This window comes from Lepidochelys olivacea, assembly GCF_965140295.1.
Source record: "Lepidochelys olivacea isolate rLepOli2 genome assembly, chromosome: 27".
In the NCBI taxonomy this organism is placed as follows: domain Eukaryota; kingdom Metazoa; phylum Chordata; order Testudines; family Cheloniidae; genus Lepidochelys; species Lepidochelys olivacea.
This window is the reverse complement of record NC_140437.1, coordinates 9,033,739-9,171,041: the sequence shown is the minus strand read 5'-3', so window position 1 is coordinate 9,171,041 and position 137,303 is coordinate 9,033,739. Positions and strand designations below refer to the sequence as shown.

Sequence of the window (137,303 nt, the reverse complement as noted above, 5' to 3'; positions counted from 1 at the left end):
TCGATGTGCTCGGGAATTTACTCGCTGAAGAATGAGTTAAAAAGGTCCCATGAAGCCCCTCTACCAGACACATGCCAGGGATTGTGCTGCTGCTTACACATGTACTTTCGGGGTGGAACACCACCGATTCTGATGGGAGTCACTCCTGATTTACACCACCCTCAGGAAGACCAGGATCAGGCCCTGTGTTTGCATCCCGTGGAGGGAAAAATCGACCTAGAAATGGGCCACAGAATCTTTGTCTCTTATGGAAAATAATCTTCACAAGATGTGAGAGGAGAAACGGCCCCTGCAAAGGATTTGCCTGTGGGCTGGCAAGGACTGTCAGCACCACAAGCAGTTTACACGGAGGGTCAAATTTCCAAGTGCTCAGTGGCCTCAGTTGGGACCAGCTGTTCCAAAGGGCTCAGCAACCAACGTGCACCCGAGGGGCCGAGCTCATCTGAAAATCTTTCCTGTCATGGGGCAAGTTCTGCTCTCAGTGACACTGGGGTATGATGGGGTGGGGAACGTTCCACGTAGGCCAATGGAATGAGCAAATTTGCCCTTTGCTGCCTCTCGCAAATACAACATAGAGCTGTGCTAATGGAGAGGTGTTAAAACTTCCGCCCTAGAGCTTGGCTTCCCTTCCAGTTTGCCAGCACCTCCTTCTTCGTTCCGGCTTTTCCCTGCAGGAGGACTGCATGTTAAGAGGGATGCTCAGGGCCTTGCTTGGGCAACGCAGGAGATTGCTTTGTGCGGGTGCTCTGTGGTGAGCTCAGATCCGGGGACAGTCCAAGGCTGGCGAGTGCGATCAGGATTTTCTAAGGGGCCCTCGCTCCTGTAACTGTGATTTGCTCACCCGCGGAGTCCAAGAAGTGCGGGATGCTGGTGAGAGCCGTCAGGAACTCCTTCAGGTTCACTGTCCCGCACTCTGCAAGGGACAGAACAGCTGAGATGGGCGGAGAGGGATGAGGGGACATGATAAGGGGGCGGGGGGGGGTTAGATAAAGGGAAGGGGGTCCCAGGGGCCAGTCATGGGACAGGGAGCAGGGGGTAGTTGGATGGGGTGGAGTCAGTCAGGGGACAGGCAATGTGGGGGTTGGATAGGCATGGGAGTCCCAGGGAGCCTGTCAGGGGGCGAGGGGGTGGATAGGGGTTGGGGCAGTCAGGGGACAGGGAGTGTGGGGGGGTTCCCGGGAGGGGGCAGTCATGGGACAAGGAGCAGGGCAGGTTGGATGGGTCGGGGGTTCTGAGGGGGGCAGAAAGTGGGAGGGGGCGGATAGGGGGTGGAGGCCAGGCTGTTTGGGGAGGCACAGCCTTCCCTACCTGGCCCTCCATACAGTTTCGCAAGCCCAGTGTGGCCCTCGGGCCAAAAAGTTTGCCCACCCGTGGTCTAGTGCCTAGGACTTGGGGCTTGTCTACACGGCGCAGTCCAGGCTGCGGGGGTGTGGAATGTGTTGCTCTCCAACAGGACTACATCAACGTGAACTAGGTACCTTTCAGTTCGTGCCAGTGGGGTTTTTATGGGGCAGGGACAGCGCAACAAGTTAGAGTGCTCTACAGTTCACACTCCCCCCCCCCCCCCCCCGTAAACTGGACTGCAGCGCCATGTAGACAAGCCCCAGGACTGAAGAGAACTGGAGTTAACTTCCAGCTCAGCCACAGATTCCTGGTGTCTCCTTGGGCATGTCGCTTAGTCTACCCTGGGCTATAGGGAAAAAAAAGTGGGTGCTTAGCAGCCACCAACCGCAGCTGTTTGGCGGCACCCCCAATCAGTTGATTGGCCACTGTGGGAGGGGCTTGGGGGCGGGAAGAGGTGGCGTGAGGGCAGGGTCTCGGGGCAGAGTGGGGCTGGAGCACCTCTGGGGAAAAGAAAAAAACTCAGAGCCTATGCCCTGGGTCTCATTTCCCCTTCAGTAAAAGGGGAATGGTCCCTGCCTTGTTCACAGGGGTGCCGTGAGGACAAAAGGCCATGGCTGATTGTGAGGCACTCAGATACTACAGTGCCGAGGGCTGTGGAGTTGCTGAGACAGGTATTTATTTGTGCTGATGAAGGACCTCCCCACAGATGGTCTCAAAAGCCCTTTAGAAACATTAATTGAGGATGTTCCAGGACTCCACGGGGTGGCAAGTAAATATTCTCCCAGTTTTACAGAGAGACAGAGGCAAAGTGATAAGCCCCAGCTCATCAAGGGAGCTAGTGTCCGAGGCAGCAACAGAACCCAGGAGTCCTGATTCACACAGAAGTGCTCCATCCTTTAGCCCACGCGCCCTCCTTGTTGTATAATGAGTACCGAGCACCACATCTGCAGCAATGCATGTGAACACCAACACCGGCTGCACCTGGTGTCTGCAGAGTGAGGATTACAATGCTCACCATCAACAGCAACGGCCTTCAGTGTCTCCTGGAGCTCCTCCTCCTTTAGCGAGATGTCCAGATTTTCCAGGGTGGATTTCAGGTCATCCACGTGAATCTTACCTCCTTGCATCCCACTGACAACTTTGGTGGCATTCTGCAATGCTGAAAACACACAGGGAAGGGGCAGGGTGTTAGACGAGCCACGAGTCACCAGTTAAATAGCACTAAAGACAGGCTGACCAGATTACTGACCTCTAAGAAGACAAATTTACAAATCTTTTTCTCTAGAGATCTCTTAAATCTGCCTGGATTCTTAGGCAAAAATTGCCAAAGGCAATCCAGTGTTACCCACAAATTATTCACGTGCTCCCATGGGACATGCAAACTTGGCTTTTTGCAGACACAAAGGTATGCTCATGCATTAGCACACACAGATAAAGCACGTGCTGGTGATTCATTTTCCATAGCAATAAAGAGCAGACTCTGGGAGCCACAGCATTGGGAGTGACAGATCTGAAGGACTTGTAAAAGCTGGGTGAGAATTTCAATGCTACTGACATTAGAGACCTTGTGCTATTTGCTGAGTGATTCATTGTAGGTGAAATTCATCCCCATATATGGGATCCATGCACCACTTAAGTGCCATTTCAAGAACTTAAGTGGGATTTTAGTGGAGCGCTGGCCTTGGCTCAGGGTGAATTTCACCAAACGGGCCTGATTTTTAAGAACAGGCTCCCATTTTGCTCCTGCAGCTGACCGTGGAGACAGTTTTGCCGGTGTACACTGCTGGTAGCAGATGGGTGATTGTGGAAGTTGTTCTTGGACAGAGCTAATGGACTGGATCATTTTCTATTTATACAATTTGCCTCTTTTATTTCCTTTCTTCTAAACCCCGCACTTACCTTCCAGCTCAGAGAAGTTCTGGGTATCACCCAAGGAGGTGAGAAAGTCTTTGAAATTCACCTTTTCATCCCCTGTAAAATACAAATTAAACATCAATGGATGGATATTATTGTTGTTGTTAGAATACCTAGCTCTTATATAGTGCATCTCATAGAGACTTACAGAAACACAGCATTTGTGGAAATTGGCATATGAGAGAGACAGTTTAATAATAGCTCCTTAGATAGTACTTTTCATGAGGAGATCTCCAAGAACTTTACAAAGGAGGTACATACAATTACCTCCAATTTACAGATGGGAAACTGAGGCATATAGCTGATACGGGTCTGGACTTGCCCTTGGTCACCCAGCAGGCCAATCGCTCAAATAGGTTCAATCCCACCTCTCCTGACTCCAAGTCTAGTGTGCTGCCCATTGGACCGTATTGCCTCTTTTCCCCACACATTAATTATAGAATTCCCCCCATGCTTTCCTCCTCATTTATTTATTTACAATTTTTGTCTGGGAGATGCATAGGAAGCATTTGAGAAAGCCCCAGGCAGACACTACTCCCTACTATTGCTGGGCAAATAAGTCATAGATTATTTGCTGATTATTTTCTACAAGCAATTCTTGATCTTTGTAAGTTAGTTGGGAATATCTGGCATCTGACTGTCACGCAGGCGTGACTGGATCCCTAGGTCACGTGGTATATTTCTGTTTCCTGACTGGATGATATTGGTGGGACTCATGCTCATGTGCTGAACATCAAGCACGTGCATAAGTGCTTTGCTGGATCAGGGCCAGCGTGCTCGGCTTCTGGTAGGATCTAATGCACAGCAGAGAACACGGGCGCTGAGCAGCATACGAACGTGGAACCTCCAAGCCCACGTTTCCCTCCAGCAGAAGGGCCGATATGGGAGATGCTCACCATCAACAGTAGCGGTCTTTAGCCCTTCCTGAAGTGACTCTTTGGTCAGATGAATGCCCATGCTGTTCAGGGTTTGCTCCAGCTGAGAAACAGGGACCTTATCCTCTTTGATCTTGCTGATGGTCTCCAAGGCATCCTGCAGTGCTGAAGACACACAGCCATGGTAAAAAGCAAGTTACAGAGAGGGGGTGGCTGATTAAAGCAATGGCTGCAGCCTCAGCAGTGCTGTCAAAAGGGGTCTGTTAATAGTGGAGGAAACAACAACAGACTTATAGGGCCATATGTATAAAACAGAGCCTTCAATCTTGACTAGATGAGCTACAGCTCCATAGAAATTCATATTTCGGTTTTGGCCTAGAGATTCAGAGCCTCACGGCCCTGAGTAGTAAGCGAGTCCCTCCCCTGAGCAGCTTACACTCTAAAAGACAGGACAAAGGGGAAACTGAGGCACAGAGCAGGGCAGTGACTTGACTAAGGTCCCCCAGCAGGCCAGTGGCAGAGCTGGGAATAGAACCCCAGTCTCCGGAGTCCCACTCCAGTGCCCTATCCCCCGAATAACATATGCTGGCTAGCACATAAATATATCTCATATTAATAATATGTATTATCTGCACCATATATAAATATGAATCAAGCACCAATAACCTTAAGCACAAATATTGCATTAATGATAAAGCCTAAATTGGCCTATACCATAATCCTGTTCACTTATGCTAACTATCCCATAACTCCTTGCATTTGCATAAGGCATTAGGCATAATAAGCATATAGGAAACATGTCAAAATACAGATATATTCATTCTACGTCTTAGTCCAAGCTAGGGAAGGATTTTCAGGGAGCAGTACCTGGAATGCCGGTATTCAGAACAAAGAGAAGGCAGGAACAAAATGTTAGGATATAGATATTCAGGCCTGTCTGCAAAGGCCTGTACTTTAAGAATTTAGGTGTATTCTTATCACTTGGCTAGTTCCAGAGGTATAAAAGAAAGAATCAAAACCACTGTCTGCCAGTGTAAGGGCCTTCTCTTACTGTGACAGTTTGTGGCCCTGTGCTTAGGCTAAGGCCTTTGGCTAAGCAGCAGAGGCAGCCATAAGCTGGGAAGCGAACGGTCACATCCTCACATTCCAAACTAGTCACATTGAAATAAGGTGCTATTGGGCTGTTAGGCACTATCAGGACAGGATTGTATTCCTATCACCTCCAGAGAAAGGGAAGTGCCTAGAAAATGTAAAAGAAAACTTAGTTTGATAGCATCCTGTCTGGCAAGAACTCACTTAACAATAGCTGGGATGTGAAATCCTCACTTCTGTGTTGTCTTGTCATTGTAGTTCCCACTTTGCTATTGTTTGTCTGTATAATCTCTGTCTGGTTCTGTGATTGTTCCTGTCTGCTGTATAATTAATTTTGCTGGGTGTAAACTAATTAAGGTGGTGGGATATAATTGGTTACATAATCATGTTACAATATGTTAGGATTGGTTAGTTAAATTTCAGGAAAATGATTGGTTAAGGTATAGCAAAGCAGAACTCAAGTTTTACTATATAATCTGTAGTCAATGAGGAAGTGACTGGGTGTGGGTGGGGGTGGGGTGGGCATGTGGGTGTGTGAGATGGGAACAGGGAATGGGGGTAAGAAAATTGGAATCATGTTTTGCTAAAGGGGGAGATGGGAACAGGGAATGGGGGTAAGAAAATTGGAATCATGTTTTGCTAAAGGGGGAAATGGAAATGGGAGTAAGGAAGTTGGAATCATGTTTGGCTAAGGGTAGGAATGGGAACAGGGACACAGGTGTAAGGCTCTGTGGTGTCAGAGCTGGGAAGGAGGACACTAAGGAAGGAAACTGGAATCATGCTTGCTGGAAGTTCACCCCAATAAACATTGAATTGTTTGCACCTTTGGACTTTGGGTATTGTTGCTCTCTGTTCATGTGAGAAGGAGCAGGGAAGTAAGTGGGTGAAGGAATAAGCTCTCTAACACAAAACAACAAATCAGGGAACTGGGACAAACTGGTGGGTTGGATTTTAGTGATGTGTAAGGAGATGTGTAACTTGTAAAATCATCAGATAACTAATACCAGCTGAAATGAGTCAGCTGGGGACACAGCTTCTGTGTAAGGTGAATGTAACATCGCTGCATGGGATGGCTCCTCAGAGACTAGTATTCCACAGAACCTTTTTCCTGTACACCATTAATAAACCTGACTGACACTTGTTATTAATTTGGTCTCTCGAATATGTTCCATCATAACAAACCAAAGTGGGGTCAAGCAACTGACTATACAATCTATCAACACCCCAGACCAAGCTGTTTCTCCGATTTCTCTGCTACTCACCTACATATTCAGAGAAGCATGGGATGTTGGTCAAAACCTTCATGAATTCCTTCACATTCACCCTCCCCGATTCTGCAAGGCAGAGAATGGCTCAGAAAGGAAAGGCACGGCAAACAGACAACACCGGGCAAAGAGACTGCCAGGCGGAAGGGCAAGTTTGGAGATGAGTTACGCCAGTGGAAACGTGGAGTAACTGCAGTGACTTCGGGGGAGTTACTGCAGAAATGGCCTGGTGTTACAGGGGCGGGAATTGGGCCCAGAGCGTCTCAACTGCAAATTTTCCCATGACCCCTTCCTCCAAGCATGGTCCTAACTCCCTTCCCCAAGCCTCCCACAGTCCTGCATTGATACCAGCCTGTCTCCAGCAAACCAGAGATGATGCACCACCCAGCTGCCTAACCCTCCCACTGGTTTTCCTTCTCCTCAGACGGTCCCAGGAACCCTAGCCCTCCCCCTGGCAATTCCAGAAGAAGAGAGGATCCCACATCTTTCACCTCAGACTCTCACACAGCCAGTAACCACATACACCCAGGCTGGGCAGAACAAGAATACTTGCCCTGCCAAACCCCAAGAGACGAACCCTTCAGACACTCACCGTCAGCAGGGCAGGACGTTAGAGCTTCTTGCAACTCCTTGGGGGTTAAATGGATCCCCATGGCCTTCAGAGCCGACGGCAAGTTGCTCACCTCGATCTTGTCTCCGCTGATTTTGCTGAGCGCGTTGAAAGCATCCTGCAAAGCTGCAGGGACAGGGAGAGCAGAGAGGCATCTCTGAGCCTGGCTCTCTGTTAAAGTAGCCAGGTGCAGTCGCTGGGGTACAGCAGGTGTGGAACGTCACTTGATCCGAAGGGCAGCTTGGCACAAGGTGCAAACGACTCCATAAAGTACAGGGCAATGGAGAATTGAGCCCCTTCAGTCTGGAAGTCTCCTATCCACGCTCCCATCACCAAATTAGAGGGGTATCACTTTAAGGGGAGCCCCAGAATCAAATAATGGACTGTTAACTGTGGATCTAAGGTTGCTGTAGAAACGAAGTAATCAATTATGGAAGGGGAGCCCTGGTTTCTAAATGCAGAGGCAACGGTAAGGGTGTGTCTACATCTGAAACTTAATCTGGAATAAAATAGGGTGTGATTTTAAAGCGGATTAACTATTCCTGATTAACTCCATGTGTGGACGCTCTTATTCCAGAATATGGACTTAATCCAGAATAGATATTCAGGAATCAGTCCCTGCACAGACGAGCATTTGAGAAAACTAACGAGCCACATGAGAACCTTCCTTGATGAGAGGTGTATGGATGAGAACATCGATTCCTCCATTAAACTGGATAACAGATTCTCAGCACTAAATCCCCTCCTGCTGCAGGGCAGAAGGCAGCCACTGGGTGAGTGGGCTAGGAAGGAACTTCCTGGATTATTTTCAAAAAGAAAAGGAGTGCTTGTGGCACCTTAGAGACTAACCAATTTATTTGAGCATAAACTTTTGTGAGCTACAGTTCACTTCATCGGATGCATACTGTGGAAAATACAGAAGATGTTTGTTTTTATACACACAAATCATGAAAAAATGGGTGTTTATCACTACAAAAAGTTTTCTCTCCCCCCACCCCACTCTCCTGCTGGTAATAGCTTATGTAAACTCATGATGGGTTGTTCCCCCCGTCCCAATCTTTCCCTGAAGCATCAGATACTAGTTCCTGAAAGAGACAGGATACTGGGTTAGACGGACCCTTGGTCGAATCCAGTCCAGCAATTCCTCTGCTGTTACATCAACAGAGAGTGATTTGGGCCAGGCAACAGAACCACTACGATTCCAAATACCTCCTTAAAGATGACTTCCCAGAGCTGTGGGCTGGGCTATAGCCCATCCTCCTGGGAACTCCCCAGCACACAGAGAGCTTGGTTCTCTATACCTGTGCTTGCAGCCAAAGGGCTCAGATAGCTTAGCTGGAAGAGCAGACTGCCTCCAGGGACAGCGGCTTGGCACAGCTGCCAGGCAGCTAAAGAGCGAATATTGTGTCAGAGAAGAGGCACCTCAGACTCACAGGAAGAGATGAATTCCTAGCAGCTGGAAATGGAGACGTTGCTCTCCTTTTGCCTCTTCTCCCCCTCCCTTCTCATTTCTTTACTTTTGTCTTTTTTTTTTTCTGTTCTTCCCTTATTTTTTTTTTTTTAAAACGAGGCTCCACAGCCAGCCACAGAGTCATCGAACCCTGTCTTGTCACTGAGGGCCCTGATGGCTGCAAACCATGCCCGGTGCGTCTCTGCCACCGAGCTGAGTACATGCGGGAGCCGCCTCACGCCAGGGCCACTGTGTCCGTTGCAGCCTCACCTAGGGGCTTTGTAGCAGCACATGGTTTTTCTGGCGCCCCCGGGCTGTCGTGGTATTCTCGCATGCACCCCACCATCCTGACGGCGGAGGAGTTGGAGTGGGATTTGGACTCCCCATTTCTATGGGTTTCTAATGGGAATTGGGCACCAAAGTCCTCTAAGCGGCTTTGGAAATCCCAGCCTGGACTGAGGCCAGCACATGGCCGACAACCGGCCCACAAGGAAGAAATCTAATCTTGCTCGGACTAGTGGAGTGTGTGAAAAACACCAGTGCTCTCCCCAAGCTGGAGTTTTCCGGTGCTTCTCCAGGGAGCGTTCACAGCTCAGTGTTGACCTTCCATCCATTTTCAGCTACTGTAAAGCTCCCGCTCACCTTCAAACTCAGTGAACCGCCTGGTCCCGGTCATGCACATCATGACATCTTTAAAGTTCACCGTCCTGTCTTCTGCAAGGCACAGAGTAGTGGAGACATTATGGGGGGGGATGCAGAGACGTGTGGGTCGCACAGCGCTATCATCATCACAACTAGTTTCAGGGGGAGGGGCCCTGCAAAAGGTCCAGATTCAGTGGGACACTTCTCTCTTAGAGCTCACTTCTCAGCGACATGAAGGTCCCTTTACCCCACTCTGGCAGCGCAAAGGGAGCTGAAAGTGCCAGTAAAATACCCGGTTTCAGAGTAACAGCCGTGTTAGTCTGTATTCGCAAAAAGAAAAGGAGTACGTGTGGCACCTTAGAGACTAACCAATTTATTTGAGCATAAGCTTTCGTGAGCTACAGCTCACTTCATCGTATGCAACGATGTAGCTCACGAAAGCTTATGCTCAGATAAATTGGTTAGTCTCTAAGGTGCCACACGTACTCCTTTTCTTTTTAGTAAAATACCCTTCACTCCTGCCAGGGAGATCTAAAGGGACCTTCGTATCAATGAGACTCCGGCGCGATGAGTCAGTCCACTGAAGCTCACTCTGGGCCCAATACTCCATCGCCCAGCACCTTGCGTGGTCACCTGCTTTGCTGAACACAGTGAGCACAGGGGGTGAATGAGGTGACGCAGACAGCCAGCGCTGGGGGTGTATAATGTTATCAGATCGGAACGGCCGCCTTTCGTACCGGTATAAATGTTGGCACAAGGCGAGAGGGAATCAGGCCCAGAATTCTGGCTGGTTTTATCTGTATGAATTTACAGTCACAGCTATGGTGAAGACCTCCGTAAGCAGGAGATGTATATTGCCCGACCTTCAGAGAGAAGAGACAAAGCACAAGCTTGGGCCTCAGGAGAGCTGAGTGCTAGTCCCACCTCTGCTACTGACCTTAGGTAAGTCACTTTATCACTTTGTGCCACAGTTTCCCCATCTGTAACATGGGGATAATGCTACTGACTTCCCTTGTAAAGCACTCTAAAATCTATGGAGGAAAAGAGCTATAGAAGAGCTGGGTATTATTATTACAATCTCATATACTAGCGAATCAGGAATTCTAACTGCACAACAGAAGGCTTATGACAGATCAGGTTTCTCTTTTACAGGCTGGCACGTGCTCTCGTACACACAGACATCTGGAAAGGCCCTACGTGCTCACTTCTGGCCTGCCTAAGCACACAGTTCACCAGTGGAAAGCAAGCTGGCATGCTCACCAGCAATCGTAACCAACGCCAGTAATTCACGTAGTTCCTCCTCTGTTAAAATGATTCCCATGCTCGCCAGGGTGGAGTCCAGCACGTCCACACAGATGTTATTGTCCTTGATGTTGCTCATTGCATCGAAGGTGTCCTTCAGTACTGCAACATGCATGGGGAACACAAAGAGTTCTGTCCACACAAGAGCTTCAGTGCAAAATTTGTCTTGCTTAACTCTTGAGAGGATTGGGGAAGACAGGAGCCAAACAATCCCGCCCCTCCCCATTCCCCCACATGCACAGGTGCCCTCCCCCAGAATTACAGCCCATATACTGCACTGAATCCGAACTCACCTCCCCGTCCTGAGGTCTGGTTTTCGGGTGAGGTTTTCAAAAGAAACCAGTGATTTTTGGGGCTCCCATTTTGAGACACCCACAGAAGGGGAGTGATTTTCAGAGGGTGGGTGCGGGGCACTTTCTGAACATCAGGAACCTTTATGGTGTCTCCTGCTGGGCACTGGCCCCTTTTGAGAACCTCACCCAAAGAAACCAACCATAAAACAACAAAGGGCCTGATGTGAAGCCCATTGAAGCCAAGGGAAGGACTTCATGGCTTTGGGTCAGACCCATAAAGTTCTGCTCAAGCCTTCTCATCATGTTTGGATGCTTCTAGGGTTCCTCCCAGAGGACTGCTCAGCCCATACCCTTGATCCTTTCCTTCCGCAGAGAGCCACTCCCACCTCCCTTATATCCGGGCGCTACCTGCCTCAGAGTAAGTTCTGCTTAACCCTTTCCCAGCAGGATCAACACCTGCTGACAGGGTAGATGGGATAGTTCTGGGCAATCAACTGTTGCACTGTATAACCGCACTGCTGTTGGTGGAATAACTCCAGATCTAGACTGGTGTCACAGGGCAGAATTTGGCCCCAAATGATTGAAATGAAATTCCACATCTGATCCCCCCGCTTCTTATTTCCTTGCAAGCTGCACTCACCAGTAGCTTCAGGAAAATGAGGTAGCTGGGTTAAAACTGTTATGAATTCTCTGAAATCCACCTTCCCGTTGTCTGCAAGGTAAAGCAAAGTTCAGATGCGGAAAGAATGATGGACAGAAACTAGCAGACAGAAAGACAGACAAAACCTTTGTGCAGTATCTTGGGGTTCTCAGCCTGGACCCCCCGGTGATAGAGAGGAGTCAAGGGTTTGCAGTCACCCAGCTCTGCTCAGATTGGAAAATCACAGCTGCGTGAGAGGGGTGTTGTGATGGAAAAGGCTGAGAACCACAGCACCATGGTATCAATATTACAGCATGTGAACTGCTATTACAAATGCTGTTTTAGAATTTCCCTGCCCTTCCAAGGGACGCTCTGAATGAAAGAAGAATGTATCTGTGTCAAGGTTCCTTCCCCATTGTGAACGCTAGGGTACAGATATGGGAACCTGCATGAAAACCTCCTAAGCTTACTTTTACCAGCTTAGGTTAAAACTTCCCCAAGGTACAAACTATTTTACCTTTTGCCCTTGGACTTTCGCTGCCACCACCAAACGTCTAACCGGGTTTATTATTGGGAAAGAGTCATTTGGAAACATCTTTCCCCCCAAAATCCTCACCAAAACCTTGCACCCCCCTTCCTGGGGAAGGTTTGATAAAAATCCTCACCAATTTGCATAGGTGACCACAGACCCAAACCCTTGGATCTTCAGAACAATGAAAAAAAGCATTCAGTTTCTTACAAGAAGAATTTTAATAGAAGAAAAAGTAAAAAGAATCACCTCTGTAAAATCAGGATGGTAAATACCTTACAGGGTAATTAGATTCAAAACATAGAGAATCCCTCTAGGCAAAACCTTAAGCTACCAAAAGACACAAAAACAGGAATATCCATTCCGTTCAGCACAGCTTATTTTCTCAGCCATTTAAAGAAATCAGAATCTAACACATATCGAGCTAGATTACTTACTAAGTTCTAAGACTCCATTCCTGTTCTGTCCCCGCCAAAAGCATGACCCAGACAGACCCAGACCCTTTGTTTCTCCCCCACTCCAGCTTTGAAAGTATCTTGTCTCCTCATTGGTCATTTTGGTCAGGTGCCAGCGAGGTTATCCTAGCTTCTTAACCCTTTACAGGTGAAAGGGCTTTTCCTCTGGCCAGGAGGGATTTTAAAGGTGTTTACCCTTCCCTTTATATTTATGACAATCTGTATCAAGGTAAGGCAATCAAAGGCTGCCATCGGGAATGCGTGTCCCAGGCACATAGAGCACTATTATTAATTGTGCATCCCTATTTACACAGCAGTAGCAGTCACGCTAGCTGCCCTACAGATGGGTAGGAAGGCAAGGTCCCTGTCCCAAAGAACTGCCCACAGAAACTGGAGCAATGGAGAGAGGGGAAAAGGGAGAACAAGGAGGGACGTTAAAGAGCGTGGGGGAGATTCTCCAACGTACAAACGGGAGTTAGGTGTCTGGCTCCCATTCTCTTTCCAATAGAAATTGCACCCCTCACTGCTCCAGATCCCTTTGAAAATATTCCCCTAAACTACACAGTCCTCTAGCCTTAAGTTCAAGCTGGCTTGCAGGGTGGCTCCCACTGATTAACACTGAGTTCCTGAGATCAAAGACACTCTTCTTTCTGGAAGGATAAGGGCTCATTCAAGAAGCAGTGGGTGAAATTCTTCTCCAGCCTGCGTAACGCAGAAGGTCAGACCAGGTGATCAAGGCAGTCCCTTCTGGCCTTAGCATCTATGAACGTTTGAGGAACACAGCTAGACCATCACAAACCAATGGGTTCAAATGGGCAGACCTCACAAGAGGCCTTCTCCTGCTAGACGGGACCAAACATGTACAGGGACATAGGTATAGCTGAAATTCACCCTGGTACCATACATCCATTGCAGAGGTATGCCCCGCCTGAGCCTGTTCATGTGCACACCAGCCCTAGGGGATAGGACATAAGTCCACATACCTTTAAGCAAGACATGCCCCACTGAAGCCCACGCGGAGGGTTGAAATGCTCACCGTCAGCACTGGCTGTCTTCATCACCTCCTTCAGTGTCTCCTTTGCTAGATGGAGCCCCATGCTGCTCAGGGTGGACTCAAGGTCGTGGAGGTCAATCTGGTCATCCTTGAGCTTGCTGATGGCCAGGCAGGTGAGCTGCAGCCCTGCGGGGACACAGCCAACGCATGGCGGGGCACCCATGAAACATAACTGCTACGGCATCAGGGACAGCAAAGAGAAGTGGGTGGCCAGACAGTCTTGGAGGCTGGTACGGCCAAAGCAATGGCAGAGGAAGCTTCCTATACACTGTCCTGAGAAAGTCTCTGCGCCCACACTGGGAGGACTATTTCGGGGTGGGGCGGTGGCGGGGATACGACTCAGACTCCATGATCGAACCAGTCCTTGACGTCATCAACCCGGGGACACTGTGGCAGTGCTCAAGCAAAGTGCTTAAGCATGCACTCGAGTCCCATGCTGAAAGCCAAACACATGCCCAAGTGTGCTGCTAAATGGGGGCCAAGAGGGGATCTTGCTATTACAGGGTGAAATTCACCCTATGCACAGGCCTCTGCACCATTGCCATTCCCTTTGGAGGACTTCAGTGGGACTTAAGTGATGCACGGACCTCATGTTGGGCCCTCTGCACAGGACAGAATTTCCCCCATAGCCTCTGCCTCCCTGAAGTTGCTGGGAGTTTTGTAATTGGCTGGTTCATGACGCCTCTTCTTGATACTTCAACAGCACGTAACAGAGTACGTTTGCTCCGAAGGCTTAAAAATCTTCCAGAAACCTGTAGTTCAAACGTTATCACCCCACGGAAATCAATGCCAGCCCCAGGCCTCCCAGGGCTGCTGTGGGCCCAGCTAGAGCGCATGACCCCCGTGCGCTTTCCCCTCACCACAGCTTGAGCCAGCTGCATTAAAAAGTCAATGGAAAGATTCCCACTGACTTCAATGAGTGCTGGATCAGGGCCTTAGATCAATGGCTGCTCAACAGTCAAAGGGTAAGAGAGGGTGGGATTGGGGCTGGCTCCATCTTTGCAGTGTTGCACCTGGAAAATGCTTTGCGCAGTAGAGAGATTTAGGAGCCTCAAAGGGAAAGATGCAGATTCAGGCCTCCAGGGGAGCAAAGGCTTTGCCACAGGATCAGAAGGCAGCTGTTCAGTCTGGTTCTGGAAACCCTGCCAAGCTCAGCCCGAATTACAAACATTCCTGAAGACCGCAGCAGGACCTGCCTGCATGAACTCACCAGAAAGAGTGACAATTAGACGACACGTCAGCTGCAGTCTAGGGGCTAAATTCCCCAGTGTGCTCCAGCTGTTCTGGGTGACTGCTCCCATGCAAAGCAGCCGGGACCTTGGCTGGAGCAACTGCATGGCTGCTTTGCATTGCCAGAGCGCATCAGCAAACCTGTCCTCCTACCAAAGCTCCTTTCTCTGCCCAGCACAGCGCTCACTCACCCACAGATTCTGCAAAGCGCCTGGTGTAGGTCACTCCCCTGATGAAATCTTTCAGATCCACCTTCCCGCTGTCTGTGGGATAAAGAACACGCATGGAGACTGTGATTAGTGACGAGCTAACGCTCTAACGTTACCATCTCTGCCTGCTGCAACACGCCTGCAGCCACAGCAGCTTGGAACGTCATAGCAACGACCGAAATCAGATGCTCCCTGTTGCCATAAGCCCAAAGCCTAGCCACTGGAACTACGGGAGAGTCTCCTTAGCAGTACAGAGTCTATGAAGCATTACAGAGCAGCGCTGCTCCTCCCCGGAAGAAGGTGACCGTGACCCCTACCCGCCAGCCAGGACATAACACTGGGGAAAGAGGAATGATAACATCAGGAAGCACACGGCATGGTGGGAGGTGATTGGCCACAGCGGCGGGATTATAGACTGTCAAGGATCTTCCGTTACACAGACCATGGATGCACGTCAGTGAGTAGAAACGGCGTCCCCCTGAGGTAAATGCTCACCATCAACAGGACATAACTGGAGTGCATCGGAGAGCTCTTTGCTGGACAAACTGATGTCCAAGTTGCTCAGCACGGACTTCAGGTCCTGAATGCCAATCTTCTCGTCCTCCAGCTTGCTGATGATGCTAAAGGCCTCCTGCAGGGCTGTGGGCGCACAGACAACAGGCCGGATGCAGTCAGCAAGCGGCCAGGACTTACCTCTTGCAAACAAGGGCTACTGGGTTAGCTACAGGGAGAGGAGGAGGATGGGCCACAGGTGCCATCCTGAAATTCTATGGTCAGCATTGGGCAGGAGGTCCGATTAGCTGATCCCTTCTGGCCTGTCTCTGAATGCCAATGCACAGCAACGTAACTACAGAGAAAAGGCTCTGGATACGTTCGTTACCAGCACTGAAGACGAAAAGCAGGCGGGACAGCTGAGATAGCAGGATTGCTGAGCCCAAATAACCTAGTTGACGTAAGCAACGCAAGACTCACCCCAGACAGGACCCAAAGCTGCAGGGCATTGTGGGATGAGCTTCAGGCTCCTGTCTTTCTCTGCCTGGCATGCTGGATGTCTTGGGAGTCCTCACACTCATGGGGCAGCAAAGTGAAGAATTGTGGGGTATATTTGCACACGGAAAGAACGGGGCTGTTCCAAGGACACCCATGGCCCGTTTAGCCTCCCTGCCCATCGTCCATCCTTCATTAGGAGACTGGCTCTTACCTGGTGATGTGATGAAATGCTGACTCCTGGACAGAGCTCTCATAAAATCGGTGAATTTGACCCTCCCGGCCTCTGCAAGGAGAAAGGCAGGACAGCTGGGAAGGGAACAGGCTCTCAACAAACATCAGATGCGACCCAGGAATGCCCAGAATGCTGGCACACGTCTTCTCATCCCGCCTGGCAAGAGGAACTAGGGACCATTCGGAATTATGGTATCTCAAGAGTGCACAGCACGGGGAAGCTGGAATCACCTCTGCTTTGAACTCACATCATTCTGAGTCTTATCGTGCCTCCCTCGGAACTTAATTTAGAACCTCACAGAAGTGGCTGCCAGCTGAAGAACCTTGGCTGAACCCTGGCAGCGCAGCAAACTAGCACTTAAGGTGGGTGTCTGGGGAGAAGGCATTGTCCTGCCTGGCCTTGCACAGAGCACCATGGCCCCTGATCTCAACACCGCTGGAATCTGGGAAAGTTCGAATGCAGATCTGGATATAAAGCTGGGAGATTGGGCCCAGGAGATCAGCCAGAGAACAAGCCTGGGTGGTCTCTTACAATGTCCTGCCATTCAAGTTATCCCATGAAGTCAAAGCCTTCCCCCAGGCACCCCGTTTTATCTGCTTCATGCTGCTCTTCAGCAGGCAAACCCCATTTTTGTCTCTTGTGCTCTCTCATCTGGTAACACTTTCCGCTCCAACTCACACCACCAGAGGAAGTAACAAAATCCTAACCCATCTGACGCTCCCCCCACACATTCTAGGGGAACCCGTAACAGTAACACACAGCTCTTCGGACACTTGGCGTGTAACACTTTATATACTGACTCTCTGTGGGGTCAGCCAATGTCATCACATCCATTTTAAGGATAGAGAAGATGAGGCATAGAGAGATAAAGGCCTAGATTCTAAGGTATTTAGGTGCTTAATTCCCATTAATTTCAACTGGGAGCTAGGTGCCTAAATACCTTTGAGGATCTGGGGCTAAGTGCGTAGCCTGGGATCACACAAGAAGTCAGTGGGAAACTAGAAACAGAACCCAGGAGTCCTAATCTGCAGTTCTGTCCTCAGAACATTCCCAATAACTGTGTCACAAGTAGCCAGGAAACATCCGGACATGTACAGTGCTCTTAATCGGATTCCTTTCCTGGTTTATATCCAAAAACTGGAACAATCCCCCCTTCCCCAAATTCATTCCCCCATTACTCCTCACATTTTGAAATCACAAAAAGCTGTCACTGAGAAGTGAAATCTGGTGTGAAGACGTCAGATATTCCTGATTCTGTTTACCCGATATCAGTCTATGACTCTACCAAACTGGCTGGCTGCCTTCATGCAGCAGCGGATTTGTCCTGGAAGGTGAGTTGGCAAATTTAGCAAAAGGAACATTCCATTTGGACTGCAAACAGCAAGGATTCAGAGAGGTTTTATTGGTGTGTCTTCAACTGAACTCCTGGAAGCATTGTGCAGCGGGAGGGTTGTTCAGTGCGAAAGAACAGGACTGGGAGTCAGGACTCCTGGGTTCCAGGCCGAACTCTGCCACTGTCCCCTTGGCAACCCCCTCAGCTGTAATGCTGGGATGGTAACACTTGAGATTTGCATCTCAGAGGGTTGCAAACCTCGAGAGGTGGTCTGTGCACACTGGCAAAGCATTAGTAAAGCGCATGCCGCACCCCGCTCTGCTTACCGTTCACGTGAGCCGACTTCAGCACTTGCCCGATCACTTCATTGGCTAGGCGCAATCCGAAGGTGCTCAGGCTGGTTGCCAGGTGGCTCACCTCAACCTCGTCCTCTTTGACATGCTTGACGGCCCTGATGGCCTCCTGCACCGCTGCAGAGGGTCACAGAACGGGAGGCACGTGAGTGCTCATGTTCCAAAACCAGGGACTTCAGATCTAGGCCCCCTAGCTGGTGCCAGTCACACCTCCCAGGCTGCACTCCTATGTCCCGGAGCGAGATCTGCCCGGAGGCTGGTACTGGCCACTTGTCCCCACCTTGCTGCTTTCGCCCCGGAAGGGCAGCCAGCAGCTGGGGATGGGGCTCTGAAGAAGCCTTCCTGGAGAATGCTGAATCAGCACATTCTCACAGCCATTCTGAGACTGCAGCCACTTTCCACCCCCCAGAGGGTCCCAGCGGATCACTGGGAACAGAGGTGGATTAGGGGGTTGTGGAGCCCTGGGCCAGAGCAAGTGGGGACCCCTCCCTACCTTTTCCGCCTGCAGTCCCCTCCCCCTGGCGTGCCTGCTGAGCAGCGGGGTTGAAGCACAGGGGGCTTCCCCTGCCTGTCTGGTGCTCCTGCCATGGAGCGGGGCTGGGGCATGGAGGGCTTACCATGCTCCCTGGCCGTCCCTTGGCCCAGTAAGTAATCCGCCACTGACCGGGAAGCACTCCCTGCCCCTGCAGGAGCAGACCTGTCCCCAGAAGTCAGAGGTGGGAGGGTAACACTTCAGGGGCCTTGGCCCAGCATGGCACCCTGCAGAGGGCAGGTCGCGGTGGGAGGAGATGCCCCGTGGACATGGATATGGTCATGCACTCTGCCCGAGATGGAGTCAGTCTCTAGCGCCCTGCACACCTGCTCCAGAGCTCACACATGAGCGTGGGGAAGGGGTGGAGGACGGGCATGTCACAGGACGTGAGGCCGGATTCTACCTCCAGACACACTGGGATAGAGGAGATCGGACTCAGGCCAAGTGTGAGCCTCATCATGCCCCTGGGGGATGCCCCTCATTGGACTAGGTTCCCAAGGGCTCAGAACCCATAAGCTGGGGAGATTTTCACAGGAGCTCAGTCCACAACATGCCCTGGATGTGCTGAGCTCCACTGAAGATCTGCCTTTGGCTGTGGGTGCTGAGCATGTGCAAAATTCCTCAGCCCTTACTGGCCAGTGCTTTCGGGGCTGCAGGACAGGAGTCCCCTGCATGCCCCGTCCTGCTCAATGGAGCTCAGCTGGTGCATAGACCCGAGCCAGATCCCAGCTGGTGAAAACCCCCAGAGGGCCATGGAAGTCAGCGTAGCTATGCTGATTTCCAGCTGTAGTGGCTGTGTGTGACACTCCGCACCCGTATGCCCCATATGCCCAAAGCTCTGTGGGCGTAAGTCCCTGCCCCACATGCACAAAGCTCTGTTTGATCCAAGGCAGCTCAGCTGTGACAGCTGGAGACGCCTTCCTGGCTGTGACTCGGCACTCAGAGATGTCACCAGTCACGAGGTGCCCGCCTTGGCTTGTTGGGCTCCAGCACCAAAGATGCCGACTTGCCTAGGGACGTGCCAGTGGGATAGCACACTCAGCGAGTGCCTTTCTGACGCAAGGCACTGCACGGAGACATGGACGGCGGGGGCTGGGGAGAAGAGAAGAGCCCCTGCCTCCAAATCAGCACAGATCCAACAGGCCCCGCACTTCCTCGCACGCCTCATTCCCGTTAACACTCAGGCCGCTTGGCACCTAGCTGGCAGTGCAAGAGGCCTTGGAGTGGGGGGTCAGATACCCTCACTTTAAGGTCCCATTGCTAACTTGCCAGAGGGGTGCAAAGGGCCTTAGTCTGTGCCGCAGTCCTGGGACCCACTCGGGCCTGCTCCTTCCTTGTCCCGTCATGTACACTAGTGCAAAGCGAGTGTGGCCTTTGACCCCTCCATTTTGCACTGGCGTCAGTGGCCACCCAAGGGGCTGGCTAGTGGAGAATCAGGCCCTACGTGTTCAATGCTTCTAATAACACAGAGATTAAACTGCACGCTAGGCTGCAGCTGGCATACAAAGACGACAAACGGGGCCAGATTCTGATCTCCCACCAGGTTTGCTTTGGCTTCAATGCAGCTATTCCTAACTTACACTGATGTAAGGGTCAGACAGGGTGAGGCCCGGGATACCACAACATCCCATAGCAACAGGTGAACTGCAGCATATAAACCCATATGAAAACAGAGAACCCAATCCCCTGGATGGCCTTCCACACACCACTCTGCACTGGGAAGTTCTTACCTACGAAGTTGGAGAACCGCCTAGTACCCGTCAAGGCTGACATCAGTTCTTTAATATCCACGGTCCCATCTTCTGCAGGGGAAAACACAGTTCAGATGTTCAGAGAGAGGAGTGGCAACAGAGGGAAGACAAAGGGCCTGATTCTGACCTCTGACAGGAGTCAAGCCAGAGTAAATCTGCTGAAGCCAATGGGGTTAATCTAGGGTTTACACCAGTGTTGGACCAGAATCAGGCCCAGAGTGATGAGTGACATCATCCAATCTGGTGTATGAATATGGGTTTGATCTTAGCAGGCTGCATCTCATGTCATGTAAAGTGGGGTAGCTTGCTCCCAAAACCAAGCAGGCCTGGGTTACCCAAGGGGGTGGGGCACAAGCCAGGTTGATTTAAGCCTCAGAATTTTCTTCTGTGGCCTCCTCTGTTCTTCACATCAATTTCCATTCGTCTGGAGGAGAAGGAATCCCACAAGCAGCAGAGGTAGGCTTCAAGAACTCAGACCATTTCCTACTCCAGCCGGCAAGGAAATTTAACCGGGGAAACACAAGGTCATAGCTAAAGGCACAGCAAGAGTTAAATGCTGCCTGTTCAGACATCTGTCTTTAAGGAGTCAGTTTGTCCTTTCCAACACATAGGACGCCCCGCAAAGAGAAAGCCCCCGTGTGTTCAGACAGCCAAATGCAGGGAAACCGAAGCACATGCTGGGACTCACGGAACCCTCTGATTGAGGTCATTGAAATACTCACTGGAAACAGAAAGGGACTTGGCCACTTCCTCTATCTCCTCTTTGGTTAGGTGGACCCCCATGTGGCTCAGAAATGACTCCAGCTCCGAGATCTTCACCTGGTCCCCCTCGATCTGACCGAAGGCTTTGATGGCGTTGTTCAGGGCTGCGGACAGAGAGAGGTGGCGTTGGGATTGGGGCCTAGCGCCGGGGGTGCTTCTCCATTGCCTGATGCTGCACGCAGCCAATTACCCCCGTGCCAAGGAAGCTCTGCACTGGTGTAAGGAGGCCAGTGACTCCAGCCCAGAGCGCTCACTTAGGAAGCCCTGCCTGCAGCCCTGATGCCAGATGAGAAGAGAGGGCTCCCTTCTTTCCTCAGATTAGAACAGGATGGCTACAGCGGTACCCAGGGGAAGCAGAACAGGCTCATCCCTCTATAGAAAATAAAGGTAAGGTCCGGCCAGCAGGGGCGGGTAGAGCCGTGTTATATAGCCTGGAGCCATGTGTGTTGGCAAAATGGATTAGTCCATCAACCTAGTGCCTGATCACCTGGCAATCTTTAATGTATTTACCCTTCCAGCTCCCCTATGGCACAGAGAGGTGAAGTGACATGACCATGGGCACACAGGAAGTTTGGGGCAGAGGAGGGAAGAGCCAGGTTCAATTCCAAGTCACAGTCTACGACCTTAACCACTGACCCACTGTCCGTCTGAGGCCAGCAGCTCTGTTACCTGAAAGTGAAGAAATGGAGCAGGCGAAGCTAGCCACAGAAGGCAGTCCCCACAGGGTGAACATGCTGGCTGCTCCAGCTGGTAGGAACCCAGCTTCGCTCCCCAAGAACAGGGCTCCTGGGGCAGATAGAGACCAGGCCTGCAGAACTCATGTGCTGCCAGCCCCAGAAAGCCGTGAGAAGAAGTAGGTTCCAGCTACAAAACTCTGCCAGCATTTCAGCTGTGCAGGCATGGGCGGAGCCAGGGAAGGACCTTTCTGTGAAGCACAGGCTCAGTTATTGGCATTTCAGTGGCCTAGAGGCCCCACCTGAGATTGGGACCCCATCACGCTGGGCATTGAACAGACACTCTTTGCCCTGAAGACCTGACAAGACAGACAGAGGGGAAACCGAGGCACACAGCAGGTCAGTGGCAGAGTTGGGACTAGAACCCAGATGTCCTGGCTGTCAGCCCATGCACACCCTATTGCCAGGCACTGTGGGACCCCCTATTCCCCAGCTCGATGTTCTCTCCCATCCAGGCCCTCACTCACCTTCTAGGTCAGAGAAGCGCCGCATCTTGGACATCAATGCCATGAACTGTTCCAACTTCACTCTCCCATCTTCTGCAAGGCAAAGGAGGTTCAGCCGTGGGGCAGATGGGCCCTGGACACACGGGGACTGACTTCCAAAAACGGCCATACGTAGGGCACATTGGAGCTTCTGATTGGTGCTTACGAGGTCCCAGATGGGTAATTAGTCCCTTAAACTGATAAACACCCAGGGCTGTGACTTCGGGACCCCTCTGCCTCCAGAGTGCTGGTGGCGAGTGTGTCAGCACGTGCAGCGGGGGGGTCAAGATGCTCCATGGCTCCGTGCTGCCTGGGGACGCGAGGCCGAGGAGCAGGAGCGCCTGGTTTCCCCAGGCAAAGAGGGCAGCCCCAGCAATGCTCACTGTCAACAGTCACAGACTCCAGCATCTCCCGGAACTCTGTCTTGCTTAAATGGATGCCCATGTTGGCCAGGGTTCTCTCCAGGTCCTGCACATCAATCAGATCCCCCCGAATCCGGCTCATGGCTTTAATGGTGTCCCGCATCACTGCAGACATGGAGAGAGCACACAGCAGCCGGGCCGCTTGTAGGAAACCAGCGCCCGTAGGAATGGGAGCTAGAACATGGCAGCCAATCCAGGGTCAATACCCTAGTGGAACACCCAGTGTCGGGTCCAGACCAGGGAACTCTGCACACTGAGCTGACTAGCTTATGGGAAATTGACCAGTTTGTTCTCTGCTCTTATCTGACCCCTCGATACAGGCTTTACTGTCATCAGCTGCATTGCACTGGCCTTGTCTTGAATGAGGGAAAGAAGTTGTGGTTGGCATCATGTAAGCGACTGTGATTTTGCCTCTAGGGTAGACAGAGGTTAACACTTTTGAACACGTTTGCTAGGGGAAATGAGGTTGAAGTCAAGGTAGATAATATAGAATCATAGAAGATTAGGGTTGGAAGGGACCTCAGGAGGTTGTCTAGTCCAACCCCCTACTCAAAGCAGGACCAACACCCACTAAATCAGCCCAGCCAGGGCTTTGTCAAGCCAGGCCTTAAAAACCTCTAAGGAAGGAGATTCCACCACCTCCCTAGGTAACCCATTCCAGTGCTTCACCACCCTCCTAGTGAAATAGTTTTTCCTAATGTCCAACCTAGACCTCCCCCACTGCAACTTGAGACCATTACTCCTTGTTCTGTCATCTGCCACCACTGAGAACAGCCGTGCTCCATCCTCTTTGGAACCCCCTTCAGGTAGTTGAAGGCTGCTATCAAATCCCCCCTCACTCTTCTCTTCTGCAGACTAAATAAGCCCAGTTCCCTCAGCCTCTCCTCGTAAGTCATGTGCCCCAGCCCCCTGATAATTTTCGTTGCCCTCTGCTGGACTCTCTCCAATTTGACAGGTTTCAGAGTAACAGCCGTGTTAGTCTGTATTCGCAAAAAGAAAAGGAGTACTTGTGGCACCTTAGAGACTAACCAATTTATTAGAGCATAAGCTTTCGTGAGCTACAGCTCACTTCATCAGATGCATATCGTGGAAACTGCAGCAGACTTTATATATACAGAGAGAATATGAACCAATACCTCCTCCCACCCCACTGTCCTGCTGGTAATAGCTTATCTAAAGTGATCATCAGGTGGGTCATTTCCAGCACAAATCCAGGTTTTCTCACCCTCCACCCCCCCACACAAATTCACTCTCCTGCTGGTGATAGCCCATCCAAAGTGACAACTCTTTACACAATGTGCATGACAATCAAGTTGGGCTATTTCCTGCACTTTGGATGGGCTATCACCAGCAGGAGAGTGAATTTGTGTGGGGGGGTGGAGGGTGAGAAAACCTGGATTTGTGCAGGAAATAGCCCAACTTGATTGTCATGCACATTGTGTAAAGAGTTGTCACTTTGGATGGGCTATCACCAGCAGGAGAGTGAATTTGTGTGGGGGGGTGGAGGGTGAGAAAACCTGGATTTGTGCTGGAAATGGCCCACCTGATGATCACTTTAGATAAGCTATTACCAGCAGGACAGTGGGATGGGAGGAGGTATTGGTTCATATTCTCTCTGTATATATAAAGTCTGCTGCAGTTTCCACGATATGCATCTGATGAAGTGAGCTGTAGCTCACGAAAGCTTATGCTCTAATAAATTGGTTAGTCTCTAAGGTGCCACAAGTACTCCTTTTCTTTCTCCAATTTGAGTTAGCCAACGTGACCGCCTTTGCTAGTCAAGAAAAGGACATCGAATTCCTGAGTGGGACTGGACGGAGAACTGAGAGCCGCCTGCTCCAACAGCACAAGCCTCGAACACTCCAGCGAAGAAGAATCTCTCGTGCTGCAACTGATATTAGACCCAGCCGCCTCTGTAGGCTGCAGCCGCTAGAGGGTGACATAATCAAACTCACACACACACACACACACACACACACACACTTGAGCAGCTCCGACATCCCATTTGGCAGAAGGCGAGTGATGACGTGTACACGACACATGCACACTGCAGTACCTCCCTCACCCTGGGAGCAGGTAGCTAGGAATGTTCAGAGACTGTTTTTATATTCGGATCAAAGCTCTCGGCTCGTCTTCGGTGACAAGTAAACGCATAACAGGTTCCTCTGACAAGCAAATCCACCTTTTTACCTTCCCTGCTTGGATTTTTAATTGAAGAGCAATAAAAGTTTCCACCACATCATGCTCTTCGAAATCAAGGGCCTGATTGGGATTTCACACTGGCGTAAATCAGGGATAATTCTGTGAATGTCAGGCCTGGTTTGCAGCAGTGTGACTGAGAGCACAGTCTGGTCAATTATGTGCCTCTGCTTGCCCAATTCCCATTTCTTGTGCAGTCCCAGAGCCTTAAAATCCCTCTTGTCCTGCTGGGGGATTGCTGATCCGCAGGAAGAGTTTTGCTGGCTAACACTGAGTTTTTGCTAACCCCTTAACCTGCAAGAAAGGAGTCATTTTAAGACCCCAGGGGTCAGATGTCAATCATGCATAAATCGGTGTAGCTCTATTGACCTGACTGGAGCGACATCAATTTCCACCAGCTGGGAATCTGGCCCACTGACCTCAGTGGAGCTATGGCTGATTTACCCCAGCTGAGGATCTGGAATCAGGACTGTACATCCAGATTGCATGCAACAGCTTGAAAATCTACCTGGTTTTTACGGCCAAATTCAGCCCTGTTTCCCACCTCACTGCCTGGAGCGTACAGCAGGGGAAATTCAGGCCCCTTGTATTAAAAGCACCTAATGGAGCTGGTTTCAAATGTCACCAAATGCTGGAAATAGATTTGCTGAATCAAACGAGCATCCGAGCCCACTCAGAAAGAGCCCACGCCCATGTCATGCGTTCCTTCCCATCCGCCCGAGCTCCCACTCACCTAACAGCTCGGAGAACCGCGGGCTTTTGGTCAGGACTTCAATAAAATCTTTAATATACACCTTCCCGTTAGCTGCAGTAGAGAGAAGAGCTCAGATTACAAATCAACAGCGCCTCCAAGGCGTTGGACCGACACAGGAGTAGCGGAAGCGCTCTAAAAGTGGGGGGCCCACAGGTGCCCGAAACATGGCCCCGCCTGCCCCATCCCTGAACCCCCACACTGCCCATTCCCACCGAGGCCCTGCTCTCACACTGCCTTTCTCCACAAGACCCTGCCCCCTGCTTTCTCCTCTTCCCCCCATCGCTTGTCCTTACAGTCAGTAAAAAGCAAGGGGGGGGGCCTGACCCCCCCGTTCTGGCACCCCTGGACCAACACACAGTGAGAGAGAGAGAGTCCCCTACAGTCTAGCGAAGGGTGGGAGGAGAAACAGAGGCAAAGGAGTGTCTCATGGAAGGCCACGTCGCAGGAGAGTGGCAGAGCTGGGAACAGAACCAGCCTGTACCACATCCTAGCCTAGTGCCGTCTCCTGGGCCAGGATGCCTCACTCAGGAGCCAGCAGGCAGAGCATCCCAGAAGTGGTCTGAAGAGCGGCATGAGGAGTTTCAGTGCTTAGTACACTCCCGCCAGTACAGAACACTGAAGCATGTCTCCGCGGCAACATAGGCTACCACCGACCAACACATCACTCCTGTCCTCGGCTTCCTACGCTGGCTTTCCACAGAACAGCCGGTGAAACGGTAGGTGGTTTTAATTTCCTTTCTGGGTTCTAAGCCTCTAGGTTGCACTCAGGCCACATTTTCAAGCTTTTCCCTGCAACTGCGAGGGCTAGCAACTTACTTTTTTAAAGAACCAAAGCCAGGCTTCTCACATAATCACATGACTCAAGGAGCTGGGGCTTTAAGAAAGCCACTGAATATTGCTAGAGTTGCCAACACTGACTTGGGACTGTGGTCCTAAGTCAATTTCTTGTCTGACCCCAAGCACTCACCATCCACAGAAACCAGCTTCAACGCTTGCTGGAATTCTCTGTCGGATAAATGGATCCCCATGTTCTTCACATAGGACAGTACCTCACTCACAGCCACCTTGTCACCTTCAATCTTGCTGAGGGCGGCAATGGCGTCTTTCAGCACTGCGGACATGCAGAGGGAACAAGCGGCCCAGATGTTCAGGAGGGGCCTGGTTTTCCAGAGGTCTCAGCTCCCATTTAAGCATTTAAATGAGGCCCAGTTTTCTAGGGTACCTGATGTACTGAACTCTGCAAAATCTGGCCACTTGTTTGGGTGCCTAAATTGGGACTACGTCCTTCTGGGTGTGCAATGCAAGGGAAGCACTAGGGTAGTGTATACATTCTAACTGCAGGCGTATCTACGCTTAAAACGCTACAGTGACGCGGCTGCAGCGCTTCAGTGTAGACACCTCCCCGGGAGGCAGTAGCTAGCTCGAGGGCAGAATCTGACCTAACGCTGTCTACACTGGGACTTAGGGTAGGGACTGTTTCTTTGTTCCGTGTCTGTACGGCACCTGGCGCGATGGGGTCCCGGTCCATGACTACAAGGCGGATAATAAATAATACTCCAGCATCTGCACCCCTCACCTGAATTCAAGCACCCCAGTGGTGCGGTTTATGCACCGACAGGAGTGATTGCAAAATGCCCCGTTTCTTAGGGCCCATTGACAGGAGAAGCAAAGAGAGAACAGTCGTTTGCTGGAGCTATCCCTAAGCAGCTCCTCTTCCTCTGGGTTCCCGCCATCTCCTCCCTGCTCCAGCTTGTGCACCCTGCCGTCAGGCAATCAGCCGCCTGCTGCCAGTGAATCATTCCCCCCCCGCCCCCCCCTGTTAGCAGAGTCCCTTCGCTATCCAGGCAGGGGGACTTAACCCATTCCCTGCCAGCACTTGTGTGTGGGGACCCTCCACTCTATACGGAGAGAATGAAAATCACATGGAACCAGATTCTCCATTACCCTGCATGGTGTCAAGGGCTGTGCCATTAAGGGCTGAGCTTCCCAGCCAGAGTCTGGGCAGGGCCCTGTGAAGATCTTGTTATGCACAGCCGATTGGAACCAGACTCCGAATAAGGCAGAGCTCTTGTAAGCACTTTAAGTATTGAGTGATCGCCGACCCCCTGCACAGTGTGTCGTCATTTACACCAGTGCAAAGTGAATGTGAAACACACCCATTCTGAGCTGATGGACCCACTTTGCACCAGTACGAGTGAGTGTACAAGGGGCAGGGCAGGGCAGGGCTATGGAGCACAGCACAGTTTGACTCTCCATCATCCCGCCCTATCAGGTCCCCACTCACCTGAAAATTCAGAGAAGCGCCGGGTGTTGGCCAAAGCCATCATAAAGCGATTGAAGTTCACCATCCCATCTTCTGCCGTGTACAGAACGGTTCAAAATGCAAGGTGATGGGGAAGACACAGAGACAGGAGGAGAGAGACAAACAGAGGAGTTGATTGTGGAACACACTGGAATCAGGCTAGCATCTAAAATAGACATTTTGGGCCAGATTCTCAGAAGCTGTAAATCAGTGTCACTGCATAGATTTCAGTGGAGCTATACTGATTTATGCCAGCAGAGGATCTGGCCTTTTATTGATTGTCTGACCATTTTCTCCAGCAGTCTTATTGTATGATCAACAGCAGGCACGTGCTCTAACCATGGACAGGATATACCTGTTTGGATCACCATACTGAATGGTGACCCAGCTCTATAAACTGGGTTGTTTGTTGTGAGTCAGCAGTGTGCCCTTGTTGCCAAGAAGGCCAATGGCATTTTGGGATGTATAAGTAGGGGCATAGCGAGCAGATCGAGGGACGTGATCGTTCCCCTCTATTCGACATTGGTGAGGCCTCATCTGGAGTACTGTGTCCAGTTTTGGGCCCCACACTACAAGAAGGATGTGGATAAATTGGAGAGAGTCCAGCGAAGGGCAACAAAAATTATTAGGGGTCTAGAACACATGACTTATGAGGAGAGGCTGAGGGAGCTGGGATTGTTTAGCCTGCAGAAGAGAAGAATGAGGGGGGATTTGATAGCTGCTTTCAACTACCTGAAAGGGGGTTCCAAAGAGGATGGCTCTAGACTGTTCTCAATGGTAGCAGATGACAGAACGAGGAGTAATGGTCTCAAGTTGCAGTGGGGGAGGTTTAGATTGGATATTAGGAAAAACTTTTTCACTAAGAGGGTGGTGAAACACTGGAATGCGTTACCTAGGGAGGTGGTAGAATCTCCTTCCTTAGAGGTTTTTAAGGTCAGGCTTGATAAAGCCCTGGCTGGGATGATTTAACTGGGAATTGGTCCTGCTTCGAGCAGGGGGTTGGACTAGATGACCTTCAGGGGTCCCTTCCAACCCTGATATTCTATGATTCTATGATTCAGCTCAGCCATGTGCCTAGAAGCCAGATCTCTGGACCTGGATGTGTTCGCAAATTGGCGTGAATCCGGAGTCACTCCACTGAAGTCGACAGAGTTACACTGGGATCAAAGTGCTGTGAGAGGAGAATTTAGGGCTGGTCTATCTCAGAAAACCTGCAGTGGGCTAGCTGCATTGATTTTAAAAACACATCTTGAATGCACTTAACCCAGTTTAAACCTATCTTGCATCAGTAAATTACTGAATTAAGCTGAACCAATTTAAACAAGCGTTAAACTGGATTAAGTGAGTCAACATTATAGGTTTGCAAGGTTTTACTAGACTGATTTAAAACCAATTTTGATAATAAAGTGCAACTTTTCACACGTGGACAAGGCCTCACCGTAACATACGGCAGCTCCTGATCAACACAAGCAAAGGGCAAACCCAGCAACGGGCCAGATGCTGAGCTGGTGTAAAGAGGTGTCACTGCATTGACTTCAGTGGAGCTATTCCAATTTACACCAGCGGAGTCAACCCAGGTCACGATTGCCAGAGCTTAATTCCACTACATAGGACTTTTGCATTTCTGTCTGCTAAGGCATTCTGTCCACATGTGAAACATGTGTTACATAGAGACAATGTGTTAGTCTGGTCAAAGAGAGCAATGACAGCTTGCAGTGAATGGGCACTCTGGATCCTCTGCTTTGCAGTCCAGGGGGCCAGTCCTGCTCTCAGCAACCCTGGTGCAGATTTGGAGTAACTCAAGCTCCAGAACCAAAGGCTTTTCTTGTGGTAACAGCCTCCTTAGCTGTTATGGGGAGGGGTGGTGGTGGAGGGGGAGTGGCAAGTGGCCCCTCTCCCTCCCTGTTGCTCCTGGATGCTCTGTCTTGGTGTTGATTGCTGGGGCACCAGCAGGGGTTGGGCCCTGCTCCCTCGCCTTTGGAGAAACCTGGGGCACAATGCTGGAGAACCAGACTGCTGGTGAGTTCCCCACCTTCCCAGGAGCGGTTGGGCTCAGGCTTCCGACTTCAGCCTTGGAGTGGTGAGGCAGCAGGCTCTGGCCACAGGGCTTCGGGCTCCAGTCCCCCCCTACCCCCCATTGCTCCTGGCCCCTGCTGCTTCCCCCGACCCCTTCCCCCCCAAAATCCAGGGCTTAATTTGTCCCGAGGCTTGACAGGGCTGAGTAAGTCTGCTGTGAAAAGCAATACTTGTGTGTTTGTTAATATCACTTTTCACAACAGACTTACTAGCTAGTGATAAAAAAATTACAATGATTTGGACATGTATATGTGAATATTGATTTGTTTTTCCTAAAGCTAATTAAGTATTTTAGGAAAAAGCATGAGAGCGGCCACCAACCCTCTGAAGCCACCAAAATATTTGTCCTGAAAACCCCTGCGGCTAGCCTGCACCCTGGTGTAACTGAGATTAGAATCCAGCCCTGGCACTTTATGTCAAAGGGGTCTCATGGTGGTTGGAACGGTTGCACGCACCAGCTGGCTGTATTCTGACCTGTGTGCACGCCTCCCCTCGCACATGCTCTACTAAAACAGAAAGACAGACGGACAGCTCACTTTCCAGTTCCACTTTCTGCAGAGCTTCCTGGAACTCTTCGTCACTGAAAGGGATGCCCATGGTTTGCAGCGTACAGCGCAGTTCACCAACCTCAATGTTATCCGCTTTGATCTTGCTGACGATCTCAAAGGCGTCCTGTAAGGCTGCAAGGCAGAGAACACACAGCAGGTTATTCAATCGCTGTTGTTATTTATTTATGTCTGTGCCCATGATACTAGCTGCTTCCTTGGCGGCTCAAAATTTTTCCATCTGTAAGCAGTGTCAGGATGAGCTCCACCCCGACATCTGGTGGTGAGGTGTGGCAAGTTGTGGAAAAGAACTTCAGGGGCCGATCTCATTTGCATAGGCACACCCACCCCGCCTAGAATGAGGGCATAGCTGCCCAAATGGTCACTTTGGCTGCTGTGGGATCCCCAGTGTCTCTGTTATTGGGGCAGGAAGAATAAATTGTTATGTAACCCTTCTGCCCGTCAGAGTTGGCAGCAACAAGGGCCAGGTTCAATATCTAGGGGATCCATTCCAGTAACACAATGCAAACCGGCTTGAGCCCCCACCCAGTGACCTGGGACAATATATACCACCCCCGCTGGGCGTCTCCAAGAGGCAATACTTCCCCTCTCGCAAGCACAGAGTCTGAGTGTAGCAAAAGCCTTTTAATAACAGAGAGAAACAATGTGCCATTATGTTGGGGAAACACCACTAACAGGATTTGTAACACAACCCATGAGCAAAAACCCACCCCAAGCAAATTGGGGCATGCCCTTTCCCTTTGGTTCTTGAGTCCAGAAACCCCAAATCACCCAAAGTCCCAAAAGTCCAATGACCCAAAAGTCTCTTTCCCTGGTCAGGGGAGCCCCAGAGTTCAAAAGTTTATCTGCAGAGCTTTACCTCCCAACCTGGGTGGAGATGGGGGTGGGGAAGAGAGGTAAGGGACACCTTACGTGATCTGAAGCTGACCACCCCACAGCTCCATAGGCCTTCGCTCCACTCCACCAGCTGCCCCACGAACTGCTTCGCTCGGCTCGGCTCTGCTGCTCACAAGCAGCTCCCGCCGTCCCACAAACTGCTCCACCAGCCTGTCCACAAGGCACTCCAGCCATCTGGCAAACTGCTCCACAATAGATCTTCAGGCTCCCCCGCTACTTAACACAACACTCAGTGATTTCAGCTCTTCGCCAGTTCAGCTCTTTGGTGAATTCAGCTTATAGTAGGGGAGCCCCAGCGCTGGTGCACCATTAGCCCAAAGGGAGCTCAGCAGCCTGTAACTAGACTCCTAATGGAATCAACATTAGCTCTGATATTCCACAGTGGAGAGAGGAGGAAGTGCAATTAGCATGTAAGGCCCTCACCAAGGGGCCCATACCACCGAGTATTAATACTTGTCCCCAGCCTCTCTCAATTCACAGAGTTTTGGAACCCATGTCCCTTGCCTAGCGAGTGCTACTTAGTTGCTGGTGAATCCCTCCATCATAACAAAAGGCCAAGTACTGTTCCAAGCACAGTTCCCATAATCAGGGTAATAACAATTTATTCTTCCTGCCCTAATAACAGAGACACTGGGGATCCCACAGCAGCCAAAGTGATCATTTGGGCAGCTATGGCCTCATTCTAGGTGGGGTGGGTGTGCCTATGCAAATGAGATCGGCCCCTGAAGTTCTTTTCCACAACTTGCCACACCTCACCACCAGATGTCAGGGTGGAGCTCATCCTGACACTGCTTACAGTTATTACCCTGATTATGGGAACTGTGCTTGGCCTTTTGTTATGATGGAGGGACTCACCATCAACTAAGTAGCACTCGCTAGGCAAGGGTCATGGGTTCCAAAACTCTGTGAATTGAGAGAGGTTGGGGACAAGTATTAATACTTGGTGGCATGGGCCCCTTGGTGAGGGCCTTACATGCTAATTGCACTTCCTCCTCTCTCCACTGTGGACTATCAGAGCTAATTTTGATTCCGTTAGGAGTCTAGTTACAGGCTGCTGAGCTCCCTTTGGGCTAAGGGTGCACCAGCACTGAGGCTCCCCTACTACAAACTGAAATCACCAAAGAGCTGAACTGACTAAGAGCTGAAATCAGAGTGTTGTGTTAAGTAGTGGGGGAGCCTGACGATATATTGTGGAGCAGTTTGCGGGACGGCTGGAGCGCCTTGTGGACAGGCTGGTGGAGCAGTTTGTGGGACGGCGGGAGCTGCTTGTGGGCCGCGGAGCGGAGCTGAGCGAAGCAGTTCGTGGGGCGGCTGGTGGAGCGGAGCGAAGGCCTAGGGAGCTGTGGGGCAGTCAGCTTCAGACCATGTCAGGTGCCTTTTACCCCCGCCCCCATCTCCACCCAGGTTGGGAGGTAAAGCTCTGCAGATAAACTTTTGAACTCTGGGGCTGCCCTGACCAGGAACAGAGACTTTTGGGTCATCGGACTTTTGGGACTTTGGGTGATTTGGGGTTGCTGGACTCAAGAACCAAAGGGAAAGGACATGCCCCAATTTGCTTGGGGTGGGTTTTTGCTCATGGGTTGTGTTATGAACCCTGTTGGTGGTGTTTCCCCAACATAATGGCACATTGTTTCTCTCTGTTATTAAAAGGCTTTTTGCTACACTCAGACTCTGTGCTTGCGAGAGGGGAAGTATTGCCTCTTGGAGGTGCCCAGCGGGGGTGGTATATATTTGTCCCAGGTCACTGGGTGGGGGCTCGAGCCGGTTTGCATTGTGTTTTTGGAATGGATCCCCTAGATATTGAACCTGGCCCTTGTTGCTGCCAACTCTGACGGGCAGAAGGGTTACATATCTAAACTGTTTTGTGACAGAAAAATCGGATTGTTGATTACATTGAATTTTTTCTGAAAAATGACTGTTTTCATCAAAAAGCCGAATATCCCCAAACCAAGTAATGTCTACTCAGGTTTCAGAGTAGCAGCCGTGTTAGTCTGTATTCACAAAAGAAAAGGTGCCCCAAGTACTCCTTTTCTTTTGCGAACGTCTACTCAGCTAGCCCACCTCAGTGCCTCTTGGGAGTTGTAGTTCAGTTGTCTGATGCCCATATTCTTGTCTATGGGCTAGACTACATCTCCCATGATACACCAAAGCCAGGGGCTCCCATGATGCACCGCCTCCCCTCAGCATGAGGGGAGACTATGGTGCAACACAGGAGAGGTAGTCTGATCAAGGAGCCTGGACTATAAGAGGAGAATGAAGCTCCGGAACTACAGCTCCCATGAGGCATCATGGCTGGGTTTTAGAGTCAAAACGTTTGGGGTGAAATAGTTCAGCATTTTACTTTTTGCTGGGCAGCTGAAATTTTCCATGAGAACAAAACCCAGACATTTCCCAGTCGGCATTAGTTGGGTCCAGTGAAGTTACCAATTTCATTATTGAGTAATAATAAACTTATATTTATAGAGTCTTTTATCTTAGAGGATTTGTGTGTGTGTGTGTGAGAATAAATAAAACACATCATCCACCACTGAAATGGAGCATCTCTGGAGTGGACTGCAACAGCTGCATGACAGTGTACAGATACACTATGCAATGGTTCTGGACAGGAAGTGAAAAGCAATGCTGTATTTAACTGAAACAGCAGGACGACTTTCAGGAGGCACCATACCGCTATGCCAGGGCACCAGGGTTCACTATGTGTCCTTTCAAATGCAGCAAAGGCAAAAGGTGTCTATCAAAATGCTCGTGCCCAATTCATCTCAGACTAAGTGTGTCTGATTCCTTGCATCTTGGGATGCCATTCACACCGATTTAGAATGAGCATGAAACACAACTGTTTTGCACTGGTATCATGTGGCACCCCCTGTGCAGAGAAGTGAGCTATGACACCAGGTGCAGGGCAGGGGTAGGGGAATCAGGCTCAGCATTGGGGAAGCATGAAAAGCAATTAACAGGAGGGCATAAGCTAGTGCAGCCCCACACTGCATTTTCCCCACGTTTATCCCAGCACCAACCCCAGCACTCCTGGGGCCAAATCCTGCCATCATTTACTGCAGTGAATGGAGTTACCCTAGATTTACACCACTGTAAATGAGAGCAGACTTTGGTCCTTTGTCTATGGCATTTGCATCTGCTAACGCTTTGGCCCCAAGAGTCTCACTCGCTTTGTACACTCAGCGGAACTCAGGTTCAAGTCCTGGCACAAGAAGTGAGTGAGGAAGGATGACCCGTGGCTAGGCAGCTTGCCTGGAACTTAGCAGACCCCAGTACAATTGCTGGCTCTGTCACAGGCTTGCTGAGTGACCTCGGACACGTCCCCTAGTCTCTGTGTGCCCCAGCTCCAATGGGGCTAATCACACAGGGTGGCAGTGAGGAGAAATCTGTTAAAAGAGCAGCAGATACTATGGTAAGAGAGCCAGAATCGTACCCAAGAGACACCTTTGACTCTCCTCCCCTGGGTTCCCTCACAAGCTTTTAAACCAAGAGTCCCATGTGAGCCAGGCTGGGCAGGTCCTGCTCACCCTGAAGTTTAGGAGTCCTGCCAGTCGGGCTCGCTATCACACTCATGACCATTTCCTCTTTGAGGCTGCCATGCTGAGCTGCTTTCGTGCCCTGCCACGCTTCTCCTGCGCCTTTTCCATCCTGAGCTGCTGGCCGGCTCGCTGCCATCAGAGGGGAGCACCCGGGGCCCTGAGACTGCTGCTGATGCCGGCCGCGGGGGAGCCGCATTCCATGTGACAGCCCAGCATTCTGTTCTCACCATAGCGACCACTCTCCCTTGGAACACTCTGTGTGCGCTCACCATTGCCCCGACGGGGCGCGAGCCCCCTACTCATGGCAGAGACATGGCTGTGGATTTTCTGGCCTGTGTTTTGCAGGGGGCCAGGCTAGCGGATCAGCATGGTTCCTCCCGGCCTTTAAATCTGTGGGTTTTGCTACACTGCAGTGGAAGCCCAGAATCAGTACAACTTGAGTGAGCAGGCCCTCGGTTTGTTGCCCCAGGGTTTGAGGGTCTACACTGGTTTGTAAACCCAGGTTAGGAATTACTGAACCCTGGGTCCAACTGGTGCTCCAATGACCACACTGCATTATGCGAACCCAAGTCCACCCATATCCCAGACTTTCTAGCGCCCTCCCAAAACGCTATAGCCCTTTGTTCATGGTGCAATGTAGGAAAACTTGACTGTCCACCAAACTTGACTGTTCAGATGGTTCTTTGGCTCCTGGGATTGCAGGATACTTTTTGGTGGCCTCCCAGAGCACGAGTTCAGTGAGGCTTTTTAAGGTCAGGCTTGACAAAGCCATGGCTGGGATGATTTAGTTGGGGATTGGTCCTGCTTTGAGCAGGGGGTTGGACTAGATGACCTCCTGAGGCATAGGTGCCAACTCCATGGGGTGCTGGAGCACCCACAGGGAAAAATTAATTAGTGAGTGCTCTGCATCCACTGGCAGCCAAGCTCCCCGCCCCACCACCTCACCTCACCTCTGCCTCCTCCCCGGAGCACGCCACGTCCCTGCTCCTCTGCCTACCTCCCAGCGCTTGCCGCTGCAAAACAGCTGTTTCGCGGCGTAACAAGCTCCGGGAGGGAAGGCGGAGGAGTGGGAATGTGACATGCTCATGGGAAGAGGCAGGGCCAGGGCGGGAATTTGGGGAAAGAGTTGAACAGGGGCAGGGAGGGAGTGGAGTTGGGGGGGGACTTTGGGGAAGGGGTTGGAATGGGGGCAGGACAGGGGTGGAAGAGGGCGGGACGGCATCGGGGACAAAGGGGGGTCGAGCACCCACCGGCGCCAGCAGAAGTCGGCGCCTATGTCCTGAGGTCCCTTCCAACCCTGATATTCTATGATTCTAGGAGGCTGCATCTACATTGCAAAGCAAGAGGGCTTGACTCAGGCTTGGAGGCTCCACTCCCGATCCTTCGGTTAATGCAATTTGCGTGTAGATGGAAGGGAGTCAGGCTTGAGCCTGTGTTCAAACCTTGGGCTTGCATTGCAGTGTAGCTAGGATTGTGAGGCCATCTTGGATTTGTCAAACCTCTAGCAAAAAAAAAATCACAAAGCCGATGCCCACTGAGATGAGAGGTGGGATGGTGCAATGTGACACTGCCTGGGAGTCAGGAGACCTCAGCTCAGTCAGTTCCATGCTCTGCCTCAGACTCCCGCATGACCGCGGACTAGTCCCCGAGCTTCTCTTCGCCTGAGACCCCTTGAGATCTGTACAATGGGGTAATGGGCCTGCCCCAGAGGTGAAAGTGAGCCGGTACACCCCAGTACAGCGTACCGGTAAGAGCCGGTGCGCCATACTGGGACTGGCTTTCCCAGATGGCAATTTAAAGCCCTGGGGTAGCGGAGGCGGGGCTGCGGCAGGGATTTAAAGGGCCCCGGAGCTCCAGCCGCTGCTACCGCCCTGGCCCTTTAAATCTCCACCTGAGCCCTGCTGCGAAGCCCTGGGGTAGCGGCGGCGGGGCTCTGGCGGGGATTTAAAGGGCCCCGGAACTCCAGCCGCCGCTACTGCCCCGGGACTTTAAATCCCCACCGGAGCCCTGCTGCTGAAGCCCTGGGGTAGCGGCGGCTGGGCTCCAGAGGGGATTTAAAGGGTCGGGGCGGTAGCGGTGGCTGGAGCCCCAGGGCCCTTTAAATCCCCGACGGAGCCCGGCCGCCGCTACCCCAGGGCTCGGGCAGCAGGGCTCAGCCAGGGATTTAAAGGGCTCGGGGCTCCGGCAGCCACTACCACAGCGGAGCCCCAGGCCCTTTAAAGCTCTGTCAGAGCCCAAAGCCCCGGGGTAGCAATGGCAGCCGGGAGCCCCCAGGGCTCCTCAGTGATTTAAAGGGCCCAGGCTGTGCTGCGGTAGCAGCAGCTGGAGTCCTGGGCCCTTTAAATCGCCCCCGAACCGCGGGGTTCCCAGCCGCCTCTGCAGCTGGTAGCTCAGGGGTGATTTAAAGGGCCCCGGGCTCCCAGCCGCCACTACCGCAGCTGGAGCCCTGGCCCTTTAAATCTTGATTTAAAGGGCCCGGGGATTTAAGGCCCTGCCTCTTCCAGTTGAGGCCACGCCTCTTCCAGTTGAGGCCACGCCCCCTGCTCAGGACTCCGGCGGACCGGTAAGTCCTCTTACTTTCACCCCTGGCCTGCCCTCCATCACAGACGTATTGCACGTAAATTAAAGATGGGATGTGCTCAGGTACTCCAGTCACCTAAATACTGAAGATAGCTAGATGGGTGTATGGAGGTATGCATAGAGAGATTAGGCCAGATCCTCTGTCATGTCACAGGTGCTCAGGTTTGGATCTCCTACCTCCATCTAGGCCGGTGGCAGATTGGAACCATCTAGCTGCTTTACTGGGTCTGCACATTGGGTCATAACGACACCCACGTATGGAGCTCAGCAGTAGATCCCAATGCACTTGACAAAGGAGGTCACGATCATGATCCTCGTTGTACAGATGGGAAAACAGAGGCACGGAGCGGGGAAGTGACTTGCCCCAGGTCACCCAGCAGGCCAGTGGCAGAACTGGGAACAGAAACCAGGTCACCCACGGCCCAGTCCAGCGCTCTATCTCAGGCAACACGGCCATCTAGCTGTTAGACATTGCCATCAACTAGACAGTGTGTTTGAAATTAACTTCCTGGTGGGTATAAAACTGCTCACATAAATTGGAGGCTGAGTTGAGGCCCCTTTAAAGAAATGCTCCCCCCCCCACCTGTAGATTTAAATCAGATCCATGTGAATTCTCTCAGCCTTTGCTCCTTCAGTTACCTTCATAATCGCTGACACACTCGCCACCAGCAGAAGCCATCCCTGGCTCTTCCATCCCCGCTGGCCCTGCAGAGTAAAGAACAGGTCAGTTCTGGGGAGACCTGCGACAGCTCCCTCCCAGCCGAAATGCGGATGAAGTGACTGTGTGTACAACTAGGAGTAACAAAGGCATGCTGAGCAGAATGCATTCTGTGCCCTGTCCCAAAAGCCCATCCCGCTGGCAAAAAGCCAGGAGAAGGCGTCTGTTCCAGACGCACGGTCACGTACCAGCGCAGGGGATTGGAGTGAGAGGCAAATGGACTCGAAGGTGGAGTTGGATTGGAAGCTCTGTGGGGCAGGGGCCATCTCTTTGGGCTATGTTTGTACAGCCCCTAGCACAACGGGGTCCCTATCCAAGATGGGGGCTGGATGCAGTCCCTAGGACACGTATTGCAGGGAACTGTTGGGTCCTGGCAGGGAGACGGACGAGCCAATCCAGCAGGCGTTTCCAGCACTAATGCCAGAGGTGAACTGAATGGGATGCTCTGTTCCAAGCACGGGCCACAGGGAACATCCTTACGGGCCTCTTCCCTGTCTGCCTATAATTTTTGCCCAGCTGGGTACTATTTGTAAATAAACATTGTGCCTAGCCAAGCAAAAAGTGCACGACCTTTTCCAGGGCAGTTGGGATGGTTCCTGGCTCACAAGCGCCCTGGGCCACGTCTAGGATTCTGTGCTGCCCCCCCCCCCCCCCCCGCCAAACATGAATAGACCCCCTGACTTCACCGGCACAGCTCGCATGCTTAAAGTTATGCACATGCTTAAGCATTCAGCCGGATTGGGGCCAGAGGGGTTTGAGATCCTGGGAGGTGGCTCACCCAAGTTCATGAAACAAGGCAGTAGCAGCGCTGGGAATGGTTCTCAGAAGCCCTGACTCCCGCTCTATGCCCTAACCACTAGGCAATTCTCCTTCCAAGCCAACCAGCTGGCTACTTTAGGGCTCACACACAATATTTTGTTTCCGAATGAGCCGACTTCGTTTTGCACTCGGACGCACAAGCGGACGCCAGCCATGCACGTGGACACGCTTGTGCATGCCGGACTGCCCACCTGTGCTCTACCAGGGCACACTTGCTGAAAGGCTCACCCCTGGCTCCAGTGAATCGCAGTGACTTCTGGATCCGCTCCTGGCAGAAAGGGCTCTCCGCTTCTTCCAGAGATTCCTCTAGGTCTTCATCAATACTAGTGCTCCAAGCAGGCTTCTCTTGGGTCAAACGCCTCTTGGTGGTTTTAGGCGATTCCTCCAGCCTGTCTTCCACATCAAATCTAGTTGGGAGCTTTTCTTGGAAGGAAAGGAACCTTGGTCGCGGGGATGAAGGCTGCTTACCAGCCCTGGGTGGTTTCTGCTGACGAGCTAAGGAGGAATCCGGCTGAGACACATCACCTTTCTGCAGGTACTTGACGTCAAAGGACAACCGCGTCCGCCTCCTAACCCTGGGCTTTGCATCAAAGTCAGATTCACGCCAAGACTTCCTGGGCTTCAAAGTGTCATAAAGGCCCGGGGATTCTGTGGAGATACAGGGCAGGGGCACTCACCTGAGTCCATCTGCATCACTGGCAAAGGGAGGACATTGCTTAAGGCCTAGCTATTTCAAGGGACCCCATGACAACAGGCGGGCCTCACCCACAGCACAGACACAGCTCCAGGAGGCTGGGGGACGGGAGTCTAAACACCGGAGAACACTCTGGACAGCTTGCTGATTGGCAGATGGTGTTCTCCCATTGGGTCTTTGTGCGGGAGGGGAGGCCTTGGTTGGGGACTGGCAGGGAGGGAGTTTGAGACCTGAGCCAGGGTATGGAGTAGGACTGGTGAGGAAACTAAATCAACAGGCTGGTGTGAAATCCAGGCAGCATGAGCTTTGAAAGGGGGTCACGGTCACTCTACAGGGGCACAGGCAGGCAACTGCTTTGAGCCTGAGCTGCTGAGGGTCACGCCTGCCCTGGTTTGCTCTGAGTTTGATGCCTAAGTGCCACCGTGAAGCTGAGTGACAGCCAATGAGCCTCACTTGGGTCTGCACTGAAACCTCGTGGAAAGGTGCATCGAGCCCGGTGCTGTGGCATAAAATTGGTGCCTGGATTGGGTGAATCTGGACCTAGGTTTGACACCCGCAGCCAGGACCAGTTGGCCTCGCAGGGACTTCAGCGCCGTGCGACGCCCCAGTCCCTCTCTGCGCCAGATCCACGGATGCCGAGAGTCGACGACAGTTCTGAGCTTGACAGCTCAGCTTGTAGCAGCTCAGGAGGTCCCAGGTTCAAGCCTCCAGATGGCAGCCACACTATGCAGCGCTCCAGGGTTGGGCCAGCCTTGGCCTCTCACTCACCCACATCCTCGTAGTGATGCTCAAGGTCGCTCATGGCCATGAGGAAATCCAAGATGTTCAGCTGCCTGTCCTCTGCAAGGAAAAGAGCCAGTCAGGTTTGGAGTCGGGATCTCTGCATGAGGGCCCCATCCACCTCCCTCCTGGGAGGTGACACTACACGGCAGAGGGGTAGCTAGCTCCGAAAGTATGGGCTGGGTGGTATACGGGGGCACAAGCAACAGAGTATTTCAGCCAGAGAAACCTAGGGCAGGAGTGTAAGGCAAATGGCTAGACCGGACGTAGGGTGACCAGACAGCAAGTGTGAAAAATCAGGACAGGGGTGGGGGGTAATAGGCACCTGTATAAGACAAAGCCCCAAATATCGGGGCTGTCCCTATAAAATCAGGACATCTGGTCACCCTAACCGGGCATGGCATGTTTACCAGATGCCTACCGGCCAGCGGCTCCTAAAAAAGATTGCAGATGAGGTCCAGGAGCCATACCTGGGTGGGGAGCTTTGCCCGTGCTCCAAGTGGTGTGTGGAGAAGGCGCAAGGGGTCACAGACCCTGCCAAAAATATATACTCACAAAAATGAAAACCCGAGCTGGGTGGCTGAGGGATGCCCGTCAGGCACTGTTTTACCACACCTGCTGCTCCCGGATTACAACAGGTCCCCACTCCCCCCACGCTCAATTTTATCAGATCATTTAAGCACTGGACTCTGGCTCCTCCCCAGCCACATCTGCTGGGAGCAGGGAGGGCCAAGATTCTGTCCTTTGGAGGTTACTTCCAGTCCCATCAGACGCTGGGAAGGGGAAGGGGCATCTCCCTCCCATCCCAGAGCCTCCTACACACAGAGGACTTTACGTATCTGCTTCTTTTCTCGCTTACGCTGGTTTCAGACCAGGGCAGCGCCATGTTTTTCAGTGGAGTCATTCCCAATTTGCACTGGTGTAAACCAGGTCAGGATTTAGCCCTGTAATGCTGTCTCCTTCCAGCAGCCTCCTAGCAACTCCATGTGCTTTGGGATTCTCTACCTCTGCAATGGGGCTATGAAAGCCACCCTGCCCACGCAGTGCGTGACTGCTCCCTGGAACAGGAACAATGCATGATTCCAGCTGCAGTGTGCATGTCTCACTCACCCCTCCAGAAGGTAGCACCAGGGATCATGACAGCAGGACCTGTTGAGAGCACTAAGGGAAGATCTTGCTTTGCTACCTGCATGGGGTCAGGAGGCAAAAGGCTCTTCCAGCCCAAGGCAGGATTTGGCCTTAGGCGCTGGCATTTTACTTTGAAGGGATCACACGTTCTTCCACACAGGGACCGTGTCCACGCACCAGCAGGTGAGAGACTCACTGTTCACGTAAACGTGTTTCACTGCCTCCTGCAGCGTCTCAAAGCTTAACCCAATGCCCATGCTGCTCAGAGCAGGCTGCAGGTCGTCGATGGCGATCAGGCCCTTCCTCATCTTCCTGAAGGCTTGGTAGGTGTTCTGGAAGGCTGCAGGCAATGCAGGGAACAACAGCAGCTTACTGAGCCCCAGACAGGTCCAGGAAGATGGTGCAGCAGCAGGACACAACCGCCAGCTGCTCCTCTTCCCGAGGAGCTTGCTGAGCTGCGTCTAGTTTAGAGCGGGTCAGAAATTCTCTGAAGGAAAATGCCGAGCCGTCGAAAGCCAAATGGTTTGGGGATGTGTGTCAATTTTGACATGATTTGATTTAGAAAGAAAATCTGAACACTCTGCTTCCTTCAGGGATGAAGCGGTTTGATTTCCTGCTCCGAAAAGACTTTTTGTTTCCCTTTTTAAATGATATGTAATATGTCCAATTAAATCAAAATCAGAATCAGTACAAAACATTTCTATTTTAGCAAAACAAAACTTTTCGATTGGCCTGAAATGGATTTTTCTTTTCCAGAATTTCATTGCACAGGAAATGTTGAGAATGTTTGTTCTTGTTAAGAACATAAGAATGGCCCTACTGGGTCAGACCAAAGGTCCATCTACCCCAGTCTCCTGTCTTCCAATAGTGGCCAGTGCCAGGTGCCCCAGAGGGAATGCACAGACCAGGAAATCATCAAGTGATCCATCCCCTGTCGCTCATTCCCAGCTTCTGGCAAACAGAGGCTAGGGACACCATTCCTGCCCATCCTGGCTAATAGCCATTGATGGACCTATCCTCCATGAATTTATCTCATTCTTTTTTGAACCCTGTTATAGTCTTGGCCTTCACAACATCCTCTGGCTAGGAGTTCCACAGGTTGACTGTGCGTTCTGTGAAAAAATACTTCCTTTTATTTGTTTTCAGCCTGCTGCCTATTAATTTCATGTGGTGACCCCTAGTTCTTGTGTTATGAGGAGTAAACAACACTTCCTTATCTACTTTCTCTACACAAGTCATGATTTTATAGACCTCAAGCATATCTCCCCTTAGCCGTCTCTTTTCCAAGCTGAAAAGTCCCAGTCTTTTTAATCTCTCCTCATACGGAAGCCGTTCCATACCCCTCATCATTTTGTTGCCCTTTTCTGATCCTTTTCCAATTCCAATATATCTTTTTTGAGATGGGGCAACCACATCGGCACACAATATTCAAGATGTGGGTGTACCATGGATGTGTATAGAGGCAACATGATATTTTCTATCCTATTATCTATCCCTTTCTTAATGATTCCCAGCATTCTGTTCGCTTTTTTGACTGCTGCTGCTCATAGATTCATAGATATTAAGGTCAGAAGAGACCATTATGATTATCTAGTCTGACTTCCTGCACAATGCAGGCCACAGAATCTCACCCACCCATTCCTGCGATAAACCTCTCACCTATGTCTGAGCTATTAAAGTCCTCAAATCAGGGTTTAAAGACTTCAAGGAGCGGAGAATCCTTCAGCAAGTGACCCATGCCCCATGCTACAGAGGAAGGCAAAAAACTTCCAGGGCCTCTTCCAATCTGCCCTGGAGGAAAATTCCTTCCTGACCCCAAATATAGCGATCAGCTGAACCCAGAGCATATGGGCAAGATTCACCAGCCAGATACCCAGGAAAGAATTCTCTGTAGTAACTCAGATCCCACCCCATCCAACATCCCATCACAGGCCATTGGGCCTATTTACCATGAATATTTAAAGATCAATTAATTGCCAAAATCATGTTATCCCATCATACCATCTCCTCCATAAACTTATCGAATTTAATCTTAAAGCCAGATAGGTCTTTTGCCCCCACTGCTTCCCTTGGAAGGCTATTCCAAAACTTCACTCCTCTGATGGTTAGAAACCTTCGTCTAATTTCAAGTCTAAACTTCCCAATGGCCAGTTTATATCCATTTGTTCTTGTGTCCACATTGGTACTGAGTTTAAATAATTCCTCTGCCTCTCCGGTATTTATCCCTTTGATATATTTATAGAGAGCAATCATATCTCCCCTCAACCTTCTTTTGGTTAGGCTAAACAAGCCAAGCTCCTTGAATCTCCTTTCATAAAACAGATTTTCCATTCCTCGGATCATCCTAGTAGCCCTTTTCTGTACCTGTTCCAGTTTGAATTCATCCTTCTTAAACATGGGAGACCAGAACTGCACACAGTATTCCAGGTGAGGTCTCACCAGTGCCTTGTAAAACAGTACTAAAACCTCCTTATCTCTACTGGAAATACCTCGCCTGATGCACCCCAAGACTGCATTAACTTTTTTCACAGCCATATCACATTGGCGGCTCATAGTCATCCTGTGATCAACCAATACTCCAAGGTCCTTCTTCTCCTCCGTTACTTCTAATTGATGCGTCCCCAGCTTATAACTAAAATTCTTGTTATTAATCCATAAATGCATGACCTTACACTTCTCACTGTTAAATTTCATCTTATTACTATTACTCCAGTTTACAAGGTCATCCAGATCTTCCTGTATGATTTCCCGGTCTCTCTCTAAATTGGCAATACCTCCCAGCTTTGTATCATCCGTAGACTTTATTAGCACACTCCCACTTTTTGTGCCGAGGTCAGTAATAAAAAGATTAAATAAGATTGGTCCCAAAAACGATCCCTGAGGAACTCCACTGGTAACCTCCCTCCAGCCTGACAGTTCACCTTTCAGTAGGACCCATTGTAGTCTGCCCTTTAACCAATTCCTTATCCACCTTTCAATTTTCATATTGATCCCCATCTTTTCCAATTTAACTAATAATTCCCCATGTGGCACGGTATCAAACGCCTTACTGAAATCTAGGTAAATTAGATCCACTGCGTTTCCTTTGTCTAAAAAATCTGTTACTTTCTCAAAGAAGGAGATCAGGTTGGTTTGGCACGATCTACCTTTTGTAAAACCACGTTGCATTTTGTCCCATTTACCACTGACCTCAATGTCCTTAACTACTTTCTCCTTCAAAATTTTTTCCATCCATTGAGTGGATGTTTTCAGAGAAAACATGTTTTCAGAGAACTGTCCAAGATGACTCCAAGATCTCTTTCTTGAGTGGTAACAGCTAATTTAGACCCCATCATTTTATATGTTTGTTCTGTTTCAGAATGGAAACAACATTTCAAAACTGTGCATTTTCCTGCAAAATAAAAAATCCGGTATCTGCCCAGCTCTGGTCGAGTTACGTACCAGAGTAGTTTATTTTCACATACTGTGCATTTAAATTTCAGTGCAGACTGTTGGAAGGGCCATGTACACACTCATGCGTGCATGAGCACACACATATAATCACAGTGTGTTCTTTCATGGGACCTTCAAGGTGAACTCGAGTTCTTCCTCATTTGGTTCTGTTGGTTTGCAAGTCTCTTTGCTCTTTGTATCTGGAGAAACATCACCCAGGACACTGGCACAGAGACCAGGGTAGAATCCAGCTGGTATCAACTGTATTTTCACCCTAATGAGGTCCGGGCCTTGTGTGGTGTTCAGATTACCCTAGGAAATATAACTAGGTATATTGGGGAAAAAAATCAATGACATTCAGCTAGGTTATTGTGGTGGATGGATGGATGGATGGATGGATGGATAATTACAGAGAAGCAATGCAATGCTCTGTCCCACTGCTTTCTCTCTATCTCTGGCCTCACTGTCTCCTCCTTCTTTCCCCTCACTCACCCTCAGTCTGGGCAAAGGGCGAGGTCTCATCCAAAGCTTCCAGGAAATCGGTGAAGCTTAGGTTCCCATTTGCTGCAACAGAGAAGAGCGGGTCAGAGGGGGAGGGGCTGGGAAAAGCCAGCAAGACACCAAGCGGGACCACTCACCGTCGATGTCAATGGTCTTCAGCACATTCCGCATCTCAGTGCTGGTCACGAGGATCCCCAGCATGTGAAGGGTCAGGAGCAGGTCGTTGACGTGAATTCTCCCGTTTCGGATGGTGTTGAAGACAAAGCGGGCCTTCGGCAATCCTAGAGCAGGCAAGCCGGGGGATAGCGTGTCAGGGCATGCGCCCAAGGCTGGGGGCACACGCCCAAGGCAGAGGGCATCTTCCTGCTCTTGGCCAGAATGCAGGCTCTGGAGCTAGCCACAGGGACTCAGAGTCTGCTCCCAGGAGCCTGGCAATGAGAAGGGCAGGCCATGGATCTGCACAAGGCTCGCTCTAGGAACCGATGTGCCTTACCAAGGAGGCTACAACCCAGGCTATCAGCAGAGATCATTAACACCACACTTCGAAATTCCAGACCAGATTCTGGGAACTGATTCCCTCTGGCCTCCCGTTTACGCCCAGCAGGTGCACGAGGCCACCAGATCTGACTGGTCACATTTCTCACACGCTATGTACAGGGTGTGAATGATGGCACGAAGCACGATCCTTCAGGGAGCTGCCTGGGCCCTTGGATACAAAAGTCGGAGCCTCTACTGACTCACTGAGCTAACTCACTGACTATCGTTAGCCACTGAAAGTAGCAGCCTCATAAGCCTCTAGCCACTAGATGGGGACAAAGAGCACACGGTGTTAGCACGGGTCCCACCAGATGCAATGCAGAATCAACTCCTGATCTCATCAGCCAGGGTAAACACAGACTCATGTTACTGATTTCTGTGGACTCAGACCCGAGATTCAAACCAGCCTGCAATGCCAAAAGATTCCCCAGCAGCATGCGAATAGGCTGTTCATACCAGAACCAAGGGGCTGCTTGGAAAAGCCAATGGGGAGGAGCGAGAGGGAAATCTTTACTTCTGAGCGATGATTCAGACTGCTGCAGAGACAAGCAAATACCCTGGGGCCCCATCCTGATGCAGAGTTCACTGCAGAGTCACCGTGAGTTCCCTCCACTCGAGTTCACTCCTCTGGCTTGAGTGACAGTGGCCACACTGACAAATAACATTCATGCTGCACAGAGCGGTTATGGTAGCTGCTGACAAGTTGTGCTAAATCCAGCTGTAGCCTGTCCCCACGATGGGCCAGCCCCAGCAGTCCGCACTCCAGCTAAGGGTCTGTATGTGTGGACCCAAACTAATTCTCAGTGAAGACAAGCCTGCGGCCCTGTGAACAGCCTGAACGAACCCAAGAAAACAGAGGGAACAGGAAAATGCCATCTCTTTGTTGTCCATAATTTACTTCAATTCAGCCCTTTTAGGAACACAGGAATGGCCAGATTGGGTCAGACCCAAGGCCCAGCTAACCCCGAATCCTGCCCCCCACAATGGCTAGTGCCAGCTACTTCTGAGGAAGGTATAAGACCCCCTGCAACAGGAAGCTGTGGATACCTGTCCCCAGGTAAAGTCTCCTCCCGACCCCCCAACAGTTAATACCTGCCGCTTGCCTAGGGCCTGCTGGCTTTTCCTCTGACCAGCTCCAGAGCTTTACAAAGCCTTACATTTGATAGATGGGAAAACTGAGGCATCGAGCAGGGAAGTGACTTGCTCAAGTCACCCAGCAGACCAGGGAATGGAACCCAGGTCTCCATCTCCTAGGCCACCCGGCCTCCGGAGCTAGAGTGAACCATCCCTTCCAAAAATCGTGGATTTTTCTTAAAGCATTTACTGTTCCCAATTACCCCGCCCCTCAGAAACTCGGACATGATTCAGATCATCTTCCTGAGCACGTCTGAGTGCACGGACAGCCTGTGAACAGGGGACACAGATCTGTTACGATTTAAAATGGTGAACCCCCCCCACCCTCCTGCCCTCTCCACCCCCCACAAAAATTTAGTTTTTCAACAAAAACCTGAAAAATTTCACCGCACATGAAAAACCCTGTTCATTTCTGTCGAGCATTTTTTTTGGTGGAAGGGACCAAAGAAATCATTTCCCAGCCAGCTGCAATCGGCCTCTCTGAACTGATTCAATTTCTGGGGTATGAGGGAGTACACGTGTGACCCACAAGTCTGGGTTACCTTCAACTCTCTGCACTGCCCAGGGCTCGTCTTCCCCCACCTCCTCATACAGATTCATGTAGAGGTTATTTAAGACTTTACTCCTCCTGTCAAAGAAGCAGACGCACACGGAGTCTCGGTGTTGGCCAGGTCACTGACCGCAAATGGTTCCGGGGATGCAGATCTCAGACCCCCTTGTCACTGTGAAAGGCTCACAGCCTGGTGGGGACAAGCCCAGCATGGGCAGCAGCATCACGCTGAGCCGCCCTGCTCCGTGCTCTGCCGGTGGCGACCGCTGCCAAAGGGGTCTGGCGGGAAGGAGACCGCCAGGAATTCCCGCTCCATGGCGCCCCCCAGACGGCCCCGAACAGGGCCAGGAGCAGGGAGATATGTGGATATCTGTCTGGATGGAGACTCACCAGCTGCGCAGAGAGGCCAGCAAACGGCCGTGGGGTCTCCCTGTCTCTGTCCCCCAGTACCACGGCAGCTGAGCTGGCTGGTTGCTAGACTGCCTTTGAACCACTGGCCCTGGGCAAAAAGCCGCCTCTCATTTCCCCGAGCCACCCCCCTGATCTCGCATGGGATGCTCCGGCTCAGCCCACCCAGCCATTGAACGCTGAGGAACAGGCTGCGGGCCGGCCAGAGACGCTTCGTGCCAGGCACAGAGGGGGAGGGAGTGTCTCCTGCTCCCGGAGGGACGCCGGACGCCTGCCGTTCGGTACCTGGATGCCTGGGAGAAGTGCTGCTTGGGATAGCTGGGCGAGGGGCCCGTGCTCCTCTGTGGCCTAGTCTGGCCGTACCCCTTGTCCGCACTTTTCTTCTTCCTCCTGCTCGCTGCTCTCTGCTTCAGCATCGCCTCAAAGGAGGGGGTGATCTAGGGCCAACAACAGAGGTTCTGCACCAGTCAGCGGCTCATGCAGAGGCCCCTGGTGTGGAGCAGCTTCCCTGGGGAGTGGCTGGACCTATGACGCCAGCATACAGGGGAAAAGTGCCCTAGACCAGCATAGCTAATGGGGGAATAAGCTAGACCAGCATGGCCCTTTAAGGGGAGTCAAGTCCAGCCTTGCGTTTGGTGGACCAGCTACCCTCCCAGCTGACCCCATCGGCTGGGGGGTTGGCTGGCCCGGTTCCATGATTAGGCCCAGCTGGGAAAGGGTCCTGGACTGCCCTCCCAAATGTGAGAGCGCTCCGTTAGCAGGAGCAGCTGCAGAGAGACGGCTGGCTCCTCTGGCAGGCCCCGGAGAAGGGTAACGTCCAGGCCAATGGCCTGGAGGAGGTTCAGGAGGAGGGTAGAATGAACTGAGAGGGGCAAAGGGGAAAAGCCCCTGAGAACCAAGCGTTAGGAGAATAAAACTGGAAATAGACTCTGGGTGTGGCAGGGAGCCCATCATGGGCCATAGGGACCGGCCAGCAGCTTGCACAGTACAACATTCACCAGTATAACTGCATCCACACGAGGGCTTGTGCTGGTATAAGGATATCAGTAAAAAAACCAAAACAACAACCCCACCCGACCTGCCATAGCGATCCCAGTACAAAACCAGCATGTAGCCTAGGACTGTGGTGACAGGGGAGGTGGGGAGAGTCTAGCAGGGAAGGGAATACAAAGGGGGGAGCAACATGAGCAGGGTGGGACCCCTGAGCACCGTGAGGGAAAATCATTTCTAGCCTTTTGGGGGCCACGTTCACCGTGTAAGCACGCCTGGGAGCACGAATGCCTATCTGTCTGTGCATGGGGCCACATGGGAGCAGAGGTGTCAAATGTGCTCACGGCAGTTTGTGCGTGCACGCCGATGTGAGCTGGGGGGCGTGTCTGTGTGAGCATGCGTGCATCACTGCGTGAACGCGCGTGTGCCCCTGCGTCTCCATCTGTGTACATGCAGGTGTGTGTTTTTGTGCGTGTGTGCACACGGACCAGCCGTGCTGGTTCTCACCTCAGTTGCTTTTTCTGCCTTTGGTACACACTCCCTGCGTCTCACGTGCCTCGTCAGCGTCGCTGGTACAGAATCTCGCCTGAATTACCGAGAAACCCCAGGGATTAGGGCCAGGGCATTATTTTCTGCCTCTTTGTGTCTCCTTGTCTTTCAGGCCAGCTGCGTTTTACCCAAGAGGAGCCCATGCAGGGACGCTGGATCTGGCCTTGTCAAATCTTGGGCAAGTTTGGGTCCCAGCCAAGCTACCAGATCCTGGCTTGAGACTGTCTGTACCATGGGCCGAACCACAACCCAACTCCAAAGAGCCTGAGCTGTGGGGAAACTTCATGAGGGATCCCGCTCTGGACCTGAACATTGCGGCCTGGGCTCAGCGAGCCATTCCCTGACCAGGCCAGGAGAACGCGCGTTCCTCCAGCTGCATCTTCACAGGGGAAGCTGTGGACTATCATGCAGGCAGAAACCCAAGCCCTCTAACTCACACTGGGGAAAAGCCAACAGGATCACCCTGAGCTAAGTGATGGCCGACTCGGGAGGCCAGACTGATTGAGAGTTGCAGCCGGACAATGTGGGACTCCGGCTTGCTGTGTATGCTCCACGGCGTCGGGCCTGTGGCTGCAGCAGGAGGGACCCATGCATTCGGCTTCGGGGTGCCCTGGTTCCCTCCACGGGTGGCTGGGATAGCTGTGCGGACGCAGTCCCGGCTCGCTGCACATCTCCAGAGAGAACGGAGAATTGGAGGATTGGGCCAAAAGAAATCTGATGAGGTTCAATAAGGATAAGTGCAGGGTCCTGCACTTAGGATGGAAGAATCCAATGCACCGCTACAGACTAGGGACCGAATGGCTAGGCAGCAGTTCTGCGGAAAAGGACCTAGGGGTGACAGTGGACGAGAAGCTGGGTATGAGTCAGCAGTGTGCCCTTGTTGCCAAGAAGGCCAATGGCATTTTGGGATGTATAAGTAGGGGCATAGCGAGCAGATCGAGGGACGTGATCGTTCCCCTCTATTCGACATTGGTGAGGCCTCATCTGGAGTACTGTGTCCAGTTTTGGGCCCCACACTACAAGAAGGATGTGGATAAATTGGAGAGAGTCCAGTGAAGGGCAACAAAAATGATTAGGGGTCTAGAACACATGACTTATGAGGAGAGGCTGAGGGAGCTGGGATTGTTTAGCCTGCAGAAGAGAAGAATGAGGGGAGATTTGATAGCTGCTTTCAACTACCTGAAAGGGGGTTCCAAAGAGGATGGCTCTAGACTGTTCTCAATGGTAGCAGATGACAGAACGAGGAGTAATGGTCTCAAGTTGCAGCGGGGGAGGTTTAGATTGGATATTAGGAAAAACTTTTTCACTAAGAGGGTGGTGAAACACTGGAATGCGTTACCTAGGGAGGTGGTAGAATCTCCTTCCTTAGAGGTTTTTAAGGTCAGGCTTGACAAAGCCCTGGCTGGGATGATTTAACTGGGAATTGGTCCTGCTTCGAGCAGGGGGTTGGACTAGATGACCTTCTGGGGTCCCTTCCAACCCTGATATTCTATGATTCTATGAATGGCCATCACAGCCCCACAGAACCAGTGTCAGCCTGCTCGCACACGGGAGACCCGAAGGTGGGTGGGAAGCCCAGTTACCTCTGCTTGGGGCCTCCAGGCCTCAAGGACGGGAAAGCCCCCCTGGCTTCAATGGAAGGAGGGGTCTGGCCATTCCCCTCCCAGGCCTGGAGTTTAACATTAAGGTCCCCGTGCTGGGGGCTCGGCTGCTGATAGCCACACATCACTGAGGCTGGGTGCAAGAGAAAGGACCCAGCGCCAGGCACGACTCCAGGCCCTGGAAGGGATGGACTGAGGCCACAAGGCGCACCGCGCTGCTCCCGCTTACTTTGCTTTCGGGCGAGAGCCTCTGGGCTGCTGCCATGCCTTGGCAGCTGGGGAGAACGGCGGCTCGGCCTTCCCCTTGGCTGCTCCATGGCCGGAGTTCTGCTGCCAAGCCTGCACGACGGAGGAGCGGGGTGGCTGCGGCAGGGTCTGCTGGTCTGGCGGCTCCCAGAGCTCCATCTCCTCCTCGGCCCCTTTAAATCTGAGCAAAGGGGCAAGAACCAAACATCCCCTAACCATGGCCAGCCGCACTCCCACGGCAGCCCGACACACGGCAGCCTCAGTGAGGCCCAGGGCGAAGTGCCTCGATGGGGGATTCCCCAGGCAGCCTCCTCACCCACACACCCAGGGGAGGTCAGCCTGCCCCGGAGCTGATTAGGAGCCACCCGAGGGAGACAGGCTGATACAGGAGCCTCTGTATTCATGGACGGACACCTACAAATCTCCATGAGCTGACGGCAGGGTGCGGTCCATTGCTCACAGCTGAGCTGTTCCGACTCCATCCTGTAGGGGCCAGTGGTGGCTTGTGCACACACGTACATGCGTGTGCCCATCCTGCGCACGCACACACGCACACGCACACCCCAGTGCATGGGGGGGACCGGATTTCCCGTCCCGTCTGTATTTGCGAGAGTGGGACACACTTTTCCCCCCCCCATCTCAAATCAGGACAAAATGTCCAAGTCTGATTGCGAAGCAGAAAACCAAGTTGTTGTTTTGTGGTGGGCCGATCAAAGCATTTGGTTTCGATACGTTTGAAATGTTTTGTTCCAATTTTGACCTTTTCTTTTGTTAAAACCCTTCTCTCAGTCTAATCGGCTTCGGTTTCTAAAGAAAAAGGGATTGGGAGCCCATTCGCCTCTGGGTTGCAATGTCTCGGGGGCTCTTTGTTCTGCGAGTCAGGCTAACGGGTGCTTGGAGCTTCGGTGCGGTCCTGGCGCAGGGAGGAGGCTGTTCCTCCACCACCTAGTGCGACAAAGCAGAAGTCAGGCCACTGACAGCCAACCTCTTTGTGAAACGCCATCCCTCAACAATGTTGCAAAGGCCGCCATCCACCTGCCAGAATTCGGTCCCTGAACTGCTGCTAAGTAAAGGCTCCTGCTGGCTGGGTGCTTGAGGTGTAATGGCTCCATCTAGTGGCCAGCTGGAAAAGTCACAGCTCGTACCATAATGCTCTGCACGGGTGGACCCTTAAATCAGCAAGGTGCCGCCTGCATAGATTATGTGGCCTAGGGGATAAAGCTCTGGACTGGCACTCAGGAGACCTGGTTTCCATGCCCAGCTTTGCCAATAGCTTCTGGGTGATGTTGGGCAATTCACATCCCCACTTTGTGCCTCAGTTTCCCCATCTGTAAAATGGGGACAATGATACTGCCCCCGTCCTGTGTAAAGCACGTTGAGATTGGCAAATGAAAGGTGCTAGATCGGAGCTAGGGGTTACTGCAATTAGTTTGCATTGTGGTAGCTTCTTGGGGCTTCAACCAAGCCTATAAAGCGATCTTTAAAGTTGAGGAAACTTTTGTTTGGTTTAATTCCTGTGTGGCTTTAGGAGGGGCGTTCTGAAAAGGGTCCTGCAGCTTCAGGAATGACTGTGTGTGGTAATAAACACCCCCGGGGGTGTGACAAGCTGTCCTGACCCAGCTGTTAGTTCGCTGTAAGTCTATGTTCCGTAGCACTTACCCCGGCATGTACAGAGCTGGGACAGGGGTAAGCACACAGCGGTCAGAGTTCTTCATAATGAGCCTGAACCAATTGTAAGGATAACGGGCAACGTTTTCCAAAGAACCCCCCAGCGCCCAGAAGTTCAGCCCCACAGTCTCCCCACTGCATCCCCTGGGGCTCTTCACACCCCTCTCCCAGCTCCAGGGGGCTGTACCGGGATGTCCCTTCTGGGCTGGGGGAGGCAACTCCAGGGGCTCTTACCCCCAGTTCCCAGGCTGGGTGTTGCAGGGAGGGCAAGGAGCAGAGCTACCGTCCTGACCCCATTGCTCACAGGAGGGAGGGGGCCAGGATGCCCTGAGCTGCTGGGCTCCTTAGCTCCTCCCTTCTGCTCCTGTGAAAGCGGCTTCCGGCTGCTGAGGGGAGGGAGATGGGGTGAGAGCTTTGCTGGCAGCAGGCTGTTCAACCCAAGGAAGCAGGCAGGTGGGGCAGGTGGCCAATCAGGGGGCTCATATGTGCTAGAGGGATGGAGCCCCCTGCTATCCCAGCCCTGGGCTCCCCACACCCAGCTCTGCCGGTGCCCCTCAATCTCGACCCGCAGCCCCGTGCTATTCCAGCCCTGGGCTCCCCACACCCAGCTCTGCCGGTGCCCCTCAATCCCGACCCGCAGCCCCCTGCTATTCCAGTCCTGGGCTCCTCACACGCAACTCTGCCGGTGCCCCTCAATCCTGACCCACAGCTCCCCATTACCCCAGCCCTGGGCTCCCCCCACCCAGCTCTGCCGGTGCCCCTCACTCCTGACCCGCTGCTCCCAAACTGTTCCAATGCGGAGTCATCACGCACAGCACACCAGGTCCCTCATTCCTGATTGAACTGAGATCCTCAGCTCTCCGTGGGAGAATGGACAAGGCCCTGCTACCCAAATCCACAGGTCCACGTTAAACCTTTAGCGCTAAACTCACCCTGGGTTTACGAGCGAGAACCCAACTTACCTTCCAGGAGCTTCTTTGCCTGGCACTCACACTCCTGAGCAACAGCCTGCCTTAGGCTGGGTGGCTGAAAGCAGAATATTGGAGGGTGGCACTGGCCAGGCGGGGTGAGGGGGCACGGCTGGCACCATGCGCCAGGGCTGGGCGAATGCCCCAAGGCCTACTCACCTGCCACAAGATCATGAAAAGGACATCAGCTTTCGCTCCGTGCAGGGACCCTGGGGGCTCTGGACCAGGGCAGGGTACAGAGGAGCCTTGTAACATTCCCAGTCCATGCCCCTCGTGAGTGTGAAGGAGATGAACGTGCAGCCCCGAGCTCGCTCCTGGCTCCCTGATGTCACTGTTCCGGCCTGATGTCACAGTGTGCCAGGTGACAGAGAGAAGCTGGAGGGGCCAGGGCCAGGTTGTATCCAGCAGGGCTCTAGGGCTCTGCCTTCTTCTCGCTGGCCGGAGCCTGGGAGCAATGGAGTGCAGCTTCAGGGCTGTCCTAGCTACACCATGGCCCCCAGGGGCCTTTCCAACAGACAAGATCTGTTGGAAGTTGTGGCCACTCCCCCTCGTCCCCATGCTCACCCCAAAACACCCCATACGCCAAGGGCCGGGCTGGGTGCTAGAGCAGAGCCTTGTGTGTCATTCCTGTTGAGACGTCTGGAAGCTGGCCAGCTTTGCATGGCCAGGGTGCCCCAAAGCAGCCGGAGTGGGGCTCGGATCCGGCCTGGAGCTGCCAGGGCGATCATGGCGAATGCTTCCTGGCTCAGCAGCTCCCCACTCAGTCTCCTCCAGCAGGCAATGAGGTATGTGGCAGATCCATCCCCGCACGAGGAGCGAGGCGGGAGGCCCCCGGTAACACGCCAACAAAAGGACCTGGGTGGTGCCCAGAAAGCGTTGAAAGGGACAGCTCTCCTTTGTGGGACAAGGACAAGGGCTCATCATCTGTGGATGGGTGGGTGTCCCTGTCCCACTCTGGCCTCCTGGCTATTCCCTCGGCCCCCTTCTGTGAACACACAGGACTCCCAGCTGGCCCAGAATCCTGATTACCCGTCCCCCGCCAGTCAAAACAACAGCTGTGACGCCAGCAAGCCACATGCCCACTGATCACAGCGGCTGAAGGCTCTGTAGCTACTTCTATGGGCACTGGCAGATTATTGAACTCTGCTGGTGGCATTTCACAAGGTCCCACTCTCTTCCCCTGCAGACGGTATGCAGGGCCGCCCCCGCGCCAGCCAAAATGCTCTCTGCTTTCTTCCCTGGCCTCTGCTCCTTTGGGCTCTCCCCTCCTGGCCGTGAGATGCTGTTTCATAGTCACTGCTGCCTTTTCTGGCTAAGTCTTGGGGGCGTTTATGACACTGGGCCACTGGGAACGTACAAACGGCTGCAGAAGAAAGTCCTCCACAGCGGAAACACCCCTGGGGAGCACCACCAGTCCCCTGCAGCTGGTTGCTCAAGTCAGTGTTATTATCCCTGCAAATTGTGGCAGGGTCTCACTGCTGCTTCCATGTTGCTAATTCTACATTGCCTGGAGCTGGGTTCAATTTCCTTTCGCCAACACTGGGGCCTGACTTCTCTCATTGTGCAGAGCCCCAGCTAATCTCCCTGGCAGCACACCCTGGAGGGCATTTCACAGCTCCACCCTGATCTGAGACAGGCCACACACAAGGAATGCTTGGCTGTGGCATGCAAGACGCTTTGCACCACTTCTAACCTGTTATCTTCTGGTTTGTGAGGGGGTGACACATGCCTCAGGTTTTACTGCCATGGCCCCTAAGGACAATCAGAGCACAATTTTCCTTATCTAAAGTCTCATTTGCAAAACAATAGCGGCCCAATCTCTAGCTAGATTGCTGCCGCTCCTCATTCTCTGCGTGAACCGCCTCCAGCTGTTGCAATTCTCAGGTTTTTCCTTAGTGCCAGTTTTGTAAAGGGACCAGGCAGCTCACCAAAGAGAAATCCACTCACAGGACTGCAGGCTGGGCACTGGCTGCTTTCTTTAACCGCAGCCCAACCGAGTGTGTATGTCTGAATGGGAAACTCCCACTGAGCAAACAGGAGCTAAGGGGAAAGGGGAGGGTAACCCTATCATGACCATTCTGCTACATGGACTATGTTTCCGAAGCTGTGCAGTGTTCATTGAGGGTAAGCAGTCTTGCATGTTCCACACATTTGCTATCAGGGAGTGGCCCAGCAGATCCTTGGGTGGAGAAGTTATAACTGTAACTGTTAAAGAGAGCACCTGTGGACCCAATGGCTGATTGACATACTGCATAGTGTGAGTCCTAGTCCCTGTACTGCTTTGACACAGACTACAGGTTTGTTTCACCAGCAACTGAGGAGACCAGTAAGCTGTTAATCCCCTGGCTGGGATGCTGCTCACTTTGGGGGTCCCCTGGCTGGCTGATTTACTGACAAGCCTCTGCAGTGTTTGGAAAAACCAGAGAGAGGCTGCCCCTCTTCCCGGCTCTGAAAGGTCCCAGTGACACCCGCCTCCTGGCATGGCCCCACATGGAGACTGGGAACTCACCTCCAACAGAAGAGCCCAGGGGAATTGGTTTGCTAAAGCAGAGCTGGGGAAATGTTATGCTGAAACTTTGCACAGAGATTGGTCAGAGTAACACAGCGAGGCAGGCTGTGTAAAGACCAGTAGATTCCCTGCCCGGTAGCTGTTGTTTAACAGGGCTCTGGAAGGATTCCAAATGCGATTCACGACATACTCTGTGTATATTGTGTGTTTGTGTCCTAAGTCCCTGTGCAGGACTCTTTCTGAAGCCGACTGGGGACTGTTAAGGCCTACGCTCGGGGTGTTCAGACAATTGCCCTGCGGTTTAACTCTGTGGTTTTCTGCCCAGGCCTGAGAAGGCAGAATCCTGGGATAGTGCAAGAAGGGAAACTCAATACATAACGTTGTCTCAACATCTACCCCTGTTTCACTCTTCTCTGCGCTCCACATCCTCTCCATCACAGGCTGCTTGTTGCAGAGAAACCCAGGGTCAATTTGGGTTCAGCCAGACCCTCATTGCCAGAGCTTGGCTTGGTCTGGCACCCGGCGGTGCAGCCTGGGGGCCCCTCTCGGCAGCTGCTGCTGTTTATCCTCCAGAATCTTAGCTTTTAAACGTCAACATTGTTAACGCCGGCATTACTCGTGCAGGAAAGGAGAGGGAGGGTTGCAGATCTCCCCAATCGAGCAGCAGGCTTTCCAAACTGCAGTCTTAAAACCTGCCCAGCATGGCCCTAAGTGGCCACTAGATGTCCCCATAGTTCTGGCCTATAACGTTCAGTCGAGATACCAGTTCCTGAAGGCCAGAGCAGGGGCTGACCATCGCGGTGTGGATCTGCCCCAAAGTTTAGAGCATTTGAACCTGGAGTCGCACTTGTTAGAGGGGCCAGAAGCCAGCTGCAGCCTGGCATGGAAGGAGCAGGTGAATCCCCTCCCACCTTGTGCTTCCCTTCTCTTTGCACCCTGGGGCTTTTCGTTCATCCGGCCTGGGTTCAGACAGAGCCTGATCTCTGACTGGGGCTTCCCCAGCCACTAATAAAGAGGCAAGCGGCTGCAGGAAGCAGAGTGCATCAGGGCTCTGACAAAAACAAACAAACCAAACCCCAATTTTTCAGTTCCAAATTTCCTTTAAATTAATTTAAAAAAAAATAATTAAAAATGGCCCCAGTTGTTTTGATTTGGTCGAAACAAAATCATCTTGTGCATCAGTCAGCCTCACCTCAGTCCCTGGAAAAATCATGGAGCAGGTCCTCAAGGAATCAATTCTGAAGCACTTAGGGGAGAGGAAAGTGATCAGGAACAGTCAGCATGGATTCACCAAGGGCAAGTCATGCCTGACTAATCTAATTGCCTTCTATGACGAGATAACTGGCTCTGTGGATGAGGGGAAAGCAGTGGACATGTTGTTCCTTGACTTTAGCAAAGCTTTTGACACAGTCTCCCACAGTATTCTTGCCAACAAGTTGAAGAAGTATGGGCTGGATGAATGGACTATAAGGTGGATAGAAAACTGGCTAGATTGTCGGGCTCAACGGGTAGTGATCAATGGCTCCATGTCTAGTTGGCAGCCGCTATCAAGTGGAGTGCCCCAAGGGTCGGTCCTGGGGCCGGTTTTGTTCAATATCTTCATAAATGATCTGGAGGATGGTGTGGATTGCACCCTCAGCAAGTTTGCAGATGACACTAAACTGGGAGGAGAGGTAGATATGCTGGAGGGTAGGGATAGGATACAGAGGGACCTAGACAAATTAGAGGATTGGGCCAAAAGAAATCTGATGAGGTTCAACAAGGATAAGTGCAGAGTCCTGCACTTAGGACGGAAGAATCCAATGTACCGCTACAGACTAGGGACTGAATGGCTCAGCAGCAGTTCTGCAGAAAAGGACCTAGGGGTGACAGTGGACAAGAAGCTGGATATGAGTCAGCAGTGTGCCCTTGTTGCCAAGAAGGCCAATAGCATTTTGGGATGTATAAGTAGGGGCATTGCCAGCAGATTGAGGGATGTGATCGTTCCCCTCTATTCAACATTAATGAGGCCTCATCTGGAGTACTGTGTCCAGTTTTGGGCCCCACACTACAAGAAGGATGTGGAAAAATTGGAAAGAGTCCAGTGGAGGGCAACAAAAATGATTAGGGGACTGGAACACATGAGTTATGAGGAGAGGCTGAGGGAACTGGGGATGTTTAGTCTGCGGAAGAGAAGAATGAGGGGGGATTTGATAGCTGCTTTCAACTACCTGAAAGGGGGTTCCAAAGAGGATGGCTCTAGACTGTTCTCAGTGGTAGCAGATGACAGAACAAGGAGTAATGGTCTCAAGTTGCAGTGGGGGAGATTTACGTTGGATATTAGGAAAAACTTTTTCACTAGGAGGGTGGTGAAACACTGGAATGTGTTACCTAGGGAGGTGGTGAAATCTCCTTCCTTAGAAGTTTTTAAGGTCAGGCTTGACAAAGCCCTGGCTGGGATGATTTAATTGGGGATCGGTCCTGCTCTGAGCAGGGGGTTGAACTAGATGACCTCCTGAGGTCCCTTCCAACCCTGATATTCTATGATTCTATGATTCTAATGCAAACCCATTCCCCTCCCACTTTCCAATTTGCTGAAACTGTCAGCAGCCACCCGCAGGAGATACCAGCCATTACCGCTGTCGCCGGGCACTGCCCCCACAGCCTGCAGCCAAAGACCAGACACGCTTGGAAGCCCTTGATAGTGCAAAACTTTTTTATTCGGTGCTGTATGTAAAGTCTGAGGTTGGGCTGATCTCAGTTGCGCCCTGGGCTCGTTTGTGATCAGTTCTGGAGTTCGCGCCATGTAGGAGACAGACCCAAACTCCCCTCCTCTCCCCAGCCCTTGGGATCTTACCCTTGTTCTCAAAGGGGCAGCCAGCTGGCATCAGAGCTCCACCCCCATGCCCCTGCAGGTGCGTCTGGGAGGTCAGGGGGCACCTCGCGACTATCCTGGGTTGACGTAGTCTAGATGCCAAAGGGAGCAGACAGTAGCTAAAGTGGAGCTGGGCATGGGTGCCAGCCATCCCTGCCCTGTGCTGCAGGCTCTGGGCACCTGGGTTGCAGCCGCTCAGGAGGGAAGAGCTGTGGGGTAGCTCCTTGCCCTGGCAGGAGGGGGCAGTGCTGGTGCCCATCCAGGGCAGGGGGCAGCGTGTCTGACTCTGCTGCTGCTTGATCTGCAGAGTAGCCACCAAGAACTCGTGGGCAGCGCGGGTTCCAGGCACGACCCAAAAACAGGCCTTGGCCGCTGTCCTGCAAGGAGGGGAATTTGCTCCCTAGCTCGGGCTTGGAAAGCTGACGACGTTCCCCCTTCCCTTGCCCCACAAAACCACTGGTGGGAGTGACAATCTCACGTATCCTGGCTGGAACATTGCTCAGCTGAGGATCTCAAAGCACTTTAACATTCACTCACAAAGCCTCGCAAGCCACCAGGGAGGTAGGTACGGGCCAGGAGACCCATTTTTGGCAGATGGGGAAACTGAGGCCTGGCATGGCACAGCCAAAGTCATGCAGGGAGCTAGTGGCTGAAGCAGGAGGAGAACCTGGGAGCCCTGAGCCCGCGTCTCTTACGCTAGCCCCTCAGCAGGAAGGTCCCCCCAATCTTTGGCTGCTGTTCCAGAGAGAGAGATAAGAGGTTGTGTCCCAGAGGCCAATTCCCCAGTGTCCCACTTCCTTGCAGTGACACCTGGGGGGAATTTGGCCCCACGCTAGTGGCTGGAGTGCCCCTTATTCGTTTCTTTGCATTACCACTATCTAGCACTTCCCAGCGCTTGATTGCAAAGGAGCATCAGCATCATGGTACAGAGGGGGAAACCGAGGCACGGGGTGGTGGGGACCTGAGTGGCCCTGTGTGACACACCAGATCTGTTGGCTGCTTGCTGTGGGTTGGAAACCCTGGTGGATCTAGGCTGGGGTGGGGCAGGTCCGGGGAGAGCTGGTGTCACACCCCGTTGTGTTCCCCTGTGTCACGGGTGAGAACTGACACAGGGGCCTCGGCCCAGCACGCAGCCAACCTGCCCCCGGGGTCAGGGAGCCGCTGGGGCACTGGCAGAGTGGATGCTACAATCATCTGCTTTGTGTACAAACGTGAGGCGGTGCGGGGCGAGGAAGCAGCGCACGGCCTGGCCAGGGCCTTCGTGGGGGTTGCATGGTTTCTACCTTCCTAGGAAGCAGCCAGACCAGAGTCAAGAGCCTGTGACTGCAAAGAGCACTGGGCCAGTGGCCCACTGTGGGAGCAGGTCCGGCGTCCCTCCAGGGCAGCGCTTTCTGCTAGTGGGCCAGGAGGGGAGCAGCACTGCCCAGTCGGGGAGGCGGGTCCTGCACCCAGGCTGGGCTAGTCGTGTGCAGGACGTGCCCCGCATGGGGAAGAAGGCCATTCAGAGCTTTTCCTTCCGGGCTGGAGAAAGGCAGGGAGATGGGCTGAGGCCGCGCTGTTCTCGTCCATCCTCCATCAGACTCAGCCACGAACACTCCCATCTCGAACGGAGCTCCCAGTCCCTGCGGGTCGGCCCGCACGCACGCCGTGGCGAGGCCGACTTCTCCTTGTTCCATGTGCAGAAGGGCAGGCCTCCCCTGGGCACGCCGAGGTAACGATGGGACAGTGGCGTGGCTGGAGAGGCCCAGCCCTGTGATACAGTGAAGTGACACAGACGCCAAGTCCTTGGCCCCAGCCTGAGGGATCATCATTAAATTATACAGACACACCCACACCGGCTCTTCTGTAAACATGAAATGCTCCAGCACTGGAGCGGATCCCAGGGCCGGCGCTGGGGAAGGCGGGCCTCCTTACGAATTCCCGCGGTATGTGATGTTAGTGAAGGTGGAGGTGGCGCCTTTGTATAAGGGGTTGTTGGCCTGTAACAGAAACACAACGGACGTCACGCCACACAGCCCTGCTCACCAGCAGGCCGCAAAGCACCAAGGGAAGGTAAATAGCATCATCTCTCCTTTATAAATGGGGAAACTGAGGCACAGAGCCATTTGCCCCAGGACACAGAGCGGGTCAGTAGCAGAGCTGGGACTAGAACCCTGGTCTCCAGGGTCCCACTCCAGTGCCCTCACTGCTAGAGCATGCTGGGTAATTGAAGAATTTCGGGGAGCAGAGTTAGGGTCCGTTCTGAGCGTGCCCGGCTGGGGCCTGATTTCCAGATGGGCTCAGCACCATCTGCTCCCATCCTGACACAGCCAGATTTGTGTGCAGAACCCTGGGCAATATCTCTGCCTACCCGGGCGCTGCGCTCGGTTGGAAATCTGACCCATAACCTCAGCCCCCTGGTCCCAAGCACTGGTAAGAAAGGGGCTGGGTAATTTCAAATGGAGAGGAGGACACAGGTTCCCTCTCACTCTCTGATGTCTCATTCTAGTGCCTGTGTGCCAACAGACAGGGGCCCAGACTGCAGCAGCCTCTCTCCACCAGTTCAAATCCTCCCTAGGGGTCAGCCAAAGAGAATGCCGAAGCCTCGCCCTCAGGGACATTTCTCCACTTCGCCACCCTGTTCAAACAGGGCTGTGTCGGCCTGGAAGGGATCAAGGGCTGCACGCCAGGACTGAGGGGCACTGGCACTGCAGGCTGGCAGAGCTGGGTGTGGGGAGCCCGGGGCTGGGGTAGCAGGGGGCTGTGGGTCGGGAGTGAGGGGCACCGGTAGAGCTGGGTGTGGGGAGCCCGGGGCTGGGCTAGCAGGTCAGCGCTGTGTGCAGTGAGTTTTGCCCAGTGTCTGGCTCTAGCCAAGGAGGACAGTGTCATTGTTATCAGCACCGCTGCATTTCAAAGAACGGGGCCTAAGAATGTCATCAGACGCTCATGCCCTGCCGGGGGCCCCTGGAAAGGTGCAGTGCTGCCTCGAACCATGCAGTGGGGGGACAAGGGGGGTGGGGAAACCTTCCACAGACCCAGCCGCCCCCCCTCCCCCTTTGGTGCTGAATTCCCCGCACTCCATGTGTCTCAGCCTTTCCAGCCGTGGTGGGCCGCTCGCAGGGATGGAAAAGCAGGAGGAGAGTGAGTCAAAAGGACGTGCTGGGGACGAGTGCTCAGGGGACGGGGGAGGCCACTGGGACATTCTCTCCTGCACACGTGCAGCCCTGCTGACTGGCATGTGTCCGGAGGGCAGTGCCCTGTAGCCAGACTTGGGCTCTCCCTCCCCAAGGCTCTTGATCTTCCCCTCCCAGCACCCTTCCTGCAGAGCATCTCCTGGCTTCTCAGGACCTACCCCGGTCCCCTCTGACCCGCCAGGCCCAGACACCCAGGGCATCTGACAGAGGGGGGCAGGGCACAGCAGCCGAGCACAGTCACCCCAACACACCGTGACGGAGGGAGAGGAGCAGGCTGCCCACCCGACTCTTACCGTGTCCCATTTCGCCCGTGCCCTCTCTTCCTCGAACCTGGCGAACTCCCGCCGGTCGTGGACGGTGATCAGGAGCTTCCAGATGAACAGGGCGGCCAGGCCGATGAGCAGGATGGCTCCTGCCACCACGAGCAGAACCATCAGGACGTCTGGCCCCTTGGGACAGTCTGGCAAGGGAAGGAGGGAATTAGTGCTCGGCCATTGCCTGCTTAACCCAGTGCATATCCTGCAGCTCCTCCACGCAGCTAAGCAACAGAAGAACGCCTTCGGCCAGCAGCAGTAGCAGGTCTCTTATCCTGTGCTACTAGAGGGCCGCATCGCTCGCCCACGCACAGGGCCAGAGCCTCCTGCACTGAAGCACATGAGCATCCCCACTGCGTTATTCTTGGGCCGACAGGTGAGGTTTTCAAAGGGGCCTGAGCACCCAAATCCTCCTGCAATGCACCCTCGCTCCCTTTGGCTCCTTTGAACGCCCCAGCCAACGTGTCGGCAGGGCCAGGGGCAGGGCTCTCTATGCTAGGGTCTACCAGGGCGGAGGGGGGAGAGGAGGACACCGCCTTCAAAGGGCAGATATTCCCAGTCAAGTGTCGTATGCTGGCTTCACATCACGCAGCTAGAAATGCAAGGAACGCGGCATGTGGCAGCGGGGACAGACCTGCAGGTCCCTGAGCCTCCCTGCCCCGACTGTAACGGGGATCCGTGCCCTGGCTCCCGGGGTGCTGGGAGGGCGACCGTGATACAGACTGGGAGGTGCCCTGATGCTCTCAGAACAGGGGCCAGGTCGTACATCGGGCTGGGACCTCCCCTGTCCTCAAGCCAGCTGGTCCCCTCTCGTTAACCTGCTTTCCTCCACACATCTGATGGGCAAATCCAGGGCTCCGGGGCTGGGAGCAGAGTAGCTGGCCTCTAGCACCCACTGACGGGCCGCAGTTCTTGCGGCTTTGCTCGTGCTTCGATCTGTCTGAAGCTCCCTCCTCCGCACCCCTCCCCTGCGCTGAGCTGGCTGGCTATGTGCCCTGTGGCATCTGCTAACACCTCTGGGCGTGTCCGTGTCTGACGGAGGAGGGGACACACCCGCTCCCCAGGCTCTGACACAACACGCAACCCAAACAAACCTGAGCCACCCTTGCCCTCCTGTCTGCCGGGCCCAGCCCAGCCCTCGGCAGCCTGACTGTAATTACAGCTGGCGGCTGCTTTTCAAAGCCTTCGGGGAAAAGCTTGCGGTTGCTGGTGGCCCCCTACAATGGGATGCGCCAGGGCAGTGGCTGCCTCCTGCTTGCGGATCTGCGTGGGACCTGGTGTTATACCCCTTCTGTACAGGGGACATGCCTCTGTCCATGCCCAGGCTGGGGCCGAAAGAGCCCTGAGGCTCCCCCAGATTACGCTGCAGTGCAGAGGGGTCACTGCAAAGCTAGGGAGCCCCAGGCGTTCTCTGGACAGGGCGAGGTCTCTCCCGAGCTCGGCTCCCCGACGTGCGCCCATAGTACTGAGCTGTGGAGACCAGGCAGGGCCGTGCAGAGGGGACGTCTGGTCTCTGCAGCCCACGCTGGCTGCAGGGACGTGCTGAGCAAAGCACAGGGAGATGGAGACAGGAAGTCTCTGTGCTGAATGGCGTGAAACAATAAGGAACAATCTAGTCAGGTTCTCACTCAGACCTCTCAGATGGCCAGGCCCCGCGTCCGAGCCGCACCAGCCAGGACAGGCAAACGGCGGCTTTAAATCCTGCTCCCTGGTGTACATTCGGGCAGCCCCCGCGGCTAGTCTAACATGCAGAGGCTCAGCCTGTCTGCTCCCCCAGTGCAGGGTGCTCCGGCCTGCTCCTACCATGCCATTCTCTTGGCCTAAGGCCGGTCAGCCAGGTATCCCCCAGGGGCTGGTCGCACTGGCAGAGAGAGGCCGCAGCAGACCCCAAGGGGGACCAAAGCCTGAGAGGTGCCGAGGCTTTCCACCCGCCCCGGACATCTGGGGAAGCTGCCGGACCTGGGGCCAGTCTGTATGAATAGGGCCTGGAGGAGGAAATGGATCGTGTCCACAGAGGTTCTTTGTTCTGTTCCTCATGTTTCGGTTGCATTTTCTGAACGCAAGGGGATGGGTCTCGCTCTCCCGGCAGCGTGAAGCGTGGAAGCTCACAACTGTGTGACGGAGACCAGAGTCCACCTGGGCTCCAGCTACTTTGGCCCAAAGCCGCTCCTGAGCCGGGGCTGCCAAACACGAGGCAGAATCGTTTCAGTTCATCATATTCAGCCTCAGAAAACAGCCAGGGAAGCATCCGAGAACAGAAGGGCCTGTAGCCCCAGGGCAAGGAAAGGCTATTTGCCACCCACGGGGCAGATGCTGGCATGCAATGTGGGCTAATTGGTTGGTGCTAGTCCCTGAGATTTCCCAACAACGCCCAGCAGCATTAGGACTCTGAGTACGCTCATAGTTAGCATTGGGAAACAACATGTTCTGGCACTTCCCTCGGAGGGGTATAAACACAGACACACACCCCCTCTGTTAGGCACTACTGTCATATAAATAAGACTAGAACCGAGCTGTCCTGACCCCCTGGCTCTTGCTTTATTCATTAGAATGCCTGTTGCCTTTAGAAATTAAATCCACATCACCCAGCCATGGGGTGACTTCCTGTGCAGCCCCCATGTGTGCTGGACCCCACCTCCCTGGAGAACCCATTGGGGCCGATCGCCAGTTTGTTGGTGGCATCCTGAATTCAGATCTTGGCCAGTGGGCTGGATCTGGGCCTGTCTCCAATTCTGTCATGAGCCAGGGACCTGTGTCTCCTGGCCAAGGGTGAAGGGGGGGTGTCTCAGAAGTGGATTAGGATAAAAGGCAGATGCAGGACAGAGAATTAACCAAAAGGGGGAGAGGGCAGCAGGCGGGGAGAGGAGCCCCCAGAAGAGCTGGACAACCAACGGAGCAGCCACCGGGGCACCGGATGCCAACTCCTCCCCAATTCCTGGGTGAATTCCCACTGGCTGCACTGGGTGCTTCTCTAGAGACAGTGAATGGCAGGGGGATGGGTTCAAGGAAGAAAGGGGAGCATGAAACCTACACCCCAGCAGCTCAGGTCCTGTCCCTGCAGTGTGCCATAAACCTCCCACCACCGTATGGAATAGGCCTGGGCTGAAATTCACACCCTGCCTATTATCCTTGGCCAAGCTGCTGTCTACTCCTAGGGCATGTCCAGCCTGTGATCACAGGGCATGAAAGCAGCTTGGGTCCGGAGCTGTACAAACCCGCCCAGCACCCAGGGCTCTGCAGCTGGCGCAGCTTCACTGCTAGCGGGATTCAAACTCGGTCAGCTCAGGCTGCAGTCCCGCCCTGTGATCACAGGCTAGACACCCCCCACGGAGAGGAAGCAGCTGTCCAGGCTGGACAGAGCCAAGGGCAGCTGACCTGCCCTGCAGAGATCCCATCCAGAAGCTGGGCTCCTCAGGGACGCCTGGCTGCGTATCTCCGCTCCCAGTGGCAGGGCCAGCCCGGGGGCTAACCCTCCTGGGCTATCGCTCGCTCCCTGTCTCACCTGGCTCCTCGACATAAAGGATGGATTTCCCGCTGGAGTCCTCATAATACTGGAACCGCACCACACAGTCGTTCTCATCCTTGTAGGTGCAGTTCACCGCGTCTTTACCAGTGTCACCTGCGGGGGGCGAAGGAGAGGCCGTCAGCCCAAACCGTGCGCCCCGGGTGGGGTTAACAGATGCTGCCTAGCTGGACAGACAGTGAAGCTGAGGCCAGGCCTGTGAGTTCCCCCGGAGGCTTTGTCTAAACGAGGAAGAAAGTCAAGCCTATGTTGGGCCAGGGCCCAGGCTAAAACAGGAGCTGAACCCTGCCTTGAGATCCCCAAGCCGCACCTCAGCACTGGGGTTATTACCGAGAGCCCCGGACCCGCTGCTCAGAGCGACCGCTGCTGCATGGGCACCAGGATCCCGGCGCTGGCTGGGTGTGTCCAAGCAAGGTGTGAAATCCCAAGGGGCACCCACCATGTCCTGATGCTGCTCTTACGGATGGCAGGGCCCACCTCCCACAGAGCTCAAAGGGAGTGGGATGGGGCCCCAGCTCTGTATTCGCTTTCCTGGCCAGCGCCCAGGGAAAGGAGGCTGGGGCTGGGCACGCTGGGAGGGGAGGGGGCGGGGATGATGCTCAGCAGGCAGGATGCTGAGCTCCGGCTGCATTAGGCAGGTGGCCGAGTGGAGGTCAGGTGCGTCGAACGTTCGCTAGCGTGCCCAGTTCAGCTCGCCTGCCTGCAGGCTTACCAACCAGCTGGCATGCATTTGTACCTCACTGTGCGGGGCATCTTTATACAGCCCCAGTGAGTCCCCCCAGGAACAAGCAGCCTTTAGCGTCTCGTCTTGCAGGCCCTGCAGCGGGTGGCCTCTGCCTGGAGCATCGGTTTGGATTCTGGCTCCGGTTTCCTGGCTCTGACTCAAAGGGAAAGCTCTGGCTCCCAGAGATCTTGTTGCCAGCCTCCAGCAGTTTACATCTGCTGTATGTTGCCTCCCTCCCCAGCACTTGCGGTGACAAACGCTGATGATCCACTGCCCTGCCAGGCGTCCAAGACTCCGGCTGACAGCCCAGCTCCTCCCTTGCTCACCGAGTTCCTGCACTTCCTGGATCTCATCCCGGCAGGTGCGGCTGCAGGTTTGCTGCTCTGTCAGGGTCCCCCTCTCAAACTTCTTACACTCCACGCACTCCCTGAGGAGGAGGAGAAAAGTGACAAAGGACAGGAACATCAGTGGATGCTACAGTCAGCTCCAGGGCTCCCTGGGAAGCCTTTGGGTTTGGGGCTCAAAAATCAGACTCACAGCTGGGGGCTCCCGCAGGATCCCTGAAGCAGCTCTGCCAAATGGAGAAGGGGAGGGGAGAAGGGTCCCCCCCATCTGCTTCACATTGTTCCCCTATCCTATGTCCCTGCTTCCCAGCACCTCCATTCCCAGTGGGGATCCCCTGTGCTCCCTGATGGGGCCTGGCCCCTGACACGGCCACTGGTCTTGACCCTGCCTCCTGCCAAGCCCCTGAGTGCATGGAGGCTTCCCGCAGGGATCCCAGGGAGGGGGACCCTGATTCTGACTCTCCCACAGAGGAGCGACCCTTTGCCCTGCATCCACCCTGATTTCACGCTGGAAGATTAGCTGCCTTTTGGCATCAGGGTCTCACAAACCTGCCTCCTCCCCGCCCCAGACTGCAGCCACAGCATCCCACAAAGTCTAGAGCTCAGCCTTCTTCTGGGGCAGACGCTTCCCATTGCGGTGCCACCGGGACCCATGCCCTGAGCCCACGCCAGGTCCACCTGCTGAGATGCCTGCAGCCCAGAACCCCAGCGAGCACCGCCAGGCGTGGGTGTGATGAGCTTGTCTGAGTTGGGTGCCGCCTCGGGCCCTGCCCTGCCTGTCAGCAGCAGTGTTCCCCAGGCCAGGAATTACACACTCTGCCCCCAGCCCCACTCACTTCTTGATGGTGCAAGCATCAGGGCAGGTAGGGCACTTCTCGCAGGTGTCCCCGTAGGAGCCGGCCTGGGTGCACTCGCATTTCCCGCACTGGCAGAGGCCGTGCCCGCTGCACACCAGACCGTTGCCGGACATGCAGGTGTCGGTGCGGGTGGTGCAGTTGCAGTAGTCCCCCATCCAGTCCGAGTCGCACAGGCAGTCCCCACAGCTGCACTGCCCGTGGCCTGCGGGCCAACGCAAGGGCGTCAGGAGTGACTGCAGGCCCCCACCTAGGTTTCCCCCCCAGCAGCTTTGCCACCTTACCCTGGCCTGCAGCACCCCATGCTAGTCCTGACTTGGGCAGCCACACCTGTTGACGCCCCCTAACGTTGCGATGCATCTGTTAGCCTGGCCCTTTGTAAAACAAACCACCCCACTGGGATCTGAACTCTGCAGCTCATTGCAAAGCTGCTTGGGACTCTGCCCCAGTCTGGTCCCCCTGGGATGGTGAGAGGCAGCGGTCAGGGAGCACTGAGTTTGGGCCACGGGGGTTTTCTCTGTCAGTTTGGAATGAGCCTCGAAAGCGAAAGAGACACTTGGTTGGAAATCTTGACTCTTGCTCATTTCCTCCCCTGACCCCTAAGTCCTAGGGCCTCTCCTTGGGTAGGGCTGCTCCGGAAACAGACCCAGGTTCTCTGAACTGGGACTCGTGCTGCAAAACGGAGACCCAGGTTCAAATCCTCTCCAAGCCTGGGGCTGTGTGGCTCATGGGGTTGGGTTCTGGCCCCAAAGATCCCAGCAAACCTAGCTGGAGTGCTGGATCCACAGCAAAGCCAGCACAAGCCCCCCCGGCCCCGGCCCTCATTGGAACCCTGGGAAATTCTGCTGGTTGCTGCGGTTGGGAGCAGGACCGCAGCCCCTCAGTTAGGCTTTCCTTGGGAAAACTGTCCAGGGCTGCAGTTTCTGCTCAGCCCCGGGTGCAGCGTCGCTGCTGGACAGACTGAATGTGTCACTTTTTAGATAATGGGAAACTAGGGATGAGTCAGGAAAACTGGCCAGAAAGGTGTCAGGAGAGCTATATGCAGGGAGCCCCAGGCTGGAAGAGCAGTGGGTCCTGTGGGTCAGGAAGGAGGGAGGACGGTTAAGCTGCGGGGGTGCAGACGTAGCCCGACAGGTGCCTGGGAGCTGGCACAAGGCATCCGAGAGAGGGACGTCGGTATAAACTTTCCTCTCGCCCCCATTTTAATTTCACAACAAGCACCAAGAGAGTGGGGAAGGTGGAGCAGTGTGAGATACAGACCAGCCCCACCCATGAGCCTTTCAGCTGATCTCATTAACTTCTCGGCCCCTACTAGAGTGACTCCGGATTGACTCCAGATTCACAGCAGTGTGACTAAGAGCAGGCCCTCCATAGGCTGCCCCCCCGCCCACTATGGGGCTTTTACACTGCTACCCTCTCCCCCGGAATGACAGACCCCTGTCTGGGTGATAAACCGCCCACTCACCTCCTTCCTCCCCATGGCTTGTTTGTTTGTTGGGTGTCATCAATTTGTCATCGTCCTGATAACCAGCTTGGCCCCCTGTCTCTGATAACCAGCTTGGCCCCCTGTCTCAGGCCAAACATCCGGAGCCATTGCATTGCACAACAAGCAGGGAAGAGTGTGACGAACTGGCCCAGAGTGAATACAGTGGGCGGGGCGGGGAGCCAGTCCTTCCAGCTGAGCACACTTATTGCTGTGAGTCACCGGGACACTCTCCCATTGCCCTGGAAGATCTGGAGGGCTCACTAGGGAAAAACAGGCCTGCTCCTCCCACCTGCACTGCAATAACTGCGGATAAGGAGGCCCGGAAGGGAGGGGGGGGTTAGGCAATGCTGTGGTCAGAGCAGAAAGCAACAGAGGTGCTGGGTGTGCTAGGGACAGGAGCCCAGTGGGGAATCCACCTCGGGGGGGGCTCAGTTCAGCAAGGGGGGTGGGCAAACACTGGGCTGGGAAGGGGCAGAGCCAGCTCTCCTGAGGCACTGTCTCCCCCACGCAAGGTGGTTCAGACACAGACCAGTCCCCAGGGACCTTATGGGAACCCCCAAGGTCTGCGCCCTAGGGCCCGGTGCCTGGGAAGGGGTAAAGCCTCTTGGGGGATCTGGGGATTTCCCTGAGTGCTGCTGGGTCAAGTGGCTGCCCCCTCTCCTGCCACCTGGGCCCCCTGGGGATGTCATGGGTTTGAACCTGCTGATGGAATGGGCCAAGGCTCCTCTCGCTGGGCGGGGGCTCTTTCTGGAGTAAGCTGTGTGTGCATCTCCCAGCGTTTAGGGAGCCTGCGCAGAGGGGAGCTGGGCAGGGGCTCGCTGGCCCCCTTTCGGGACATGCTGTTCTGAGTCAGGCTGTCTGCCTACTCCCTCTGTGAACTCTGCTCAGCTTTGCTTGGCTGCTTCCGTGAGAAGCTCCAAGGGAAATAAACAGATGTGGTGTTAACCCAGCTGGCTCAAGAAGGGGGAGCAAGGCGACTGGGGCCAGCCTGCCCTGCTGCAAGGGGTCTCCTCAGGCCTGCCATCCTCCTGCCATCTGCTCAGGTTAAGCCACTGAAATGCAGCCACCTCTGGGGTGGGACCTGGCAGCTGCTACACAGCTCTGTACAACAATAGACACCCTGCATCCAACTGCACCTGGAATTTTAGGCAGTCCGTGTGGAATGACACAAGCTGGAGTCCAATCAGAGTGAGCCCCCCTTTTCCTTAGGGGAGCTGCCGTCGGATCTTGGATGACTCCCGGCATCTTAGGCCCAGCACCGGCTCGGTGCTAATACGGACGGGGAGAGCACAGCCGAGGGAACTCCCCACCCCTCCGAGCTCCCCTCAGCAGGCCAGGGCCAGGGGGCTGGTGCTGGGATGGCGCCACTCACCCGAGCACATCTCGCCCTTGAAGCGGACGCAGGAGAAGTCGTCGCACTCGCAGTACTTGCCGGTCACCTTGCCGAAGTCGCTGGTGTGGCAGACGCACTGGCCGCAGAGGCACTCGCCCCGCTGGCTGCACAGGGGCTGCCCCGCACCGGGGCTGCAGTTGTCCTGCTGCGCGGGGCTGTACTCCTCCTCGGAGCACTCGCAGCGGGAGCCCAGCCGGCCCTGGTAGCAGCGGCAGACGCCGCACTCGAAGGTGCCGTTGCCCTGGTTGCAGGCGGGGCTGTCGGGCTCGGCGTGCTGCTGGCAGGCACAGTCGCAGTCGAAGTTCACCACCACCGTCAGGCTGTCCTTGAAGCCCACGGGCTTGATAGTGAAGGATTTCTGCCGCTGCTGGGGGCAGCCCCGCACCTTGGCCTCGATGCTGAAGCTCACCTGGGGAGGGAAGCGCCGGGGTTCGATTGAGGCAGGGCTGCTCCCAGCACAGCAGGGGCCACCTGGCTGCAAGGCCTGAGACCCAGAGCCGCCAGTCCCTTCCAGGCATGTTTGACCCGACGCTGCCTGGTGACATGGGGCAGCACAGGCTGGCAGCGAGCCATTCGGAGAGAACCACAGGCTCAGTGTAGCATCCCCTTTTGTATTCGTCCCAGCAGAGCCCTGCCATGGAAGACATTACAAGCCTGTGACCTTCTTCCGCAGGGGCAGAGGCTGGGGAACGCGTCCAGGGCTGGGGCGTGGGATGATCCCAGAGTGCTGGGCCGGCTCCTGACAAAGCCCTGACTTGGATGATTTAGTTGGGGATTGGTCCTGCTTTGAGCAGGGGGTTGGACTAGATACCTCCTGAGGTCCCTTCCAACCCTGATCTTCTATGACTCTATGATCTCCCTCCCAGCAGGCTGCCAGCTGGCAAGACTCACCGTGTCTCCTATCTTGAGTCCCACGCAGGACTTGAGTCCCTGAATGACCTCGTCGTTGAGGCAGGTGGCGTTGAAGGAGAGGGACAGCTCCTCAGGCAGGTCTCGCACCTCCAGCTCTACCTTGGAGCGGATTTTCTGGAGGGAGGGAGGAACAGCGCACGCCCCGGATTTAGGAAAGGGCATCGAGAGGAGGCAGCCGAGCCCAGGGAGTGGGGAGCTCTCCCCAGTGCCCAGCGCAGTTAGATGCAGGCCTGTGGAGACGCAGAGAGGGCCAGCCAGCTCCATCTCTCAGGAGTCACCAAGAAGCTGTCACATGGTGACAACTTTTCTCAGCTACCGTCCTGGGCTGGATCGGAACCGGTGACCTGCTAGGGAGAGAGGGAGGCTCTCCTAGAGCAGCGAGCTCAGCGCATGTCCCCGGGGTGCACTTGGGGAAAGGCTTGCTAGCCAAAGGTCCTTGCTCTGCTGCCGAGACATCAACCAGAGGGCCGGCCTGTCTGCCAGGAGGAGGGGGAGAGACAGCTGCCAAGGGGAAGGGGACAAGGTGGGAAATGGAATGACCTCACTTCCTCTTTGCATCACTAAGGCAGATGTTCACAGCTGGATCCGGGGAGCTCGGGGGGTGAGACGGGGTTGCCAAAGTGCAGGTGCCTCTTTAAGGGCTGAGTTCCTGTGGAAGCACCCCCCATTTTGCTCTGCTTCTGACACGGGGCTCCTCCCAAGTGAGGAGACCCCAGTAGGAACCCCCCAAAACTGCTGCAGGCAGCGGCCCTGGGAGATGCCCTAGGCTGCCGTGGGTTTGCCAAGGCGCCGTGGGCCATGGAGTCCCCGGTGCTCACACTCACCCCATAGGACTCCAGAATGAGCTGCAGGACGTTGCTGGAGTCTCTGGACAGGGTCCCCACAGTGGTGCCGGGAATCAGCTCGCTGTAGTTCTGGCAAGAAAACACACAGCATCCCAGATGCGCTAGGGAAGGGCAAGAGGGCGATGCCCAGGGCGACCGTGGCATGCCAGGGCTTCAGTACCAAGGCCTGGCACAAAGCTCAGATCACTAGTTTTATAGAGCATCGCTGCTCTCCTGGGGCATCAAGACGGCAATTGCCATGTGGCTCAAAGCTGTGCACCGGGGCAGGGGTGGGTCAAACCTCGTGTTTGCAAACACAGGCCGTGTGAGGCCATGGCCAGAGCTCTGGCCTGGGAGCCAGGAAAGCCGGGCTCTGTTCCCGGCTCAGCTGCTGCCTTGCTGGGTGACTGGCCAGGCCATAAAACCTGAGACCGGAGAGCTGAGGGTCACTAAAGGCCCGGGAAGGGTTGCGAAAGGGTTTCTAGCCACTTGGGAGCAGATTGTGGGCAGACGCAGTGTCTGCTTTCATCAGCCATGGGTGGCTCTAGGCAGCCTGGCCCTGGGGGCTGCCTGCAAATGTCCTAGAGGGTCGGCTTACAGCTCCAGCTGTCCTGTGGGGTGGCCCTGGGTGTGCTGAGCTCTTCAGGTGCTGGGGAGGGGAGGGAGCTGCCATTGGGGGCGGAGCTTCCTAGGCTGTGGGCGGGGCATCCAGGACGCCAGCACGGAGCAGTCACCTTGTAGAGGCCAACCACGGTCTCCGTCACGGCAAAGATCAAGTTGATGTTTTTCTGGGAGAGTTTCTCAGTCATCAGGCCCAGCGAGGGATAGTCCTGGAGGGAGAAACGAGTTGTCAGGCCTTGGGGGCTGGTCCTTCCACAGGCGCATCAGCTGCTGAGACATCTAATCCCCCCCAGCCCCACCGCACAACACGTCTCACCAGGCCCTGCCGGCCCGGCTTGTACTTCCCTCCCTGCCCCGGAGGCCTGTGTGGAGGTGGGAGCTCTGTCTGCCCTCAGCAGCCTGCACCTCCTCTTTCTGCCGTCCCATGCGGGTAGGGATTTCCCAATCCCACAGGCTGTTCCCCCGGGACATGGCTGGGGGAGCCCTGCAATCAGCACACATCCTCCCTTTACTGTCTTACAGAGGTGCACACACATGGACCATGAACATCCACATGTGTACACACAACTACACACACACACTCCTGCATTTACACATAGCTATCCGCGTGCTCTCGTGCGCAAGCCCCCCCCCATCTTATTATTTTGTTTACCTGCCTGCCGAATTCCCCAGGAACTCCCGTCCCATACCCGTGTCCAGGTTTGCACGGAGGACCCAGGAAGGTTTCCCATATTCCATAGGGACCCACTTCCCTCCCCGCCACCCGCAGGCAGGGCCCTGCGTTTACCAGTGTAGTCGAGGCCGAGTAGAGATTATCCTTGCCAATGTGGCACTGCCCGTCATTGGGCTGGACGATCCCCGCCAGCCTCCCATCCAGAGCGATGTGGGTCTTGGCGTCTGTCGTGAAGACCAGCAGGTGACTAGCATCATTCCTCCAGCCGATCTTCTCCTGCAGCAAAACACAGGAGCGGGTTCCCAGTCTTTTCTATACCTTAGCACAGCTGGACAACCACGGAGGCCATCGTTACTGTTCCTGCCTGAGCTCTGGTAGCTGGAGCTCCCAGGGGTGACCAACCCCATGGGCAAGCCAGCAAGGAAGTATGGGCTACTCCTAAATGTGGGATATGATTAGGAAGGATGCAAATTAATAAGGGGGACACCCTGATGCTTCAGGGCATGAGCAGCACTGACTGCCTTGGGGTCAGGAAGAATTTCCCCTGATGGGCAGGTTATTCCATGGTCCAAGCTGGGATTCCATGCCCCTTCCTCTGAAGCATCTGGCACCGGTCCCAGAGACTGTTCTGTTCTGAGCCAGCCTGCCAATTCCTACGTTCAGCGTTCAACCCCCTGCACCTCACACCTGCTCTTGATGCATATCCCACTGGCCTCACCGCACTGCGAGATGCCCAACCTACAGCATCCCACCTAGTGACCCTTCTCTGCCCCGGGCCAGAGTGCTTACGTCACAGACGGTCGCTTGGATGATGGCATCGAACCCCCCTTCGGGTGCGTCGCGGTTCCGTGAGACACTCTGCTTGCGCACCTCCTCGTTGAAGCGGGTCACCTCGTCCGTGAGCGTCAGGACGTGTTTGTAGCCGAACATGGGCAGGCAAGTTTGGTGGATCCTGCGGGGAAGCAACCATGGAGAGGAGTACTGTAGCTCCCCAACACAGGGGAAGGTCAAGAGTGTGGACAGCGCAGCGCCCTTGCTGCCTAGCACGCACAGCGTCTTGCAGTGTCCTTACTGGTACGGTGATTTTCAACCAATTCTGTATTCCCCCCTCCATTCCATACTGGGACGCTTCTCCCAGCTAGCTGGGACTGCTCCCCTTTAGCAATAGGGGAACAGCAGGGTGTTAGAGACCCCCCCTGGGGACACAGAGCAATCGAGCAGGGCAGCTGGCACAAGGCTGTGGAGGAAACTCCTGCAGGATCTTGGGACCAAACCTAATTGCGCTGCGCTCTGAGTGGAAGGCACACTCTGCCTTTGTGAATATAAACACAGCACTTGTGATGTATTTAATTTACACAGAAAAATCCCCCTTGGTAGAGGAAAGGAGAAAGATCCAGTGACTGACAGATGCCAGTCACATAGCTTAATAACCTCTGGAAGATGCTCAGATACCACGGCGATGGACACGGATATAAGAACCTGAAGAGAAAAACAACAGCTGAGCTCGTCTGAGAATCAGGCCTCCTTTGTGGGTGGAGAGTGCTTGAAAAGCTGGGCCTGAAAATTTTGGAAAATCTGGCACACACCATCTGCACGTTCGGCATCAACTCCCCATTGAGTGCATGCAGCTCCCTTCGGGGGATCTAAAACACCAGGATCGCCATGGTGTAACACAACGCCAGAGACATGGGCCCATCCCTGTAGGTTTTTAAACACCCATTGGCCGTAACATTTAAAAAATAAATAAATCACTGCAGGCTTCGTGACACTAAACCTTCATCTTCTTTTTAAATCTTCTGTCATTTAAAAAAGAAAATCAGACAAACCTCCCCGTCCCCCCTGCCATATATTTTTCCAGTAGGAAATTGGAGAAACAGTGAATTTCTTATACCTAAGTTACATAACTCTAATAAATAGTAATGACACTTTACTCTTTTTTAGCCAGGCTGGATCAGATCCAAAGTCTATCTAGCCCAGGATCCTTCCACAGTGGCCAGAGCCAAATGCTTCAGAGGAAGTGGTAAGAACTGTAAAGTAGCAGATGCGGGATAATCTCTTCCCTACATTAGGTGTCATCTTGGGCCGCAATATAGATTTGCTTCAGCCTTGAATCACGAGATCTAATATCCCTTCCAAAATGTTGGTGGTTGTTAATTACAACAACTCTGGATCTTCTTGTTATCCATATGAATATCCAGTCCCTTGTTCAGTCTTGTTAGGTTCTTGGCCTCCACAACTTCCTGTGGCAGAGAGTTCCACAGTCTATTAACACATAAGGTGAAAACGTCCTTTTTCCTGTCTTAAATTTCTCCTCTTCTCATTTCGCTAACTGTCCCCTTGTTCTTGTGTTAATTATCTTGCGGTCTCTCTTACTTAGCGCCTCAGCTGCTGTCACTTCTTGAGTCAGCTCCTGTATGCTACTTAAGACGAAGCCAAGACCAGCATCTCCTCTTGTGGGCTGTAGAGCTAGCTTTTCCAAGAAGACATCATTGAAAAGTGTCCAAAAACTGCTATTTCAAACTTTATCCTGTTGTGCTGCTTGACCAGTAATAATAATAATTGACTCTTATCTAGTACTTTTCATCAGTAGAGCTCCAAGTATTTTACAAAGGAGTTCAGTATTATTACCACCTTTTTAGAGATGGGAAACTGAGGCACAGGGAGGGGAAGGCAGGGCCCAAAATAGAGTCCCGGTTTTCGGAGTGTCAGTGCAGTACTCCATCCACTAGGCCACACATCAACACTTCAATAACCCTCTGAGGTTGGCAATTTGGAAGAGTGGATAGAGCACTGGCTCGGGAGTCAGGACTCCTGGATTCTGTTCCTACAGCTGTTAGTGACTCACTGTGTGGGTTTGCATAGTGCCAGGCACAAGAGAGCCGCATCTTGGCTGTGATCACTAGACGTTTCTAGACGAAAACAATACGTCACAACAAATACTGTTCTATAAAACGGCAGCTTACTCCTGTAAGGGTGCTTGACAATCTATAGGTGAAAAATGACATTGAAGTGTTTTATCCTCCTCCTTTTGCAGACGGGGACATGAGGGCCAGAAAGATGTAACCTTTTGCCCATGGTCCCACAGCAAGGGAGCAGCAGAACCCAGGAGCTGAACTGTGTGTATGGCTGACTTTTCGGTTCAGTGGCAGAACCAAATAAAAAGAAAAAAGGGTTTCGGTGAACCAAAAATGCTGACAAAATTTCAGTTCAGCTTGAACGAAAAGTTTTGTTTGGTTTGTGTGTGTTTCTTTTTTAAAATAAAATTGAAATAAAATTCGAAACAAAAACCTTTAGATTTTTTCAGAATTCACCCCCCCGACTGAAATAACTTGCCGAATTTGCCACAAAGTCTTGAAGTATTTCAGTCAACCCCAATCTGCGTTTTCTGTTGATAAAATTTTTGCTCAAAAAGCTTCTCCCAGCACTTCCCAGGAGCCCTAGTTCCCTCTCTGCAACTATTAGACACAATGGGCCAGATCCTCTGCAGGCATGAATCAGCGAAGCTCCCTTGATTCACACCAGCTGAGGCTCTGCTGGAATGTCTCCCACTGACATTCTTGTGCCATAAAGCCAATTGGCTTTGTGCACCTATGACCTCAGTGCCCATTTGAAGTCAATGCAAAGACTCCCATTGACTCCAGTGGGGGTTGGCTCAGGCCACCATGGCTGCTGCTTCCTCTGGGCTGTGACTTACTCGTAGCACGGGTTGTCGATGGCTTCTTGCGGGGAGATGTACATGTACGGCGAGATGGGCTTGTCCACAAAGGCCCCGAAGCCGATCCGCAGGTTGCTGGTCAGCTTGCGCATCTCAGTGGCTAGCTTGGTGCCCAGGCTCTGGATGTTGTGGAGATCGTCCTTCATGGAATTGGACAGGTCCATCAGGTAGTAGATGTCTACTGGGTAGTCCTCCACCTGGCGCACTTGGACGGAGAAGTTCCTGGAGTCATCTGAAAGGGAACACGGCAGCGGGGTTAGGAGCAGGTGTAGGAGATCTCCCATGGATCCCAGTGGGATGGAAGGAGGTTTAACTGTCCAGGGTGTCGCAGCTCACAGACCCAGATGGAAGCTATGTGTTTGTCTCATTGGACAGGAGTCTTCTGCCCCATGGAGGGTCTCAGCCTGCTCTGGTGAGACAGACAAGGGTAAACACAAATGGGGGTAATACTGCAAAGGGCACAGTGCTTGGGATCAAACAGGAATGAATTCTGGGAAGTCCCATGGCCTGTGTTGTACAGGAAGCCAGACTAGATTATCGTAATCCCATCTCATAATCTAAAATATATGCTGGTTTTATCCCATATGGGCAAAAGTGCAAGGAGCTTGCATGCATGGTCTAAGGCTCCCACATGGATATTGCAAGAGGGTCCTTAGCTAGGCATGATCCTTGCAATCGACCTCAAATAATTTGATCCTTGGGTGATAACATCTATTATGGGCATGAGCAGGGATTGAACTGGGGACGAAAAGCATGTGCCTCTCACTGCGGTGACAGTGACAGTTTCCGTCAGGCATGTGATTCTGAATCTGGATGCAAAATGCGTATCCGCCATGCGGCGTGACTGGCGCACATGGTGTGTGCAAAGTCATGCTGTTTGGAGGATGGCATTTGGTTCGGGGGCAGACAGAACCATCCCCTGGGCACAAATGGTTGTGGGGCACGCACTGCACGTGCAGATAGCATGCCGCTCGCTTCTCTCAGGACAGAGCCTCTAGGTCTGAGCTGTGACTCACTCAGATCCTCACTGCTCCAGATAAAGAGCATTAGCCGCTGAGTTATCCCAGGGGTACAGGCAGAATGCAGACGCAGCCTCTCTGACTCTGATGGAAATTTTGATGGGGAACTTTCCTCCCAGGAGGCATTCAGAAACCCCCAAGGTGAGAGAAAGAACAAACCACACACGACAGATGTTAGTCATGTCACTTAGCCCATGACTGCGAAGCGCTCAGGTGACTATGGCGAGATACAAACCTGCATAGAATAGACGCAGCCTTTCTCCTTCCCGAGACCTAAACAGACCCTGACTGGACCCCTGCCAGCACTCAGTTCTTGATGGGCTCCTCCCAGCCATTCAGAACCAGACTTCTGGGCGGTAAGTGAGCAGACGGGTTCATCTTTCCCCGCAAAAGGAGAGGAGACACCGTGTGATGTGCTGATGATTTTCAGGCTGGCAGGGGCGGGTCCCACAGCTCTGTGCCAGGTTTCGGCGCGAACTGCTTACCTACAGCAACGGCTCCTCAGCTCCGAACTCCTTCCCTATGGCGGCTAGCACTTGAGTTGAACCTTTTACCCTCAGCTCAGTGCCCCAGGCTGTAGGGAGCCCTCAGACTCTCCTCTTGCCAAAGAAATATTCCTTCTCTCCCACCCTCGTGCACTTCCTGGCTTGGTAAAAGACACCCAGAATGCATCACTTAGCGGCCCCATGGATGGGCTACCAAAGGACCATAAGGAGTTTCCCAAGCATCTTCTCCCTGAAGTGGTGGAATGGGAGGGGTGCCAGGACTTTAGGAAGTTGGGGGTTAATTATAACATGGATAAGAGTATTCACGTTCGGGGACTCAACTCTTTTCCAGATACTTGGCCCAAGTCACCTATGGCCTGTTCACCTGTCTCCTCCCTGCTGGGGTTGCCAATTTTGGTTGGATGTATTCCGGGAGGTTTCATCAAATGACATAATCATTAATTAAAGATTCATCTTTAATTCCTGGAGACTCCTGGACAATCCTGGAAGGTTGGCTACCATACTCCCTGCAGATTTTGGTGGAACAGGCGTTGCTTGCCAGCCCCCAAAGAAATAGGATAGGAGACTACTTGGCTGCCCAAAGAGGACTAGAAAAAGGAAGAGGGCGGCTAGGTTCACCTGATGGGAATGGGGATAAAAGGTGGCTGCCCCCCGTACTGGGAAGGTGGCTCGAGGGAGTCCCAGGGGCTGTTGCAGGGAGTAGATCCAATACGGAGTCGCACGGTGAGAACGGAGGTTTCAAAATGCCCATGTGGATAAGATTCTTAGTCATGGCTCAGAATAGTTCCCAGGTACTCAGAACCCCAGGCCCCACAATAAGCAACATGCAGGACCTCACGGGCTTGGCTGCAGTCCAGGGTAAGCAAACCCAGGCCTCCAGAATAGCTTCTCATTAATAAGGGAGGGACCACAGGTACACAGGACATGGCCTGATGAGTCAGGAAACCTGGGCTGTCGTTCCAGACCCTGTCGTGTGACCTTGGGCAAGCCCCTTCATGCCTGTTTCCTGGGCTGTCTCTGACGCTGCGTATTACGCGGTCTAGCATAAGGGGGCCCTGAGCTCAGCTGAGGTCTGCGTGGCATGCGAGTTGGTTTCGAAGGCATTTCACCAGGGCTGCAATTAGCATGCTGTATGTATGTTAGATACAGACCCCGTGCGTATGAAACACAAAACACAGCCCTACATTAGGCTGCTCTCCACCACATCAGGTGAGGGGTAACATCTTCTAAAGCACCCCGTTGAATTAGGAGCCTACCAACTTTCAGTTCAATTGACCTGGGCAAGTCACGTCCCTGTTTTATACCTCAGTTTCCCCTTCTGTTAAATGGGGATAATGATACTGACATCCTTTGTCAAGCGCTTTGAGATGAAAAGTGCCATGCAGGTGCTAGGCTTTATTATGATGATGTCAGTTAGACTTAAGCCCCCAAGCACATAAGTGGCTTTTGAAATTGGGACTTCGGCACCTAGGTCACTGAAGTGCTTTTGAAAATTGTATCCTGTAACTAGTCTGGCATCGAGTCACAGGTCCAGTCTCAAGGCCTTAACAGCTCACCTGGCCTACAGCATATCACCTGGCCTGCAGGGTTAATCCACTGATTAACATTGGGTTCCTGTAACAAAGACACCACCTTCCTGATTGTAAAGCTACAGGATTGGATGTTGCTCTATGTATGTAACCTACACTCACTCGTGTGCTACTCTGTCCCTCTCTCGTGGTGGCTGGGCCATGTACAGAGGCTGATGAAGCTACTACCAGCCAAGAGACCTACTTCTGTTAGCCCAGACAGTAGAGGCTCATGGTTTGAAAGCCAGAGGTTTCAGGTTCAACCCCAACAGGGGTTTTTTTGGCTCCTACCTGGCCGCAGGTGCAGTTCAATTTTCTGAGGGCTCATTTGGGTGGTGACGGTCTGTCCAGAGCCGGTGTTACTGAGTGGCTTGTCCTCTAGGATTTCCATGCTGCTGACCGGGTACTCGATGAAATCCTGCGTGCAGCCATTTTGGAGGAGGTTCTTTTTCAGGTCGCAGCGAGGGGTTCCCTGCCCCAAGCCCTGTGGGCAAGAAGGCGGAGATAGAAGCAAAGTCCCAATGCGGCTGACTGCCAGGGATTGGGACTGGGATGCGGCTGACTGGGATTAGGCCAGAAATAGGGGCAGTGGATCAGGCGTTGTTGGGAGTGGGGCTGTGGCTCTGAAACTCCTTAGCACAGAGCCTGGGACGAACCCGGGATGGATGGCCAGCAGGATGCAATATAGGGGCCTCTCCTCACTGAGGACAGCAGGAGAAGAGGTGGGGAGCCAGTGACAGGATGGGAGCCGTAGCAATACATAGACCCAGAGGTAACCAATCCCCCACTCCAGCTCAGCACCCGTTCAGGAACGCATTGAAGTGGCTCGAGTTTCAGAGGTGCTCAGCCTGGGGCAGGGCCCTTAGTAAGTGTAACTATTGCCCTGGCCTCTGGCTGGCCCCACAGCCAACAACAGCGTGCTCCTTGTGGGGTGCAAAGGGAGCAGCTCCTTTAGCTCGGGTGGTAAAGGCCAGTGCTTTTGATGCAGAAGATTCCCAGGTTCAAGCCCTACAGGTGCCCATGGGGTATGCAGGTGTGGAAACCTCCGGCTCCCGTGGGCTTGGGACAATAGCCTTTAGCTGCTGGCAAAGGTTTCCTGAGTGAATTTGACTCTGCTTTGCCCCAGAGCAGACCCAATGTCCATCGAGCCCAGATCCTGTCTCTCTCAGTGGCCAACAACACCAGTTGCTTCTGAGGAAGAAACTCTGTGGGAGGCAGTTACGGGCGAACACACCCCTAGGGAAATTTGTTCCTGAACCCCAGTAATTAGAAGGCCTGGAGCAGGATGGTTTAAAACCCTTGTCACACCAGGGCTAAGATGGAAGGACCCAGGAGGGCTGCTGGCTCAGACCTTTCTCTGCAGACACTTTGCAAACAGCGGCTATGTTTGCTGGGAGAGGGTGAGATGCAGCCCAGGCACTGACAGAAGGCGGGGACTGCGCAGCCAAATGGGATTCTGACCTTTCCATGCCCTGACTTCCCCGAGTCATGGGGGCAGCAGAGTGCCAAAGCCTGGAGCTCTGCCTACGGGAGGCAGGGAAGTTGCAGGGAAGTAACAGCCCCACTGCTAGAAATTCATCCCGAATAAGAAGCCAGCTGGTTGTGGGACAGCCTGTCACATTGAGGAGGTTAATTCCTGGACGAGGAAACCACAGACGTATCTACTCACTCCAGCCTCCTGCAGGCTGCAGTGCTGTGGAGGAACAGAGCACCAAAAAAGGAGTAAAAGAACCGAAAGAGCAAGAGCTGAAACAGCGAGAGCTGGAGGAGATGCTGTCGACCACCCCGCAGGGACCAGAAACTTAAATGGCAAAGTCACTGTGTATATCTCCAGGTCCCGTGGGCATTTCTGAGAAACCTGCCTGGCCCTTTCCCCCGGGGCCAGTTTCTAATCTGCCTAGGGCTGGTGCTGCCAGCTTCCCCGATACGCTGTCTCTGGGGGGAGGTGGTTTCTCAGGTAGGCAAATATGTAATAATTGAACTCCTGCCCTCTGCTGTCCATGAACTGGCTAGAGACAAAGGCCAAGATTTTCAAATTCCACTGGCACCTCAACACCATCAGGGCTCTGTTGTGTTAGGGGTGGTACAACTCTAGAGCATGGGCTTGTCTACACATGGAAGTTAATTCCGAATAAGGTGTGTGGGGGGGTGTGACTTTAAAGCAGATTAACTATCCCTGATTAACGCCAGGTATGGACGCTTTTATTCCAAATTCGCTTAGTCTGCTTCCTGGAGTTAATCCAGAGTAGCTATTCTGGAATAACTCCGCATTGAATAAAGCCTAAGAGCCAATCCTGGCCACAAAGAATTTATGGTCTAAACAGGCAAAGGCTGGGAGAGAGAGGAAGAGGCAAAGTGACTGGCACAAAGTAACACAGCAGGTCTGTGGAGAGCCAGGAATAAAACCCCGGTCTCCCAGGTCCCAGTGCAGCACCTCTACCCACTGGGCAGCGCTGCCCCTCTTTCACCCTCCCTTCTGAAAATCAGAGCCTCTTTGATCACCGTGATGCTTGCAGGCATCCCATTATTCCCTCGGCTTGTATATTACATAGAATCATAGACTATCAGGGTTGGAAGGGACCTCAGGAGGTCATCTAGTCCAACCACCTGCTCAAAGCAGGACCGATCCCCAACTAAATCATCCCAGCCAGGGCTTTGTCAAGCCTGACCTTAAAAGCTTCTAAGGAAGGAGATTCCACCACCCCTCCCTACCTTCCCCCAGCCCTTTGCTTTGTCTAGTTGGACTGTTGGCTCTCTGGCTATATCAGACCAGGGCCCTTGCCTCAGCTGGGCCCTGGGGTGGTACCGTAATCCAAACCACAACATATGCAAACACAATGTCTGTTCCTGTATCCTGCCCTCCTACCTCCCTGTGGGTTTATTCCCCTGCTGTGCATTGTCTAAGCCCCAGATGGAGAACTCTCTGGGGCAGCCGCTTTTGTGTTATTTGTCTGGACTGTGCCTAGTCTTACTGAGACAGAGGTCAGTAACAGTCCTCACAGCATTATCCTAAAGCTACTGTGTGTGTCTCTCTCTGCTTCACAGTCATGCTTCTGCTAAGAATCTCCCCCAGCGTCCCTCTACCTGGCTTCCTGTTACACATTTAAAGGCATACGATATGGATCCCCCTAAATCCAAAGTCTCTAGTCCATCTGCATCTCCTGATTCCTCCTTCGCGCCAGTGTGTGGCTCCGCTGACGGCTGGGGCGTGATGCTTGGTTTAAACTGGTGTCACAGAGATCGGAATCTGGCCCTGTGTTTCTAGAACAGGCAGAACCAAAACCGGAGCTCTGGGACACCTCAGCACTGGAGGGTTTCGAATGCCGAATCCAAACCTTCCCGGAGCTGGAGGTGGTTAGAGTCAGCTCGTTACAAAGACAGATTCCAGCTGCGAAGTGGGATCTGAAAGGGCCCAGGAGAAGGGACTATCTTTTGTTTGGATCAAATGAGTGGAAGGATACAAATGGCGTTGTGAGGCAGGCCTCGCTGGCAGTGACTGCACTATTGGCCTCGCTTCCCCCCCAGCAGGGCCGATAGCCACGAAAGGCAGGAGCAGCGAGCTCCCTCCTTTGAGGGCTTCCATTTCTCAGCTCTCCGCTTAGGCTTCCTGCTGTCAGTCACTGGCCAGATGGCATCCGACTCTGCTCCATATTAGCGACTACATGGCCAGCCACGCCAGATGACCGGGGCTGCTGGGCGTTGATAACTTGTTGCCTGGCAGTGGGCTAGGAGTCCTGGGTTCTATTCCTGGCTTTGCCACCGACTTGCTGCGTAACCACAGGCAAGTCACCCGGCCCCTCCCTCTGCCTCCGTTTCCTCATCTGCAAAACAGGGATAGTATTTACCTCCTTCACTGGGTGGCTGAGAGGCCTAGTCACTAACTTTGTACAGTGCTTTTGGGGTGGCTGCCATCTTGGCTGATGGACCGCGGTCCCCAAGAGCTCAACACTGGAGCTCCTACCTCTTGAACCAAAGGTTGCCTGACTGGGGCTGTCCCAGCCTCAGCTCCTCTGCAGATCAGGGATGGAGGGGGAGAGGTAACACTCACTCCCTGGGATGGATCCTTGCTACAGGTGTCTGGGTCCCATGCTGTGTTCCCCATCCTAGCCCGTCAAAACCAGAGCAAGCCACGGGCTAGGGATATTCTGCAGTGACAGTAATGCCAGACTTAATAACATTGCTGGCCAGACAACACGCGCTGGGCCCCCACAATTCCTATGGAGTTCACAGGGAATCGTTCAGCACCTGTCAGGATCAGAAGTTTTAGACACACTGCTCGAGAGGGGGTGCTCTTCCCCTGAGACTGCAAGTTAATGCCAAGAAGCCCTCCAACACCCCCTCCGCAGGGCTCAGAAGAACCATCAGCTGGTAATTAGCTTTGGCTGCTAACGACCAGGGTTCGTTTTAGACTCATAGACTTTAAGGCCAGAAGGGACCCTCATGATCATCTAGTCTGACCTCATACACGTTACAGGCCACAGAACCTCACCCACCCATCCCTGTAAGAGACCCCTAACCTCCGGCAGTTACTGAAGCCCTCACATCATGATTTAAAGACTTCGAGTTACAGAGAATCCACTGTTTACCCTAGTTTAAACCTGCCAGTGACCTGTGTCCAAGAAGAAGATGAACCCCCCACCAGGATCTCTGCCCATCAGACCTGGGGGGAAATTCCTTCCCAATCCCAAATATGGTGATCAACTGGACTCTGAGCACATGGGCAAGATCCCCCAGCCAGACACCCGGGAAAGAATCTCTATGGTAACTTGGAGCCCCCGTCCAGTGTCCTATCACCCGGCCATTGGACATATTTGTTGCTAGCAGTCCCAGTTTTGAACTGGCAAGCTAGCAAGGGAGAAAACAACATGCCACTGACGGTCCCCTGGGCTACCAAGCCCTCCCATCCCTGAGTCCTAATAACAAGCAGGGCTGCGTAGAGCCTTCCTTAGGTCTCTGCAGCCTCTGTAGGTTCTGCTGCCAGCCCACAGCTCGGGCACTTTGCTAATGCTTGTGACTAGGTTAGGGACACGGTGCCAGGGGAAAGCAGCTGAATCCAGGCAAGCTGGGCTGCACAGGTCACGCTGTTCTGTAGCTGCATAGCCATGGTGACTGGCTGGGACATCACAGCCTTCTGTAGTGCTCTGTGCTAATTGAAAACCACATGTTCTTATGGGCAGGGCCCCAATTTGGGAGCCAGGAGGCTGAAGTGCAAATCCCAACTCAGCTACTGGGTGCACATGGGCATATTACTTCTCCTCTCTCTGCTTCAGTTTCCCCAATGAAGATAATGATTCAGACCCACCTTCAGGGATGTCTAGGGTGAAGGTACTAAGGACAACAATTTATTATTCATGCACTCATGGATGATGTTCAGACCCCCATGAAAAAAGCATCCACTGCTGAGATCTCCGGGATAACACCGATGGATCATTTCCTCAGCCGTACCAAATACTTAATGCCTCAGAGGCACCCTCCTTCCCTTATAATGCTCCTAGCCAGCTGTGGAATGGTGTGTGGGGAGGGAGGTTTCCTCCTGACTCCTACCAGAGACTATGCCCTGAAGCCTGAGGGTCCCCTGGATCGCCACATGCAAAAGTTATGAATGGCCATCAAAATCATCCAGCCCCAGTCTGCAACTCCCCGACCTGCAGCAGCAGATGCCACAGGCTGGATGGGATGCAATGGAAAGCAGCGTTTCCCTCGATTGTTTCCTCATGTATGTCCCTGCCCTGTCATTGCAGTACCCACTCCCTGGTTTTCAGCTGGGTCCCATGCAGGGCCAAGACTGCCTGGATGGAGGGAGGGAGGGTTAGAAGAAACTGCAACATGGGAAATTCTAAATTTCTGCAACTCAAATTCTGCAACAACCAGATGCTTCCTCTGCCCTTAAGGAGACAGTAGCAGGGCTTGGCCCTGCAAACGTTGCTCACGCAGAGGTCTGAACGCAATGGGACTACGCACTATACTCTGTACTACTCAGTGTGAATAATAGAGGCAGAACTGGCCTGGTTCACAGCCAGGCCTGAGTAAGTGTGACTGGGGTCCCCTGTTTAGAATGGAAGCGGCTGGAATGCAAAGAATTCCTGCAGGAAGGAACCAAACAAATAAAGGTGCTGTCCCTTTAAATAAAGTGCGATGAAGTGGGGGGAGGGGGATCTGATTTGCTAAATTAAGAAAATGTGGCCAGATGTGGGCAGCCACACAGTGGAGCGGCTTTGCGCAGCCCAGCACTCTGGGGGCCGGCTGCTGACAGTCAGACGTCTCTTTCCCAAATTGTCACGTCTCTGTAAGTACGGCCCCCCCCAGCAAGTGCGGGGAATATTTCCTTGTTTGGAAATTCTGGCTGGATCCGGGGAAAGAACTCACAGCACGTCAAGCCGCCCCCGCGGCCTGAGAACAAGGGCGGGGAGGGGAAGGCTTGTGCTGGAGCCAGTTAGAAAAGCCCCATTTCCCCAGGCTGCCCCAGAGACAATTAGTGCAGTCCTGCCTGGAGGTTTGACTGTCACACGCCAGAGAAACTCGGGGTAATCACAGCAAGCCTCTCCCTGAGTTGAGAACAGATCGGCCTTAGTTATCAGATGGGCAAACTAACAATGGCTCCCTTTCCTAGACAGACAGACAGACACACCCACCCCTCAGTGTCTCCCCCTCTCCCAAATTCACACACAGTCAGACACTCAAGCACACACAGGCGTGGGTACAAATCCTGTCACATGCACATGCATTTCAACACACACACACTAACCCCGAGGACTTGGTCTATGCATAAAATTAGCCTGACCAAGTGGCAGATGCTCAGGGCTGTGAAAAATTTCCCCTGTGGAGATGTGGCTAGATCAACCACCTAATGACCACGCCTGGATTAACCACATGGATGGAAAAACCCCTTCGAGAAACCCCAACCCCCGAGACACCCCCTCACCCCATGTTTCAGAGCCTGGGCTCCAACCCAAACTGGAACGTCTACACTGCTATTTTTAGCCCAGCGGCCTGAGCCCCGCAAGCCTGAGTCAATTGACCGGGGCTCTGAGACTTGGCACCCTAACCGTCAGAGATTGGCTTAAACGCCGAAGCACAAGATTTAATATCCCCGCCAATGTTTTTATCCTCACTCATTGCTCCTTGCCGGATAACATCGTCACGTCAGCCGCCAGCAGCTCCCATTGTGACACTCCTGGGTACAAGTTTAAAAGCATCCAGCACTCAAGGGGCCACGATCTTGTTACAAATGATGGTTGAGCTTACAGAGTAGATAGGGCCAGAAGCACCCTGGACCCAGATGCAACTAACATGCAGCTAAAGGGCTGAATTCATTCATCATTAAGAACAGGGCTAAAGGCAGCAGCAGATAAGCAACGAAAGGCCGGGCAAAGGTATGAACCACACAGGCTGGCTGCATGTTGTCCCCTTACCTCCTGGAAGCACCATGCACACAGCGGGCTCACGGCCAGACACTGCTTGCAGGAATTCACCCCGCGAGTGGTACAGATGTTACCTGAAAGAGAGAGACAGAGACCGATTAACACCTGTGCCGGCCTGGCCTGAAGCAAAGAGGCTCCTTCCAGATGCAAAGCAGGGTCACATTGTTCTTTGCTGATCAGGAAGGCTGGCTGGCGCCCAGCTCTCCTCGCACAAGGAAATGGCAAGTCTCTGAAATTCATTGTTATTGTTGGTATGTCCGAGAGGTCGCAGCCAAGATCAGGGCCCCATTGTGCTAGGGGCTGTACGGACAGTCCCTGCCCCAGAGAGCTTCCAGTCTACATAGACAAAGGGAAGGAGGGGAAGCAGAACCACAGAGAGCGGAAGCAACTTGCCCAGAGTCCGGTAGCAGGACCAGAAGCCACGTCGCCTGCATGCTAGTCTAGTACCATCTCCCCTTGGCCATACTGCCTCTGTCTTCTGTGCCACCCTGCCATGCTCTGATTACAGAGGAGGCCATTTGCCTCTGTGGATGCCCGCAATCCGCGACTATCACACTGACTCTCCGATCGCCATGCCATGGGCCCCCAGTGAAGACAGTGAAGAATGAGAAGCCGCCAAGGAGTCTTGGGCCTGATTTTCAGAAGGGAGTACCTGCAATTCCCAGTGGCTTCAGTTCAGTGATGCTCACCCAGGCCGCCCATCACACACAGACCCAAGAGGGGCACTGGCTGGTGGGAGCCCTTGGGTTTGGAGGAACAGCCCAGCAAATGCAGAAAAAGGTCCCACTCCTCTGTACTTGGGAAGGTTTGTGCCACCTCTGGTCCTGCCTTCCATGGTGCACGGGTCAATCATAGAATCATAGAATCTCAGGGTTGGAAGGGACCTCAGGAGGTCATCTAGTCCCACCCCCTGCTCAAAGCAGGACCAATCCCCAATTAAATCATCCCAGCCAGGGCTTTGTCAAACCTGACCTTAAAAACTTCTAAGGAAGGAGATTCTACAACCTCCCTAGGTAACGCATTCCAGTGTTTCACCACCCTCCTAGTGAAAAAGTTTTTCCTAATATCCAACCTAAACCTCCCCCATTGCAACTTGAGACCATTACTCCTTGTCCTGTCCTCTTCTACCACTGAGAATAGTCTAGAACTATCCTCTTTGGAACCACCTCTCAGGTAGTTGAAAGCAGCTATCAAATCCCCCCTCACTCTTCTCTTCTGCAGACTAAACAATCCCAGTTCCCTCAGCCTCTCCTCATAAGTCATGTGTTCCAGACCCCTAATCATTTTTGTTGCCCTTCGCTGGACTCTCTCCAATTTATCCACATCCTTCTTGTAGTGTGGGGCCCAAAACTGGACACAGTACTCCAGATGAGGCCTCACTAATGTCGAATAGAGGGGAACGATCACGTCCCTCGATCTGCTGGCTATGCCCCTACTTATACATCCCAAAATGCCATTGGCCTTCTTGGCAACAAGGGCACACTGTTGACTCATATCCAACTTCTCATCCACTGTCACCCCTAGGTCCTTTTCCGCAGAACTGCTGCCGAGCCATTCGGTCCCTAGTCTGTAGCGGTGCATTGGGTTCTTCCATCCTAAGTGCAAGACCCTGCACTTATCCTTGTTGAACCTCATCAGATTTCTTTTGGCCCAATAATCCAATTTGTCTAGGTCCCTCTGTATCCTATCCCTACCTGCCACTGTATCTACCACTCCTCCCAGTTTAGTATCATCCGCAAATTTGCTGAGAGTGCAATCCACACCATCCTCCAGATCATTTATGAAGATATTGAACAAAACCGGCCCCAGGACCAACACTTGGGGCACTCCGCTTGATACCTACCGGCTGCCAACTAGACATGGAGCCATTGATCACTACCCGTTGAGCCCAACAATCTAGCCAACTTTCTACCCACCTTATAGTGCATTCATCCAGCCCATACTTCTTTAACTTGCTGACAAGAATACTGTGGGAGACCGTGTCAAAAGCTTTGCTAAAGTCAAGAAACAATACATCCACTGCTTTCCCTTCATCCACAGAACCAGTAATCTCATCATAGAAAGCGATTAGATTAGTCAGGCATGACCTTCCCTTGGTGAATCCATGCCGACTGTTCCTGATCACTTTCCTCTCGTGTAAGTGCTTCAGGATTGATTCCTTGAGGACCTGCTTCATGATTTTTCCGGGGACTGAGGTGAGGCTTACTGGCCTGTAGTTCCCAGGATCCTCCTTCTTCCCTTTTTTAAAGATTGGCACTACATTAGCCTTTTTCCAGTCATCTGGGACTTCCCCCGTTCGCCATGAGTTTTCAAAGATAATGGCCAATGGCTCTGCAATCACAGCCGCCAGTTCCTTTAGCACTCTCGGATGCAACGCGTCCGGCCCCATGGACTTGTGCACATCCAGCTTTTCTAAATAGTCCCTAACCACCTCTTTCTCCACAGCGGGCTGGCCACCTACTCCCCATGCTGTGATGCCCAGCCCAGCAGTCTGGGAGCTGACCTTGTTCGTGAAGATAGAGGCAAAAAAAGCATTGAGTACATTAGCTTTTTCCACATCCTCTGTCACTAGGTTGCCTCCCTCATTCAGTAAGGGGACCACACTTTCCTTGGCTTTCTTCTTGTTGCCAACATACCTGAAGAAACCCTTCTTGTTACTCTTAACATCTCTTGCTAGCTGCAGCTCCAGGTGTGATTTGGCCCTCCTGATTTCATTCCTACATGCCCGAGCAATATTTTTATACTCTTCCCTGGCCATTTGTCCAATCTTCCACTTCTTGTAAGCTTCTTTTTTATGTTTAAGATCAGCAAGGATTTCACCGTTAAGCCAAGCTGGTCGCCTGCCATATTTACTATTCTTTCGACACATTGGGATGGTTTGTCCCCGTAACCTCAACAGGGATTCCTTGAAATACAGCCAGCTCTCCTGGACTCCTTTCCCCTTCATGTTATTCCCCCAGGGGATCCTACCCATCAGTTCCCTGAGGGAGTCGAAGTCTGCTTTTCTGAAGTCCAGGGTCCGTATTCTGCTGCTTACCTTTGTTCCCTGTGTCAGGATCCTGAACTCAACCAACTCATGATCACTGCCTCCCAGATTCCCATCCACTTTTGCTTCCCCCACTAATTCTTCCCGGTTTGTGAGCAGCAGGTCAAGAAAAGCTCCCCCCCAGTTGGCTCCTCTAGCACTTGCACCAGGAAATTGTCCCCTACGCTTTCCAAAAACTTCCTGGATTGTCTATGCACTGCTGTATTGCTCTCCCAGCAGATATCAGGAAGATTAAAGTCGCCCATGAGAACCAGGGCGTGCGATCTAGTAGCTTCTGCGAGTTGCTGGAAGAAAGCCTCATCCACCTCATCCCCCTGGTCCCGTGGTCTATAGCAGACTCCCACCACTACATCACCCTTGTTGCTCACACTTCTAAACTTAATCCAGAGACGCTCAGGGTTTTCTGCAGTTTCATACTGGAGCTCTGAGCAGTCATACAGCTCCCTTACATACAGTGCTACTCCCCCACCTTTTCTGCCCTGCCTGTCCTTCCTGAACAGGTCCCCTCCGAGAAGGCTGCGGAAAGCAGGCCGTGGCAGTGCACAAAGAAGTCATGGTGGAATGGAGCAGGGAGACGGGAGAAGAGGCGAGTGAACCGAGCTGGGCTGGCTCTGCAGAGAACTGGAAGGGATGGAGGCAAAGCAAGTGCACCAAGGTTGTGAGTTGAGGGGAAAACTCCTACCAGCTGAAGGATCTCTGGGGTTCAGTGTAAGCCTGGACCAAGGGGTTTGGTGACAGCAAAGGAGTTGGGGGGCTTTGTCCTGCAGCGGGCAGGAGGAGGTTTTGGAGAGAGCAGTGAGCTGTGAGAGCAGTGAGAGCAGTGAGCTGATGTGGGTGGCTGCCCAAGGAGCAGGTGGGGGAGGATTAGGTTCTGTATCTGCACGCTAACGGGTGTAAAGTGGCCTCGCTACGGTGAAGTCAACGGAGTGGTGCTGACAGAACCCAGCTGGGAATCTGGGCTGATATTTGCACACACATGTGATGCAAGAGGAAGAGAAACAGAAAGATGATGACGACAGGTCTCACTAACTTGAGATAGGGATAGAAACCAGTGAACATGAGAAGTCAGGCTTCCTTGCCCTCCTCCCTCCCCCAATCCCTGCCCCCAAAACGAGTGCCTGTTCCGGGTGCAAGCAGAACTGGCTCCTTTCCAGCTGAGCAGAGGGCCTGGCTACGTTCCAAGGAGTTTAATCCTAAAGTGAACACACTTGCACATAGATTCAGGAATTCCTTCCCCGCTCTCAGCAGCTTTCCATGCAGCTGGGGGCAGGAATTCCTGAGCATATGCAATATAAAGAACAATGCACAAAGCCTTCTCCGAGGCCAATCCTGGGAACCTAAGAACTGCCACAGCAGCTTCAAATGCTGGCACATCTAGACCAGGATCCTGCCTCCGGCAGGGTACATCTACACTGCAGAAATAGGTGTGTCCTTCACTCGGCTTCAATTAGCAGTGTGGACACAGCAACCCGGGCTAGCAGAGCAAGTTACAACTGATAGGAGAGCCTGGGGTTGAAGTCGCGCTGCTAACCCAAGTTAGAAGCCATGCCTTCGCTGCTGTTTGAACCCTAGTTAGCGAATCTGGCTTGCAAACACTCCTTTTTTGCAGTGTAGACGCACCTTCCATGACAAGAAGAGAAGGAAGACAAATCCTCCTGGGGCTCCGCCGTGTTGTCTGTCTAGTGGGGACATCAAAGTTTCGAGAGAGCTTTTCTCCTCTGCTCAGCCACAGACTTGGCCTGCTCTGGTGTAGCTGAATCCTTGACAAGCGCTAGCATAGACAGACCAAACTGCCACCAGCTGCCAGTTGAATGGGCCCATCCCAGCCCACTTTCAAGCCTTCTGAGGGGGATTCGGCTCCACGGGCAATAGCCAGCTGGGAGTTCCTGCAGGGACCGGCTGTCACCAGCTGTCAGGGCACTGCGCCAATCAGACCTTATCTCATCAGGGATAGAGGACATGGGGCAGAAAATGCTGGCCACAGCCTATCTATGCTAGGGCTCCCAGCAGTGGAGCCAGATACATGTCAGCAGTGGTCGGAAACTTTCACAAAATTCCCCTGGTGTCGGCAGGACCCTGTGGTTGGGGCCTGTTGGTGTCAGCCTGGCTGCAATGTGGCCAACAACGGTTGTTACCAGCGGGAACGGGTGCTAGGGCAGACAGAGCCAGTGCGTGTAATAAAACTCACTGCTCCAGGGCACCCCCTTGCAACGTCAGGGGGAATCGCAGCAGCTTTGCCTCAGTTTCCCCTGGGTCTTCCAAAACTCCATCCAACCTCCAATGCCTTCCAAGCTGCTCTGATGACTTAGCCCTCCAACTAAGCCACATTTAGCCCCACCCCTTCCAGTGTACCAGTGTCTCCAGGCCTTAGGTCAGTGGGAGGGACACTTCTATAGTTAGGTCGGTGTAAACTGCCTTGCATCGCCCTAACTCTGTAGCATGTACCTGACCACAGATCTGCCATTTTTCTTCCTCCCCTGTATCAGGGCTCCCACATTCCTTCTTCCCCCTGACTGCAAGGGTACCCTCCAGCCCTCTCATGAGGATCTGTAAAGAGTCCTCTTAGCTTAGCTTCAGGGTCCTCAGGCTCATGAGGACTCCGTCCCCAGACCCTGGCCATCAGAGATCTAACAACTGCCCCTCTCTCCCCTTAGCTCCATCTAGTAGACTCCTCATACAGTCACACCACTACTACGCTCCCTTACCCTGCTCCAGAGGCTTTAAAAATCCCAGGAAAGTGCTTTCCCAATACTCTGAGTATCTTCTGTCACCTTCAAGTATCTAAATTCTCCCCATAGACCCTGCCTTTCCTGGGAACACGCCCTGCATTCGCATATCAGCTGATCAGCTGTTTCTTTAACCTGACCTGCCTTTCCCAACCCATTGTTGTCTGGACTCAATAAAGATCAATGATTATTCAACCCACAGGGACTAGTCAACACTGCAAATGTGAGAACGTCACTGAGCCATGCAGAACTTTGCTGCGAGTAGTGCATTTGCCTCTATTCTGGGGCTTTTTTTATAGCCTCTTCTTCCTCTCATCGGCCAGTAATTCTTGTCATTCCTTTTTAAACTAACCTTGAAATCCCTGATTACTCAGTGGAATCTTTAGAGCAATTTCTCCATATATATATATATATATGCTTTTTCTCCACTCACTTATTTACTCCCCCTCCCAGCTCAGCTTTTTTCCTTTTAAGGCCCCACTCTGTGGAGGTATGGTGGGGCATGACTAATTGAACAGGGCTTTCAGCTGGCCCCAGGCCTAAAAGGGGCAGGCTGCCAGTCACAGGGTGCTGGGTGATGTTGCTGGCCTGCGATATGCAGGAGGTCAGACTAATCTAGTGGTCCCTTCTGGCCTTAAACTCTATGGTTCTCCAGTGTCACTGCCTTTTCCTGCACCTCAGTTTCCCCATGAAAACATAGAGCTGCACCGTCTTCACTAGGATGCTGAGCATTTGTGTAACTAGTGTCTGTAAAGTGCGTGGAGATCCTTCGTGCAATCGACGGATCGCTGTGGTTACCGCAGCGCATCTGGCTGGCGGCGGGTGTAACGCTGTGACTCTTTGGAAATCCTTTGCTGAAGGGCAGTTGTTGGTTCTGAAGCCTCTCCCTCCTGCATGGCCTGGCATCACCGCCTGGGACTAACAGAATCATAGAATCATAGAATATCAGGGTTGGAAGGGACCTCAGGAGGTCATCTAGTCCAACCCCCTGCTCAAAGTAGGACCAATCCCCAACTAAATCATCCCAGCCAGGGCTTTGTTAAGCCTGACCTTAAAAACTTCTAAGGAAGGAGATTCCACCACCTCCCTAGGTAACGCAAATCATTGCCTCGCAAAGAATCATTGGGTCGCACGGCCACTTGTGCACATGTGCCGAGGCAGCAAAGCACGGGTGATAGCTGTCTCGCTGGGGACTGTGCCGGCAACCTCCAGCGCAAAACACCTGAGCTACTATGGCGTGAGCCAGACCTCCCCAGCAAGGTCTGTAACAGCCTCAGGCCCTCTGTGGATCAGCACAGATGGGGACACACAGCACACACTGCGCAGTGGGTTCCACATGTGTGTTTTCCTGGAAAAGAGGCTTCCATTACCAGAGCCCCTGCGGACTGACTGGTCCCTCTGATTTCAATCCATCCAGGGCTTCTTGGCATCCTGCCTCCACCTGAAGCACCCTTCAGGGCCCCATGGATTTTATCAGTGCAGTGCCCACACCAGCCAGAGAGGGCGCTCTTTAGGTACATGGTAACCCACCTCTGCATGGTTTGTGAGTTCTCTCCCGGCGCCATGGATGAGGGCCCCATGGATTTTATCAGTGCAGTGCCCACACCAGCCAGAGAGGGCGCTCTTTAGGTACATGGTAACCCACCTCTGCATGGTTTGTGAGTTCTCTCCCGGCGCCATGGATGAGGGCCCCATGGATTTTATCAGTGCAGTGCCCACACCAGCCAGAGAGGGCGCTCTTTAGGTACATGGTAACCCACCTCTGCATGGTTTGTGAGTTCTCTCCCGGCGCCATGGATGAGGGCCCCATGGATTTTATCAGTGCAGTGCCCACACCAGCCAGAGAGGGCACTCTTTAGGTACATGGTAACCCACCTCTGCATGGTTTGTGAGTTCTCTCCCGGCGCCATGGATGAGGGCCCCATGGATTTTATCAGTGCAGTGCCCACACCAGCCAGAGAGGGCGCTCTTTAGGTACATGGTAACCCACCTCTGCATGGTTTGTGAGTTCTCTCCCGGCGCCTAGCACAACCAGGCCTAGGGGGCTGACAAAGGCGCTAATACAACACCAACAATACTAACTGGTCGGACTGGCCGCAGGAGCTGATGCTTCCTGTAAATGGGTCCTGTTGTGGGGAAGAAGGGAGCCAGAGGAGGCAGCTGGCTCGGGGGCTGAGGGAGACCCGCTGACTGATGACCTCTCTCCTGTTACTGAGGCCCCGTGATGAGTCAGCTGGGTTTAAAGCACCAGGCCTCCTGCTCCAGCCCCATCGCTTGCCCCACTGCAGTGTATGTTGACAGGACAGAGGCTGGACTGAGAGGCGCCTGTCGCAAAACAAGGCGGCCTGACTCCCTGCTCCGGGATGGCCTGGCTCTGTGCACTGCAGCTGCAGACGCGGGGGTGGAAGTACCAGCTTTTGAGTGCTGTAGCTAAGGGGATGGGAGGAGGGGAAGGCAGGAAAATGAAAGCAGAACAGGAAGAGGAACCAGTGAAGCAACAGCGGCTGGTAGGAAATTGCTTAAAATAGCTGGGTGCCCAGACTGATTCTTTGCCCTTGCCTCAGAGCAATCGGAGCAGGAAGGGACACCCTCCCTGGGCTCGCTTGTATGCACGGCTTTTGGCCCTCACTGGGGCAGGACATAATGGGCCTGCCCTTAGCCAGCGCGGGGCACATGGCCAGGCTTCCTGCTCCATCCTAAGCAGCAGCTCACATCAGTCATTTGCACAGGGCAGGGGTGCTGTAGGCAGGCTAATGCCCACTGTAAAACTCAGCCCCCACACTCTTTAGGGACCCATTTTTCCAAAGAGTGATGGGTGCTGGGGGCAGTTTAATGGAAAGGGGTCTGATTCCTCTCCCCGCCCCGAGCCTTGTATCTCCTACCAGGAGAGCCACATCACCCATGTACAGTGAGCGTCTGATTCTGCAGCACTGGGCATTCACTCTGCACTGGTGTCAGTGCCCAGCCCCAAGGGTGAGGAAAAGGGCCATCAACACTGAGCTTTGCCCACATAATCCCTAGCTTTCATACAGCACGTTTCGCCCATAGATCTCAAAGTGCTTTACAACCATTACCCCTATTATACAGAGGGGGAAATCAAGGCACAGGAAGCAGAAGTAATTTGCCTAACATCACCAGGACTAGAACCTGGCTCTTTTGAGTCCCAGAGCAACACTCCTTCCATAAAACCACCAAAGACCCTTATTAAAGAAGATAATCTCTATTGACCACCCAAATTACACGTCTCTAAGTGCCCGTCTACATTGAGGGCATTCATACCAGCGTAGCTACAATGATGTTACAGTCAGCGCCCTGCTGTGTAGATACACAGGTATGGATGGTTATCACCTCTTCTTTCCATTCTCCTGCCCCCTTCAGTGTCAACTCTCCCCAGCCCTGCCAAGACCCTGCCAAGCTGCAGTCCGGGCACTATGAGCACGGGCACTGGATTTCTTTTGCTCATCAAAGCTGGCAGACAGCCACAAAGGGGCTCAGAGAGCGGCTTAGTGCTAGGGAAATTTCAGGAGAAGCATTAGCTTGGCAGCCCGCAGGAGAAGCACAAAGGGACCCTCAGTTGGCCATTGCGGGCATTCAGGATTCTGCACTGGGTCCTGCAAACCACTGGAGCTCCTGATAGATACATAAGACACAGAGGGTACCTTTGAAAGCTAAGGGGGCTCAGGCCACAGGGGTGGGCAGTGTCTAGCCCCGCTCAGAACAAAACCTGTGAGGCAGCCCTCACATGGCGTCCCGCAGGTTTGAACCAGTGCCACCACAGTCTCGCGGAGGGAGGGGAAGGTGTTCAGGTAGGCTCCCTGACCCCTCTGCAGCCCGAGAATTTCCTCCATTCCTCACTTCTGTCTTCCTAAGAACCACATTCACCTGCTGAGTCATGGGTTGCGGTCACCAGAGCGCAGTACTGAGCCCATGGTGCTTAGTTCTCCTTCAGCAGCCAACCGGCAGAGCGTGCTTCCTATCAGATGGGTTTTCTCCCCTCCGTGTTCGGGGCCTGTTGACAGGTGTGGTCATTAGTCTCACCCTGGGCTAGCTGGGGCTCCTCCCTTGCCCCACACAGCTGTGTTAGGGATAGAGCCCGCCTAGGAATGAGCCAATGTGGGGTCTAAAGCTGGCGCTGCATGACCTTGGGCAAGTCACTTAGGCCGAGTGTGGCAGCACCTGTCATGGATGTGGACCTGAGCTAGAGGCCATCTGTTGGACACAAAGCACTAAATATCCTGGGCTAAAGAACACGGGGACAAATGGCTCCCCATCTGCGTGTTGCAGCCACACTGTGCAGCCGGGACCTGGTGTGGTAAGGTCTCCTCTGGAGGGTCCTGAGCTAGGAACCCCATGGAGCACGTCCAACAGAGGCTGAGCCGGTCGTGCCAGCACTTGGAGCAGAGAGCTCAGCTGCAGCTAAACTCTGAGGCCTCCTGAAATCCGCTCCCCCCCCCCCTCGGGAAAGTCAAGCACCAGCGATGATGAATCCCAGCTCAGCTGCTTTCCAACCAGCGCCACCACTTAGCCCCCCTCTGCTGCGTTACCGTCCTGGCCACTTCCTTTTGATTCACTGCAGTAGCGAGAAGGGCCGGGGGTTTTCAGGGCTGGCTACAGGCAGGTGGTGAGGGAGAAGCAGACTCAGCAATGCTGGTCCCAGAGGAATTGTGTTTCTGTATACGGAGTGCCAAGTTTTCTTCCTTGGTGCTGGTGTAACTGGCAGACAGTGGGGTGAAACTGGCACCAGTGAGATCTGAATCAGGGCCCTGGTGCTGTCTCCTTTTGGGCGGGGCTGGTCAAAGAAGCCAGAGGGGGATAGGTTCACAAATCCCATTGACATACAATGAAAGTCAGGTATCTAACTCCTTTAGGCTCCTGTGACCATCCTGGATTCCACACAATTCCAAGCTCCTCTCTGAGGCCTCGATCCATGTCCCCTGTCCTGGGCAGACCCCTGCAGGGCATTGGCACTGCAGAGCCACCTATCTGCCTTCTCCCTGACTGGATGGGGGGCTCTGCTTGTTCATTGGTTCATGGTGCAGTCAGCGCTCTGGCTGCCCGCTGACAAACACAGCGGGCTGAGTCTCCAATGTCTGACCCCTTGTGTCCTCATTTACACCTGGGCAAAGAGGGCGTAAAACTCTCCCCATGCAGGGAGCAGAGAATTCAGATCTGGCAGCGTTTTATCCCCGGGCAGACTGGCTAGCCACTGTCCCGGGCACGGGAGTCAGCATTGTATGCCAGTGTCTGTTACCTGCCCAAGAACATTAGTTGGAGCGGGGGCAGGGGTAAATTAGGTGGGATGCCAGCAGGAGAAAAGGAGTCATATCCCCAGGCGGCCGCCTGGTTTTGCTGGGTACTATAGGGGTCATGATGAGCTGGGAGATTGTACCCTGGAGGTTCTGATGAACCATGGTAAGGGTGGAGCAAAGTCTGAGTGGTTTGAGATGTTAACAGACCCCCAGAGATGAGATTGAACACACGCGTTCCCCGACTGCATTACTAGCATAGTGCCCCAGCGCTGAGACAAGACTGCTGCACGGAATACAAAGGGGGGTTCTTTATAGCCTCTGCTGGACACAGACAGCCCCGGTCCTTTCTGGGCCTCTAGCTCCCAGCCTGTGCCGCCCCAGTTTCCGCACACGTGGTCTCCCCGAAGTCCTGGCCCGGCCCAATCCGCACAGAAGAGACTGCTAACTCTGCAACAGGCTATCCGCAAAGGGTAACCCTCCCCCCAGACCCTAACCATTCTCTGTGGCCATGCACCTCGTGTCGCCATCTACCCCAGTGCCAAGCAGGTGGCAAACGCTGCCACTCGGCTCTCTGGGGGCAGGGACTGGCTTCCTGTGCTGTTTGTACAACACCTACCACAACACATGGAGTAAATAATACGGATGATTCTGGTTCACCCAGTCAGCTCGCTGTGGCCACACTCGACCCAAAGCCTCGTTGAAAAACCTGGCCAGCCAGCACATCGGAAAGCACAACCTGTGTGCCCCATCTAGACTTACCCCTAGGCTCCAGCTGTGGCATAACTGACACCAAGGGGGTTTTATTGCTGCCAAATAATTAATGTGCAAGAGTTTTCTCACTGTAAAATCCTCAGTAGAGACATGGCCTGGATAGTTTTATTGCCTGGTAGCCAGGCAAGGCCAGCTGTAAACCCTCAGGGAAAACCAAAGTGCATCCAGCGGCCAGTGCCTGGGCGGTTGTTATCCCATGGTAAAAACACACCTATTTTGTCAGGCGGCGTGGGCAGAAGTCAGAGGTGATGTGTCAGGTGCAGGTCTCATGGACTCACACCCATTCACCATCGTGTAACTAAGTCTCAGCTGGTGTGCGATACACACCCAGAGGGCTGGAAGGGGGCAGGCTGCATCACCATAGCCCTGCTCTCTGTGTCTGGCCCTGTGTAGCCCGCATGCACTCAGTCTTCCCCTGGCCCAGGAGTGCTTGACAGGACCTCGCAGTGGGTGGGTCAGGAGCAAGAAACTCAGCACCAGCCCTCTCAGCGCTGTCAGGCCTGGTCAGGATGGGGGGTAGCCTCAGGGGAACAGCAGGAAGGGCTGAGATGGGGCGTGGGAATGGCCGAGGAGAGACCCAGCCGAGTCCTCCGCACACGGCTTTGCAGCGCAGGGATTTGGGACCCAGCTCTCGTGTGATGCTGGCTTGTTTCACCAGGAAAAACCCAAACATGGCAAGGCTCTCTGCCACCTCTGCAGGAGCTGCCCTGTGCATGTCCCAGTATGCTTCTTTCCTGCACAGAGGCTGGGAATATTCCTGCTAGACAGAGACACAGCCAGACATGTAAACCCACGCCCAGACACCAAACCAATCACAAGGGAAGTGCCGATCCACACTCATGCCGATGGTGCCGCGCCATTGCGCAGCACCACACACCAAACACACCCACACAACACGGTGCAACCACACGTCACTAACCACACACTTCCACACGCACGCCAAGGGTGCAGTCACACGCCAACCCACAGCAACACAAATGGTGCAATCACACATCACAAAACACTTCCACACACACGCACCAACACCAACGGTACAACCACACATCACCAAACACACACTTCCACATGCACACTGAGGGTGCAGTCACACACCAAACACACACACACACTGGGACTCACAGATCCTAGAGTTCGGAGATAGAAAGGACTTATGGGGTCCCCAGTCCATTTCAGGGGCCAGGGCAGGTTAGTCCCTGCACACACCTCAGCTAGTTTTAAAAAGCCCAAACAAAGGGGCTCTGGTACCTCTGGCTCTTGCCAAAGCCAAGCCTTCAAAACTCAAACGATTGGCTTTAAAAACACGAGATTTTAAAAACACTCAATTCTGGGGTTCTTCTTATTTCTCTTCCGGGCGTGGGGGGCGGGGGGCGTCTTTGGGGTCACCTTTCCCAGCTCTCCCCTGCCGCTGTGAGGCTTTTAAAAAGTGAGTCTCATGCAACCCCTTGAGTGCAGGGGCTTGAAGAAAAGCACCGGCTAAAGTCACGAGCCGTTGCAACACCTCGCTGCCTGGGGAGGACACCTCAACCTCCTGTAGCCCAGGGGCTATGCAGACTCCTGGGGCTTTCACCCAAGCAATGGCCCGCTCGGATCTGGAGACCTACCCAACTCCTAGCGCCTCAGTGTGCGGAGCATCGAAACGCACACACCCAATAGGAGCTGAATACGCAGAAACACAGAGTCAGGTACCTACCCCCCCCCAACGCACACCCATCCCCTCCGGCACAATCTATGCATCGCTGGGAGCGGAGCAAACAGAGTTTGCAACCTTCCCCCCCGGGGCAATGCCGGGCACCGGCCACCCTCGTGCCCGAGGGTAACCCAGCGCGACCCCCGGAGCCCGGGGAACCTACCCTGGAGTCCCGCAGCGCACAGCGCCAGCACCAGGGTCCGGAGCGCCGGGCGAAGTCCCCGCATCTTCTCCGAGTCCGGACTTCAGCGCTGGGAAGGCGGCGAGGGCTGGAGCCCGGGGCTGGGACGGCCGGAGCTTTTGAGCCACCCGGGGGGATGAATCATGAGGCTGAGGGCCTGAGCCGCACGGACGTGCTGATCCAGAGCCCGGGCTGCCTGGAGGAAACTCCGCCGTCAGCTTTGAGTCAGCGACTGCCCCCGCCTGTCTGCCTGCAGCGCGGCGCTCCTGTCTCTGCGTCCGTCTCCTCCCAGGGCCTTATAAACCCAGCCTGGCTCCGTGACCGCCGGCCTAGCCCCCGGGCTGCAGCCACTCTGGGGCCAGAGCCTGCTTTTACACCCTGCACCCGCCCCAGGAGCGTCTCCCTGGGTTTCTTTTCTGCCTCTGCTCTAGCTAGAGATAGGGCCTGGATCCAAACCCTTGGAGTCCAAATTCCGGGGGAGGTCAGATCCAGATGCAAAACACCCAACTCTCTTCTGGCTGACACTGGTGTAAATCAGGAGTAACTCCACTGAAGTTAACGGAGTGATGCTGCTGTCAAGCTGGTGTAAGCGCAGGGGGGTCCGACTCAGGGTCTGAACAGACAGGGGCTTTGAGTTTGGATGCAGCCGTCCCAAAGGTGGAGGAAGTTTAAGATCTGGTTCCGAACTTTGGGCCTGCTTCGCCTCCTATCTGCACCGGTTTTACCTCGTTGACAAAAGTGGAGTCGCTCCAGATTTACACTGATGGGAGATTTCAGAGTAACAGCCGTGTTAGTCTGTATTCGCAAAAAGAAAAGGAGTACTTGTGGCACCTTAGAGACTAACCAATTTATTTGAGCATGAGCTTTCGTGAGCTACAGCTCACTTCATCGGATGCATGCCGTGGAAACTGCCTCAGACCCAGCTCTACTGTGGGGAAGTAGCCAAACTTTGGGGGGGGCTTGTCTGATCTGGGGAAATCTCTGACCTTTTGGATCTGCCCAGAGTCCTACCTGTCCTCGGCGCATGGCTGGAAGGGGCCAGTGCCACAAGGAAATGAACCTCTAGTACTACACCCCTGCACAGTCCCAGGGTGCCCTGCCACTCCCCCAGCAGCTCCCTGGCACTGGCAGGTTCAGCCTTCCCTTGGAAGGATGCAGTCTGGGGCCAGTAGGGGCAGGGACAGGGAGCAGCCCCTGTGCACAGCCCCGGGATGTGCTCCATCACTCACGGTCTGTGACTCAAAGCCGGGTATCTTTCCAGAAGTTACCGTCCTGCTCAGTCAGCGCTGCTGGGCCGGGTGCAGGAGTTACTGGGCGAGATGCTCCGGGCCTGTGCTATGCAGTGGGTGAGACTGGGTGATGCAAGCGATGAATCTGTATAGGACTGCTTGCCCACCCCACCTCTGCCCTGTGGTGTCCTTCCCTGGGGCACCGTTTACCTCTGTCTGTCTGTACCGCACCTAGCACAGGTAGCTAGATGCTACCCTAACAATAACAGGAGGCAGGGTGAAAGAGAAGGACACATCTGTTTTCCTCTTTCTCCAGCCCTTCCCCTTTCCAAGCTGCTGGAGCACTTGAGTGAGGATGAGTTGTCAGGCAGATATGCCTCATGCCAACTCAGCACACGCGTGGCCGGAAAATCAGAGATCTTAGTCCTGCAACCACCTGCTTGCCACAGCCTCCGGAGTGATTTAACATCCGCTCTTTCGAAAAGGAGCCCAAATCGCCACCACAGCTGGGCAAATGGATGGTCTGTGTCTTTATCAGCGTTTTTTATATTTCAGGAGCAGCTACCGACCAATCAGGATCAGGGCCCTGTTGTGCTGGGTGACTGACACACACACTGACACCCCCCCACACCCGCCCCCCCCCAGCATGGGACACTGAAACTGAACTCAGCCCTGGGTCCAAGTGGCTGGGAGTGGGTACTGGAGAAAGAGTCAGAGAACATTTGTAGGTGCAAGGACAGAATAGCTGGTGCACCAGATTAGGGGGGCGGGAACCCCTGATTCTATTCCAGGCTTTGCCACTGCCTGTTATGAGATGTTGGGTAAGTAACTTCACTTTCATCTACCTCTATTTTCGCTCTTCTCCTTTGTCTAGTTGGACAGTAACTTCTTCAGGACAGAGACCGTCTCTCACTGTGTGTCCGTCCAGAACCCAGTATGCTCCAGGCCTGATCGCGACCTTTGGATTCTACTGTAATAAAAACACTTCCATACAAACGTGTGATCAAAAAGTTCAGGTTGCAAAGTCCAGCACTTGGCAGTTAGGAAATGCCAGAACGAAGGTTGGACTTTCACTGGCCCCCTTTGTGCGTATGGATGCCAACGATGCAATCTTTAATGACCTGATCACATACTATTTTGTTTGCCATTGGACCCTCCCTCACTGGCTCAGTGCACAGAATGGACAGCGCTCACAGAAGAGGCAGGTATTTGACATTTCTTTGTATCCTGCTCATTCAAAGGGCAGCCCAGGTCTTATTTAACGCACCCCCTCCAAAACCGGCACTCAATCCAGAATGATTAATTTCCCCCTGGATGCTTCTGTTGGGCGTTCACCAGAGTACCCAAGTGCTTCACAGACATTCATGAATTTATCTTCACAACCTCTTCACATGAGGGGCTGCCGTTAGCCTCGTTTTTCTGATGGAGAACCTAAGCCCAGCGAGATTAAGGCCCACAGTGTCCACTAATTTAGAGCGCCCAACTCAAGAGAACTAGGGCCTGGCAATCTTCACAGGATTTAGCATTTTTACCGTGATATGGTCAGGGCACAGCTCCTTGTGTCTTCTGCTGCAACTGTGAGCATCCAGCACTTCTGCACCTCAGACACCCCACCTGTCTCAAACTGGGCACCTAGACACCAAGGAATACACCATTAGTGACCACTGGTGAAACGTTTGATTTAAGTGACTCGCCTGGTATCATCCAGGAATGCAGACAGGGATAGAATCCAGTTCTCCAGAGCAGCAGTCAGCTGCCTTAACATGAGACCATCCCTTCCCTTCCTGCAACCCCCTGCCTCCTTCACTACACACTTTCCAGCTTTTGCAACAAGCGAGGCAGGAGTCTTACCGACAACAGTCTCCCTCCCTGCACCGCACTGATTTGTCTCCAGGGCAGCTCCCATCTGTGCACTGAATGAGGCAGGGGTCTGGTGGAGAAATGAGCATGCAGTCATGTAATTAAAGATGGTGTCCTAATGCCTATGCACAAGGGAGCTGAATTAACCTTGCACATTGTTTTGTGTGTGTAATTTCTTATTTTAAAAAAGCAGAATGCAATCCCCAACAATTCCGTCGCGTGGACCCAGATTGGCACCCACATAGGTCAGGTCATCAGCATGGCCACTTGGGCTAACAGAGTAAGCGGTAGCAGTTGTAGGTTGTTCTCCTCTATGAATCATAGAATCATAGAATGTCAGGGTTGGAAGGGACCTCAGGAGGTCATCTAGTCCAACCCCCTACTCAAAGCAGGACCAATCCCCAATTAAATCATCCCAGCCAGGGTTTTGTCAAGCCTGACCTTAAAAACTTCTAAGGAAGGAGATTCTACCACCTCCCTAGGTAACGCATTCCAGTGTTTCACCACCCTCCTAGTGAAAAAGTTTTTCCTAATATCCAACCTAAATCTCCCCCACTGCAACTTGAGACCATTACTCCTTGTCCTGTCATCTTCTACCACTGAGAATAATCTAGAACCATCCTCTTTGGAACCACCTCTCAGGTAGTTGAAAGCAGCTATCAAATCCCCCCTCACTCTTCTCTTCTGCAGACTAAACAATCCCAGTTCCCTCAGCCTCTCCTCATAAGTCATGTGTTCTAGACCCCTAATCATTTTTGTTGCCCTTCGCTGGACTCTCCAAATTTTCCACATCCTTCTTGTAGTGTGGGGCCCAAAACTGGACACAGTACTCCAGATGAGGCCTCACTAATGTCGAATAGAGGGGAACGATCACGTCCCTCGATCTGCTGGCTATGCCCCTACTTATACATCCCAAAATGCCATTGGCCTTCTTGGCAACAAGGGCACACTGTTGACTCATATCCAACTTCTCATCCACTGTCACCCCTAGGTCCTTTTCCGCAGGACTGCTGCCGAGCCATTCGGTCCCTAGTCTGTAGCGGTGCATTGGGTTCTTCCATCCTAAGTGCAGGACCCTGCACTTATCCTTGTTGAACCTCATCAGATTTCTTTTGGCCCAATCCTCCAATTTGTCTAGGTCCCTCTGTATCCTATCCCTACCTGCCACTGTATCTGCCACTCCTCCTAGTTTAGTATCATCCGCAAATTTGCTGAGAGTGCAATCCACACCATCCTCCAGATCATTTATGAAGATATTGAACAAAACCGGCCCCAGGACCGACCCCTGGGGCACTCCACTTGATACTGGCTGCCAACTAGACATGGAGCCATTGATCACTACCCGTTGAGCCCGACAATCTAGCCAACTTTCTACCCACCTTATAGTGCATTCATCCAGCCCATACTTCTTTAACTTGCTGACAAGAATACTGTGGGAGACTGTGTCAAAAGCTTTGCTAATGTCAAGAAACAATACATCCACTGCTTTCCCTTCACCCACAGAACCAGTAATCTCATCATAGAAGGCGATTAGATTAGTCAGGCATGACCTTCCCTTGGTGAATCCATGCTGACTGTTCCTGATCACTTTCCTCTCATGTAAGTGCTTCAGGATTGATTCCTTGAGGACCTGCTCCTTGGTGGAGGATGAGACACATGCTTTGACAGTGGGTTTCACAGCTAGTTGCTGACAGCAGATGAACAAAGAGAGCCAGGAGGCCTGAGTTCAAGTGCAGGGTCTGGAAGGGAGTGTGGACTAGTGGCTATAGAAACCTTTCTGCCCTGTTCCCCCATGTGATTCCTGCTCCTATCCACCCCCACGTTCTAGCATGCACAGAACTCTGCAACAACTTGGGAGGATGCAAGCTAAGTGCATGGGCAGAGCTACCAAGGGGCCTGGGCCAGCAGGGAAGGGCGGCAGGCCACTAGTGTGAGCAGCCTGTGAGCGACTGACTCTGCCTGGTCTCCTCTCCAGGGCACCGCTTTTCAAAACACGCACCCTGAACCCTCATTGGTTCCCTCGGCTGCCCCGTGTCCTTTCCATGGTGTTCTGGTGCTGCCCCCTAGTGTCCTCATGTGCATACTGCTGCTGAGCAGATGCAGAAAAAAGTCACTGGGCAAAGTGTCTGGCCTCACACCGACTTTTTGTCCTGTTGATTATAACCCCTTAGTGCTGGTCTTACACGGCATTTCCAGTTAATTCCCTCACTTTAAGCACTAAAAGAAAAGTAGCAGGAATCCTGCAAGTGTCACGGTAACATTTATTACCCGCAATAGTAACACTGTAAAGACTTTAATAGTGTCAGCTGGCTGGTGTTTATGGAGATCGTCTTTAGGCAGAGACACCCCACTGAGGCCTTAAAGACCCCAACTCCCTCTGTTTGAAGAACTGCGGGGTGTCCTGAAAAGGGGAGTTTGGTGGCCTGGCCAATCTTTATTCAGCTTCCCAGTCCCCTCTGAGGTCATAGAATCATAGAAATGTGGGGCTGGAAGGGATCTCGAGAAGTCATCAAGTCCAGCCCCCTGTGCTGAGGCAGGACCAAAAAACCTAGCCCATCCCTGACAGGGATTTGTCCAGCCTGTTCTTTAAAACCTCCAATGACGGGATTACGCAACCTGCCTTGGCGGCCTGTTCCAGAGCTCAACTATCCTGAGAGTTGGAAAGTTTTTCCTAATATCTCACCTAAATCTCCCAGGCTGCAGATTAAACCCATTACTTCTTGCCCTACCTTCAGTGGACATGGAGAACAATGGATCACCGTCCTCTTTGTAACAGTCCTTAACATATTCAAAGACTGTTATCAGGTTCCCCTTCGCTGTCTTCTTTACTCAAGACTCATGCCCAGTTTTTTTAACCTTTCCTTGGAGGTCAGATTTTCTAACCCTTTTATTATTTTTGTTGTTCTTTTCTGGACTCTCTTCAATTTGCCTACATCTTTCCTAGTGTGGCATCCAGAACTGGATGCAGTACTTCAGCTGAGGCCTCACCAGTGCCGAGTAGAGCGGGACAATTACCTTCCGTGTCTTACATATGACACTCCTGTTAATACAGCCCAGAATGATATTAGCTTTTCTTGCAATGTATCACCCTGTTGACTCATGTTCAATTTGTGATCTACTATAGCCCCCAAATCCTTTTCAGCGGGACTACCACCTAGCCACTTGTTACCCATTTTGTAGTTGTCCATTTGATTTTTCCTTCTTAAATGAAGGTTTGCAGTTGTTTTTACTAAATTTCATCTTGTTGAATTCAGACCAGTTCTCCAATTTGTCAAGGCTGTTTTGAATTCCAATTCTGTCCTCCAAAGTGCTTGCAACCCCTCCCAGCTTGGTGTCATCTTCAGATTTGATCAGCATGCGCTCCACTCCATCATCCAAATAATTAAATGAAAATATTTAATAGTACCGGACCCAGGACTGACCCCTGTGGGACCCCACTAGATCCACTTCCCAGTCTGACAGCAAAACATTGATAACTAGTCTCTGAGTACAGTCCTTCAACAGGTTGTGCACCCACCTCATAGTAACTGAATCTAGACCACATTTCCATAATTTGCTTATGAGAATGTCATGTGGAACTGTGTCAAAAACCTTATTAAAATCAAGATATATCATGTCTACAGCTTCCCCCCATCTGCTAGGCTAGAAACCTGTCAAAGAAGGAAATTAGGTTGGTTTGGCATGATTTGTTCTTGACTATTATAATCCTATTATCCTCTAGAGGCTCAAAAAATTGTTTAATAATTTGTTCCAGTATCTTTCCAGGAATCAGTCAGGACTGGTCTATAATTCTCTGGGTCTTCTTTGTTCCCCCTTTTAAAGAGAGGTCCTAGATTTGCCCTTCTCCAGTCCTCTGGGATCTCACCCATCCTCCAGGAGTTCTTGAAGATAACTGCTAATGGGTCCGAGATCGCTTCAGCTACTTCCTTATGTACCTAGGGTGAATTTCATTGGTCCCTGCTGACTTGAATACATCTAACATATCTAAATAGTCTTTAGCCGGTTCTTTCCCTATTTTGGCTTGCATTCCTTCCCCCTTGTTGTTAATATTCATTTTGTTGACTGTCGGGTCATCATTAACCATTTTATTGAAGACCGAAGCAAAATAGGCCTTAAACCCCTCAGCCTTCTTGATGTCACCAGTTGTTAGCTCTCTTTCCCCATTAAGTAGAGGATCCACACTTTCCTTTATCTTTCTCTTGCTGCTCATGTAGTTATAGAACCTCTTCTTATTGCCTTTATGTCCCTTGCTAGTGTAACTCATTTTGTGCCTTAGCCTTTCTGAGTTTGTCCCTATGTGCTTCTGCTGGGCTTTTGTGCTCCTCCTTAGCAATTCATCCATGTTTCCACTTTTTGTAGGATTCCTTTCTGATTTCCAGGTCATTAAAGAGCTCCGGATAGAGCCATACTGGCCTCTTCATATTCTTCCTATCTTTCCTTCGCTTGGGGATAGTTTGCACTTGTGCCTTTATATTGTCTCCTTGAGAAGCTGCCAGTTCTCCTGAACTCCCTTTTCCCTTAAATTTCCTTCCCATGGGACTTTACTTGCAAGTTCTCTGAGCTTGCTAAAGTCTGTTTTTTGGAAGTCCTTTGGCCTTAGTCTGCTGATTTCACACCTTCCTTTCTGTAGGCTCATGAAATCTATTGTCATCAAATTGCCTTCCACCTTCAGAGTCACTACCGATTCCTCCGGTTGGTCAGAGCCAAGTCTAAAATGGCCGTCCTCCTGGTGACTTCCTCCACTTTCTGAAACACAAAACTGTCCCCGGTATGCTCCGAGAGCTTACTGGGACTTCTGTTTTGCTGTATAACTTTTCCAACAGATGCCTGGGCGGTCAAAGGCTCCCAGCGCTATGAGGACTCGTGTTTTGGATCTTTCTGATGTTCGTTCTAGAAATGCCTCATCCCCCTCCTCTTCCTGATTTGGTCATGCTCCATCTTCCTGCCTGAAACCTGCCCTGGACCGGTTTACGATGCTGTGTCCCTATTTGACTAACTGGTGCAGAAATGGCTTTGGGATCCAGCAGCTCTGCACATCTGACAACTGCCCTCTTGGCTGGGACCCCAGGGACTGAACTGGGGACCTCCAGAGCTAAAAAGACTCGTAGGTCCAGGTTCGGCTAAAAAGCCAAGCCACCCCCTCCCCGTCGCCCACTGGGGGCTGTAACAACTCCTGTGGCTCAGCCCAGAGGGGACACGGTGACACACACTCACCAGCTGGCTACACACGAACTTTGCACTGCACTTTGCGATCCTTCAGGAAGGAAGTTTCATTGAGGGCTTGGATTTTAAGGTCAGCAGGGGCCATTGTGCCAGAAACGCTCGGCCAGTGATTCGTGCATCCAGCCAGACAACCTGTGGTTGAACTAGAGCATCTCCATTAGAAAATCAATCCGGCCTTGCTCCGAGGACTCCAGAGACTGTAGCACACCCACGGTGCAGTGGGTGGCTCGGCACGTCCCCTCCTTATGCGGAGTTATTCATGCCGAGGTGTTACGGGGGCATGTGCAGAGTGTGCCTTGGGCAGCGGGATTGGCATCCCTCTGCGTTTCCCTCACCCGTCCTGGAACCCGTGCAGCAGAGCCCCCCGTGCTCCTTAGCGCACACCTAGAAGAGGCAACGCAGGGGTGGCTTGAGGCCTTCCCCTGCCCTCAGGAGCTGCGCGGGACTTGGAGACGTCTCTTCCCCCCTGCCCCATTCAGACACAAGACTCCTACCCCATGGCACCAGGTCCTCCCTGGCCTACAAAGCATCTGGCCAGACCTGGTGCCCCACAAAGCTGACCATAAACTCCCTGGCAGAGACACAAGGACGGCTGTTGCCAGGCTGCAGCCACCAGAGGGGGCAAAAGCTTCTTGAATTGGGAGTGAAATGAATGGAGGGTTAGAGAGAGCTCCTGCGGCACTATCCGATCCTGTAGGGACAGCTCCTTCCACACCCGGGATTTACCCCCCAGCGCGGCCTCTAAATTCTGATGGTGAGGTGGGCTTCGGACCAGGCTTTGCTAAGGGATCGCCACTCTGTGGGCGGGGAGTCTCAGCTCTGGGCTGCCCAGGGTGTCGGGGGGGGGGTGCAGGACACTATGTTGGAGGGAGGGGCAGGGGGCGGGCAGGGGATTCTCTGCCATCTGATGCACGGCTCTGGCTGCAGTCAGGGGTCCTTACTCCATCACTAGGCTGGCAATAAGGGGCGGAGTCCTGACCACTCACAGCGTGTTGTGCACCAGTTGGGATGTACCTCATCTGTCTGAAGTTTGCTCTTTTTAGCCCCGTTGCACCAGCTCCTGATGCCCTGTCACAGGTGGGTTGCAGAAATGAGCAGGAACAGCTCCCAAGACCTCCCCTTCTGGGCAGAAGTCTGACCTAGTGGTTGCAACGCAGGCATCGGCTCCAGAACCCAGGCGCTGTACAAACAGGTCACGAGAGACGGCTCCTGCCTCAGACAGCTTCCAATCGAAATAGACAAGAAGTGGGGAAACTGAGGCACAGGGAGTGAAGTGACTTGCCCACGGTCATGCTGCAGGTCAGTGGCAGAGCCAGGAACAGAACTCAGGTCTCTTGACTCTTAAGCCAGTTCCCTTTCCTTAATCCAATTACTGAGACTGTCAGCTCTTTGGGGCAGCCACTAGCTTTTTGTTCTGTGTTTGTGCAGCCCCCAACACAACTGGGTCTTGATCCACGGCTGGGGTCCAAGGTGCTACTGCAATAGCTTGGGATGGCAGGTGCTGCAGGAGGGCAGTGTGCCATTAAATCTGGGCTGGTGCCATATACTAAACCTCTCTGGCCTCCTTCCCTTGTATTAGGGAAAGTAACTGTGGTTTTAGTCTCCCCGGCCAGCCAGGCTCAGAGCCTCTGGGTAGCAGCAATGCCTTGATAGGTGTCAATAAAAAGACCCTGAACAGCAGAAGACCAGGCCTTTGTGAGGGGGAAGGCTGGTCTTGTGGCTAAAGCACGGGCTGGTGAGTCAGGACGCCTAGGTTCTTTTCCCAGCTGTGCCAGTGACTCCCTGCATCCCCTTGGTGGGTCTTCTCATAATGGTCCCTTCTAATCTTGAGATCTATGAAGGGAACTTCCCAGAATTTGCCAGCCGCAGGGAGAGCCAGTGAGCTGGCAGGAACTCGATCCTTCCCCAGCTCCAGGGATCTGTGACAGAGGATTTTCATACCAGGTTAGCTTCTTGCAGGGAGTGATCCCCGATAACCCCTGATCGTCGCACACAAAATGCTGGAATGAACAAAACATTTGCTCAATGCAGGAAACCCCACCTTGTACATCCACCCTTCGCTCACTGTTGGAGGACTGGCTGGCCCGTGGGACTGGTACTAGTAGACAGGGTCAAAGCAGGCCTGTTGAGAGACATTTGGGGCCCCACCCCCACCCATTTCACCCCAGTTACAGACATGTTAGGCCGCCCTGAGTTCAGGGCCCACATACAATGTCTCCCCTCCCCATCAGCCCTGGGTCAAATGCTGCTCAGTGTGGCAGTGACCAGCTTGGCATATTGTGGTCTGGAATGAGCTGGTCTTAGTCAGATGCCTATGGGGACGGTGTCATGAGGCGCACAGTCCCAGAGCACCCCCCACAGCAACACCGATCACTGCAGCACTCCTGCCTCAGTTTCCCCACATCCATTTTTAGTCTCCTCCCGCTGGAGAGGTGCTTTGCTGCAGTGACTTAGGCCCTCCAGTTAAGTCAATACCAAAACTCCACCCCCACCACCCCCACATCCTGGGGTATCCAAATACAAAGCAAGCAAAACACAAAGCCTTTGCCCCAGTAACCAATTGGGCCCAGCCCCATCCTTCCCCAGGGGTCTGTCCTCTTTCTGCTGATTCAAGCACTCTTCTGCCCACCCTCTGGGCTCAGCTTTCACCCTGCCCACGCTCCTTTCCCTCCCTGCCCTCAGCCCCTCCTGGGATGGGATCCTCTAGTTTGCTCCCTGCTCTTCCTGAGCCTTCCTGCCTGGAGCCTGCCACACACTCCTGCTGCCTTTTGCACTTCTCTGGCCCTCTGCTCTGCTGGGCATCCTTCCTCTTAAGCCCAATACCAGCCCAGGGCAGGACTGACTGGCCCCAGGCCTCCTGGCCCCTGTGGGGGAAGCCGCCTTGTTCCTGGCAGGCTTCCAGTTTGTGGAACGTTGCCACTAGCATGGCAGGCCCAGCACGGAGGCCAAGGAATGGGTGGGTCATGAGGATGAGGAGGATTGAGGAGACACATTGGATGGGGCAGGGTGCGGTGATCTTGTGTTGCTGCTACTCACGCCAACCCTGGATGGGATAACTAGAGGCCTCCAGGCTCCCGGGCTGTCAAGCTGAAACTCATCACAAACACATTTAAAAATAACAGCAATCATAACTAGTAACCCGTTACTGGAGATGGGTGGAAACTGGCATCAAGATGTCTCTATTGCCACCATGACCAATCAGTAGCAGGGATAGACCTCAGGTCGTCCTGCTCCGAAAGCCCAGTCCCCACCCAGTCCTGCTCCAAAAGTCACTTGAGCTAAAGGAGAATCTCCACTAAGTGTTAGCAATATAGGGCTTATGATATGCAGTTGAGCATTACTGATTCCATCCAGTAGGGGGCAGTGGTACACATACAATCTAGCCTGTTCACTACAAAATGTAATAATAACCAATGGCCGGTCTTTGCCCTTACAGTCCTGAAGCTTTCAACTCTCACCTGTCCTGTCAAGGTGTTTATTGGCCCTCAGGATGAATCCCATGGAATAACAGTAGGACCCAGATCCTCACATCAGTGGAAGCGAGGTGATTAAATACCTTTAAGGATCTGAGCCTGGTTTCCTGCAAAGCCAGGGCCAGTTTATGCAGGAGCTGTCTCTGCTTTGGCTGCTCCAAAATCCTGATGTGGCGTATGGATGGGAGACTCTGCAGCATAGCACTTGACCTTGCTTCCCTTCTCTGAAGCCAGGGGATGTTTTGCACCATGGTAACAATCCCAGGCTTGCACACTCCTGTCATCGGATTGGATGCAATTAAGAAAACTTTGGATTCAACTTTCAGGGGCTGAAGCTCCTGCTTCCTTAGGGACTCTTTTTATTTTATTTTTTTTAAAAAAGGAAAGGTGAAAGGATACCAGCACAGGAAGCATTTCTTAGCCTAACATCAATGTATTAAAAAAGCCCCCAAAGGGTTCTCGCTCTGCATTGCTCACCAGGCTCTGAGATTAATCACTTTGCCGTGAACTTTAAAAAAACTTAGCACTTTAAAGGTGACCTGCAAAAAGGGTCTGTGCCTCTTTTGTGCTTCTTAACGATGGATGGAAGACTGGTTGGGATTTTTAAAAGATTTTATTTCTGTCTGGATGGCCAAGACTGGGCATTCCTGCTTTGATTGGAGGTCTCCTTGGAAGACTCAGAGATGCTCAGCAGGAGCTTTCAGAGTTTATTTCTCCAACGTAGCTTTTCTCCCAAAAAGTTGGAATAAAAGGCTTGAATCCTACAAAGACTTAGGCATCGGCATTCGGTATGGCTGAGAATAACCCCAGTTAAGCGAATGGGACTTTGCTCCCATGTAAATGTAAATGTGTGCATAAACCCTGGAAAAGATACCAGCTTTTTAACTTCCCTGCGTATGTGTTATATCCTAACTAGAGCTGGGAGCCACTCTTCATCTGAACCGTTTCTTCGCTGAAAAATGCAAACCTGGGTTGACCGAAACGTTCTGTGAATTTGTGTTGAATTTGCCAAATTGTTTCAACAGGAAAAAAAAAAACACTTAAAAAAATCAGAAAAAATCAAAATGTTTTGTTTCTACATTTTCACACCAAGACAACTTTTTCTTTAGAAATTTACCCCCCTGTTATTTAAAAGCTAAAACCCCTACAAACGACAAGAAACATTTTTGGCTGGGGTTGAACATCCAACTCCAAACCATGTGTTGGTTTGGGATGGTCAGTGAATGGAAAAATCAGTTCTTTGCCCAGGGCTAGTCATAACCCTCCACATTCTCCGGCAGGCAGGTCTTCATGTAGACAAGGCCTGAATAGCTAATGTTGAAAAACAAACAACTAAAAAATAATTTTTTAAAACTTTCAGGCCTTCTCTATCTGCCACAAAGAAGCAAAGACAGGCACGAGTCCCATACCTTTCCAGGTTACAAATCACCATTAAAAGGAAAGGAAACCTCCCCACTTAATCCTTTCCCACCTTGCTGCCAAGTTACTGTTCACCCTCCCTCAGCCAGTAATCTTCAGTCCCTTCTCAACAACCCCTCACTGTTAAATCTCCATTAACCCTATTCTAAAGCCTTCTGCATTCCGCACACGGCAGAATCAGCCAATAATTATAGTAACAATAAGGAGAAAGGCTTGTCTGCCAACCCCAAGCAAATAAAAAATAAACCATGACAAAGCCAGCTCTGGAAGGATTCTCCCCTTTTATGGTGCCCCAGCGTGTTCACCGTGAGCTAATAGGCTAATGCTAACCAGCCAGCTGAGAGCAGACATCGAGGGGGAGCTGCTTGCGAACACGAAGTGTCACCTGGTTGGTAGAGAGAGGTCTGACAATGGGGAGTCCTGGATTCTAGTCCTAGGTCTAGGGGGAAGTGTGCTTTTCAGGGTCAGAGCAGTGGTCAGGGAGCCAGGACTCCTGAGGTCTAATTCTCAGTTGTCCTTCACCTTGCATAGCCATTGGCACCTGTGCCAAACGCTCTCAGTCTGATTGGGTAGCACTTCGTGCTGGTGTAAATGATAGCACCGGGTGCAGGGCAGTGTGGAATGGAGCCCCTGGTTTTTATTCTACTCACTGCATGGCCTTGGAGCCAGTTGCTTAGGCTGAAATTTTCCAAAGTGAGCAGTGATTTGGGGGTGGGTCTCTCTATTTTTGGGTGCCCGGATGGGGACCCCAAGGTGACCCAAGTTGGGTACCTAAAAAACAGAGACGTCCCAAATCAGTGGCTGTATTTGACAATTTTGGCCTTAAACTGCTCTGTGCCTTAGGGTACACTGCAAAACCAAAACCGCGCCAGCGAGTCTCAGAACCTGGGTCAACTGACTCGAACTCACAGGGCCTGTACTATGGGGCTGAAAATAGCAGTGTAGACGTTCTGGCTCAGGCTGGAGCCCGGGCTCTGAAACCCAGCACGGGGGGAGGGTCCCCGAGCCTGAATGGGAACGTCTACACCACTGTTTCTAGCCCAGTAGTGCAAGCCTGAGTGACCTAGTTGACCCAGGTTCTGAGACTCACTCTCGCGGGTCTTGTTTTGCAGGGTAGATGTCCTGCTGGTTTCCCTATCTATAAGACAGGGATAATAGCTCAGATCCTGAGAGGCGTCAGTCATGTTTATAAAGGAATTCCCAAGGCTCAGCGGAAAGACGGGATGGAAGATCAAAGGGATGTAGGACGCAAAGCACAGACTGTGGAGATTAACCCTGCACCAGTGGGTCTGTCTCCTGGGGGATTGAGTTTACTGGTAACCAACCCCCCCTCCCTAGGGAATGGATGTGACGCGCCAGTCCTAGGAAGGTTATAATAAATTCAGGCTATAGACAATGGCTGGTCCTGCTCTCACCTCTGCCCCCAGCATCTGCATCAGCTGCCTCTGGATTTGGTCCCTACACGGATTTCAGGGGGTGGGGAGCTGGTCTGTCCCACCCACTCAGTCTCTCCTGGGGATGGTCAGACACAGGATGCCCCTAACAAGAATGATGGAGCAGCAGAGTCCAGCCAGTGGGCCAATGCATCCCCCAAAATAACAGACCGGCGCCCGAGTCCCCTCCGCTGGTGGCAGGACTATTGGGGGGGAGGGAGGGGACCTCATGGGAATGGGGTCTGGAGATAGGGGGTAGCTACCCCCACTTCGAAGCTGCTTTCCTAGCCAGGGGAGGGAGGGAAGGGGTCTTGGCATTGCTAGGACCCACCTGCAAATTCTTATTCCATTCCCCACCTCTTCAGAACACCCTCTGCTCTCCTCCGTCCCCTTGTCAGCCCATTTCTTCCCTCTGCCTTCTGCTCTCCCCCTGCCCTGGCTGGTCTCTGCTCCCTGTCTTCCCAGTCCATCCTGGGAACTGGACAGGACGAGGGTCCTGTGAACAAAGTAGCAAGTGGGCATGTGGTTAAGGCTGATATAATGCACATGCCCAAGGCAGCAGAGCTAAGGGTATGTGTATAAGGGGGCACAGCAACCTTCATTGTGCCCCCTCTAACTTCTGAGCGCTCAGCTTGGCAGCCTTAACATTCCTGGCAGGTTGTTTTTCAAAGCATGGGAGACCCAGTGCGGGAGACATAGGGGGCACAGCCCTTGGCTGGGGGTCCAGAAATGGGTGGGATGGCACTGAACTGGGGGAGGAGGGATGTGAGGGAGGCAGCGATGAGCGGGCAGCAGGGAGTGGGGATGGGGGCCAGGAGTGGGGAAAGCCATGTCAAGGGATGGGAGTTCAGGGGTGGGTGGGAGACAGCAGTACCCAGCACTAGGCATGTGTGTCAGGATTAGGCGGAGGCCAGCACGGTCTGGGCAGTCAGGAGTGGGAGAGGTTAGCAATGAGTGGGGATGGTGGGGGCTAGGAGTGGGTGGGGGGCATCACTGATCTGTAGGTAGGGTGTCGGAGGGGGAGGGGGGCAGCAGTCCTGGGGGACCAGAGAGGGTGGAGTTGACAAGTGATGATATTTTAGCACCACGTAGACTTTCGATTGGAACTTGCATTTGTTCAGTTCCCAGCCTGCAGGATTCAGCATCTTCTTTCTGTGTTAATTTCACGACTGGGAATGTGCATCTCTGCTTTGCTTTCCTAGAGCACTGGAGAGAGATTAGGGATTTTGCGGGACCAGGGACGGGGTAAATTGCAATCTCCTGCCTGTTTGCTTGTAGATTTCCCCTCCCTGTACCCCCCTTGCCTTCTCTCTCTGCTCTGTTTGGGGGCTCATGTTTATAATATCCTTGCACAGAGGAATCAGTGAGTGAGACATCTCTCAGCTATGCAAATTGGCTGCCTAGTTGCTTGCTGCCTTGAAGAAGTTTCTCCAGTACCTGACGCTTCACCGTGAGGAGAGTGAGGTAGTGACGAATCTACCTCAACCCCTGTCTTGGCTCCAAACCAAAAGTGGCTTTTCTCTCTCCCCTTGGGTGGAGATTCTGGATGAAAACAGCAAAATGAATGGGACCTTTTTCAACCAGACTGTCATGGAGCAAGGAGTTTATTCCAACAGGACCCAGGACCTAGGCACTTTGATGGGTTGTTGCAATGGCACCAGCTCGGTGGTGGCCAGCGATGGTGGGTCCTCCGTCCTGCTGCCCGACGAGAGGAGCCTCTACATTACACGGGTGGTCCAGATTGCTGTGCTCTGCATCCTCTCCTTGACTGTGGTGTTCGGGATCTTCTTTTTGGGCTGCAACTTGCTCATCAAGTCGGAGAGCATGATTAACTTTTTGGTCAAGGACCGCAGACCGTCTAAGGACGTGGGAGCTGCCATCATGGGGCTGTACTGAGAGGATACCAGGAGTCTGTAGGCAAGTGAACGGTATGGAATTCTGGTCGAGAAGTGCAATCCCATGCACATGGGGGGCCGGGTGTGGAATCCGGATTTGTTGCAACATGCTGGTGTACAGGGTAAATAACCCTTCTGTGCTGAATGAAAGACGTGCTGGTGAAAGGGACGGAGACATCTTTCTGGCCCTGTGTTAAGCACAATAATAAAATTGTCATCCTAATGTTGCATGCAGAAATGTGTTACGTTTTGCATGAAAACTTGCAAAAACAAAGTGAAGGTCTGGAATCTTTTTGGCTGTTACCTTGGATACTGTTACACGTTTCTTAAGGCTTTTTTTAAAACAAAACAAAACAAAACAAAGCAAAAAAAGTGAACTGTGGTGTGCAAGCCAATTAAATGAAATGTTTGTGGGGGCAGGGAAAGTGGGGTGCTCTTTGAGTCTTAAAGCCAGGTCTGCATGCTAATGAATGTGCCTGTCTGTTTCTATTTCGCACCTCAAGCATGGATCCTTTTGTAAATCAAGAATTTTGTAATTGGAAAAGCATGTTCTTTTTGTTGTTGTTTTTAAATGCCTGAGATCTCCTTGTCCATGAACTGGGATTTTCTTTTATTTAATTAAATTTAATTGTTTATTTACACTATATTGAAAGAAGAAAAGGGAAAAATAAACAAAAGCATGGTTTTGTTCTGGGACCTTTTTTGAATGTGACATTGTTTAATCCTTGGGGTTTTTTTCTGTAGTTTTGAAAACCAGTGAAAGTTGAAAAAAACCCAAAAAACTGTTTCAAATGATTTCGCAGTTGTCTTTATTTTGTGTGTGTGTGTGTGGATTTTTTTTCAATGACAGCTCCAGAAGGTTAAATACCCCCCTCTTACTTTTGCAGTTGAACTCACATTTTAAAAAAATATGATTGAAACTCAAAATACCACTGTCTTGGGTCCCATTGACTAATACATTAACTGGGAACTGTTTTTTCGGGGTTGCTGCTAAATCGCTGCCAAGCACCGAAGCATAAAGGTTCGGCAAAGGCAGCTTGCAAAGCAAGATTCTGAGTTGAAATCTGCGTTCTCTGTGATTCTTGTAAAGCTGTCAAAATCCGGATATGTGAGTGAAAGGGAAGAGATGACAAAAAGGACTCCTGACCTTTTCACTACAGTGAAATGATTTCTCGGAGTGTGGGCGTAGGCCTCCAAATATGCTGGTTACTGTCTCCCTTTTGTGGTGGGGATGTGATACCGGTTAATGGGGAGTGGGGTAAAATTAGGATCTGTTGCACCAGTGTAAAACTGGAATAACTCCACTCTGGATTCACCCAAGCTGTAACTGAGATCAGAACCGGCTTATCATTATGATGGCTGACCTTTGATAACACATTTCCCCCAGGGATTCCAAAGCATATTAGTGAAATACCCTAATGTGAAATATGACTAGCGCAGTGCTAAGCCTGTTGCTCTCCAGCCTGTGGGATGCAATGAGTTCGTGATGACCAAGAAACTATGGCAGAAGAACGGGGATGTCTGTCTTCTGACACCCCTCCACTCCACTGAAACTAGCTAACAACTAGGGGCCTCATCCCATTGCACTTTATGCAGCCTCAGGCACTGCTGTTACTCTGAGAGTGTTTTACAGCCGCTGTGCACAGAGGCAAGGGGCTACATGTGGTGCAGGGCAAGGCGAATCAGGCCTGGTAGGAATTTATCCTTCTCCCCTTGAAATCCATGGAAAAGTTCCCATTTGCCTCAGTTGTATGCAGGATCAGGCCCCAAGGCTATGTACTCTTCTGCTTTGCATCCTGCATTATCATTTACATCTGTGCAAAGCACTACCAAAATCAGCAAGGTCGCCGCTGTGTGCTGGTGGGCGTCGGCAGGGAATAATGTAATATATTACACCCACAGTGTCTATTGTTTGTGGTGGGAATGCGATCCTGGCTAATGGGCAGTGGGATAAGATTAAGGTCGATTATACCAGTGTAAATCCAGAGTAAACTCCAAACTGGAATCACCTGATCTGTAACTGAGACAGACAGTGCTGGGCAATGGAGAATTAAACCCAATGCATATTAAAGCCCTGATTCTGCAAACCCATAGGCATTTGCTTCACTTCCCTACCGTGAGTATTCATGGGCTTATTTTTAGTAGCGAAGTGAAGCAAGTGCATCATGTTTGCAGGATTGGGCCCTATGGCTGCAATTGGGTTTCCATTTTAAACTGGATTTTGGCCCCTTTGCTAAAATCGATCAGCCTCACACCTGGAAGGTGACAGATGGTGCTGAGGTAGAAGTGGGAGTTAAAAACCCCTCTAGTATTAAGAAATGCAGGAAATGCTGAGCTGACGTTGCGGTTCCCAAATAAGGCCCCTAAACCACCTTAACTCTCACCCGTAGCGATGCCCTGAGGAAGTCAGAAACTTGTCACAAACTAGTTAGTTTCTCACTGGAGCTAAAATATTCCCCTTTTAGCTGGATGGTGCTGGTGCCTTTTTCTGGTGATACCCGGCACCCATCAGATCATTCCGCAAATCCCTGATTGGCCAAGCAGCACCTGGAAGGCAGCATTCCCAGTGCTCTGCTGAGGGCAGGTTTCTGAGACACACTGCAGACACCCAAGGGTCGGGTCCTATGATTCCACATCTCAGCCAAAAGGAAAAGGAGTACTTGTGGCACCTTAGAGACTAACCAATTTATTTGAGCATAAGCTTTCGTGAGCTACATCCGATGAAGTGAGCTGTAGCTCACGAAAGCTTATGCTCAAATAAACTGGTACATCTCAGCCAATTATCCAAATGTCTTTAGACACCAGGTTAAGCGCGTCTCTGTGTTTTTCAATCACCTATGCCCAGATCATGCACAGGGAGAGAGCGCACGGGAAAAGAGCAAGTGTCACTGTGGAGACCACTCATCACACGTGTTGGAGTCACGTGTGTAACCATCAATAACCCAATGCTCTCCGAGGAATGTTTTCGATGCTCTGCATAGAGGAAGGCATTGCAGAGTTACAGTGATTTGAGTTTGCATTCCAACATATGTGAGGGGAGGGGGATTCCCTTTTAACTCTTAACTGGCAGGGAGGAGGACAGAAACCCCAGACACGTGCCTGCAGCTTAACAGGAAGTTTGTAGGGGAGCGTGGTTACACGTTATTTATTTATACACAGGAGCAGCCAGAATGACACTCAAGCTCCAGGAAGGATTGTTCCTGCCCCGGAGAGATTGCAAGGTCTCATTGCACAGGGGATGAATGGAAACTAGAATTGCCTTAGCAGCTGTAGCCGGTGACAGTTCCCAAGCTGTGTGAGATCCTGATCTCCCCAACACTGGGGTCAGGGCTGTGGGACACCACTGGGCCTGATCCCCCTGCACTGCGTGCCAACACTTCCCGCTGGGCAGCGGTTCAGCTCTCACTGACACTGGTTTACGTCAGTGCACTACACTCCCCTGGGTTCAGCCTGGCCCAGCTTGCCGCAGGGCCTGAGTGGGGTGGCAAAGAGGGCCCTGCGCTACGTGTGTGCCCCAGTTCTCATGGGGGCAGAGGGTCTGTTTGCTTTCCAGCACAAGTTCAAGCAGCCTTCTACCTTCAGGAGGCCATCCCGGGGATCACGCTTCCTGGCTATACCCACTCCCTCCACATTCAACCCAGGGTGCACGGAAGAATGAGTCCCAAAGGGCAAAGTGACTGGCCATCGCTACCATGTGAGCATGGCAGCATTTCGTACCCGCTTGGGAGAGGTGCCAAGGCCTAAGCAGTCACTAAGGCGCCCGTCCGTGGTAGGCCAGGCCTGATGACTATAGGTGGGTCCATCAGCATGAGTTTGGAGTCAGGCCTGGCTGTTTGGGAAGCTGGAGGGAGTGGAGCCGGACTGCGCATGGCAGAAGCCTGCTGGGGGAATTTCGGGCCCTGCTGAGCTGCATTCGCTACAGAAACAAGCTGCGGTGACTGTCCGAGTGACGGTATCTCAGCCGCTTCCGACAGCTTTCCGAACCCCATGCCCGGCACGCGACGAGCACCCGTGGCTGTGTGTGTGGTAGATACACTACTCACATTGTGATTAACACAGCTCCTTGTCACGGAGTCCCCGGGCGATGCTCTGGAACTGCTCCCCAGGAAGCCAGGCAGGACTCTGGGGCAGTCTCCTCTCTGGGAGCAGCCTGTCTGCAGGACACACAGCTCACACGGCTTCCACCTTCCTGGGTCTGACCTCGGAGCATTCAGCATCCTCTGCCCCTCCATGCGCTTCCCACAGCCAGTCCGCCCAGGCGGGGTCCTGGGGAAGCCAGAGGGTCCTGCCCCCCAACTCCGCAGTCAGACGTGACTCTCAGCCAGCCAGTAAAACAGAAGGTTTATTAGACGACAGGAACATGGTCTAACACAGAGCTTGTCGGAGCAGAGAACAGGACCCCTCAGCTGGGTCCATTTTGGGGGGCAGTGAGCCAGACAACCACGTCTGCACTTCACTCCTTGTCCCCAGCCAGCCCCAAACTGAAACTCTCTCCAGCCCCTCCTCCTCTGGGCTTTGTCCCTTTCCCGGGCCAGGAGGTCACCGGATTCCTTTGTTCTCCAACCCTTTAGCTCTCACCTTGCAGGGGGGAAGGCTCAGGCCAACAGTTGCAAGGAAACAGGGTGTCGGCCATTCTCTGTGTCCAGACCCCTGCCCACACCTGCCCGCTAAGGCTCTGCAACGATCATACACCCTTACTCCACCCCCTAGATACTTAAGAACTGCATAGGGGAAACTGAGGCACCCCCACAATATTCAGAGGAAACATTAAGAACAGTCCCGCTTCGTCACACTCCTGTAAACCAATAAACCAGGAAGCTCTGCGAGCTGGGAGACAAAATGGAGAATAACAGACAGATAAGAACGATGGTAACGAACAGTCGTATAAACTGGCTGTTAGCAGCAGTACTATGGGGGTGTCCAGAGGCTCCACATGAGATTGGGGCCTCACTGTGCAAGGCGCTGTACATACACGTGTAAAATACCGTCGCTGCCTCAAAGAGTTCACAGTCTAGACCAGAGGTGGGCAAACTACGGCCTATGGGACCGTCCTGCCTGGCCCCTGAGCTCCTGGCCATGGAGGCTAGTCTGGCCCCTCGCCTGCTGTTCCCCCTCCCCCGCAGCCATGCCGCCCTGCTGCCAGTGCTCTGGGTGGCAGGGCTGTACCCTCCTGCAGGGCAGCGCGGCAGTGTGTCTGGCTCCAGCCGGGCAGCACGGCTGCCAGATATGCTGCTCTGAGAGGCATGGTAAGGGGCCGGACCGGGGGTCGGACAAGGGGCAGGGGGGTCCCAGGGGGCCATCAGGGGACAGGGAGCAAGGGGAGGTTGGTTGGGTGGAGGTTGGGAGGGCGGTCGGATAGGGCAGAGGTTCTGGGACGGGTGGGGGGGAACAGGGAGGGTTAGATAGGGGGTGGGGTCCTGGGGGTTGGTTAGGGGCAGGGGTCCCGGGAGGGGGTGGTCAGGGGACAAGGAGCAGCGGGGGTTGGATGGGTCGGGAGTTCTGAGGGGGGCAGTCGGGGGCAGGAAGTGGGAGGGGGCAGATAGGGGGTGGGGGCCAGGCTGTTTGGGGAGGCACAGCCTTCCTTACCCGGCCCTCCATAGAGTTTCGCACCCAGATGTGGCCCTCAGGCCAAAAAGTTTGCCCACCCCAGTCTAGACAGACCCAGGGTAAGAGGGGGCACAGAGAGCATTTCTGTCTTCATTTCACAGGCAGGTAACTGAAGCCCTCAGAGCCAAGGGGTGAAATCCGGGCCCCCTTCAAGTCAATGGGAGCTTTGCCATTGACTTCACTCTAAGGGACTTGCCCGAAGTTGCACAAGGAGCAAGTGGCAGGGCTGAGGGCTGAGCCATATGACAGCCCTTCCTCTCCAATGGCGTCATAAATAAAACGAAGATGGGACCTTCCAGGTGACTCCCTATCTGCTGTTGTCTGAAGGTCCGTCCAGTCCTGCCCCTGTTGGCATCAGTAGGAGTTTTTCTGGTGACTCCCCTGGGACGAGGATTCGGCCTGAGTTTTCTCATCTGTCCAGATATCACAGTGGCAGCAGATCCCATTCCTGGCCTGCTAGACTCTGGGGTGTATTAAATCCACAGAGACTCAAGAGGTCATGCCCAGAGCACATGTGTTAGTGTCAGGACAAAGCTTCTGCTAGCCTGCTCTCATCATCGCTGGTGCCTCTTGGCTTGTCACAAACATCCTGCCTGATCCTGGGAAGCGCTGAGCATTGAAATCAATGGGCGCTCAGCATCTCACAGGATTGGGGTCCTGAAATCCCAAGAGCTGGTAGGGGAGAGCTCAGAGCCATGCATGCTGGAGCCAGACATAAGGGCCATAAACTCATTGGAGTGAGGTCGGCAGATGAGCTGGGCAGCTGGAGGTTGTCGCTTTGGACACAACGGAGGGATTGTGTGACGCTCCCAGCTGCCAGCCTGGTGAGTGTGATTGAATGGTGATGATTCACGCCCGCTCGTAGCAGGGGTGTTGGAGTCCAGTATGGGCGTTGTCTCATGGCTGAGATTGCTAATTTGCTTTTCTCCCTCAGCTCCTAGCAAGTCCTGGCTAGGGGTCAATCAGGGCTACTGTCCGCAGCGTGGCTCTTGGCAGAGAGGAGATGAACCCTGTTACACAGAGACAAGAAGATTCTTTACGGAGGCTGTGTAACCCTGTGGTTCTCTCTGGCTCCCAGCCTGGGCAGCCTCACGTCACCACACCAGGTCTCCTTAAATCCTGGCCTGGCTAAACTCCACTCCCATCAGCCCGCAAGGGGAAGGGAAGCGGTATGGTTCACAGCATACAAACAGAGAGGGTAGATAAAAACACAAATCCTCTTGCTGCTTGGTTACAGTGTAACTTGATGCTGCTTCTTAGAATCCAGAACGACAACACCCAAGGACCCTAGAACAGAGAGAGACAAAGCAGGCTGCTCGCTGAAACAGAACGGCACAGCTCACCCCACCCCACAGCTCTAGGCTGGCTCTCTGCAGACTGACTGCTGCAAGGCCCAGATTGTACTCTTCCTTACAGAGCCCCCTGGCCTGCAAGCAGGACTAGGAGAAACCCCCTGAAATTTAAAGGGACAGCTTCATACAGTTTGCAGTACACCAATCACCCCAGAGTCTCGTCCCTACATTCTAGAGGCTCCATGATAGGACTGTGAAATGGATACCACTGCTTGGCTCCACACGTGGGACTGTGTGTGCTGCTTGGGGAGGGCAGGTGACAGCCCCCCTGCTCAAGAACCTCTAGGCTTTAGGGGCGTGCAGGTTGTCTGCCTGACCTCTGTGCTCTCCCTTCTCTTTGGCCTTTAATTATTGATCCCCCCCGTGAGGTCCCATGGCATGCGACTGGCACCGGGGGACCCCTGCGGTCTTGTTTTGCTTGTGGCAGATTTAAGACACAGACAGACAAAGCCCTGGCTCAGCACGAGCGAGGTTGACAATGAAAGATTAATCACCCCCTTTCCAGGAGAGCTATTTTTGGAAAAGGAGCTTGGCTGCAGGAACCGCGGGGGACAGCGGATTGGCGGGACGGGTAACTGGTAGGGACGGGTTGCCTCTCCCCTGAGCTGCAGGAAGGAGCAGTGACCCCAGGCGGCTAGCCTGGCAATGCGGGTTAGTCTCACGGGCCATTCCTTAGTATACAGACTCATCCAGGCCTTTATCTGACCTGATCCCCACTGTAGCCCCAAAGCCAAGGGGGGCCGGAGGGCTCTGCATTAGGGTGAGCTCTCCCTGGGTGACCCTGAGGGGAACATAAAGAGCTTCAAGGCGGGGGGTGGGAGCGGACCAGCACAGCTCTCTGCAGTGACCCCCTGTGCGAGGCTGCAGGTACCTGGCACGTCTGAGCACTGGGTTCCCAGGCCCCATTCAAAGTCACCCTGGTGCAAAGGACTGGTAGTGCCGCTTGTGTGCCCCCCCCCCCCCCGTGAGAGAGAGCCCCCTCCCTCCCCCTGGCCCAGGGGTCCTCTGCAGCAGCCCATCCCTGGTGCAGGCAGGGTTCTGGGGCAGGAGGAGCAAGGGGAGATGTCTGGGGCAGGAGGATGTGTGGCTGGGGTGTATTTATGCCTCAGGGCATCTGCCCCTCTGCAGTGGCCCTCAGGGATTCCACGGCCTTTGTGACGTGCCCCACTCCAGCCTGGCAGTGTTTTACTCCCGCCTTGCCCTGGCGTAAACAAGGACACCAGGTGCAGGGCAGCAGAGAACCAGGCCCACCATGGTTTCTATTCCCGGCTCTGCCATTGGCTTCTGGTGAGCCCTTGGGCAAGTCACTTATGCCCAGATCCTCAGAGATGCCCAACTCCCATTGACATCACTGGATATATTTCAGTGGGAGTTGGGCACCTAAATACCCCCGAGGATCCTGGCCTTATTCTCCTGGCTCCTCTTCCTCCCTCTGTGCCACCCAGGGCTCGTAATACATTATTGACCAAGGGAGGAGGCTGAAATCCATGAGCATTGCTGTCCTGAGCTGTGAGAGACTCACGCGGGAGCTACCAGAGAAGTACGGTTCTAAACGGCTGTGTAGTGTTCAATAGCTGCCATGTTCCACCCCAGAGGGAGCTGCATTTCAGCCACAGGGGATGGGTGCGAGTAGCTTATCCAATAAGCATCCAGGCCAGACGCTGGTGGCTGTGGTGAGTAAATCTGCCACCAGTCGGCCGCAGCAGCCAGCTCTGGTGTCTCCAAGCTGACACAGCCTCTTATATAAAATATAGACACTAGGTCCCGTCAGATAAAGCCAGACCGGCGGCACTTGGTGAAGATCCCTGACTCCAATGAACAGACGCCGCAGTAAGCTGCAGGTGCAGGTTTCCCGTAGGTTTTGCCCCAGCCCCATGGTTAATGACACAACAATAACCACCGCAGACACCTCAGGCTCGGGTCTCAGCTTCCAGTTCAATCAGGTCTCGGGGAATTACAGTACACGTTTAATTCTTAATCCCGCCTTTCCTTCCCTGCCGGCACCCAACCTGTGGCACTAGTGTGAAAATCTGGCCCCAGGCGAGGTTCTGAGCATGTGTACACTGCTGCGGGAGATTGGCTGCATTACACCTGTGTGGCGTGCGGGGGTAGGGGTTGTGGGGGGGGGAGGGATACAGAAGGGCCTTGACGCTGGAGAGAGAATGGGCTTTGCTCTCACCTATCCTTCTGAACTGTTAGAAGCGCAGACGAGCTATTCAGCCAGAGATCTCTGGGACCCTGGAGCTCTGCTGAGTTCTCTCATCTATGCTTCTTTACGGCTGTATGTGAGCTGGCCAGATCAGTGTGAACCTTTCAGCCAGCAAGAAAAGGGGGAGGGCTGAGGCTTGTGTGTTTTTTTTAAAAAGCAAACACTATTCATTGCTAATTTGTTTTGCTCTATTTCCTTTTCTTGCAGCCAGCTTTCTCACCTTATACCCTGGTGTGCAATTCAAGCTCCGTTGATGCTGCTAGTTTTCAAGAAATTTTTAGCCATTTTTTTTGTTTTTGTTTTTGTTTTTTTTAACCAGGCCAGTTGATTATTATTTTATTCATTTTAATTATTTGTCATATGATCTGGAAGCCCCCAGCTGAGACTCGAGTCCCATTGTGCTAGGTGCCTTAAAAACACACGGTGAGAGACACATAGCTCATAGTTTAGGCAGAGCATGGGAGGGGAAACCGAGGCAAAGAGAAGTGAAGTGGCTGATCCAAGGTCAGTCTGCCGCAGAGCCAGGAACAGAACCCAGCTCTCGTAGGCTGTTTCCCTCCTGGGTCCTAGGAACAAAAACAATTGAGGAGCAGGGGAGGTGACAAAGGATGGCGACCGTGATTGTGAAATGCTCAGGGAGATTAGCGAGACTACAAAAGCAGAAAATGCAATAACATGGGGGATTTCAATTATCCCCAGATTTACTGGGGACGTCACCTCAGGACAGGATGCAGAGATAAAATTCTAGACACTATTAATGACGGTCCTGAAACCCACACGGGGAGAGGCAAGTCTTGATTTAGTGCTGTCATAAATACACAGCTAAGGGTAGCATAAAATCTCTCCTTTGCCTGTAAAGTCTTAAGAAGTTCAGATAACCTGGTTGGCACCTGACCAAAAGGACCAATAAGGGGAGAAGATTCTTCCCCCACAGATTTAAAAGTTTTTTGTTTTGTGCTCTCTTTGTTTTCTCTCTGGGACAGAGAGGGACCAGAGCAGGAAAAATACATCTCTTAAAGCCATACCTGAACTAAGCATCTAAGATTACAAATTGTAAGTAATAGGAATGAAATGTGTTAGATTATCTTTTGTTTTAGCTTGTGAATTTTCCCTAGGCTAAGAGGGAGGTTTATTCCTGGTTTTTTTGTAACTTTAAAGTTTTGCCTAGAGGGGAATCCTCTGTGTTTTGAATCTGATTACCCTGTAAAATTACCTTCCATCCTGATTTTACAGAGGTGCTTCTTTTACTTTTTTCTTTATAATAAAGTTCTGTTTTGTTAAGAAGCTGATTGGTTTGTCTGGTCTGGTCTGTGCTCACCTTGTTTACTCTCAAGCCTCCCCAGGAAAGGGGGTGAAGAGGCTTGGGGGGATATTTTGGGGAAACAGGAACTCCAAGTGGTCCTTTTCCTAAATCTTTGTTTAACTTATTTGGTGGTGGCAGCGATACCATTCCAAGGACAAGGAAGAATTTGTGTTTGGGGAAGTTTTAACCTAAGCTGGTAGAGATAATCTTAGGGGGTCTTTCATGCAGGTCCCCACATCTGTACCCTAGAGTTCAGAGTTGGGAGGGAACCCTGACAAGTCCTAAATCCAGGATCTGATCTAAGAGGTGAATGCAGCTGAACTGCTCAGTAACAGTAACCATAATGTAATTCAACTTATCATCCTTGCAGGGGAAAAAATGCCAGAAACCCACCACAGTAGCATTTAACTTAAAAAAGGGGAGCTAGACAAAAAACGAGGAAGCTAATTAAATGGAAATTAAGAGGAACAGTCGCAAAGGTAAAATGCCTGCAAACCGCATGGAGACTATTTAAAAACACCATAATAGAGGATCACACTAAATGTATACCCCTATAAAAAAATAAGGTAAGAAATTTAAAAAAAAAAAGGCTCCCTTGGCTAAACAGGAAAAGTAAAAGAGGTGTTTAAAAAAAAAAGGCAGCCTTGAAAAATAGGAAGTCAAATCCTACTAAGGAAAATAGAAAGGAGCATAAACTCTGGCAAACCAAGTTTAAAAGCATAATAAGCCAGGCCAAGGAATTTGAAGAGCAACTAGCTAGAGACACAAAACTATCAGTGATTTTTTAAAAGTGCATCTGAAGCAGGAAGCTGCCAAACAGGCAGCACGACCTTTGGCTGATCAAGGTGCTAAAGGAGCATTCGAGGAAGACAAAGCTGTTTCAGAGAAGCAAAATGAATTATTTCCACCAGCGTTCACTGGAGGGGATGTGGGGGAGATCCCTACACCTGAGCCATTCTTTTTAGGTGACAAATTGGTGGAACTGTCCCAGATTGAGCTGTCAGTAGAAGAGGTGTTGGAACAAATTGATAAATTAAACAGTAATAAGTCACAAGGACCAGATGGTATCTATCACCCAAGAGTTCTGAAGATACTATAATATGAAATTGCAGAACTACTAATTCTGGTATGTAGCCAATCACTTCAATCAGCCTCTGTACCAGGTGACGGGAGGACAGCTAATGTGACACCGATTTTAAAAAAAGGCTCCAGAGGTGATCCTGGCCATTACAGGCCAATAAGCTTAACTTCAGTACCAGGCAAATTGATTGAAACTATTGTAAAGAACAGAATGATCAGACAGATAGATCTGTTGGGGAAGAATCAACATGGGGAGGATAGCTCAGTGGTTTGAGCATTGGCCTGCTAAACCCAGGGTTGTGAGTTCAATCCTTGAGGGCCCCATTTGGGGCAAAAATTGGGGATTGGTCCTGCTTTGAGCAGGGGGTTGGACTAGATGACCTCTGGAGGTCCCCTCCAACCCTGATATTCTATGATTTTATGGCTTTTGTAAAGGGAAATCATGCCTCACCAATCTACTGGAATTCTCTGAGGGGGTCAAGAAGCATATGGACAAGGGTGAACCAGTCGACATAGTGTACTAGGACTTTCAGAAAGTCTTTGTCAAAGTCCCTCACCAAAGGCTCTTAAGCAAACTAAGCAGTCATGCGAGAAGAGAGAAGGTTGTCTCATGGATCAGTAACTAGGTAAAAGATAGGAAACAACTGGGAGAAAATAAATGGTCAGTTTCCATAATGGAAAGAGGTAAATAAGAGCACTGGTCCCCCAAGGATCTGTACTGGGACCAGTGCTGTTCATAAATGACCTAGAAAAGGAGGTGAACAGTGAGGTGGCAAATTTTGCAGATGATACAAAATTACTCAAGAGAGTTAAGAACAAAGATGATGATAAAGAGCTACAAAGAGACCTCACAAAACTGGGTCACTGGGCAACAAAATGGCAGATGAAATTCAATGTTGATAAATGCAAAGTAATGCACATTATAAAACATAATCCCAACTATACATACAAAATGATGGGGGAATGAAATGGTTAACAAACCGCAGTGAGAGACAAAATAGATTAAGGAGGGGGAAAAAAAACAACTTCAGCCTGAGTCTGGCACCAAATGTAGCCGAGCTCATGCATAAAAAAAGCCACACCGTATTTCATAATTCCTGCAAATTGCCATGGTAATGAAGCACAGAGTCAGGTTGTTATGGTAACTGTATTTTTTTCTTTAGGCAGGGAGACATTGTCCAGGTTGAAACCTCAATCCAGATTCAATGTATTTGTGAGTCAAAAAAATAAAACGGCCTTTTCCAATTGCTTGGCTGGCACTTGGGCTTCTTCCCTCAACCTCCCAGAAAGAGATGGGATCTTCCCAAGCGCATGGCACTGAAGTGCTGGGGATACGGGAAGGTGTGGGAGGGGCACAGTGGTAGGGTTGCCAACTTTTTACTGGCACAAAACCAAACACCCTTGCTCCGACCTGCCACTCACCCAATGCCCTGCCCCTTGCTTGCTCCATTCTCCCTCCCTCTGTCACTTGCTCTCCCCCACCCTCACTAACTCATTTTCGCCTGGCTGGTTCAGGGGGTTGGGGTGCAGGACGGGGTGAGGGCTCTGGCTGGGGGTGGGGCCAGAAATGAGGGGTTCAGGGTGCAGGAATGGGCTCCGGGCTGGGGCAGAGGGTTTGGATGCAGGAGGAGGTGAGGGCTGTCTGGGGGTGCAGGCTTTGGGATGGGGCAGGGGATGAGGGATTTGGGGTGCAGGAGGGGGCTCCAGGCTGGGGAGTGGAGCTGAGGGGTTCGGAGAATGGGAGGGTACTCTGGGCTGAGGCAGGGGGTTGGGATGTGGGAAGGGGTACAGGCTCTGGGCTGGGGGTGCGGTTTCCAGGGTGGGGCAAAAATGAGGGGTTCAGGGTGTGGGAGAGGTCTCCGGGCTGGGGCAGGGGGTTTGGATGCAGGAAGGGATGAGGGCTCTGTCTGGGGGTGCAGGCTTTGGGGTGAGGCTAAAGATGAGGCATTTGGGTGCAGGAGGGAGTTCCAGGCTGGGGGTGAAGCCGAGGGGTTTGGAGTTTGGGAGGGTGCTCAGGGGTGAGGCAGGGAGTTGGGGTGTGTGGGAGGGTGAGGGCTCCGGCTTTGGGTGCGGGCTCTGGTGTGGGGCCGGGGATGAGGGATCTGGGGTGCAGAAGCATGCGCCGGGCTAGGGCTGAGTGGTTCAGAGAGTGGGAGGGGGATCAGGGCTGGGCCAGGGACACAGGGTGGGGTCAGGGGTGCAAGCTCCAGGTGGCGCTTACCTCAGGCAGCTCCTGGAAGCATGTCCCCCACCTCTGGCTCCTATGCGGAGGTGCAGTCAGGCAGCTCTACTAGTTACCAGCCAACGGGAGCTGCGGAGCCAGCGCTTGGGGTGCAGTCAGCAGGCAGAGCCCCCTGGCTGCCCCTACGCTTAGGAGCTGGAAAGAAGACATGCCGCTGCTTCCAGGAGCTGTGCAGAGCCACAGCAGGCAGTGAGCCTGCCATAGGCCCACTGCGTTGCCGACTGGACTTTTAACAGCCCAGCCAGCGGTGCTGACCAGAGTCACCAGGGTCCCTTTTTGACCAGGTGTTCTGCTTGAAAACCATACACCTGGCAACACTATGCACCAGAGATTGGCTCAGTTGTTAAATCACATGCCACAACAGGAAGTGGGGGCAGGGCTGTCAAGTGGGTGTGATCTGGACTTTCCTGGAAGCCCCCGGTGGCACCCCAATTTGTCCTCACAACTGACACGCTGCTGGGAGTATTGACCTGATGCCAGCTGGAGACTGAGCTTGCTCTGGGTGGGGGGGAAAATGCAGGCTGCAGGAAATCAACCAAACACACCATTTCAACCCGAAACAAGCGCTCTGCCTGAGCTGTTAGTTCGGATGCTGATGGAGCCAAAGTTCAGGGCTGGCTGGACCCAGCTTCCCTGAGTTCATTAGCTCTGTCAAATGAAGGTCCCAGAGGGGAGATTTGGCCCTGGACAGGCTGATGGTATCTGACACCCATGGGTGTGTGTGTGTGTGTGTGTGTGTGTGTGTGTGAAAGCTAAATGAGGACAAAGTTTTAGACTCAGTATGCCCTGCCCAACCACACAGACTCCTCATTCCAGCCTCCCCATGTAGATGAGCTCTTGCTACTCCTGCTTCTTGATCTTCCTCCCAAATAGCTTGCTTGCTGCTGCCTGGGCCCCCTTGGGACACAGATCGCAAGGCCCCTTCCTTAAGCCACCCCAGCTGTGCTGCCCCCAAGCGATGGCTCTTGCAGGCCAGAAGGACATGCCACTGTGGCACTCTGTACCTCAAAGCAGCACCCTGGAACCCCCATATTCATTGCTGTCATATAATGAGGATATGTTTTGTATAAAGTAGGCCTTGCGAGGTATCATTTTAAAAGCCTTGATCTGTTGAACATTAATATCCTGTTGGAGTGTAGGTGCTCTCACTGTATGGGAAGTTGTGAAGTTTTGCTGTGTTTATTAAAATATGCTGTGAGGTTGGGAACACTCACAAGCAGCCTTTCAGGTGCAACAACGGAGCAGCCAGACATGCTAATGGCCCATTAAAGGGAATTCACTCTCCCAATGACCATCCCAGAAGGCTTCTCAGAGACAGCACATAGACAATGGATGCTGCTTGACCAATGGGGGTGGATCACCACCTCAAAAGCATAGATCTTTTCAGCAATCTGGAAGAAACTGTAAAAAGGGGAAGTGGCGTCATGGCTTGGCCTTGCTCCCCCCACAGCTCAACACCTGGAAATATGCCTTGAGGACAAAGACCTTGAACTGGGTAGGGTGGTCCTGGGCTGGAGGAGAGTTTCAACCTGTGTACTGAAGATCTGTGACCTGTTTGTACCATCTATCAGGGTGAGACATGGCTTGATACAAATCCTGTTTAGTTAATAGAACTTAGACTGTGGATTTCTTAGATCACCAACTTTGATCTCTATGCCTGCTACTTATAATCACTTAAAATCTATCTTGCTGTAGTTAATAAATCTGTTTATATTTCACCTAAAACAGGGTGTTTTGGTTGAAGTGCTTGGGAAATCTCAGCTCAGGGTACAAAGGCTGGTGTGTGTCCTCTCCACATTGAGGGAGGGGTGGATAGGTAATAAACTTACACTGATCAGGCTTCTGAGCAGGGCAAGACGGTATATTCCGGGGTGCAAGGCTAGAGCGCTGGGAGGAAATTGGCTGGAGCCTCTCTAGTGTTGGTTCATGAGTGGCTGGGAGAAGCATTCATGTAACTCAGCTAGAAGTGTCCCTGCCTGTGGCTGGTTGTGTAAGTGCAGGGCCTGCCACAGTGTGAGAGGGATGTCCCAGGTTGATGGGACAGAAGGCTCAGCTGTCCCACAGTTCAGGTTGCACTCTGGGGACCCTGGCACAGCCACCAAAGCCATGAAATTGCTGTCATGAACCCTGGGTGACATCCTGCAAGGTGCAGAACATCTTCAACTCCCGTCTGTGTTTGGGGTGTTCAGCACCCAGCCGAGCAGGGCTCTTCCATTCCTACCCAGGCTTTCAAGGTAGTCTAGAGCAGCCCCCTGGCCAACCCCTCTTCCCTTTCTGCCTTGATTTCAGTGAGCCACAGTTGTAGTGTGGATTGCAGTAGCCCCTTCCCCACTGGCTGGCTAGACTATGCTAGACGCTGGCTTGCTGCCACAGGTCGGCATGTGGTGCGTACAGGGTTAAATCCAGAGACGGCCCTTCTAGTGTTCATAGCTACAGCTTTCTGTGCAGCTGCTGTTGCACCCCTCCTGCCTCACCGAGGCCCAGATTGCAGGTTTAATAGGATAAGATGGCTGACGAAGCAGGCAAAATGTAATTAGGCTTTAATTAGCTAGGTTCTTTCTTCCAGATAATTGAAAATCAGACTAATTGGTTTCGATGAGTTCCCACCCCAGCCAGGCCGGCAGCAACCCGTCATGGCAGTAACTGAGAACGCCTGCACCACCAGTGGCCCTGGAGCTGGGCGAGAGCAGCTCGGGGGCGAGAGACACCCCTTCTTTCCTAGCTGCAAAAGCCGACTTCAGCCCAGTTCCTTGGGCTCCAGATGGGTGTCGAGCTTCCAAGGGGAAGCCTAGCCAGAAATCCCAGGGTGATGATGATGATGGTGGTGGTGTCATAATTAGGAAGGGAGGCAGTTAGAATTTCCGCTGTGGGCTCCATAGGAGGACAGTCCTAGAAACACCTTCCTCCCTGCCAATGTCACCCATTTTGGGTACTGCTGCAATCCCCTGATGGGCATCATGTCTTTGGAAGTCCTGTGCTAGGGTCTTTGATGACTTTTGCTCATCTAAAATTGGAGTACATCAGAAGCACGAAGGCTGCTAAACAGCCAGTGTGGCCACTGGACAATCGAGATGCTAAAGGACCACTCAAGGACGATAAGACCATTGTGGAGAAACTAAATGAATTCATTGTATTGGTCTTCACAGCTGAGGATGTGAGGGAGATTCCCAAAACTGAGCCATTCTTTTTAGATGACAAATCTGAGGAACTGTCCCAGATTGAGGTGTCAGAGGAGGTTTGGGAACAAATTTATAAACTAAACAGTAATAAGTCACCAGGCCCAGATGGTATCACCCAAGAGTTCTGAAGGAACTCAAATCTGAAATTGAAGAACTACTAACTGTAGTCTGTAACCTATCATTTAAATCATTCTGTACCAAATGACTGGAGGATAGCTAATGTAATGCCAATTTTTTAAAAGGGCTCCAGAGGTGATCCTGGTCATTATAAGCCAGTAAGCCTGACTTCGGTACCAGGCAAAACTGGTTGAAAGAACAAAATCGTCAGACACAGAGATGAACATAACTTGTTGGGGGAAGAGTCAACATGGTTTTTACAAAGGGAAATGAAGCCTCATCAATCTACCAGAGGGGGTCAAGAAGCATGTGGACAAGGGGGATCCAGTGGATATAGTGTACTAGATTTTCATAAAGCCTTTGACAAGGTCCCTCACCAAAGGCTCTTAAGCAAAGTAAGCTGTCATGGGATAAGAGGGAAGGTCCTCTTATGGATCGGTAACTGGTTAAAAGATAGAAAACAAAGGGTAAGAATAAATGGTCAGTTTTCAGAGTGGAGAGAGGTAAATAGTGGTGTCCCCCAGGGGTCTGTACTGGGCCCAGTCCTATTCAACATATTCATAAACGATCTGGAAAAAGGGGTAAACATTGAAGTGGCAAAATGTGCAGATGATACAAAACTACTCAAGATAGTTAAGTCCCAGGCATACTGTGAAGAGCTACAAAGGGATCTCTCAAAACTGGGTGACTTGGACCTTGGAGTCATCGTGGAAGTTCTCTGAAAACATCCACTCAATGTGCAGCAGCAGTCAAAAAAGCAAACAGAATGTTGGGAATCATTAAGAAAGGGATAGAAAATAAGACTGAAAATATCATATTGCCTCTATATAAATCCCTGGTAAGCCCACATCTTGAATACTGTGTGCAGATGTGGTTGCCCCGTCTCAAAAAAGATATATTGGAATTGGAAAAGGATTAGAAAAGGGCAACAAAAATTATTAGGGATATGGAACGGCTGCCTTATGAGGAGAGATTAATAAGATTGGGACTTTTCAGCTTGGAAAAGAGACAACTAAGGGGGGATATGATAGAGGTCTATACAATCATGGACTGGTGTGGAGAAAGTAAATAAGGAAGTGTTATGTACTCCTTCTCAGAACACAAGAACTAGGGGTCACCAAATGAAATGAATAGGTAACAGGTTTAAAACAAACAAAAGGAAGTTTTTTTTTCACACAACACAGAGTCAACCTGTGGAGCTCCTTGCCAGGAGATGTTGTGATGGCCAAGACCGTAACAGGGTTAAAAAAAAGAACATAGATAAATTAATGGAGGATAGGTCCATCAATGGCTATTAGCCAGGATGGGCAGGGATGGTGTCCCTAGCTTCCGTTTGCCAGAAGCTGGGATTGGGTGACAGGGGATGAATCACTCGATGTTTACCTGGTCTGTTCATTCCCTCTGGGGCACCTGGTATTGGCCACTGTCAGAAGACAGGACACGGGGCATGATGCTTATAAC

At 52.6% G+C, this 137,303-nt stretch overlaps 2 protein-coding genes across 2 annotated transcripts; one reads left to right on the top strand and one right to left on the bottom strand.

The window, feature by feature from the left end:
• Positions 1–59,314: 59,314 nt before the first annotated feature.
• Positions 59,315–102,476, bottom strand: ITGB3 (integrin subunit beta 3). The gene is made up of 15 exons (XM_084615633.1): positions 102,204–102,476; positions 88,553–88,635; positions 81,432–81,624; positions 78,027–78,279; positions 75,122–75,284; positions 74,447–74,608; positions 73,773–73,868; positions 73,039–73,128; positions 72,194–72,328; positions 71,282–71,711; positions 68,406–68,628; positions 67,552–67,652; positions 66,481–66,597; positions 62,958–63,124; positions 59,315–61,470 (listed from the first exon to the last, which is right to left on the bottom strand). Exons 1-15 carry the CDS (start codon positions 102,265–102,267, stop codon positions 61,402–61,404), a joined length of 2,346 nt encoding a protein of 781 aa, XP_084471759.1. The 5' UTR covers positions 102,268–102,476; the 3' UTR covers positions 59,315–61,401.
• Positions 102,477–117,984: 15,508 nt separating this feature from the next.
• RPRML (reprimo like) lies at positions 117,985–119,409 on the top strand. Its single transcript, XM_084615418.1, has one exon. It carries the CDS (start codon positions 118,419–118,421, stop codon positions 118,752–118,754), a length of 336 nt encoding a protein of 111 aa, XP_084471544.1. The 5' UTR covers positions 117,985–118,418; the 3' UTR covers positions 118,755–119,409.
• The last annotated feature ends 17,894 nt before the right edge of the window (positions 119,410–137,303 follow it).

Coding starts and splice junctions, on each gene's coding strand:
- ITGB3 (XM_084615633.1), bottom strand. CDS start 102,267: ATGCGGGGACTTCGCCCGGCGCTCCGGACCCTGGTGCTGGCGCTGTGC. Junction 74,609..75,121: donor TCCAAGCGACCGTCTGTGAC/GTAAGCACTCTG, acceptor GTTTTGCTGCAG/GAGAAGATCGGCTGGAGGAA. Junction 63,125..66,480: donor CCTTTATGTCGAGGAGCCAG/GTGAGACAGGGA, acceptor TTCCCTTGCCAG/ACTGTCCCAAGGGGCCAGAC.
- RPRML (XM_084615418.1), top strand. CDS start 118,419: ATGAATGGGACCTTTTTCAACCAGACTGTCATGGAGCAAGGAGTTTAT.